The sequence below is a fragment of the Podarcis vaucheri genome, assembly GCF_965113315.1.
Source record: "Podarcis vaucheri genome assembly, chromosome: 7".
NCBI classification, from domain to species: Eukaryota; Metazoa; Chordata; class Lepidosauria; order Squamata; family Lacertidae; genus Podarcis; species Podarcis vaucheri.
The window spans coordinates 85,907,331-86,050,863 of record NC_138765.1 but is presented as its reverse complement, the minus strand read 5'-3'; the positions used below and the strand labels follow the sequence as shown (position 1 = coordinate 86,050,863).

The following is a 143,533-nucleotide window of genomic DNA, read 5'->3' as shown; positions in this document are numbered from 1 at the left end:
GCAAACGCATCCGCTGCAAGTTTAAAAAAGTGGAATGTTACTCTGCTAAATTGTGAACTTGTTAACACAAGTTGGAAAGGCTATAATCAGACAATATATCCTCTCCTGCATCCCTGAATGTTCCCACACAATACATACATAGTTCCGAAAAGTGGCTTCTGACATGAACCGAGCATTTCTGACTCTCTATGAACATTCGCTTCTGCGCTTTGATAGCATGGCAGCGAAGCTTCATCTTATTATGCACAGCTGCCTTTGCATGTTTTTGCAGGTGAACACCTGTAATTCCTGCATTGCAGGGGGTTGGGCTAGATGTCCCTTGAGGGTCCCTTCCAACTCTACAGTTCTAAGATTCTGTAATGTTTGCTGGGGTCAATGGGCTCTGGATCTGAATCCTCTGTTTTCTAATTCCGATTTGTCCACACATGTTTGCATTGGCACTTGTATTTTAGCTGCAAAACTACCTGCTTTCCCTTTGTACTTGTGGGCATTCCCAAAATGGTGTGTCATTCGACAACGGGTGCCTACCGATTTGTTATTTCCACTACCGCCTTTTGAGCACAAACTAAGCAAGCGTGGAATGAGAGGTTTATCTGCACCCACCAACACCCACCCTTAAAAAAAAAAGGAAAATAAAAACTTGCAGGGGGAAATGGCAGAACGATTTCATGATGATTTATTTTCATTGCATTCCCGTTATTTATTCTGCTACTTTATTATTTTTCCTCACGCCCAATATGGTTTGCTAATATGAAGGCTTGGAAATGCAAGCGTGTAGGCAGACGTTAGTACAATAAAAGGCAATAAAGCCAAAACAATCTGCAGCTCCCCCAAGTTTTCCAATTCAAATACCTGCTTCATTTATTTGTTTGTTTGCTTGTTTAATTAATTAATTAATTAATTAACGAACAGATCAGTGCAAATAACATTACAATATTACTATATTTATCGATTGATATCCTGCCTTTTCTCCAGACCAGGATTCAAGGTGGCCTGTACAAATGAAAAGAACACGGACGAATATTACAAAAAGCGAAGAACGTATAAAAGATGAGAGTAGAAAAGTAATTAAACTCTAATAGAATTAAAACAACATCGAACAAATTCTATTAGGATACGGATGATAAAAACAGCACAGTCCTATTTAAAAGCCCTTTCCTTAGAAAACAGTCAGTTCCCAAAGGCCTGTTGCAACAAGAAGGTCTTCTGCTGATGGGGAAAGGACAAGGAGGGAGCCAGTCTATCTTCTCTAGGAAGGACATTTCCAAAGCCTGGCAGCTTCCACTAAAGCAATGCAAATTCTCTAAATACTCTGAAGAACTATATAAAGCCTGGTGACCTCCAGAGGTTTTGGACCACAGCTCCTATTGGATGTGTAACAAGAAAAATACTGCTCCCTTTCCCTTATCCAAGAGCCCATATAGAGTCCTTAAGTGGGTTCCGTATCAGTAGGAGAAAATAACAGAGGCCAAATAGAGTATATCGAGAAGCAAAGTGACCAGTAAGCCTGATCTTTATTAAACTGTTGCAACAAGGTCCTTAACTCACCACATGCAGGAAGGAGGAGCAACCCAGAACAATGGTGCACATTGCCCACTCTGTAGCTCAAGACCACCCCCAAAAACATCATACATACATCACAGAAGGAGGGCGGTCTACAGCAGAAATCCTGTCTGCCCAGAAACCTGTTAATGGTCACTGATTAATGGTCCACCTGGGCAGCCTGGACATTCTTTTGTGATGGTGAATATTTTAGTTTCTGAATCCAGGTCACAGGCTCACCCTAGGTAAAGATAAAGGTACCACTAGGTAAAGGTAAAGTCTAGTCACGGATGACTCTGGGGTTTCAGTGCTAATCTCGCTCTATAGGCCAAGGAAGCCGGCGTTTGTCCACACACATCTTCCAGGTCATGTGGCCAGCATGACTAAGCTGCTTCTGGCGAACCAGAGCAGCGCACAGAAACATAATTTACCTTCCCGCCGGAGCGGTATCTATTTATCTACTTGCACTTGATGTGCTTTCGAACTGCTAGGTTGGCAGGAGCTGGGACTGAGCAATGGGAGTTCGCCCAGTTGCGGGGATTTGAACCGCCAGCCTTCTGATTGGCAAGCCTTAGGCTCTGTGGTTTAGACCACAGCACTACCCAGGTCACAGGCTCACCCTGTTCATACACAAATATGCCCTAAAGACAGGATTTGTAAGCAAAAAGACAATGGGAAGGCTTTCCCCATTTCCTTCCGTACTGCAGAGGAATATTTGAGGTCACTGGGAGAGTCAAAATGGCTTTGGGATTGCTCTCCTGTACTATTTCAGACACGGGGTTTATATACTTATGTATGTGTTTGCCTTGTACATTTATGAACGTTCATTTTATATTTGGGACCTTAGAATTTTTATAACAGCTGCCACTGGTGGGAGTTCTTAGTCCCAAACATCTTGAGAACATCAGGTTGGTTGAAGGCTGGAACTGGCAGTACTAGAACATACAGGTGACACTTATCGATCTGCATAAATGCTCTGCCCATCTCCCAAGCATCTTGGAGCCTGTAGGAGGACACAGCTGTTCAAAGAGTGAGACTTTCTTTTCCAATTATAAGGAAATTAAACTGTCCTCCCTCTTGTTTACCCTCCCTCTTTGATTACCCTCTTGTTCTCTTCTAAACCCCCTTATGCTCATGTTTATCTTTGCCTCCTGGAAGCCTCTGCTGGTAGCATCATGTTTGACCAGCTGTGACAGACAGACGGTTCAGTGCTTGGCAACATTTCCAAAGCGAGGTGAAAGAATGATAGAAGGAAAGGAAACCAGAAGCCAAAGCGGGGGGCATTCGTGTGGCTCATGTCTATTTGGGGACAGGAGTGGGGCGCCCTTTTTTTTGCATTCATGCAAACTGAGTAAGAATGCAAATGCAAGAGCCGTGCCATGAATATTCCTTCTTCTCCACTGTCAATTGCAGTTGATCTCACTTGTCATTAATACTTCGCCTTCAATTAATGGAAAATGCGGATGGAAAGCTTGATGGCTCATGGCTAAGCCGTCCCTTTCCCCTGAGAAGAACTGAGACCATAGAATCATAGAAATGTAGAGCTGGAAGGGACCCCAAGGGTCATCTAGTCCAACCGCCTGCAATTGAAATTGAAATTGCAGTGGTAGAAGGAGATCATCAAATGTCGATTGACATTGTTCTTTTGCAATATTCTGAGGAGATGGAGTCTCTGTTGGGCTTTCTTAACCACCTGGGTTGTATTGATTTTCCAAGCAAGGTCTTCACTGAGATAAACTCCTAGGAATTTAAAGGAAGAGACTCTCTCCACACAGCCCTCCCCAATGTACAGCGGGGCTAGTTCTCCTCTCTTCCTCGGAAAGTCCAACACCATCTCCTTTGTCTTTCTGATATTAAGGTGCAAGTTGTTCCCTAGGCACCATGTAGATATTTTTTGGACCTCCCCTCTATACGCTGATTCGTTTCCACCTGTTATTAAACCCATTATGATGGTGTCATCTGCAAACTTAATAATTGCAGTAGATAGGTCAGATGATACATAATCGTATGTATACAATGAATACAGGTAGGGACTTAGCACACATCCCTGGGGTGTGCCAGTGCAATGCAGGAATCACAGCTAAGATCTCCCTCCAGAAAGCAGAAGTTTGGGAGAGGACATCAGATGGGACCAGCCGGCATACGTCCTCTCTCCACAGTCAATTGTTCCCAGCTGCTGTCTTTGCTCTGCCCCCAATCTTTTGGTTGCCACTTTGTCCTATGACAGATGAACTGCCTGCTCATTTGGAGAAAGAGGTGACCAGACCTAGGTTTAGGGGTTCTCTTTTGACTCTGTAATGTACACTATTGGTTCCTGTGGAAGGAATGGGGTTGGCATTAAAGTGAGACAGTTGCACATCCTGGATTCTGTTCCTAAACTTAGCTTTTGGTGGTCAGTTCTCTGGAGTTGGGGCCCTGGCATAGGACAATAGCCAGTGTGGTTTGTGTGAGCTGAACTGGAAGCAGGCTGGAAGCTGGAGACGCAGAGACCTGCTTGCTCTGTGCTGGATCCAAGGCTGCGACTAATGGAGAAGCAAGATCTGTTGGGGTGTTATTGCTATGAGCCTCTCCATTTTCTGCTCAGGTTGTATCTCTGTGTAAATATAACCAGATATCCAAGGACCATCATTCCAAGGAAACATAACCCTGACTAAGAGCTTGGAGTCTCTCACCTCTCAGAGATGGGTCGGTGTGCAACAGCCTGTTACATCAGCCATCCCCAAAGTGGTAAACGTTATACAGACTGGATAAATGAACCGTTCAACAAGTAGTGCAAGTCCAGTCTTAAGTTGGAAACACAAAGCTGTATGCATGTGCCTGTGAATACTTTCTTTAGCCTGAGCAAACCATTTTGTATAACTGGCTTTTTGGACTGATGAAGCGCGTAGTGAAACCTGTAATATATCCGGAGAACAGGTCTCATTTTCCCCACTTGCGTTATTCTCACCAGGGTGGTGGCTTTGATTTGCCTTCCTGTGATTGATCCATGCATACGGCTTTGTGTTTCCATCTCAAGACCCATTGAAGAACATCGCATCCAGTTCAATCTTTGAAAAACAGCTTTGAAAAACTTTTTCATATTCTCCAGTCTGCTACCCTTGCCGTTGTGGTGGCTCGGGGTTGGCGTTCTGTGATTGGACTTACGCTACTTATAGAACGGTTCATTTATCCAGTCTGTATAATGTTTACTGCACATGTAATTTGCTAAGATAGAGTTGTACATTTATCCACTCCATGTTTACAGTATATCAGCCTTTGTCTTGCACATGGCACCTGAGTATATTTGTTGTTTGAAGGGTTACAAGTCTATCTCTATTCTAGCTATTATTCTAGTAAATTTGGTTTTATACTTATAAGCCAGTTTGTGGTGTTGTTGTTTTGTTGTATTATTATTACTGTCACCACATTTGATAATTTGTGTATATAATCCCCAAACTGGTGCCTTCCAAACAGTTTGAACTACAAGTCCCATCAGCCCCCAGCCAGCGCAGCTGCATGATGGGAGCAAAGCCGCAGCATGCTGGGACTGATGGCATTTGTGTTCCAAAACATCTGGAGGGTCCCAGGTTGTGTCCTGCTAGTTGGAGGGTGGCTTTCCATGCTTCAGAGATTTGCAGTGGCCACGGTCTGCTTGAATCCTTCAGCACTGGAAAGCAAGGAACATATATCCTTCAAAGAGAAATAAAATACAAACTTCAATTTGAACGCAGGGAAGAGCTGCCCTTTCCAGACGTATTTTGAAGGTCTGGGTGTGCTCAAGTGGTAGAAGAGGAAGCTGCTCAGTCCCTGTGGAAGCCTGGAGATGAGACGTAATTCTTTTTAAAGGGTCACCAGGCGCTCCGTGCCTGGCTTAGACGCCTGGCGGTTACTCATCACTTGTACTGTCTGATGGGCATTAGCCGGCTGGCACCCTTGACCCCACACACCACCACATTCTGCACAACCTTTCCATCAAAAGCAAAGAACAGGTGATGTGGAGAAAATGGCTTTCCCCCCGCAATGACAGAACATCGCGGCGTGAAGGGGTAGGAAAAATACAGCAGAAAGGAAGTGAAGCAGCTGTGCGTTTATTGCCTTAAAAAAGGGGGTTCTCCAGCGCTGATGCCAGAAAATTTCTCTTTCCTGTTGCTTGGACCTCTCCCCATCCTTTGCCTGCTGCCATCCTTTCTCCCCTTCTGCTCCCATCAACAACAGATCTATCTCCATTTGCCTTTGGTTCCTGTGCCCTTTCCCGTCCAGACTTCATCCTGAGCAGGTGGCACGGGAGGCCTGGGGAACTGGCCCTCTCAGTGCAACATTATGATTCTTGGCATAAGAGCAAAAGGCATTGGGAGGGAGGCTGGCTGCCTGTGAAGGTGAACCCAAAGCCCAGAGTCCTTGATATTGCTTTGGCCGGGTGGGCCGGAGGGATCAGCCTCGGTGGACGCTGGGTGATGAGAAGGAGGCTTTCTGGAGGAACCGGCCACTTGCCTTCTCACTCCATCAGCCTCCCAAGGCGGAAATCACTTTGGGGGCTTTGCGGATGGGTGCGTGACAAAAAGCTGTTACACCTGCCCGGTGCTGGCTGGACTTGGCTGGGCTGAGCCGCGACTCCACGCTTCAGATGACACAGGGCCATCTGTCTGTCTGGAAGAGCAGCCAAGACAGTCAGCTGCTGCCGATGACTAGCCAAAGTGGCAGATCAGGCCAAAGGGAAACGTGTTGCAAAGGGGCTGGGTCCACAGAGCAACCAAAGAACATAAGAAGAGCCTGTTGGATCAGCCCAGCGGCCCATCTAGCCTATCATCTTCTTCCCACAGGGGCCAAGCAGAAGCCTGTGGGAAAACAGCAATCAGGATTTGAGAAGAAGAAGAAGAAGAGGAGGAGGAGGAGGAGGAGGAGGAGGAGGAGGAGGAGGAGGAGGAGGAGTTTGGATTTGATATCCTGCTTTATCACTACCCTAAGGAATCTCAAAGCAGCTAACATTCTCCTTTCCCTTCCTCCCCTACAACAAACACTCTGTGAGATGAGTGGGACTGAGAGACTTCAGAGAAGTGTGACTAGCCCAAGGTGGAGCTGCATGTGGAGGAGCGAGGAATCGAACCTGGTTCACCAGATCACGAGTCTACCGCTCTTAACCACTACACCACACTGGCTCTCTCCCCTCCTGCATTTCCAGAAAATGGTATTCAGAAGTGTTTACTGCCTCTGAGCATGGAGGCACAGCATAGCCATCATGGCTAGTGACCACTGATGTGCAGGGCCGGCCCACCCATGAGACTGGGTGAAGCAGCCGCCTTGCGCATCAGAAGCATCTGAGGTGGCACCCCTGTGGGCACCCCAGCTGCCCTGCCACTGGAACCTACCATCAAATGGATTGATTTTTGTTGCTGTATGTGTTTCAACAACCCCAAAATTTGAGAGTCAGTTGCATAGACATTTAAAGGCATGGTGATCTGTCATGGAAAAACCCCATGGAAGAAGAAAACAGGGGTTACCCTTGTTGCTGGTTGTGCCCCCATGACAGTTCAAATGTAGGTCCACCACTGTGCATGAGAAAGCAGATAGCAAGGTGCTGGCACTGGCAAGCATTTGGTCACCCAGGACCTTAATCCTCTGGACACCTGCCAAGGTGAAAGAAGCACCCCCTTGAGGGCTTCTCCTGCTCTTGAAGGATGTGCTTCTTCACTGAGCTACCTCTGGCATCTAAGCGGATCTGCACAGTCTTCAGCCCTCATTTCAGGCTAGGTAGCTGGTGTGGGATGTGCTCCATAAGTAGCAGTCAAATGCAACATTCCTTTATTTTCCTAGAGTGGACATGCAAGGGGATGTTTGGTTCAGCCAGTCGAAACTTCCTTGTTCCTCCTGGACTGGAGCATACTTCCTTTGCATATGACTAGAGGTGGGTATGACCTTACCTGTTCAGGTAACAAAAGGACGAGGCATGCTGCCATACCCTCTCTCTTTGACTTCCTCCATCGTTGGAGCAGCTTTTTAGCTAGAAATGCTCTGTTGGCTTTCAGACACTGGGATTATCCCCATATGGGATAGATCCACATGTATATACTTTGTAACTAAGTCTGCCTTCAGGGATTCAACTGTGAACTGATGATGTGAGTAAACTTCTTTTATTGACTTTAAACAAGATTGTGGCGTGTTTACTCTTTGAAGAGGGATATAAGGGAACTTACCAGGAACCTAATAGTGAGAGGCTTATACAAGCCTGCAACTAGCTATCTGGGATGTAAAACTCTGCTAAGTAAAGGAACTTGCTAGCGCAAGTTAGGAAGGATATTAATACACAATATATCCTCTCCTGCCTCCCTGAACATTCCCACAGCTGGGTTAAGGGGATATTGAGTCCCTTCCATTGTGGACATGACTGTCTCAAAGAAAACAGAAACATAAGAAGAGTACTTCTCGATCAGGCTCATCTCGACCAGGGAGCCAGTGTGGTGTAGTGGTTAAGAGTGGTGGTCTCGTTATCTGGGGAACCGGGTTCGCGTCTCCGCTCCCCCACATGCAGCTGCTGGGTGACCTTGGGCTAGTCACACGTCTCTGAAGTCTCTCAGCCCCACTCACCTCACAGAGTGTTTGTTGCGGGGGAGGAAGGGAAAGGAGAATGTTAGCCGCTTTGAGACTCCTTAAAAAGGGAGTGAAAGGCGGGATATCAAATCCAAACTCTTCTTCTTCTTCTTCATCTCAGAGTGCCCAAGCAGGTGCCACTTGGAAGGGCAACAGCACTCTGCCCACATGTGATTATCAGCACCTGGTATTCATAGCCAGCCTCCATGAATTTGACTCACCCTCTTTTAATGTTGGTGGCCAGTGTGGTGTAGTGGTTAAGAGCGATAGACTCACAATCTGGGGAACCGGGTTCGCTTCCCCGCTCCTCCACATGCAGCTGCTGGGTGACCTTGGGCCAGTCACACTTCTCTGAAGTCTCTCAGCCCCACTCACCTCACAGAGTGTTTGTTGTGGGGGAGGAAGGGAAAGGAGAATGTTGGCTGCTTTGAGACTCCTTAGGGTAGTGATAAAGCGGGATATCAAATCCAAACTCTTCCTCTTCTTCTTCTACATCTTTTTGAGAGAGCATTTCAACATATCTCTGTGCAAGAAAGGACTATCTTTTGCCTCTCCAGAAGCTTTCAGCAATCAGCTTCACTGAGTGGTTCCACTGGGTCCTAATACGGTAAGAGAGGGATCCCACTTGACTTTTTTCTAAATTAAAAGCTCAGTTGTTGCAACTTTTCCACCCCCTTGATCATTTTGGTTGCCCTTTTCTGAATCTTTCCCAACTGCATAATATCGCTTTTGCAGTGAGGCAATGCAGTATTTCAAGGGGGGTTGCCCCATAGATTTGTATAATGACATTTGTGTCACTTTTTAAATGAAAAGAGTACACTGGTCAATTTTCTGGCAGTCAACACCCGAATGATAAAATACAGCACACAATAAAGAATTCAAACAGATACACATTATTTTTCTGCAGAGAGATAATGAAATTCAAGGCTGATATTCTGTATTGATAGCAGAAAATGAGGAATTGTTCTTATTTTATTTTAAAATCATTAATCTCCTTCCACTTCTGGCCCAAATCCAGCTTGTTAGCTTTATTAATGACTGTACAATACATGCTTTCCACAGAATTTCTATTTTTGCTGGGACATCTGGTGTTTTCTATATTTTTGGTATCTCTGTTTTTGCAAGTTTTTTTATTTATTTAAACAAAACAAAACAAAACAAAAGTTTAGCGCCCCCTTCCTCTGTGAGATCCTTCATATACCCCAGTGATATAATATATATTGTTGTGGGTTTGTGGGGTCAGTTTGGATGATGCCCCAAGTGCCTTTCCTTTACAGTGGTACCTCTAGTTACGTCCTTAATTCGTTCTGGAGGTCCATTCTTAACCTGAAACTGTTCTTAACCTGAAGCACCACTTTAGCTAATGGGGCCTCCCGCTGCCGCTGCGCGATTTCTGTTCTCACCCTGAAGCAAAGTTCTTAACCTGAGGTACTATTTCTGGGTTAGCGGAGTCTGTAACCTGAAGCGTATGTAACCTGAAGCATATGTAACCCGAGGTACCACTGTATTGTGGTCCTGTACCCAGAGAGGGTGAGAATCTAGCAGGGGAGTTTGCTGAAATGGGCAGACAAGTTTCTTTGTAAGACAATGGCCTCAGCTGGCCACTTAAGTGTCCTCATTGGCATCCCAAAAGAATCGCAACCAAATGATGAGGGGCCTCTAGGCTAATGGGTGGGCTTTTCCTCCATCCTCCTCTTCTAGCTGCTAGGTAGAAGAGCAATAGTCAGAGAGTATGTGTGAGAGCTGAGCTGGAGGCAGCCTGGAAGTTGGAGACCCAGAGCTCTGCTTGCTCTGTGCTGGATCCAAAGCTGTGACTCATGGAAAAGTGAGATCCGTTGGGCTGTTAGTTCTGAGGCCCTCTATCTTATGCTCAGGATGTAAAAAGGTAAAGGGACCCCTGACCATTAGGTCCAGTCGTGGACGACTCTGGGGTTGCGGCACTCATCTCGCTTTATTGGCCGAGGGAGCCGGCGTACAGCTTCCGGGTCCTGTGGCCAACATGACTAAGCCACTTCTGGTGAACCAGAGCAGCACATGGAAACACTGCCAGAGCGGTACCTATTTATCTACTTGCACTTTGATGTGCTTTCAAACTGCTAGGTGGGCAGGAGCAGGGACCGAGCAATGGGAGCTCACCCCGTTGCGGGGATTCGAACCGCCAACCTTCTGATCAGCAAGCCCTAGGCTCTGTAGTTTAGACCACAGCGCCACCCGCGTCCCTATGCTCAGGTTGTATATATGTGTAAATAAATACAGATATCCTAAAGACGTCACATTCTCCATTGACCTTGAGTCCAAGGAAACTGAACTCTGGGTAAGCACTAGGAACCCCTCCTTACCGCTTGGAGACTGGGGTGGCATATAACACTATAACCTACTCTATCATCTATCTATCTATCTATCATCTATCTATCTATCTATCATCTATCTATCTATCTATCTATCTATCTATCTATCTATCTATCTATATCTATCTATATCTATCTATCTATCATCTATCTATGTATGTATCATCTATATCCCATAATTACTCTTCCCTCCAAGTCAGATAAGTTCAAAAGTGGCTGTTAAGATAATCATCTTTGTCTAGCCATGTAAACTTTCTAAGAGCTTTTCTTCTCCCTGTCTCGCTGCTCCTATATAAAGATCACTAACTTTGTGATGGATCGTATCAGTGAGGCATTTGCAGGAGGATAAACAGGCCGCTGTTTTAGACACACACACACACACACACACACACACACACACACACACACACACTCACAGCTGCAGCAGACTCTTCCTTTGATTCGTCACGTTTTCTGCACGATATCGGGGAACCTGAGCAATGAGGCTGAAGTTGGCTAGGAGAAAGATATCGCAGTCTCTTTGATCACGGATGGCTGCGGTCTAAGAAAGACGCAGCAGAATGTGTTGGGCTTTGCTAGGAGAAGTAGTTGGGGGAGAACGTGATTTCATTCATATGCCGGATACAGAATCCTGTAATATCGATTGCTCTCAGAAAAGCTCGAAGAGTCTGGGAACCAGGAGACCAGAGTCCAGTTTTGTTGCCTCTTTGCCCCCCTCTTCCTTTTCTGAAAGCAAGGTAGTATACACAAGGTCTCTTTTAATAATTAAGGTTTGGTTGGTAATTCAAGGGGTTAACCCTCTCCCTCTCCGCCTGTACCCTCTTCCAGTTTTCAGGTGTCAGGCCAGTACTTGGGAGAGACCAGGGTTCAAACCACCTGACCACAAATCTCACCTGGTGCCCTTGGGTCATGGCCACTGCCTCTCAGCCTAACCTATTTCACAGGGTTGTTGTGGGGCTTAATCTGTCCCCATTCTTTCCCCCTAGTCTTACCTTCACTTAACTTCACTTTTCCACATTTCAGTTTGAGAATTAAAAAAAAAGTCCTTTAAAAAAAATCACATTTCCTTGAAAGTTCACATTTTGGACATATGCATTTCTCCATTTATTTCATAAAATATATACACTGCTTGGAACATGGGTGGTGCTGTGGGTTAAACCACAGAGCCTAGGACTTGCTGATCAGAAGGTCGGCGGTTTGAATCCCCGGGACGGGGTGAGCTCCAGTTGCACGGTCCCTGCTCCTGCCAACCTAGCAGTTCGAAAGCACGTCAAAGTGCAAGTAGATAAATAGGTACCACTCCAGTGGGAAGGTAAATGGCATTTCTGTGCGCTGCTCTGGTTTGCCAGAAGCAGCTTATTCATGCTGGCTACATGACCCGGAAGCTGCACGCCGGCTCCCTTGGCCAATAAAGCGAGATGAGCACCGCAACCCCAGAGTCGGCCACGACTGGACCTAATGGTCAGGTGTCCCTTTACCTTTTTATACATGGCTTGTGTATAAAATGACCTCAAGCTGGTTTATAAAAGAAGATGAAACAATAAAACAATTCAAAACAATAATTTAAGAAGTTTGAAAATGTAAGTTAACAATAGACTAATAACAGATTAAAGCTCACATCAGTTTTTTAAATATCTGAGGTGGGTTTCCTAAACAAAAATGTTTTTAGCAGGCACCAAAAAAAGTACAGTGAAGGTTCCTGCCTGATATCCATAGGCAGCGAGTTCCAAAGTGTATCAGTGTGACTAAGGTACAAGATTCGTCGCTCTGGGCGACTAGCAGGGCTGGTTGACCTTCCTGAGTCTCCCTGATCCCTGCTGAACTGGTCAGCTTACAGTTCACTGCTTCTTTGCTTAATTTGATCTGTGCTTAGATCCAAGTTTTTCTGATCCTTCTTTTTTTGCTTGTGCCGAGCCCTTTGCAGCTCAGTTTGCAGCTGAGACAAGCACTGAGACCTTGCTTTGAACCTGTCCCTCCTTCACTTTTTGAAGCTTTCCCTGGCCCTTTCCTCCAAACCAGCCCTTTGGCTCGTAAACAACTTTGAAGAGATTTAGCTTTTGTAGTTCTTATACACCTGTTTGTGTTTTAATATTTTGGCTTATTCCCAGCTGAGGTTTTTGCTTCCCCATTTTATTCCCCCAACCTTTTCTTCTCCCCTTACCCATTCATCTCTTCTCTGAGCGCTCAGAAACCATTTCCTTTGCATCTCTGCTATCACTGCCTCCCTTTTTCTCTTTTCTTAATATTTAGGATACGCTCCTATATAGCTGCAACATTGCAAAGCCTTTCAGCTGGTTTGGAAGCTTAAAGGAATAAATAAATACTGAGCAATTGTTTAAATTACTAGTTTCATATGCCCAAATTATTGTTTGCAATAGTTAAGTTGCATGTTGTTCTGCGTAGAGTTATGTTTAAAAGTTAAATTGCACATTCATATTCTGTTTTGTTTTCCATGTAATCATGACTTATCTACACTGTTCATTATATTCCTCTCTTCTCTGAGATTTATTTATATATAATGTGCTGTTTGTGTCTCTGATATTACTGTTATTATAAACTGAAATAATTCAGTGGTCTTCTGCTGGTGTATGCAGAATAAATTTTTCCAAGCTAATTGTTGCCTCCCAGGTTTTGCGCTCTCTCTCTCTCTCTCTCTCTCTCTCTCACACACACACACACACACACCTCGCCCACTGGGGCACCTTAAGAAACACACTTTCATAGACGTTTTCAGGTGTAAGTGAAATGTGTCTCCAAGTCTAATTAATAAAAACAGCAGACCTGAGCTCTCAGCCGTTTGGTAAATGCTCATTTTATTCCAAGTGAATGTTTTGCTCTGTGCTGCCAGATTGCCTTAAAGCCCTGGAAATTTCAGCTCATCAAGCCCTTGGGCAGCCCGTATTTGTACGCTATTTGCCACGGGGTATAAGAAGCAGTGTGGCATAGTGGTTAGAATGTCAGGGAAAGACCTGCCAAGGAAACTGAAAAACATATTTATGTACGCGACAACGGCGGCAAGGGTCTTAATAGCCCAAGGATGGAAGAACGGAGAAATCCTGACCAAAGAACTGTGGGAAGAGAAACTGATGAACTATGCGGAATTGGCGAAACTGACACATAAACTACATGATAAGGACAACTGTGACTTTAAAGAAGAACGGGGACCTTTTACAAAGTACTTAAAGAAACAACAAAATGAATTGGACTCCTTGGCAGGTTTTGAATAAACATTCACAAACCTTTTATTGGTAACATATAGATAGATAAATTAAGGATCTTTACAATTTTATAATATGCAGAGAATAACATGTGCTGAAAAACCAGAGAGAGGAGCTGAGGGAGGTCCGGGGAGTGGGTGGGAGGGTGGGTTTTTCTTTTGGGGGGGTGGGAGGGGAATGAGGATGATGTGGTTTCGATAAATTGTTATGTTGAAATTCCTAATAATTTTTTTTTTCAAAAGAAAAAAGAAGAATGTCAGATGAGGACCTGCGAGACCAGGGTTCAAATCCCTGCTCAGCTATGAAACTCACTGGGGGACTCTGGACCAGTTGCTGCCTCTCAGCCTCATTTGCCTCACAGGGTTGTTGTGGTGATTAAATAAGAAGCAGGAAAATAATGCACGCCATCTTGAGCTCATTGGAGGAAAAGGTGGGATAAAAAGGCAACAAGCAAAGACCAGTGGGTAGGGAGGACGTGGCTGTGGCAAAGCCCAGATGTGATGGATGGCCCAGATGTTCGCTTACCTGCTAAACTGAGTCATCTAGTAGAAGACTAAAATCTCCCATTTTGTAACCCGTAGTTGTGGGTTGGGGGCAGTCAGCCCTGAGTCTCTTCTTCGGGTCCTGTTCCCAGTGCGGGTTATAATCAAAGAGAGGATTATATTGCTGAACTAGCCATGCAAGTTTCTTTGTAAGACAATGAGCTCGGCCAGCCTGTTGAGTGTCCTCATCTGCATCTCAAAAGAATGTGCTCTGTTGTGAGTCGAGGACCCACCACCCGCATAGAATTATAATAAGACACACAGACACATTATTTTTGGTTAATGGGCAAAATTCGGCCACAACTTTTATTGGTTACAGCATGTGAGTAGTATTGGCTTAGACACTGGATGAATCAGCAATACAAGACTCCACGGGAGTCATATCAGGGTTAACAACCAGTGGGAGGAGCTTGTTGATGCAAATACAACTGGAAGCTCCCCCATGACGTCACTGGGGGTCGTGCCATGGCCCTGGCCACCAGCAGGGCATCGGACAGGATCCACGACCACCGGATTCCTTTAACGGAATACCCAAAAGAGGAGGGGTAGATGATGGCGCATACCCAATCCTCCAACACAGCACAACAGCACACCTATTCCAATGCCTAACCGCCAATACCAGAAAGCTGTGACGAATTGCTACGAGGTAGGCGGAAAAACCAAGAGGCTGATGCCAATTTGCCAAATGGATAAAAGAAGTCCTACCAGGCCCCTTGGGCAACCAAGGCAACCAACCGAAGTCCATAGCAAGGTCAATACGCAAAAGAAGCTGACCTAAGAGGGAGGGCAGGAGATCTGAAGAAAGCAGGAACAGACTGGGAGCTGAGCGCTGCCGCGGCTGTTTAAATGCGTCTAGCCCCGGCCACCAGCTGGCCTTATTGGTCGGCTGGGAGGCTTGGCTGCGGCAGCAGAAGCAATCAGGAGCAGGAGCTGAATACGCCACCCTGCACCTGCGGGAGGCTGCTCCCGCGCACAACCTCTCCCCTCTGGGAGGAGGAGAGGCCTTGTGAGAGCTACAACTGAGTGATGGGGCGCTAGTCCCTCCGCTCTGCCTCTCTGCTCCAGGATCATGTGATTCTCCGCCCCTCCCACCCCCAGCTCCAAAGCCCCTTGGCCAGAGTAAAGAAATGTTGACCGGGGAAGATTTAACATTGTTTTCTGACACTAAGCCCAAGTCTGCCCATCCTTTTTCAACAAAGGGAGCTCCTAATCCACTTACATTGTCTCTGCTCCCAGTTGGAACCTTCTTGATTACATCCCCCTAATGGATGGCGCACTCATTCCCCTCGGCCGCCCGGGCACGATCGGAGGCAGGCCTCCCAGGCTTTTAGCAAAACTCAATTTGCTGCCTGGCCTGAGCAAGACTGAGTGGATGAAAGCAGAGCTGGCCCACATCAGCATCTTGCTTGCTCCATTCCCCAAAGCCATTTCCACAGGAGCGGCTCTCCAAAGAATCCATCAGATACCCCCACACTTCCCCACTTGGAGTGGGAGGGGGGCAGAGGCAGAGTTTCCTTGCTCATCCTCAAAGTAAGCCTTTGCCAACCAGCTGTGCCCTCTCCAGCTGTTTTGGGCTACTGCAGGGTACCAGGTTGGGGAAGAGGATGCTCAGAAGCAAAAAAGGATTTGAGGGACTTTATATGAGATATAGCAAACTATGGCAAGTTCTTAAAGAAATGGGAGTGCCTGATCACCTCATCTGTCTCCTGCGAAATCTCTATGTGGGACAAGAAGCTACAGTTAGAACTGGATATGGAACAACTGATTGGTTCAAAATTGGGAAAGGAGTACGGCAAGGCTGTATATTGTCTCCTTGCTTATTTAACTTATATGCAGAATTCATCATGCGAAAGGCTGGGCTGGATGAATCCCAAGCCGGAATTAAGATTGCCGGAAGAAATATCAACAACCTCAGATATGCAGATGACACAACCTTGATGGCAGAAAGTGAAGAGGAATTAAAGAACCTTTTAATGAGGGTGAAAGAGGAGAGCGCAAAATATGGTCTGAAGCTCAACATCAAAAAAACGAAGATCATGGCCACTGGGCCCATCACCTCCTGGCAAATAGATGGGGAAGAAATGGAGGCAGTGAGAGATTTTACTTTCTTGGGCTCCATGATCAGTGCAGATGGTGACAGCAGTCACGAAATTAAAAGACGCCTGCTCCTTGGGAGAAAGGCGATGGCAAACCTAGACAACATCTTAAAAAGCAGAGACATCACCTTGCCAACAAAGGTCCGTATAGTAAAAGCCATGGTTTTCCCAGTAGTGATGTATGGAAGTGAGAGCTGGACCATAAAGAAGGCTGATCGCCGAAGAATTGATGCTTTTGAATTATGGTGCTGGAGGAGACTCTTGAGAGTCCCATGGACTGCAAGAAGATCAAACCTCTCCATTCTGAAGGAAATCAGCCCTGAGTGCTCACTGGAAGGACAGATCGTGAAGCTGAGGCTCCAATACTTTGGCCACCTCATGAGAAGAGAGGACTCCCTGGAAAAGACCCTGATGTTGGGAAAGATGGAGGGCACAAGGAGAAGGGGACGACAGAGAATGAGATGGTTGGATGGTGTTCTTGAAGCTACTAGCATGAGTTTGATCAAACTGCGGGAGGCAGTGGAGGACAGAAGTGCCTGGCGTGCTCTGGTCCATGGGGTCACGAAGAGTCGGACACGACTAAACGACTAAACAACAACAACAACATATGAGATAAGGAAGGCAGAGCTGGGGAACTCCCTGCCACCAGAGTGAGGCAGTGTGGTGTAGTGGTTAGAGTCTGAGACCTGGGAGACTGGGGTTCTTGTCGGGCATGCAGCTCACTGGATGGCCTTGGGCCAGTCACTGTCTTTCAGCCTAACCTACCTCTCAGCGTTGCTGTGAAGATTAAATGAGGACTACAGCCTGGGAGGAGGGATGCGGGTGGCGCTGTGGGTTAAACCACAGAGTCTAGGACTTGTTGATCAGAAGATCGACAGTTTAAATCCCCACGACGGGGTGAGCTCCCGTTGCTCAGTCCCTGCTCCTGCCAACCTAGCAGTTCGAAAGCATGCCAAAGTGCGGGCGGGAAGGTAAATGGTGTTTCCGTGCGCTGCTCTGGTTCGCCAGAAGCGGCTTAGTCACGCTGGCCACATGACCTGGAAGCTGTATGCTGGCTCCATCAGCCAGTAAAGCGAGATGAGCGCCGCAACCCCAGAGTCGGTCACGACTGGACCTAATAGTTAGAGGTCCCTTTACCTTTTAAGGCCTGGGAGACCAGGGTTCAAATCCCCACTCAGACACGAAGCTCACTGAATATAGACAAACAAACAAATTTCCTGAACTGTCTTAGAGTGTGAGGGGCATATTTTTTATAGAGGACCCCGAAGGGAAATCTTGTGGACTGCCCTAAGAGCTGTGGGTATAGGTAAAGGTAAAGGGACCCCTGACCATTAGGTCCAGTCGTGACCAACTGTGGGGTTGCGACGCTCATCTCGCTTTATTGGCCGAGGGAGCCGGCGTACAGCTTCTGGGTCATGTGGCCAGCATGACTAAGCTGCCTCTGGCGAACGAGAGCAGCACACGGAAACACCATTTACCTTCCCGCAGGAGCGGTACCTATTTATCTACTTGCACTTTGACGTGCTTTCGAACTGCTAGGCTGGTATAGGGAGGTATTTAAATAAAATAAATAATAAATAAGCAAGCCTCCCCCCACCCCCTGGCTGCGCTTTCAAAAATCTGAGCATTATGGGGGGTGGGGGAGGAAAACAGTACCTGGATTCTTCTGTAACTACGACCCCCCCCCCCGTGGCCTTGCTTCAGTGTGCCAGCAAACACTTGGTGCCTAATTATGCAACAACAAATGGGAGCATTTTTGAAAGAGAGAAAGGAAGAGCAGCAGCGAGACACGATAATGGGAAGATGTTTTGCAGGAAAGACCAGAAAGAGCAGCTTTGGCTTTGTTATGAAGAGGAATGTAAGAACATGAGCCCTTGGCGTGATCCACAAGCAGACTCTTATGTCCTTTATGGTGATATAAGTAAAGCTCGCCAATTGATATAAGTAAAAAAACTGCTCCTTTTCCCTTACGGGGTACCCAAGAGCCATACAGAGTCCTTTTGTAGGTTCTCTATCGGTAGGAGAAAATAACAGAGGCCAGCCAGAGACTATTGAGAAGCAAAGCAGCTGGTAAACCTGATCTTTATTGAATGGTTGCAACAGGGTGCTCCCCCACACACAGGAGAGAGGACGACGACCCTGAACCATGCACACAAGCCCTTATATACACATTTTAAATTGCCCATCCTGGAGTCCAAGAACACCCCCAGAAACCTCATACATACATATATCACAGAAGGGGTGTAGCCCAAGACCACCCCCCAGATACATCATACCCACATCACAGAAAAGGCGGTCTACAACAGAAATCTGAGTGCGTTGTTTATCTCCTGTCTGGCAAGTTACCTGATTGCATTATCTGGGTTTTGGTCACTCTTGTTATTATAACTACTTAATTCCTGAATCTAGGTCACAGGTCAAAGCCTCACACCCTGTTCATATCTTGAATGTGCCCTTAAGGCAGGATTTGTGAGGAAAGAGACAATGGGGAGGTTTGACCTTGACGAGAAATATTTGAGGCCAATTTGTTCAGGACCTTTTCTCTGGGGTTTCAGACATGTGGTTTAAATATACAGTTACAAACATTATATATATATATATATATATATATATATATATATATATATATATATATGCAGGTTTTGGTGTCTTCGGGTGTCTTCCCGTGTAAGAGTCGGGGTGTCTGTGCGACGTTTCGACGAGGTCTCACTCGTCATCTTCAGGCTGGTGCTTTCGGCTTCTTGTTACTGGAACAGAGCAGAATCTGGTGTTTGAGTTCCTATAAATACTGTTGAGGGGTGTGGTGTATAGCCTCCAACGTTCTGGGCAGAGAGGAAGTTCCTAGATTAGTGTGCCTTTTCTTCTTTTGTTCCTTAATTACTTGAGGGATATCTTGAGTGATTTCATGAGTGATATTCTGAATACCACTGGGTGGGTCATTAAGTGTAGATTAGTTGCTAAAGCTTTCGTGTCTTGACCTCTTGAGCTTGTGAAGAGTTTTTTTGAGAAGATGGCTGTGCTGCATTTAGTTGTGCTCTGGCTTGGCTTCGTGTATAGGGGCGAGCTGTGGTTTTGTGCTTTGTGCCAGCCAGATCTGTGTAGGGATTGCAGGGGGGTGCAGCATCCGGAGGTGCCACTATAGTTTGGCTACTGGATGGAGTCTGTAATATGTCTGTGGAGAGGGTCTGGGTTTGGGTCTGGTGTGGTTGATTGGTGACGGCGTTCTGTGTGCCTCTGGTTCTGGTGTCGGTTTTTGTGGGGAGGGCTAATTTCCAGATGTCTGGCAGGCGGGACGTGTCGTCACGCTTGTTCATGTTGTGAGGGTGTTTCTCTATCTCGATGGCTTCCATGATTATTCTCTTGTGGTGATGTTCCATGTTAAAGAGCAATTTGGAATCTGCAAAATTAATTTCGTGTCCTGTTTCTTTCATGTGTTGGAAAAGAGAGGAAGTTTTTTCTTCTTTTTTGACGGCATTCTTGTGTTCTGCGATACGTGCATTTATTCGTCTGTTTGTTTGTCCAATGTACGTGGCTGGGCAGACTTTGCAGGGTATTTCATAGACCCCTTGGTTTTCCAGCTGGATTTTGTCTTTTGGGTTTCGGAGGATATTGGCTATTTTTTGGTTGGTGCAGAAGGTTGTTTTGATATTGTGTTTATGGAGGATTTTGCTGATTTTGTCTGTAGTGCCCTTGATATAAGGAAGGAGGGCCATGCCATTGTTTTTTTCTGTGTCTTGGTTTTTGGGGGGTGTTTCTTTTTGGATTAGCTTCGTAACCCTGTTTTTCTGGTATCCATTGGCGATTAACACATTTGAGAGATTCTGTAACTCAGTTGTCAAGTGGTCTTTGTCAGCCAGGCGTTTGGTTCTGGAGATGAGAGTCTTGGCTACGGAGTTTATTTGTGCAGGGTGGTGGTGTGATTGTGCATGTAAGTAGCGGTTGGTGTGTGTTTTTTACGAGTGAGACCTCGTCGAAACGTCGCACAGACACCCCGACTCTTACACGGGAAGACACCCGAAGACACCAAAACCTGCATTCCTGTACCCGTGAAAATCTACGAAAGCATATATATATATATATATATATATATATATATATATATATATGGCCTTAAAATTATTATAACAATGGAAAGCCCAGGAGGGCAGAGGTGTTACGGTCCGGTTCACAGGTGATCAAAGTCCCGGCAGGGACGTCAGGACTGGGGGCAAGATGGTGGGGTGGGAGCAGGAACGTGAGTCCAGAAGCCAGGAGTCAGGAAGCCAAGAGTCAGAGGGTCAGAGAGCCAGGAGTCAAGAAGCCAAGGGTCCGAGGGTCAGGAAGCAAGGAGTCACAAAGTCAAGGGGCCGAGGATCAAGACGCAAGGAGTCACAAAGTCAGGGGTCCGAAGATCAAGATGCAAGGAATCACAAAGTCAGGGGTCTGAGGATCAAGACGCAAGGCAGGGAACGTCTTGCTGTGGCAAAGAGCCAAAGGGAAATGCTGGCCTTATATGCCTTCCCGGCTCTTGCCACCAGGTGCTGTGAGTTACCAAGCGGCCTCCCCTGTGCGGCCGCGCCTTGCCTCTCCAGAACAAACTTAGGAAGGCCCCGGTCCTGCAAAGTCCTACTGGTCACAGGGCCTGGCTCCTGCACACACTCCTGACAAGAGGGCTCCTGCTTCTGGGTCTCCCATCATGGGCATCTAGTGGGCCACTATGAGAATGGGAGACTGGACCAGATAGGCCATTGGCCTGATCCAGCAGGCTCTGCTTATGCCCAGGCAGCCTGAGCCACAAGCTCTGGGTCTACGAGCCACCTTCCCCTGCCCTACAACCCAAGGAGGGGGAGGCCGGCAGCCTCTGGGGGAGAAGGTGATGGGAGCCCCAGAGAACAGCGAATGAAGAGCTTTGCTCAATTTCAGAGGCAATCCTGGATTTGGTTGTCCTTCCCCCTCCGCACTTTGCCCCCATCTCCCTTTCTCATTAAGCAAGTCTCCCTAACGCCTCCTGAAGCTGCTGGATTGCCGCTGATCAAAATGATAAGCAGGGACCGGAGTCAAACAAATCTGCTCCTTAGGAAGAAAATCCCCAGTCATCTTGCTTTCGAAGCCAGCACTCTTTGCTGATGTGGCCGTGACCAGGACGCCTGACATCTTTCCCCTGCGCGGACCTAATGCAGAGCATTTGGGAGCTAATTGGCCCCTCGTTCAACTGCGGGGTTTGGGGAGAGCGGCATCATAAATGCAAAAGAAAGGAAGGGGCAGCTTTGCGCAGTTCTGATCAGCCCAGCGGACTCTTCAGCTTGCAGGCATGTTGGATGGCTCCAGGTTCCGGAAAGAGTCCTTTTTACATGTGCCATGGGCATCTCTGGGGGAAGCGGGTGGCGCTGTGGGTTAAACCACAGAGCCTAGGACTTGCCGATCAGAAGGTCGAATCCCCGCGACGGGGTGAGCTCCCGTTGCTCGGTCCCTGCTCCTGCCCACCTAGCAGTTCCAAAGCACTGCAAAGTGCAAGTAGATAAATAGGTACCACTCTGGTGGGAAGGTAAATGGCATTTCCGTGCGCTGCTCTGGTTGGCCAGAAGCGGCTTAGTCATGCTGGCCACATGACCCGGAAGCTGTACGCTGGCTCCCTCGGCCAATAAAGCGAGATGAGCGCCGCAATCCCAGAGTCGGCCATGACTGGACCTAATGGTCAGGGATCCCTTTACCTATGGGCATCTCTAGCCTTCTACATCATAGTTGCAGCGCCCCCTGCAGTGCTCCAGAGGCACCACACTCAGTGCAACCAAACTGGTCACACTCCCCTAAATCCACCTCTGCTGGGATCATCAGATGGGTGCCCAGCACTCCTTGGTCCAACCCACACGCAAATTGCTGGGGGAAAGCTTCCAGCTGCCTTATGCCAGTCCAAGATCTAAGCAGCTCGCTCCTTTCCCTAGCAGAGCCCTCTCAGCTTCCTAAAACCCAGGAACTCTGAGACCCATGGCAACCTTGTCAGTTACTCAGAGGGTAAAGGCGATCCACACTCCCTGGGTCTCTCCCAGATCTCAGAAGAGCATGCTGGTCTCTTACAGCGCAGATCCTATGCTTCAAGCAGCATGAATTCCAGGCATCTGGGTCCAACATTGGAGGCTGATGGTGCGAAGAAGGACCCTGAGCTGGCGTCCTCTGCCAGTCCATCTGAGAGGCATCCCCTGCCAGTCCTCTTCATAAGCAAAAAGGGTACTACCTGGGAAACGTGAGATACCTGTCCAGAAAGAGCCAAGTGTGGTGTAGTGGTTAAGAGCGGTGGACTTGTAATCTGGTGAACCGGGTTCGCTTCCCTGCTCCACCACCTGCAGCTGCTGGGTGACCTTGGGCCAGTCACACTTCTCTGAAGTCTCTCAGCCCCACTCACCTCACAGAGTGTTTGTTGTGGGGGAGGAAGGGAAAAGGAGAATGTTAGCCGCTTTGAGACTCCTTCGGGTAGTGATAAAGCGGGATATCATATCCAAAACTCCAAAACTCCCTCCTCGGAGACAGGGGAGAGGGGTTAAGAAGCTGAGCTGCTTCTTGCAGATTCTTCCTCTCCCAACATCAGGGGGTCCAGTTCTCTTTCCAGCACCAGGGATCCAAGACTGACTTTCTTTTTCTTTTTAAAAATAATTTTATTGTTTATTTAACATAATTGTTACAACATATAAGCAAAATATTACAAACACATTGTTGTTGTTTAGTCATTTAGTCGTGTCCACCTCTTCGTGACCCCCTGGACCAGAGCACGCCGGGCACGCTTGTCTTTCACTGCCTCCCGCAGTTTGGTCAAACTCATGTTGGTAGCTTCAAGAACACTGTCCATCCATCTCGTCCTCTGTCATCCCCTTCTCCTTGTGCCTTCAATCTTTCCCAACACCAGGGTCTTTTCCAGGGAGTCTTCTCTTCTCATGAGGTGGCCAAAGTATTGGAGCCTCAACTTCAGGATCTGTCCTTCCAGTGAGCACTCAGGGCTGATTTCCTCCAGAATGGAGAGGTTTGATCTTCTTGCAGTCCATGGGACTCTCAAGAGTCGATCCTCCAGCACCATAATTCAAAAGCATCAAGTCTTCTGCAATCAGCCTTCTTTATGGTCCAGCTCTCACTTCCATACATACATATTTCAAATAAGCACATATATATGAAAAAAGGAACAAAAAAGAAGAAAAGAAAAAAGAAGGAAAAATAAAGAGGAAAAAAAGAAGAAAAGTTGGAAGATATTCTACAAATATCTCAATATGAATATAATAATAACATTTCATTAATTGACTTCCATCGCTTACACTGCACTTCCTATATACATTTTAAGCAAGATTGTATCTGTTATTCCGTACTTTTCCCATAGAAACTCAAATATTCTAATCAATAAGTTTTCTAAATCTCTCATAAATCTATTATCTATGTAGACAGGATTAAATGTAAGGTATTGGTTGTGTCTTAGAACAAGACTGACTTTCTATGAAGCTGACCAGCCTTGCTGAGTAAACCAGAACAACCAGTGCTGTGAGTGGATGATGATTAGCTCAGTTTCAGAGCTACAGGGCTCCGTTTTATTTTGCGTTCTGTTTTGACCTTCTGCCTGTTCGCCCCTTAACGTTTATTCACAACAAAGGTAATTTGACTGCTGAAGTGTGTATGTTTGCCACCCTCAGGGTTTTGGAATTCCTGCATGCCCAGGTGCTTGGCATTCAGGCTGCTGGGAGTTTAGGATTGGAGTTGTAAGAGACCAACGCACCCATTTGAGGTCTCTGAGAAAGGGAGGGCTGCCTTTACACTCAGCGTGACTCACGAGGGTGTGAGTTGAACTGAGCAGTGCTGGGGCACTGACTCCAAACCTTTCTCAGAGTAATTGCTTTAGTGCATCCAAGGTCCACCTGGCTTGCAGATGTAAGTGGGATGGTGGGGGAACAATTACTGGAGAGTGGGACCCAGTGGCAAGGAAAGGGGTTTGAGAGGCTTCTCTTGGGCTTCCCCACTTGGTCACAGATGGATCCTGATGGATTTCTGAGAGCCTTCTAGGAGTTTCCCATTGGCATGGCTGACTCACAGGGAACTGTTCAAAGAGCCCTTGGTGGAATGCTATGACATTGCTAAAGAGTTGGAAGGCGAAATGGTTCACATTCTCCCACTTTGGATGTGGTCCTGCGTCTGTGAAGGGCTGCAGTCCCAGCCACATTCTGTCTCTCCTGTCTTTTTCCCAGACCAGGATGCCAGGTGGCTCATACAAATTAAGACAGCACAGATAAAATACAAAAAGCTAAAAAGATATTAACGATATATTAAAACAAATAGGATCAAAGCAATATATTTTGCCAAGAAAAGTCTTCAAAGCTTCCTTGCACTTAACGACAAGTGTGATATCCCCATAGTTAGGGTCCCATTTATTCTTACCCAGACTGGATAGGGATGCGGGTGGCATTGTGGGTTAAACCACAGAGCCTAGGACTTGCCGATCAGAAGGTCGGCGGTTTGAATCCCCGCAATGGGGTGAGCTCCCGTTGCTCGGTCCCTGCTCCTGCCAACCTAGCAGTTTGAAAGCACGTCAAAGTGCAAGTAGATAAATAGGTACTGCTCCGGCGGGAAGCTAAACGGTGTTTCCATGCGCTGCTCTGGTTCGCCAGAAGCAACTTAGTCATGCTGGCCACGTGACCCGGAAGCTGTACGCCGGCTCCCTCGGCCAATAAAGCGAGATGAGCGCCGCAACCCCAGAGTCGGTTATGACTGGACCTAATGGTCAGGGGTCGCTTTACCTTTACCTTAGACTGGATAACAGTGGAAATACAGCAAAGGGCCGTTGCACAAAATTAATGTGATTACCCTACTGTGGTTCCAACGAGACCACAGGAAAAGGGGGACTGGTATATTCAAATGACCTGGCCCATTTATCATCTCCAGTACAGAGCCAATTCTCCCAATCCACACTGCGCGCCCCCCATGCCTAAGGTGCCATGTGCTACAATTCCCCAAATTGGGGGCTCTGAGTCTCCTAATCCCTTTGAGATGTCTCTAGACAGCACTGCTGGAACTGGGGATAGTTTGCCTCAGTTGCAAGCTAGTTTAAAAAAAGGCAAAAAGAAAAAGAAAAAGGACCCATGGAAGGTTATTATTAAAATGCAGGTAATAAAAACAGCACAGCACTCTTTTAAATCACTTTCCTTAAAACACCGTCACTTCTCAAAGGACTGTTGGAATAAGGAGGACAGCAAGGAGGGAGCCAGTCTAGTTTCATAATAATAATAATAATAATAATAATAATAATAATAATAATTTATTTGTACCACGCCCATCTGGCTGGGTTTCCCCAGCCACTCTGGGAGGCTTCCACAGAGACCAAAAATACACTAAAATGTCACACATTAAAAACTTCCCTGAACAGGGCTGCCTTAAGATGTCTTCTGAATGTCAGGTAGTTGTTTATCGCTTTGACATCTGAAGGGAGGGCGTTCCACAGGGCGGGGGCCACTACCGAGAAGGCCCTCTGCCTGGTTCCCTGTAGCTTTGCTTCTCGCAGTGAGGGAACTGCCAGAAGGCCCTGGGCACTGGACCTCAGTGTCTGGGCAGAACGATGGGGATGGAGACGCTTCTTCAAGTATACTGGGCCAAGGCCTTATTGCTTCTGCCCATGCTTCCCCACTTATGTCACCTGCACCCCAGCCAGATTCCTCTCCTGTGGTGCTCTCCCACAAGCAGCTGGGAGAGGAAAGACAGCGGAGCTATGGAGAGAAGAGGAGGGTGACCTTCGGTGAGTGACGCCTCCTGCCTCGACAGCGAGCAAGTGACAGGTTCCTGCCTTGCATTGCAGAGGCGCTGCCTGGCTTTAATTGCCATCTTCCCGAGAGGATGCAAAGCAGCAGCGCTCTCTTAATGGGGACTTGTCCCGGTCAGATGCGTCCGTGAGCAAATTCCCCAGGCAAGGGCACTGCTGAACTTGCAAACCACGTTCCATCCAAAGGAAGCTCTCTGGCTTGACAAACAGAGGTGTATTTATTCAGAGGGGTCACGGCTGTCAGGAGACTCTCTTTCTGCCAGGCCGACGGCTCACCTTCACTTCTGTAATCACAACAAGGCAGCTTCTCTGACAGCAACAATCCCTGAGCCTGCGAGAAGCTTCAATCAGCTGGAGGTGGTTGTGGCTTCCTGAGCAAGGTGACACAGGGGGGAGACCCTGGCAATCAGCCTCTAGGCCTTCATCAGGCTCGCATCAGGATTAATCAGGAGGATGAATACTGTGCCAACCAGGGTCCCCGCTGGGTGATCTAATTTCCCTAGGTGGGAACTTTTCTCTGCCCTGGACTCAAACAATAAAATAAAACCCTGCATTGCCAACAATGTGGGTGAAAGAGAAATGTCCCCTTTCCCAGGTAAGCTCTCAAGAGCTCTGCTGCATCAAGCCAAACGCTCGTCCAGTCCAGCATCCTGTTTTCACAGTGACCATACGCTCCGGCACCGGGGGGCGGAGAGCAGGCGGGGGTGTGGCTGGCGTTTGTCCTAGGGGCATTTGTCCTAGGGGCATGACGTGCCACCTGCAGGGGCATGGTGGCCAGCGTGGGCGGGGGGCAGCCACAATGGCACTCCACCGGGATCATGCTGCCTGGCCGATGGACTCCCCTGCCCCCTCTGCCTCCACCAGTGCCACCCAGATGCCCCAGTGGGAAGCCTGCAAGCAGGAGCAGAGCTGTGCTGGGCCCGGGGGTTAACCTGAGCAACGCGGTCCAGGTCCGGACTCAAATCCAAGGATTCCACAAGGAGTCAGTCCAACAGGGTTGAGGCAGGGAACCAGGCTAGGTCAGGCACAGGATAACAGGCAGATACCAGCAAGCGGCAATGTTGCTCCCGCAACCTGCGGCAGGGTCCGGCAGCCTTTTATCTCTGATGGGGTAATAGCCGGTCTTGATCCCCCGGCAACTCACCTCCCTGTCTCGCCCGAAGGCGAGCACTCCTCCTGCAAGTACTCAGGTCTCCCCTTCTCTCAGACCTCAGTCTCTGCAGCTCGGGAGACATCGGTGGGTTACTAGACCCAGAGGCCGCCTCAGCCTCCCCTGACCCAACCGGTAGTGGAGCAGCTGTAAGTGATGGCCCAGCTGGAGGCAGCAATGTAATCCCCGCATCTGGAGCCAGGGCAGGCTCAGGCCCCTGACTCGGCCCAGCTGGTGCTTGTTGCAGGGGAACCTGTGCAGACTGGGGCTCTTCAGAATCAGGCCCCAGACTCATAGAATCATAGAATCATAGAATCATAGAGTTGGAAGAGACCCCAAGGGCCATCGAGTCCAACCCCCTGCCAAGCAGGAAACACCATCAGAGCACTCCTGACATATGGTTGTCAAGCCTCTGCTTAAAGACCTCCAAAGCAGGAGACTCCACCACACTCCTTGGCAGCAAATTCCACTGTCGAACAGCTCTTACTGTCAGGAAGTTCTTCCTAATGTTTAGGTGGAATCTTCTTTCTTGTAGTTTGGATCCATTGCTCCGTGTCCGCTTCTCTGGAGCAGCAGAAAACAACCTTTCTCCCTCCTCTATGTGACATCCTTTTATATATTTGAACATGGCTATCATATCACCCCTTAACCTCCTCTTCTCCAGGCTAAACAACGGTTCAGATGCCACCTGAAGCAAAGGATCTGGTGCGGACTGAGAGTCCTCCGGTTCCGCGTCCGAGACTGAGTCCCAGCCCATCACAAGAGCAAACAAATGCAAGGATTTGAGGAGGGCCTGCTGGATCGGGCCAACCAGGGCATATCTGGTCCCACATCCTGATCTTATGCCTGTTATGGGAAACTGCAAGGAGGATCTGAGCACAAGAGCCCGCTACCCTCTGGTGGTTTCCAAGAACTGGACCTCAGAAGCATTGCTGCTTCCAGTTGTGGAGGCAGAGAAGAGGCATCCTGGCTAATAGCCATCAATAGCACAATCCTTTCCCACGAATTTGCCTACAGTATTCCTCTTTTAAAGCCATCTAGGCTGGTGGCCATCTCTGCCACCTGTGGGAGAAAGTTCCATACTTTATGTGCTGCATGAAGTAGTCCTTTCTTTTGTCTGTCCTGAATCCAGGGCTGGCCCAAGAAATTTGGACGCCTGAGGCAAATGACCAAACGGCGCCCCCTCCCTGCCAGGGAAGAACTGGTGAGTTAAGATCTACATCAGGAACAAGGGAGGAATTAAGAGGAACGTCCAGATCTGCTGTTCTTGTGGATCCTGCCATCCAAGGCTGTCTCCCCACCTTGCCTCATAGGTGGGCCGGCTCTGCCTGAATCTTCAAGTGTTCAGCTTCATTGGATATCTGTGAGTTTGAATGCAGAAAAACAACCTACAGGGCTGGTCCTCCAGCCAGAGGAGGTCCCAGCAGCAGCAGCAGCAGCAGCAGCAACAACAACAGAGTAACATAATATTCCCTATCCTGTAGAATGCCTGGAAATAATAGAATAATTGCAGGGCCATCCAGTTCAAGTCTGCGCAATATATGAATCGCAGCTATGGTAGTCTTCAGCAGCCTGGCAACCTCCCAAAGGTTTGGGCTGCAAATCCCCTCAGCCTCAACCAGCATGGGTCTGTCTTGCAGGGTGTGTGTGTTGGGCGCAGAACCATGTTGGCTGGGGTTGATGGGAGGAAGAGTTTGGATTTGATATCCCGCTTTATCACTACCCTAAGGAGTCTCAAAGCGGCTCACATTCTCCTTTCCCTTCCTCCCCCACAACAAACACTCTGTGAAGTGAGTGGGGCTGAGAGACTTCAGAGAAGTGTGACTGGCCCAAGGTCACCCAGCAGCTGCAGGTGGAGGAGCGGGAAGCAAACCCGGTTCACCAGATCACAAGTCTCCTGCTCTTAACCACTACACCACACTGGGTCTCTGGCACACTGAGAGTTGTGCATCAGGTTGGGGAAGGCTGCCTTAAGGAGCGGGGGAAGATAGAAAGCGGCCTGGAGTAGGGAATGTAGCTGGCTGGGTCTGAATGCATGTGTCATCCTGGCAGATCGAAGGGGGTGGGAGGGATGTGTCATTGACCAAAGTGTTTCTCAACTGTTGCAAGATTGTGCAGAGGCTGCTTCATACAAGGCACCAAATGCTCTCTCAGTATTTGGGGTCATAGAATCATAGAATCATAGAGTTGGAAGAGACCACAAGGGCCATCGAGTCCAACCCCCTGCCAAGCAGGAAACACCATCAGAGCACTCCTGACATATGGTTGTCAAGCCTCTGCTTAAAGACCTCCAAAGTAGGAGACTCCACCACACTCCTTGGCAGCAAATTCCACTGTCAAACAGCTCTTACTGCCAGGAAGTTCTTCCTAAGGTTTAGGTGGAATCTTCTTTCTTGTAGTTTGGATCCATTGCTCCGTGTCCGCTTCTCTGGAGCAGCAGAAAACAACCTTTCTCCCTCCTCTATGTGACATCCTTTTCTATATTTGAACATGGCTATCACATCACCCCTTAACCTCCTCTTCTCCAGGCTAAACATGCCCAGCTCCCTTAGCCGTTCCTCATAAGGCATCGTTTCCAGGCCTTTGACCATTTTGGTTGCCCTCCTCTGGACACGTTCCAGTTTGTCAGTGTCCTTCTTGAACTGTGGTGCCCAGAACTGGACACAGTACTCCAGGTGAGGTCTGACCAGAGCAGAATACAGTGGCACTATTACTTCCCTTGATATAGATGCTATACTCCTATTGATGCAGCCCAGAATTGCATTGGGTCAGTGCACAGCACAACGGTTTGCAGGGGTCAGGACGGCCAAATTTGAGGAGGCCAAGAAATGTGGCACCTGGGGGTCAGCCTAAGGTCCAGCAAGGCCCTGTATAACAGAGGCAGACCAAGCACACCTTCTGAAGTTGGTGGCTGAGCTGTGGGCTGAAGAATCAGGCCTGCGTCCCAGAGCCATGGGCGTTCCTGGTGCCATCACCTCCTGGCTGGCCCTGAATATTTTAAGATCCTCCAAGTGACCCTATTTTCCAGAGTTACAGAAGCCTTCCTGGTTTCTGATTGGATCTGGGAACGTCCCACTTTTCCTTAGGATGCCCCCATTTTCATCGGAGAAATGTTGGAGGGTATGGAGTTATCTGACCCTGGAGCCTTCTGAAGACAGCCCTGTATAGGGAAGGTTTTTAATGTTTAATGTTTTATTATGTTTCTATATATGTTGGAAGCTGCCAAAAGCAGCTGGGGCAACCTAATCAGATGGGTGGGGTATAATTAGTAAAATAATAATAATACTGTAATAATAATAATAATAATAATAATAATAATAATAATAATAATAATAGAATAAAGGTAAAGGGACCCCTGACCATTAGGTCCAGTCATGATCGACTCTGGGGTTGTGGCGCTCATCTCGCTTTACTGGCCGAGGGAGCCGGCGTACAGCTTCTGGGTCATGTGGCCAGCATGAGTAAGCCGCTTCTGGCGAACCAGAGCAGTGCACGGAAACGCCGTTTACCTTCCCGCCGGAGCGGTACCTATTTATCTACTTGCACTTTGACATGCTTTCGAACTGCTAGGTTGGCAGGAGCAGGGACCAAACAACGGAAGCTCACCCCGTCACGGGGATTTGAACCGCTGACCTTCTGATCGGCAAGCCCTAGGCTCTGTGGTTTAACCCACAGCGCCACCCGTGTCCCTTAATAATTGAATAGGACGTCCCTATTTTCATCAGAGAAATGTTGAAGTGTGTGTATTTAGTGTCCCAAAAGGCATGCTTTTTTCACTGCTAAAATCCATGCACAGCTTTGTGCTAAGGGCTGGGAGTGCGAAGGCACCAATTCTCTTCCCCAGCACTGCATGGATGAAACTGACCAAGGATGGATGAGTCAGAGCCCTAAGGCATCTCGCCCCAAATTCTCTGCTCAGGCAGCAGCAGCTCTCCAGGGTCTCCTATGGTGGGGGCAAAGGGGCTGTTTCCATCATCACTTCCCTGCTCCTTTTAATGGGACATGCTGGGGCTTGATCCTGCAGTTCTGGGCACAGCAAGCCTTCGCTTTGCCACTGAGCTGTAGCACCTCTCCATTTGCCGTCCACAGTCCATCCGGTGGGGGGGAAACACGGATGATGAATCAAATCCACCCACACATCTCCAGGTCACCTTCACTAAAGCTATTGCTTTAATGCAGGCTTTTGTATAATCTGCATTTATTCACTTTAATGGTATTTTGATTGTAGAAGATAACATTCAAGCCTCCCCTCAACAAATTCAGATTCAGAAAACTCAAAACATCTGCCTCGCAAACATTCAGAAATGTTTCTCAGCAGGGCTAATTGTTTAATATGAATCATATTCATGGCAAACCAGTGCAGTTCTTTGGTAAGTGGGGAGACCACAACCTTCCTACAGGAGGCTGTGATGCCCACAAATTTGGAGGGCTCTAAAAGAGGATTAGACAAATCCATGGAGGAAGAGGAGGCTACTAGCCATGATGACTATGCTTTGCCTTCACCATTGGAGGCTGGAAACCACAGGAGGGAAGAGGGCTCCTGTGCTTGAATGAATGCTTCCAGAACAGGATGCTGGACAAGATGGCCACTCATTTGCCTGATCCAGCAGGTTCCTTAAGTCCTCAAAGAGCCAGTGTGGTGTAGTGGTTAAGAGCGGTGGACTCGTGATCTGGTGAACCGGGTTTGCTTCCCCACTTCTCCACATGCAGTGAGCTCCCGTTGCTCGGTCCCTGCTGCTGCCAACCTAGCAGTTCAAAAGCACGTCAAAGTGCAAGTAGATAAATAGGTACTGCTCTGGCGGGAAGGTAAACGGCGTTTCCGTGCGCTGCTCTGGTTCGTCAGAAGCGGCTTAGTCATGCTGTCCACATGACCCGGAAGCTGTACGCCGGCTCCCTCAGCCAATAAAGCGTCGCAACCCCAGAGTCGTCCACGACTGGACCTAATGGTCAGGGGTCTCTTTACCTTTACTTAGGGTAATGATAAAGCTGGATATCAAATCCAAACTCCTCTTCTTCTTCAAAGACAAGCTATGGGAAAGCTATGAAATGCACAACTCTTCAGGCCCTTTTCTTACCAAGATCCTGTGGTTGTGAATCAGACACACAAATGCCCCACACAAAGCAGTCTGGTCTACCTTTCCCTTCCTAATCTGACGCCCAAACTAATCACCATAAATGCAGCTTGCTCCTTTCCCAATTCTGAGCATTGAGGTTCCAGCTCAGATACTATAGCCTCCCGGCCCTTGCTGGGACTCCTGGATCATGTTGTTGTTGTTCTTTAGTCGTTTAGTTGTGTCCGACTCTTCGTGACCCCCTGGACCAGAGCACGCCAGGAACTCCTGTCTTCCACTGCCTCCCACAGTTTGGTCAAACTCATGCTGGTAGCTTCAAGAACACTGTCCAACCATCTTGTCCTCTGTCGCCCTCTTCTCCTTGTGCCCTCCATCTTTCCCAACATCAGAGTCTTTTCCGGGGAGTCTTCTCTTCTCATGAGGTGGCCAAAGTATTGGAGCCTCAGCTTCAGGATCTGTCCTTCCAGTGAGCACTCAGGGCTGATTTCCTTCAGAATGGAGAGGTTTGATCTTCTTGCAGTCCATGGGACTCTCAAGAGTCTCCTCCAGCACCAGAATTCAAAAGCATCCATTCTTCGGCGATCAGCCTTCTTTATGGTCCAGCTCTCACTTCCATACATCACTTCTGGGAAAACCATAGCTTTAACTATGCGGACCTTTGTTGGCAAGGTGATTACTCTGCTGTTTAAGATGCTGTCTAGGTTTGTCATTGCTGGATCATAGAATCGTAGGGGTGACAGGGACCCACAAGGATCATCTAGTCCAACCCCCGGCAGTGCAGGAATGACAGCTAAGGAATCACTGACAGGTGGGCCAGCCATCCTCTGTTTAAAAACCTCCAGAGAAGGAGAGCCCACCGCCTTCAGAGGATGGACTTTTCCTCTCCTCTCGATTTCCACATGCTGAGTCTTGCTAGTGCCTGAACTTTGAAACTGCACTAATATTTGAGACAGATGGAGAATGCTGGCTAATTGCACATTAGCGATTAGCACACAATTAATTAGATGGCCAATGAACAAGTTATCACCCAGGCAAGGCATGCCCAGGATTTTGAGAGTAAAACATGAGGCAGTTGGTAGGAGCTGGGGGTGAATCTGGTCTTCTGCCCTTCCAGGCTTGAAAAATACTTGGAGTCGATCATCAATTTCATGCTCTTTATTCAGCTCTTAATAGCAATGAATGAAATTTTCCCCAAAACGTCTAGCTATATATACATTATTTACACAATGGGCCCCGCGTGATTGGCTAATTCCGGGCTGCTCCTGTAGGCCAATCAGGTTGCGGATTCACTTCATCCAGGAGCCTGATTGGCTGCTCCTGCAGGACAATCAGGTCATTGATTCACTTCCACCTGGAGCTGGATTGGGTGGCTCGTGCAGACCAATCAGACTGCTGCATTCTGGATCCTATTGTTCTAGGATTCAGCTCAGTACATAACAAGGCTCCTAACCCACCAGCCAGTCTTCTCTGAGAAAAGCTGGATTGGTTTGCCTTCCTCCTTAGCCCTCTCTGCAAGGCCCAAGAAGTCCATAGACATAAGTTTTGAAGGGAGCTCTGTGGTGATAATGCCGCTCTGTGATGTGGGCTCTATGATATGTGAGTTGTGCTGGCTGCCTTACTGTGATTCTCCTGGTACCTTGGGTGCCCTTCCCGCCGCTTTCTTGACAGCTCTATGCGATGGCCTGGGACTCCGGCTCGGACTTGGAACCAGAGGCGACTCAGTCTGCACCAGATCTTTTGCCTCAGGCATCATCTGAACCAAGTCTGTGGCCTGATCCTGAAGAGTCCCAGTCTGTACAGGTTCCCCTGCAACAAACACCAGCTGGGCCGAGTCAGGGGCCTGAGCCTGCCCTGGCTCCAGATGTGGGGATTACCTCATTGCCTTCAGCTGGGCCATCACTTACAGCTGCTCCACTACCAGTTGGGTCAGGGGAGGCTGAGGCAGCCTCTGGGTCTAGTAACCCACTGACGTCTCCCAAGATGCAGAGACTAAGGTCTGAGAGAAGGAGAGACCTGAGTACTCGCAGGAGTTCTCGTCTTCGGGCAAAACAGGGAGGTGAGTCGCCGGGGGATCAGGACCGGCTGTTACCCCGCCAAAGATAAAAGGCTGTCGTACCCCACCCCAGGTTGCGGGAGCAACATTGCTGTATGCCAGATCCTGCACCTGTCCTTGCCTGGTTTCCTGTCTTGTGTCCTGCTTTGGCCCTGTCGGACTGACTCCCAGTGGAACCTTTGGATTCTGGAACGGTCCTGAACTGCGTTTCATGGGTTACCCCTGGGGCCAGCACACTCTAGTGACAAAGCCAAAACTAGGAGGCCCTGGATTTCCTTTGGGAACATAAGCACATCCAAAAAGCCTGCTGGATCAGGCCAGTGACCCATCTAACCCAACATCCCGCTCTCACAGGAGCCAAGCTGGTTACTTGCTTCAGGCAGCCGTCAGACACACAAATCACACTCTGTGCACAAGGAAGAAAAGTGATGGTGTGTGTTTGCATGTGAAGGGGTGTATGCTTCTGTCTCCCTGTGCCCCAAATGACTCCTGCAAAGGCAGACAGAGCCCACTTTCTGGTGTCCAGACAGGATTTCCCTCTTGGGAATCGCGCCTTAATGAGTTATCCATCACTTTAACAACCTTGACGCTGGTTAATGTGGTAATTCTTTCCGAATTAGATTCAGAAAGTGGGAGAAGATCCAGCTTATCCTAATGAAGCTTAAATGGAAAGGAAAATCCTTTCGTCATAATTATCAATTTCATGCAGATAATGAAGACAACTCTGTTCTGACCCGGTGCTGTGGTGCCCGGTGTGTGTGTGTGTGTGTGTGTGTGTGTTTTCTTGCTCTGGGATTGGCTGTGTACAGAGGAGCTCAGTGTGGAAAATTCAAAAATGGCACCACACTCTTGGATAGGGACCCTTTACCTTGATGCCTAAAACCTCACAGGAAAATGAGAGGTTTCTATTTATTTAGAATATTTATATACCACCCTTCATTATCGAAACCCTTGGTGGTTTACTATATATATATATATATATATATATATATATATATATATATATATGCAGGTTTTGGTGTCTTCGGGTGTCTTCCCGTGTAAGAGTCGGGGTGTCTGGGCGACGTTTCGACGAGGTCTCACTCGTCATCTTCAGGCTGGTGCTTTCGGCTTCTTGTTACTGGAACAGAGCAGAATCTGGTGTTTGAGTTACTATAAATACTGTTGAGGGGTGTGGTGTATAGCCTCCAACGTTCTGGGCAGAGAGGAAGTTCCTAGATTAGTGTGCCTTTTCTTCTTTTGTTCCTTAATTACTTGAGGGATATCTTGAGTGATTTCATGAGTGATATTCTGAATACCACTGGGTGGGTCATTAAGTGTAGATTAGTTGCTAAAGCTTTCGTGTCTTGACCTCTTGAGCTTGTGAAGAGTTTTTCTGAGAAGATGGCTGTGCTGCATTTAGTTGTGCTCTGGCTTGGCTTCGTGTATAGGGGCGAGCTGTGATTTTGTGCCTTGTGCCAGCCAGATCTGTGTAGGGATTGCAGGGGGGTGCAGCATCCGGAGGTGCCACTATAGTTTGGCTACTGGATGGAGTCTGTAATGTGTCTGTGGAGAGGGTCTGGGTTTGGCTCTGGTGTGGTTGATTGGTGACGGCGTTCTGTGTGCCTCTGGTTCTGGTGTCGGTTTTTGTGGGGAGGGCTAATTTCCAGATGTCTGGCAGGCGGGACGTGTCGTCACGCTTGTTCATGTTGTGAGGGTGTTTCTCTATCTCGATGGCTTCCATGATTATTCTCTTGTGGTGATGTTCCATGTTAGAGAGCAATTTGGAATCTGCAAAATTAATTTCGTGTCCTGTTTCTTTCATGTGTTGGAAAAGAGAGGAAGGCACACAGAACGCTGTGTGCCTCTGGTTCTGGAAGAACCAGAGGCACACAGAACGCCGTCACCAATCAACCACACCAGACCCAAACCCAGACCCTCTCCACAGACATATTACAGACTCCATCCAGTAGCCAAACTATAGTGGCACCTCCGGATGCTGCACCCCCCTGCAATCCCTACACAGATCTGGCTGGCACAAGGCACAAAACCACAGCTCGCCCCTATACACGAAGCCAAGCCAGAGCACAACTAAATGCAGCACAGCCATCTTCTCAGAAAAACTCTTCACAAGCTCAAGAGGTCAAGACACAAAAGCTTTAGCAACTAATCTACACTTAATGACCCACCCAGTGGTATTCAGAATATCACTCATGAAATCACTCAAGATATCCCTCAAGTAATTAAGGAACAAAAGAAGAAGAGGCACACTAATCTAGGAACTTCCTCTCTGCCCAGAACGTTGGAGGCTATACACCACACCCCTCAACAGTATTTATAGGAACTCAAACACCAGATTCTGCTCTGTTCCAGTAACAAGAAGCCGAAAGCACCAGCCTGAAGATGACGAGTGAGACCTCGTCGAAACGTCGCACAGACACCCCGACTCTTACACGGGAAGACACCCGAAGACACCAAAACCTGCATATATATATATATATATTTGCTTTCGTAGATTTTCGAAACGTCGCACAGACACCCCGACTCTTACACGGGAAGACACCCGAAGACACCAAAACATATATATATATATATATATATATATATATATATATATATATATATATAATGGTATCTCAAAACACCAGCAAAATAACCACAATCGCAAAATATTAAAATATGAGGTGGGTTTGTGGGGGGTCAGTCTGGATGTCCCTTCAACTTTTTGGGGTCCTGTATGCTGTGGGTTAAACCACAAAGCTTAGGACTTGCAGATCTGAAGGTCGGCGGTTTGAATCCCCGCAACAGGGTGAGCTCCCGTTGTTCAGTCCCTGCTCCTGCCAAACTAGCAGTTCGAAAGCTCGTCAAAGTGCAAGTAGATAAATAGGTACCGCTCCGTCGGGAAGGTAAATGGCGTTTCCGTGCGCTGCTCTGGTTTGCCAGAAGCGGCTTAGTCATGCTGGCCACATGACCCGGAAGCTGTCTGCAGACAAACATTGGCGCTGTACACTGGCTGCCTCGGCCAATAAAGTGAGATGAGCGCTGCAACCCCAGAGTTGGCCACGACTGGACCTAATGGTCAGGGGTCCCTTTACCTTTACCCAGTGAAGGTTGGCATCTAATACAAGATTCTATTGCTGAACTGGTTGGACAAATTTCTTTGTAAGACAATGACCTCATACCCCCCAACATTCCACAGATGAAAACAGGGACATTTTTCACTCCCTCACCAACTGACCCTCCTCATGTCCTCTATTTCCCACCAGAAGAAGGGTGAGTGCTGCCACTGTTATGTACTGAAGTTCTCACCCTGGGCCAGCAGGGGATACTGTAGATAGTTATGCAAATGAAGGATCGAAAGTGACGTTCAGTGATTGGATAGTTTTAGAAAGTTGCTACAGTAACGTTGTACTAAAGCTCTATATAAGCAGACTGACTGAGACCTTCAATTCAGTTCTGTTCTGGCCTCTGAATAAACAAGAGCTGTTTGAAGAATCACTGTGTCGTCTGATATGTTCACCCACAACTTAACAGCCACCCCCATGATACCAACAGGCCACATGCTCTGCACCAGGGGCCAGCAAACGTTTTCAGCACAGGGTTTGGAACTAGTGTGAGGGACTGGCTACAGTTTGGATCTCATTCCTGAGAGGCCGGGCTTCAGATCCCCAAGAAGATCACTGGGTGATCTTAGGAGTCAACTTCTCTCAGCCTAACCACCCTCACAGGACTGTTGTGTGAATAAAAAAGGGAGGAGGAGTACAACAACCAGATAAATTTCAAAGTAGGGATAGATATGTGAGCAGCAGTTAATAACACTGGAGATATTGCATAGAATCAAAATGGGTGATATATATGGATAAACAGCAAAACAAGGAACAAAGCTGAAATGAGTGGGTGGATGGGGAAGTCTGGATAAATGAGACAAATGAAGAGAATTGAAAGATGAATTTTGGGAAGTGCATAAATAAAAAATTAAAGGGGGGGGGGGAGAGAGAGGAAAGCCCCACGTGAAAAAAAGGCTCTTAATTTTTGCTCCAGCGAGCTTGCGGTGGTAATGAGAAAGGGATCACAGTCAGACCAAAATAACATAAATGGGGAAGATTTGAATGAAAAAGGACAGACTCAGCAATAACGGAAAGATAAGAATAAAGAGAATATATGAATTAATTTATGCATTAATGGAAAACGGGATGAGAATGTTTAATCATTTTTATTTGCCAAACAGCTACCATGAAAGCAGGCATATTGCTAAGCTCTGGACTGCATCTTCCCCAAACCTCCCCCAGTCAAAACTAGTTAAAAAGCTTACTAGATTCCCAGCCTTACATTAGTTTAGCCTGAAGATTAAATGTGTGTGTGTGTGCAGAATTATACTATCAATCTCAGCATGAGGAATCTGTGAAACTGGCTTCTGTGGGCTCCAAGGGAAAGTTGAGAAAGAGGAATCCAAAATCCAGTATGGTCCAGGTGGGAAGTAAGTTCAAGAAAAATATTTAAAATCGGAATAATGCAGCCTGAGTCTCAGCAGTTAACAAACGGAACAAACAAATCAAAATATGAAGGATCTTAGGGAAAACAAAGCCCCATAAAAATTGCATCTCATAAAAACTATTCATGAGCCAAGTATCCAGGCTTAGAAGGGCTGATTCAGATAAAATAGCCAGAAGGAGGGAGACGTTCAAAGCAAGGAATCTCTTCTCCTCGCAGAGAGAAGGCGAAAAGGCCTCAGAGCAAACAAGGCTCTATTAGCAAAACTTGGCGTGAAGTAAAAATAAAATTTAGCAAAGAAAAAGTGAGCGCTAGCACTGAGTGCAAGTCTGTTATTGATTCCTCTGCACCTTCACATTTTGCTGTCTTTTTTTCTCTCATCCTGGCTTTTCTCACTAACATTCAGTTATGTATTGGTAAATAAAAACCCTCCACGATGATGCCCACCCCCCAGTGCTGGATCAGATGCATGGGCCCAATCCTGAAGCCTTTAATTTCTGCTGGTTTCTCTGTCTTGATGCTGTTTACAGGATCACTGTTTGTGTGATCTGCATTATGCTTTATATTGCATTTCTCTGCTTCGCTTTTCATGCTGGTTTATTGTTTAGTTGTACGGCATTTTTCATTCTTATGGTTTATTGTCAGGTGGAGTTGCTTTTATTAGAGATTGCAAGCTGTTTTGGTGAGGAAAAGCAGGATTTGAAATTGTAAATAAATAAATGCACGCACAGAAGCACAGAGTTTCCCCTCCCACCCCCCACCACCCAGCGGTGGAGCAAGCCAATTGGGCGCCAGGGGCGGCGCGTGTGCCCTGTGCCCAGGGGGGCAGGGCGAACCGGGGCAGGACACTCCGTGGGGTCTCCTAGGAGTCTGCCTGTGCTGGTTCCATGGGTTACCCGAGTGGCGAGGTCCAAGTCCAGTCCGTGGTCAAAGGTGCAACGTGGAGGCAGTCTGTAGTAGCTGAAGCTGGGTGCAGGGCAGGGAGTCGGATGAAGTCAGGAACAGGCTTGCAAGCAGGGAGCCAGGGCGGGTCAGGCAGGAAAGCAGGACAGGGTTCAGGCAGGAACTAGCAACCAACAATGTTGCTCCCACAACTTGGGACTGGGGCTGGCCGGCTTTTATCTGCCCCGAGGCATCGGGCGGCCCCTGGCCTGGAGGCGAGCACTCCTCCTGTGGGAACTTACTTCCGTCCGCCTCTCTGCCCTGAGCCTCTGCAGCCCAGGAGAGGCTGGAGGGTCACCGGACCCAGAGGCAACCCCAGCTTCCTCTGACGGGGCTGAGAGTGGAGCACCTGCAGGCAATGGGTCCTCCATCACCTCAGGAGCCAGAGCAGACTCAGCTGGTGCCTGCACCTGAGGACCCAGCACAGGTGAGGACCCTTCAGGCTCAGGCCCCAGCCCTGGCTCAGCTGGTTCTGGAGGCAGGGAATCCTCCCAGGAGAGGTGTGTGGCTCAGGTGCACTGCAGGCCCCGTGGTGAGTGCCACCTAGCATTTTGTCACCCCCCTCAGTGGTGACACCCTGGGCGACCCGCCCCCACCGCACCCCCTTCCTCCATCCCTGCTCAGCTAGCTTGACATGTGGCACCCACAGCATCGGAACAGGAGATCAGCTCCTCCAAATAGAGTGGGGGGAGAAGAAGGGGCATAGCTTTGATGTAACTATCCCCCCCCTTCCAGCACTCTGCTTACCACTACAGAGATGGCAGCCTCACTCACCTCCCCACCACCATAATTCCATCTCTAATCACAGCAGTCACGAAATTAAAAGACACCTGCTTCTTGGGAGAAAAGCAATGACAAACCTAGACAGCAACTTAAAAAGCAGAGACATCACCTTGCAAACAAAGGTCCATATAGTTCAAGCTATGGTTTTCCCAATAGTGATGTATGGAAGTGAGAGCTGGATCATAAAGAAGGCTGATCGCCAAAGTATGGATGCTTTTGAATTATGGTGCTGGAGGAGACTCTTGAGAGTCCCAAGAAGATCAACCTATCCATTCTTAGGGAAATCAGCCTTGAGTGATCACTGGAAGGACAGATCCGGAAGCTGAGGCTCCAATACTTTGGCCACCTCATGAGAAGAGAAGACTCCCTGGAAAAGACCCTGGTGTTGGGAAAGATGGAGGGCACAATGAGAAGGGGACAACAGAGGACGAGATGGTTGGACAGTGTTCTCAAAGCTACCAGCATGAGTCTGACCAAACTGCGGGAGGCAGTGGAAGACAAGAGTGCCTGGCGTGCTCTGGTCCATGGGGTCACGAAGAGTTGGACACGACTAAACGACTAAACTACAACAAAATCACAGGGATGGGACACAGCCAAAAGAAGAAAGATCCAGCCATCCCAGCCAAAAACCTGGCGTGTTGCAAGCACACACCCCTGCCTCTCACCCTTAATTCTGTCCCTGCTCTCCTGCCATGCAAGCGCCTGCCCCGCCATGCGTTGACACTTGCTTCCTCCTCACGGGTCTAACAACTGATGCTGGATCCCTCCAATGGTGTTTCTCCACCAGACCTGCCCTCCCCACCATTGACCAAGATGTTAGGATGCTGAGAAGAAGGAGGATCTCCTGAGGTACAAACAGAGATATTTTTAGAAGCAGACAGCTACGAGGTTTTGCACTGTGAGGTGCAAATGCCTTGCACAATAGCACAGTCAGCCTAAACCCAGGCATGCTGTGAGATTTATGCAGATATTGCGGGTAACTTCAGAAGGCAATTTAGACTTTGATGGTGATGCAGCCACGAAACCTCTGAAGTATCATCTGATTATTACCAGTTAAAGGCTTCTGGTGGAATGACTAGAGCTTTGAGGCATAGGCCAGGCAGACCAGGGTCCAAATCCCTGCCCATGCTTTATATTCTCTGTGTAGCTTTGAATCGGCTGCTCTTTGTCAGCCTCATCTACCTCAAAGGGTGGCTGTGAGAATAAGGTGGGATCACCCACACACGGCACCCTGAGCTCCATGGGAGCAGGAGGCGGGAAGGTGTGGGATGAGCCAAGTGATGCTCTGGGGCAGTGTTTCTCAACCTGTGGGTCCCCAGATGTTGCTGGACTACAACTCCCATCATTCCTAGCCAGCATGACCAGTGGTCAGGGATGATGGGAGTTGTAGTCCAACAACAACTGGGGACCCACAGGTTGAGAACCGCTGCTCTGGGGCAGCCAGCCAGGTGTAACATTCAAAAGAAAGAAGGAAAAGCCCTCCAAATGAGAGCATCCCTGCTAGATCAGAGCAAGATCCTCCTAGTTCAGTCTTTGTCAACGATGTGCCCTTCACTATAACTCCCAGCCGCCCTGTCGTCCTTCAGGAATTGTAGTCCACATGTGGTGCTTCACTGTGTTTGCAGCAGCTCCCTGCCAGACATAATGACATGAGGACATAAGGAGAGCACCTGCTGGATCCGGCCAATGGCCCATCTAGTCCAGCTTCCTGTTCTCACGGTGGCCAAGCAGATGCCCCAGTTGGAAACCCACAAGCAGGATTCAAGGACAAGAACACTCCCCTCTCCTCCTGCGGCTTCCAGCAACTGGCTTTGCTGCTTCCAACTGTGGAGGCAGAACATAGCCACCATGGCTTCATTGCGGGAATGTTCTGGGGTGCAGGAGAGGATATATTGTGAGATTATATCCTAATCCAACTTGCGCTAACAAATATCAGCAGAGTTTATGACATTCCCCTTTAAAGTTCGCAACGGTAACGTCTGCACAGGTTCGCTAAAGGTAAAGGTAAAGGTACCCCTGCCCGAATGGGCCAGTCTTGACAGACTGTGGGGTTTGTGCGCCCATCTCACATTTATTGGCCGGGGGCCAGCGCTGTCCGGGGACACTTCCGAGTCACGTGGCCAGCGTGACATCGCTGCTCTGGCGAGCCAGAGCCGCACACGGAACGCCGTTTACCTTCCCGCTGGTAAGCGGTACCTATTTATCTACTTGCACCCGGGGGTGCTTTCGAACTGCTAGGTGGGCAGGCGCTGGGACCGAACAACGGGAGCGCACCCCGCCGCGGGGATTCGAACCGCCGACCTTTCGATCGGCAAGCCCTAGGCGTTGAGGCTTTAGCCCACAGCGCCACCCGCGTCCCTTGCACAGGTTCGCTAGAACCTCTATAATAATTACTCTGGTATTTTCTCCTTTGTTCCCTCTTAAAATACAAGACACGACACAGTCTTTATAAAAGTATAAAAGAGTTTACTCACGTTCTGTTCACAATATGATCCCAGAAGGCAGACAGCTTTAAAAAGGTTACATACATTCAGAATCTATCTTATAGCAAGATAGTCCCGTCCTCTCTTGGCTGAGAGCCAAGAGGGCATTCTGAGATGTAGCTTCATCGAAGGAAGATGGCAGAGAGAGGCAAGAGAGAGAATGGCTGCCTGCCCTGTGCTTTTATCATTTACCTGCACAGGTGAGGCCACACCCACCTCTGGTCACATGCAGAGGAAGTCCGTCCCCAGAAAGTTTACCTTCTTGCTGGACAGACATCCCTCCCCATGTTCTAACATGTACACTCTAGGAATGTTGTCATTGACTGCTCCCACATTAATGACCATGGATGGCCCTCTCCTCTGTAATTATGTCCAACCGTCTTTTAAAGCCATCCAAGTTGGTGGCCATCAGTCTCTCCTGTGGCAGTGAGTTCCATAGTTTAACTCTGTGCTTCATGAAGAAGGACTTTATTTTAGCTCTCCTGAATAGTCCAACATCCAGCTTCATTTGTTGTTGTTGTTTAGTTGTTTAGTTGTTTAGTTGTGTCCGACTCTTCGTTCGTGACCCCATGGACCAGAGCATGCCAGGCACTCCTGTCTTCCACTGCCTCCTGCAGTTTGGTCAAACTCATGCTGGTAGCTTCGAGAACACTGTCCAACCATCTCGTCCTCTGTCGTCCCCTTCTCCTTGTTCCCTCCATCTTTCCCAACATCAGGGTCTTTTCCAGGGAGTCTTCTCTTCTCATGAGGTGGCCAAAGTATTGGAGCCTCAGCTTCAGGATCTGTCCTTCCAGTGAGCGCTCAGGGCTGATTTCCTTCAGAATGGAGAGGTTTGATCTTCTTGCAGTCCATGGGACTCTCAAGAGTCTCCTCCAGCACCATAATTCAAAAGCACCAGTTCTTCGGCAATCAGCCTTCTTTATGGTCCAGCTCTCACTTCCAGCTTCATTGCATGTCCACAAATTCCAGTGTTATGTGAAGAACCTGGTTGCTGGATCAGACCAAAGTTGGCCCATCCAGTCCAGCATCTTCTCCATGAAGTGGAGATGCCCACAAGCAGGTCCCAATCTAACAGTACATGGTGCCGAGGAACTGAGATTCAAAGGCACTCTGCCTTCAGCAGTGGAGGTAGGACCTAAGAGTTATCCCAGCCAGAGCAAGGCTGATAACTTTGTTCTTCAATCATTTATTTAATCTCATGTATGCCTCCACCCCAGAGAGGTGACCATCTCTTTTCTCCCTCTTGCATTTGTACTCAAAACTCATTGCCCATCCTTTCTGGAGTCTGAAGTGGAAAAGGAAGGGATCTTGTGTTCCTTGGAAATTTCCACTGCCGAATGGGAAAACTTGGTCCTTCCACTCTGGCCAGATTCAAACATACTTTGCTTCAGAATAAATCTCAGACACAATGTTTTCCGGTCACACATAATCTAAAAATAGTTATGTTGGCCCACAAGGGGGGGGGGGAACAAACCAAAATCCTTATTAAAGTGATGTCTTTATCAGGCCAAAGCGACCCACCAGAGCAGACTCTGTGATAATAGATTTTGAACATTTTTGTCTGTGTTAGTGGAGGAAAGAAATCAGTCCAAGGCTTTTGTTATAATAATGAATAATGGATCTCTCTGCCCCCTGGAGCTTCTGTTGCCTCCCAGCTGGAAGGAAAGGTAAAAATACTGCCTGGAAGCTTTGTGGAGGAGATCCAGGAAAAGAGCTGAGATGTGGGCTGTGTACACATGACTCCAGCATGCTTCCACTCCTTGGCTTTTGATTCCTTGTAAGTACATGAAAAAAAAGGGACGCGGGTGGTGCTGTGGGTAAAACCAGAGAGCCTAGGGCTTGCAGATCAGAATGTCAGCGGTTCGAATCCCCGTGATGGGGTGAGCTCCTGTTGCTCAGTCCCTGCTCCTGCCCACCTAGCAGTTCGAAAGCACATCAAAGTGCAAGTAGATACCGTATTTTCTGCTCTATAAGACTCACTTTTTCCCTCCTAAAAAGTAAGAGGAAATGTGTGTGTGTCTTATGGAGTGAATGCAGGCTGCACAGCTATCCCAGAAGCCAGAACAGCAAGAGGGATTGCTGCTTTCACTGCGCAGCGATCCCTCTTGCTGTTCTGGCTTCTGAGATTCAGAATATTTTTTTTCTTGTTTTCCTCCTCCAAAAACTAGGTGCGTCTTGTGGTCTGGTGCGTCTTATAGAGTGAAAAATATGGTAAATAGGTACCGCTCCGGCGGGAAGGTAAACGGAGTTTCTGTGCGCTGCTCTGGTTCGACAGAAGTTGCTTAGTCCTGCTGGCCACACGACCAGGAAGCTGTACGCAGGCTCCCTCGGCCAGTAAAGTGAGATGAGCACCGCAACCCCAGAGTCGGCCACGACTGGACCTAACCCCTGACGACTGGTCAGGGGGCCCTTTACCTTTTTTTAAGTACATGAGAAGAAACTGCTAGATCAGGCCAAAGTGTGCAGGGTTTAACTCTGGCAATATGGCGCCCTGAGTAAGGACAAAATTTGGCAACCCCTCCCCCCCATTTTCACATAAAAGAGCTATCCTGTTGTTTCTTGAGAAATGCTTCCATTTGGTTCTTTGCCCTCCAACCAACTTCATTCCAAAAGGAAAACTTGAGCCACATTCAAGTTAAGGTGCAGTTAAGGTGAGGTGTGTACATTTGAGACGGCCATTGAACATGTGCGAATGACACAGGTGGGGGTGAGTAATGTGTAGGCAGGGAATACAGAATACAGAAAGGTTGTGAGCATTGGGTGGAGACTCCTCTCTCTGATGTGTACAGCGACATGAAAACACAACTTGAAGCCCAGGAAAGGACTTGCTGCGTTTTCAGCCACTAATGTGTACATAGCCAAGTATGGAATAGCATTGAATTGATGACTCATACAGTCGCCCCGAAATATCCAGAAACCAACCACTCTGTGCTGCAAAGAGAGGGAGCTGCTTTGTCCTGAGTTAGGCCATTGATCTGCCCAGCTCAGCATTTTTTATTCTGGTGATGGGCCTTTGGGGCTCCAGGCAGGAAGTATTTCCTTGTCCTGCAACACAGGAATACCGGGACCTCTCCATGTGCAACTTTCTTCTAAATCAGGGTGGTTCAATACATGGCCCAAGGGCCAGATGTGGCCCCCGAGGCCTTTTTGTGGTCCTCGGCAACTTTTGATGCACCCCGCACACCAGGCAACCCTTGCGCTGCCTTCCCAAAGTGAGGTAAGCGAGGAGCTGGGCTTTGGGAAGGAGACACAAGGCACTGATAGGGTCCTAGAGTCCTCCCACCTCCTTCCCAAAGCCTAGTTCAGGGGTCAGCAAACTTTTTCAGCAAGGGGCCGGTTCACTGTCCCTCAGACTATATTTTGAAGGGGAAAAAAGAACGAATTCCTATGCCCCACAAATAACCCAGAGATGCATTTTAAATAAAAGGACACATTCTACTCATGTAAAAACACGCTGATTCCCAGTGTCCGCAGGCCAGATTGAGAAGGCGACTGGGCTGGATCTGGCCCCCGGGCCTTAGTTTGCCTACCCATGGCCTAGTTAGTGCTTTCCTAGCTTTGGGAAGGATGTGGGAGGGAAGGATGTGGTGACGCGGGTGGCACTGTGGTCTAAACCACAGAACCTAGGACTTGCCGATCAGAAGGTTGGCGGTTCGAATCCCTGCGATGGGGTGAGCTCCCATTGTTCGGTCCTTGCTTCTGCCAACCCAGCAGTTTGAAAGCACGTCAAAGTGCAAGTAGATAAATAGGTACCGGTCTAGCAGGAAGGTAAACGGTGTTTCCGTGTGCTGCTCTGGTTCTCCAGAAGCGGCTTAGTCATACTGGCCACATGACCCGGAAGCTGTCTGCAGACAAATGCCGGCTCCCTCGGCTTATAGAGCGAGATGAGCGCGCAATCCCAGAGTCGTCTGCGACTGGACCTAACGGTCAGGGGTCCCTTTACCTTTTAGCTTTGGGAAGGATGTGAGAGGGAAGCTTTGGGGAGGCAGAATGAAGGCTGGGGGTGGGGAATCAAATTTCGGCCTCGCTCTCCACCCCACTGCCAGGCAGTGTGCAACCTATGGATTCTGTGTCCAAGTGTTCTTTCGGCACACTTGGTATGAAAAGTTGGACCGCCCTGTTCTAGATCATCTCTGCGTAAAGAAGGATATCTCAGCAGGCTTTCAAAGGGAACTCTGGCCCAAAGGCAGCAGCAATGGCTTAGCCCACACCAGTTAAAAGCTCCAGCCTGAAGGGGCCTCTTCCAAGCTCTCTTTCTTTCCATGAAGGCCAGGGCCAGGGGAACCACAGCAGAAGCAGTTGCTGCCAAATTAGGACCTTTCCTAATTGGAAAGATGGAAAGGAAAACAAACACCACATTTATTTTTAGTGCTTCCCTTGCAGTTGACCTAATCCGGCACGGCGGTGGGAGGCAGCGTTGATCTCTTGCCTCGACATGCAACCCTGCTGTGTGTGGTTCTGGAATCGTGAGGAGGGAAGTCTGTTCGCAATGTTTTAAGCAGGGGAAGAAACCCTGCAATGGGGGGATATGTGCATTTTTGTCCTTGGAGGAGAGGAACGTGCTGCCTTATGGAAAGGGTCAAAGAGGCAAATGGCTTATCAGCTGACAAAGCATCACTGAGGAAAAGCAGGCACGCAGTTTGACACAGGCTGCTTTTTTCCTGCAAAGGGTAATGTTCCCCAGATGGGGTGGAACAAAAGTAGCAAACAAGAACCTAAGAACATAAGATGATCCTGCTGGATCAGACCAATGACCGCTTTAGTCCAACATCTTGTTCTCACTGTGACCACCAAGATTTGGCCGCATGCTGCCATCACTGATGGCAAGTTCCATAGTTTATGTGTTGCATGAAAATAGACTTTCTATTATCTGTCCTGAATCTTCCCACCTTCAGCTTCATTGGAGGTCCATACGTTCTAGTGTTTTGAGAGATGGAAGAAAACTTTTTTTCTATCCACTTTCTCCATGTCGGGCATGCTTTTATAAACTTCTATCATGTCACCTCTTACCAATATTGCTTTTTTCTCTAAACTGTCCTGTTATGTACTTTGTTGAATAGGATCAAAATGCAGCAGTCTGATTGGTCCTAGGACAATAGGATTCAGAATGCAGCAGTCTGATTGGTCCTAGAACAATAGCATTCAGAATGCAGCAATCTGATTGGTCCTAGAACAATAGGATCCAAAATGCAGCAGTCTGATTGGTCCTAGAACAATAGCATTCAGAATGCAGCAGTCTGATTGGTCCTAGAACAATAGGACCCAGAATGCAGCAGTCTGATTGGTCCACAGGAGCCACCCAATCCAGCTCCAGGTGGAAGTGAATCTGCAACCCGATTGGCCTACAGGAGAATCCCGGAATTAGCCAATCATGTGGGGCCCATTGTGTAAATAAAGTATATAAAGCAGACATTCTGGGGGAACTTCCATTCCTCCTCACCACTATGAGCTGAATAAAGAGCATGAAATCCACTCTCGACTGAGTATATTTCATGTCCCAAACACCGCAGCCTTTTCATTCTTTGTTTTCTTTCTTTTTGTTATCTCTGCACTTTTTTTGTTCAGCAGTTGATTAAAATTAAACAAAAGAAAACAAAAACGAATTCTGAACCTTTAGTTATAATTCCCCTGCAAAGGAGAGAGAGAAAGAACAAAGCTCCCTCACTCCATGAGGCTGCAAAAGAAAAAAAGCGTCACATGAAAGATCAAACTTTTGTTTAGTTTTTGCAAAACTGTGTTGTGTGTTTTAAGAAGTATCTACCATCATGCTACCTCCATAACAGTTGAGAAGTCTCACCCTGCTGGAAATTCCCTTGGGAACACGAGTGCCTCCTTCCACTATTTCAGCTTTCCAGTGGGTGGCCCCATAAGCCTGCTTGGTCATGTGGTGCTGACTTACTTTGAGCAGGGCTAATTTTAAGGGAGCCCCAGTTCTGCCCTCCCTCTATTCCTTTCAGCCAAGCCTTTGTACCATTGATTCCTTTCCTCCCACACTTCTGACTCCTGACTTTGTATCCAGGGCAGCTGTCCACCAGCTCCATCTGGTACGCAGGCTGAGACCCTACCTTCCCGCAGACTGTCTTGCCAGAGCAGTGCATGCTCTGGTTATCTCTTGCTTGGACTACTGCAACATGCTCTATGTGGGGCTACCTTTGAAGGTGACCGGAAACTACAATAATTCAGAATGCAGCAGCAAGACTGGTGACTGGGAGTGACTGCTGGGACCATATAACACCGGTCCTGAAAGACCTATACAGTGGTACCTCGGGTTAAGAACTTAATTCATTCTGGAGGTCTGTTCTTAACCTGAAACTGTTCTTAACCTGAAGCACCACTTTAGCTAATAGGGCTTCCCACTGCTGCCGCACCACCGCTGTGCGATTTCTGTTCTCATCCTGAAGCAAAGTTCTTAACCCAAAGTACTATTTCTGGGTTAGCGGGGTCTATAACCTGAAGCGTCTGTAACTCGAGGTACCACGGTATTGGCTCCCAGTATGTTTCCAAGCACAATTCCAAGTGTTGGTGCTGACCTTTAAAGCCCTAAACGGCCTCAGTCTTGTATACTTGAAGGAGCATCTCCACCCCCATTGTTCAGCCCGGACACTGAGATCCAGTGCCAAGGGCCTTCTGGCAGTTCCCTCATTGCGAGATGTGAGGTTACAGGGAACCAGGCAGAGGGCCTTCTCGGCAGTGGCGCCCGTCCTGTGGAACATCCTCCCATCAGATGTCAAGGAAATAAAAAACTATCTGACTTTTAGGAGACATCTAAAGGCAATCCTGTTTATGGAAGTTTTAAATGTTTGATGTTTTATCGTGCTTTTAATGTTCTGTTCGGAGCCGCCTAGAGTGGCTGGGGAAACCCAGCCAGATGGGCGGGGTATAAACAAACAAGCAAGCAAGCAAGCAAGCAAGCAAACAAACAACAACAATAATAATTAATCTCCCCCCACCCCACCTCTTTGCAGGCTCAGCAGAATCATGGCCCTGTCGCAGCTGAGGCTGTCTGGCCACCTGAGAGCCCCCAGAGCAGCCTGTGGCCAGTAGCAGCTGCTCACCAGTCTGCTGGGAGACACTCATTCATCTGTAGGGCTACCTATGCCCAGATTTTTGAGCTAGGGGTGGTGAGTGACTTAGAGGAGGCCAAAAAGGCCTCTCTCAGAACCACCTCCCTACCAGTAGGCCCCCTTCCCAAATCTGCACTTTGCCTCTCTGCCTCTCTCTCCCTCTCCATGTAGACACCCTCTTTTTAGAGAGAATGGGCAAGGGAGTGAGGCAAAGGGTCAGATCTAGAAAAGAGAAGATCCTCTACCTGGGGCAAACTTTCCAACAGGAATGTTGTTGAACTTATGGGACAGGCCAGAGTTCCTTATGAGCTGGTGGAGGCTGCAGTTGTGAAATCCTACACTGAGATGACCTCCAAGGCACAAAACCAGAAAGTCAGTGCAGCCTAGTGCTTAGAGTGCTGGACTAGGACTTAGGAGAGACCTGGGTTCAAATCCCCACTCAGCCATAAAGAAGCTCACTGGGTGACCTCGGGCCAGTCACCGACCTTCAGCCTAACCTACCTCACAGGTACAGATAGGTAGCCGTGTTGGAGAGACGTGGTCTGAACAGAGACATTGGATTCTTATCTCATTATACATGACTAAGCCATTTCTCACCTTCTCACCCCTTGCCTTTTCCTGTAAGACCTATTGCAGTCGTTAAGAGTCGTCAACAGGCTCATCTCAGCTATCTGCCAATCTCCCATTCCCACCACCCTTCTGAGTAATACCCCTCCCCACCTTCTCACTATATAGAAGGGTCTGGCAACTTCTGTTTCAGTGTATCTGAAGAAGTGTGCATGCACACGAAAGCTCATACCAAGAACTAACTTCGTTGGTCTTTAAGGTGCTACTGGAAGGAATTTTTTTATTTTGACTACCTCCCAGGGTTGTTGTGAGGATAAAACGGGGAGGCAGAGGAGAACCGGGTGCCCCAAACTGAACTCCATGGAGGAAAGGGTGGGATATGAATGCAAAGATAGCATTCCTAAAAATGAACGTGGAGAGCTTTGGAGAGCAGGCTGCGTGAAATCAGCTGGCAGGGAAACGCACTCTGCACGCACACAGAGGTCTTTGGGCGTTCCTTTGCTTGGCACGCTTGTATGCACCTCAGAGATGCCCTCGGGGCCGTTTGGGAGGACGCCACCGCCAGGCACGACCTCGGTTTGGGGAGGCAGCTCCACGTCCCCGGAGACGTCCCGGGGCGGCGGGGGGATCAGGTAGGTCCTGCGAAAGCGAGGCTCGACGGCGCGCGATCCGACTCCTCCTCGCCGCGCTGCACCCGCCTTGCCGCCTCCCTTGTGCCGCTACTCGGAGGGGAGGCATCGCTGCCGCTGCTGCTGGGACGGAAGGTAGCGGCATCCCGGGCGGCGCGTCTTCAGGGCCAAGTTGGACGGCGCGCCCTGGCGAGGCTGTGCCCCGCCCTCGCTCCCTCCCTGGCGGAGCCACCAAGGGCCTTCCCTCCGCCTCAAAAGGTCCCCGCCCGCCCGCGCCTCCGCCGGGGGAGAGCTCTGCACGTCTGGGCTCCGGCGGGCTGCGGAGAGGCTGCCGAGGAGCGGGCGCGGAGGCCGGGCGAAGCACCGCGGACAGCTCCGCCTCCTCCGCCTCCTGCCGGCCACTTTTGCGGCTGCTTCCCGCGGCCGCCAGAGCGAGCCGAGCGCCGTCCTCGTCGTCGTCGTCGGGCAGGCGGAGAGCGCGGAGAGGCGGCGCGGCATGGAGCCTCCGCTCTGAGCTCCGCTCCGTCGTCGTGGAAGAGACAGGCAGGCAAGATGCTGCCGGCGGAGCGGCGGACGGCGCCTCCGCCTCGCGGGGACTGAGGAGCAGGGCGGCGGCGGCGGCAGGACGGGCGGACGGAGCCGTGAGAGCGCACGGAGCGCGGGAGCTGCTGCTGCTGCTGCCTTGGCGGAGCCGCCGCCGGTCCCGGGGACGATTTGCCTGCCATGATCGCCGCCGGCGTGCTCTGCCTCTTCCTCTGCCTGGGTGAGTGACCGAGCAGGTGCGCCGGGGAAGGTTGGACCCTGGACGGCGAAGCGGAGGGGCTGAGAGCGGGGTGGGGGAAGACTGGAACGGGGGCGCGCTGGTGGGTCTTTTTGTGTGAAGGGAGGACGGGTGTGTGTTGGAGGGGCGCATCTGCCTGGTAGGGGGCGTCTCAGCTGGTGGGGGGCAGCGCTGCCTTTGCCAGCTGGGAGCGCGGCAGGAAATGGGACATGGCTGGCGGGGGGATGCTTCTGATCGGAGCTGCTTCCCCGTCGCCAAGGTCGGCTTGGAGAGCCCCCGCCGAAAGTTTAGTTGAAAGAAGGAGAGCGCGGGGGTGCGGACGACATTGTCATCTTTGTCTTTCCAGGCCAACCGGAGCTGTGGGGGTGGTGGTGTATTTGGTTGGCGGGGGGCGTCCTCTCTTTTTGTCCGGAGGAATCAACCTCCCTGGCTTACGAGCTGGGGGGGGGGCGCATAAAAGTGCGCCTCGCCCGCCTGCTGGAGGGTACTGAGAGGCCAGTCTCCTGGGGTTGCCCCAGGTCGAGTCCTAGGTTGAGGGGCGGATGGCCGGGCGGGGGTGTCCTGAAGGGCGAGTTGGAGAAATAGGCCAGGGCGATGGAGAGGGGTGTGTGTGTGTGTCTCCTGCCCACCCACCCATATATATGAGGGGAGAGAAACTGTATCACCTCCATCTCTCCCCAAATGCTGACACCAGGCTGCGGGCGGCCAGCGCCTCGTGAAGAGACCGCCTTAAGTGCTTTGCTGGACTAGAAAATGACTTCAGTGGGAGCTAAGCACTTGCCCACGCCCAGAATGCCAGACCTCTGTGCAGAACCAGAGAGAGGGGAAGGGAAAGGAAGGGTCTTCCTCAAGAGAAGGTCCAGCCTCGCAAAGGTCCGTGGCAGGAAGACCAGCTGGAACAGCCGCAGAGACCCCAGGAGCCCACTGACCAATCTTTGCCCTCTCTGGGCATCCTGGCTATAACTGGGCATGAGAGAGCAGTCCTCGCCACACTGGGGGGTGCAGCTCACACCTGCCCTCCTGCCAAAACCTGGCCACTCCCCATTTCCCGCTTGGGCTAGTGACTGGTGCTGTCACAGAGAGAGCCTCAATTCTCAATGGAGGAAGGGTGCGTGATACTCATTTCAGGCCTGCTGAGCCCCCCAGCCTTTCCCCACCTCTGCCTCTTCTCTTTCCACTGCCCTTGCCAAATGCAATGCTTTCGGAGGCTGAGACTGACCCCAGTCGTCATGTTGTCTTTCTCTGCACAAATGTGTGTGTATGCACAGTGTAAGGAGATGGTGGTCAGGATTGTGCCATTGGCAACAGCAATGACCAGCAGGGCTGATGATGAGGACCCAGCTGGATCTAGACTGCCCACCTCCTTCCTTTCACCTGGAATACTCTCCAACAACCTCCTGCTGTGTTGGGGAAGGGCTGTAGCTCAGTGGTAGAACATCTGCCTTGTGGAAGGGCCCGGGCTCAATCCTTGACAGCATCTCCAGAAGGGGCTGGGAGAGATCCCCTGCTGGAAATCCTGGAGAGCAGCTGCCAGTTGGTGTAGACAATACTGAGCAAAATGGACCAATGCTCTGACTCACTATAAGGCAGCTTTCTGTGTTCCTATGCAACTTCCCTTGGTGTCCTAACAAACCTACAGCTGTGTGATGCTTCAACGAATGGGAGAGTCACTGCGCTGGCTGGGGTGGTGGTGAGAGTTGTAGTCCAAAACATCTGGAAGGTGTCAGCCAGGTTGGTGAATAAAGCTGCTCTCATGCGGTGCTGATTCTGGGAGTTGAAGTTGAGTTGCAAAGCCGCAGCTGGATCGCCCTACCTTTCAAGAGTGGCGTGCAACTGAAACCATTTCCTTATTGTACGATAAGGAAAGCTGGAACTTGTCAGCAGAACCAACAGCCCAGCTCCACAAATCTGCTGTCCTCTGTGTGTGTTGCCTCACATACGACTTTTAAAGAAAAAGAGCGTACATGTTTATGAATGTGTTGTGGGTTTGGGGGAGAGCGTACAACCTTGACTAGCTGGCAGCGAGCATTTCTGGCTTTCTTTGTTGGGGGCGGGGGGGATATTCTGTCTTCTGGAGGCGTGTGTGGGATTTCATCTTCTCTTGATACGGCAGCAAAGTGTGGGCTGGCGCTAGGACAGGTGATCCAGGCAGGGGGCAAACCAATTACAAATGCAACCTTTGGAACAGGAGTTTGGCACCCAGACAAACTGCATGATTAGATTTCCAGATCTGCTTTCCGTTTGCTGGCTGACCACAGACATCAATAGGTGCCTGGGATAACTTGGGTGTCCAGAAGATTTGGCAGGCAAAGGCATTGGTTTTTTGTTTTTCGCACAAACCAGGTCCTAGATCACCAATGCAGAGCAGGTCCAAAATCCATGGAGAGTGTCTCGTTGTGAACTGACAGGACATCAATTCCACGGATGTCCTTAGGCTGGCTTCTGAACAGGGTCACAAAACGAGGAAGAAGCTGATCTTTTTAAAGTGGGATGGGCTCAAGCATCATGTGAAAGGGGAGAGATCCCAGTGGAAATGGGGAAGTTGCCCTTCTCTTCCTGGTTCGGGGGGGGATGTGGTTTTCAGGCCCATGTCCTTTTTGTAGGACATGGGATTTAGGGGCTAGGTCTCCTGGAAACAACCCTTTGGGGATTCCTATAGCACTGTGAGCTTTGTGTCCATGGCTTGGATAAAATTATCCCTGAATGGAAGCATATTCTGGAAACAGAGAAACTGAAACAGGACAGATGGATCACCGAGTCTTAACCAAGTGGAGTATCTTGAGTTGGGCGCTCTTGATTGCAGTTGCAGTAGAGTAAATATGGTTCCTGCTGTTTTGTTGCTAGATTTAGTTCTCTCTTGATACCTTGGGATATAGTGGTCTCATCTGGGCTGGATTATCGTGAGTGGGACCTGTGGCAGTTTGGTGGGTGACCATCCTGGGTGGGTGACTTTTCCCATCCCTCTCATGGATGATTCTGTCATGGATGATTTTTGCTGCTTGCTGAAGCTGCTTCCTTGCTTTGTGGATCCCAAGCCTAGAGGGAGGACTGCTTTGTTTTATTACTGTGCTTGGTGTCTGCTCCTTCTAAGAGTGTTGTTTGGTGGTGATAAAGTCAAAGCAACCAGTGTGGTGTAGTGGTTAGAGTGTTGGACCAGGGCCTGGGAGATCAGGGTTCAAATCCCCACTCAGATATGAAGCTTCCTGGGTGATCTTGGGCCAGTCGTTCACTCTCAGCCTAACCTGCCTCACAGAGGTCTTGGAGGAAAAAGTGCAACAAACAAACAAATAATATTCTGCCACCATTTGCCATTGCAACTTTTCTATGCTGCCTTGCATAAGTGTCTGGTGAAAAACTGCCTAACCGCATAGCTAGACAAGCACACAGTGCTGACATGTTGGTCTCTAGGGCTGAAGTGGCTTCTGAATTCTGTCTTGGCCTTCCACTGACAGTCACACAAGGAAAGGAACAGGTACTACATGGGATGAGATTGTCTCTCAGCACGTGTTCCCTGGGCGCTGGGCACCACTCCTTTCCAGCAATTTGATCAGAGATGCATTGTCTGGTTATGCAAGACAGTCTGCTATGCTCAAGGGGGGGGGGCTTTTCCAGATGAGGGATGAGCTGCGCTAGACAAGGGTACCAAAGTTGCCTAAAGGGGGAGGGAAGACCATTGCTGAACACCATTCAGATAATGGCTCTCTTCCAAGTGCTTGTGTGTGTGTGTGTGTTGTTGGGGGGGGGCAGGGGAGGAAGGCGCAGGGGGAATCACATTTCTCCTGCACACAACAAAAATGAATGGCAACAGCCACTTCTTCACGCAGCACATGGCTAAACTACAGAACTCCCTCCCATGGAACAGGAGGCAGTGATGGCCTCCACCTTGGATGGGTTTAAAAGAGGATTAGTCAACTTCATGGCAAAGAAGGCTCCTAGCCACAATGGCTATGCTGTGGAGGCAGCAAGGCTTCTGAATACCAGTTGCTGGAAACCACTGGAGGGGAGAGTGCAGTGGTACCTCGGGTTAAGAACTTAATTCGTTCTGGAGGTCCGTTCTTAACCTGAAACTGTTCTTAACCTGAGTTATCACTTTAGCTAATGGGGCCTCCCATTGCCGCCACACAATTTCTGTTCTCATCCTGAAGCAAAGTTCTTAACCCGAGGTACTATTTCTGGGTTAGCAGAGTCTGTAACCTGAAGCGTCTGTAACCTGAAGCGTCTGTAACCCGAGGTACCACTGTACTTGTGTGCTCGAATCCTGCTTGTGGCTTTCCCTTTGAGGCATCTGGTCAGGCACTGTGGGAACAGAATGCTGCCCTAGATAGGCCCCTATAGGCCTGATCCAGCAAACTCTTCTTATGTGCTTATGATCTTACTGTACCAGGTGACTCTACCTGGTGGTATAGAAGTGCCAGTAGTGGGCTGTTGATTGGCGGTCATGGAGGCAGCGAGGTCAAAGCTCTCAAGCTCCTCTTGCAGAAACAATGTGCAGCCAATTTTGGGACTCTTTCCTGAAATAGCTGGTGTTTAAAACTGAGCACCCCAATTCCCCAATGTAGAGCTTCCCACCCAACACCCTGTCCAATGACTGTTGTCCACACAAAATCATTTCACAAATCTTTCCAATATTTTATTGAATTTATATCCCACCTTTTTCTGCAAGGAGATCAAGGTGACATAGATGGCTCTCCCCAAAGATCATCCAGTGAACTTCATGGCTGAGTGGGGATTCAAATCCTGCTTTCCCAGGTCCTAGTCCAGGCATAGGCAAACTCAGCCCTCCAGATGTTTTGGGACTACAACTCCCATCATCCCTAGGTAACAGGACCAGTGGTCAGGGATGATGGGAACTGTAGTCTCAAAACTTCTGGAGGGCCAAGTTTGCCTATGCCTGTCCTAGTCCAACACTCTAACCACTACACCACACTGTATCTCAGTGTACACCGCCCCCTCCCCCGCTCTGTCCAGTGTTGGAGCAGAACTCTGCTTCTTTGCAACGGGTTTTTTTGTTTACACAACGTGTTTACTGCATGCACACCACAAAGTGGTGTGCACAAAAATATTAAAACAACAAGCACCAATTAAAATGATGCAATAAAGCCACAGGGTGTGTGGGAGGGGAACAGCTGGAACGTGAGAGCTCTCCTTCCTTCAGGACCGAGATGCTGATGGAGTAGTTCTGCAGTGGTGAATTTTGCCAGGAACGGTTGTTTGAGTACAGGAAAAATGTTAATACTTCTGCTCTTCCTGCCCTGCCCCCCCCCAAACAGAAAGGCTGCCCCCTCCCCTCTAGAGGTGGGAAAGGACTTATTTTTTCTGTCTGGAAATGCTCTGAGACTCAAGTCACTGAACTTAGGAGTGACCATAGGCCAATGGCACTGCAGGCGCCAGTGGTGGTTTAAGAGAGAATTGGACAAATTCATGGAGGAGAGACCTATCAAGGGGTGCTGGCCATGATAGCTATGCAGTCACGCTTCTGACTCTCAGGTCTTACCTTTCCTCCCCTCTTTCCAGTGTTAAAACCAGGGGGGGGGGAATTGCAACACCTTCTATTTTCCCTTATCAACAGGCACAGCCTGCGATTTAAAGCTCCGTGTCTGAGTGCCCACCCTCTTTTTGCTCTAGAGCTTTCCCCGTGAACACCCACCCTTTAAATCTCATTCAGAGCAAGCGTCAATCCGCTGAAAAGCCAAATTGATGTTTTCTCCGATTCAGCTTTAAAGAATGGGTATTTGCAGGGAAAGTTTGGGGCAAAAACAAACAAACCCTGCACTGACACAGACCTCTGCCTGGAAATAGGGGTGGGGGTGGGGATTTAAGTAAGAATAATCCTCCAGTTGTTCAGAATTGCAAGTGGGGAGCGAGTTGCTGTTATGTTCAGCTCCTTCTTGCAACGTTCCCTTTAGGGCATCTGGTTGAGCAATGTAAGAACAGAATGTTGGACTAGCCGGGCCATTGACCTGGTCCATCAGGATCTTATATTCTTGTGGAACCTCCAGGTCCACAGGCAGTCTGTCCAGAATCTTAAGTTCTTAGGAGCCTTTGGCCACTGTGAAAATGGGATACTGGGCTAGATGAAACCCCTTTTCGCCTGATCCAGACCCTTCATACGTTATTTCAACTGCTCCAACTTTGTCTCATTTCCTGAGAGCCAGTATGGTGTAGTGGTTTAGAGTGGTAGACTCGTAATCTGGTGAACCGGGTTCGATTCCCTGCTCCTCCACATGCAGCTGCTGGGTGACCTTGGGCCAGTCACACTTCTCTGAAGTCTCTCAGCCCCACTCACCTCACAGAGTGTTTGTTGTGGGGGAGGAAGGAGAATGTTAGCTGCTTTGAGACTCCTGAAGGGGAGTGATAAAGCGGGATATCAACTCCAAACTCTTCTCTGAGGAAGGATAGGCCAGGATGTGACTGGTGCCACACGAACAACCATTCAACTTTCCTTATTGCCTACCTCTCAGAGCGCTCCGCTTTTGGTCCCAGCTGTTTGACCCTCCTGCCTCTGCCCAGGCAGCTCCACCCTGGTCCCCCTGAGCCTCTGTGTGCTGTAGAGCCAGGTCATGAGGAACTGGGGCCTTGATCAGAAGGCCTCTCTGAGGCAGCTGCACCTCCCTTTCAGGTGGGGGTCACCATGCAAGGCTTCAAGGCCAGTGTCCAGGGTCTCCCATAAGCCTCTGGGATGGAGAGGCTGTGTGCTGGCTACTGCCAGGGACCAGGCGCTGGCCTTCAGAGGGCCTTGCAATGGAGCAGGCAGGCTTCAGCTGGAACATGATGCTGGAAAGTTTCTGGAGGAGCAACCCTTCAAACTGCCCCATCTGTGTGTTGCCTTGGGAAGCACTGAATGGGCAGAGGGCCCATCTGCCTGTAGGTGTCGCTGCCGCCTCACTTCCTAGGGGCTCTGCCTGGTGCCTTTTCTGTGTATGGTGGTGGCATCAGTGGGGTGGGGCGGGCAAAGGCTCTATGGGCCCAGATTACAAGCCAGTGCCAGGCTGTGTGTGCTTGGAGGCAGGGGGCCTTGGAGAGGCAGCCCTTTTGATCCCCCTCCCCACTGTCTTTCAGCCAAGAAGCTGTTGGGAAGCCTTCCCAGCCTTCCCTCCTTAGTCAAGTGGGCGGCGGGGGGAGGGGGAGTGGGGGGAGGTGTTGCCTGAACCAAGCAGGGGGAAAGCTGAGTTTTCCCATTCAATGGGACAGTTCCTGCCAGACCAAGCCAAACAAAGTACAAAAGAAGTGAAGTTCCCTCCTGGGGGAGCAGGGTGGAGAGCTGCAGCCCTGAAATGCTGAGCTTATTTATGCTGGATTAAGTGGATGGGTTCAGGGTGGGGGTGTGGAGGAGAAGGAAGATGGGGAGAGACAGAGAGACTCACTCTTGCGAAGAGAGGAGGTGATTGTGTCTGCTGGCCTGCTGGGCTCCATGGATGTGGGGCAGAGCCTTCTCTGCCTCCCTTCCAACATAAGAGCAGCAGCCTGCTGGGTCAGGCAAATGGACCATCTCATCCCTCATCCTGTTCTCACACTGGGGAGCTTGCAAGCTGGACATGAGCACATGAGCACTCTGCCCACTTGCAGTTCCTGGCAGCTGCTTTTCTGAGGCACAGTGGCATCTTGGCTAGCAACCACTCATAGCTGTATCCTCATCCCATGGTGGTCCAATCCTTTTTCAAAGCTTTGGAGTACAATTTCCATCAGCCCCAGCCAGTGCAGTCTTAAGAGTTCAGCATTGCAATGCTGTCTGGGGCTGATGGGAAATGTAGTCCGGACCATATGGGGGTGGGAAAATGCCATGCACCCAGCAATGCTCTAATAAACCCCCCAGGGCAGGCCATCCTTTCCCTGAGCTGGGATCTACAAAGCCTTAAAACTTTACTGACGCACTTCAAAGAGCAACTGGGCCAGGAACAAAGTCTTGGGAGAAGATGCCCTTTGAAGGCTCAAGTTTTGATCTCTGCTGGATCCTGTTCCTCGGGTTTCTTAGCAGTTTCTTCTCACCCACTGCTAAAGGGTTGTCCTGCCATGGCTCCCACCCAGGCCTGCTTCTCCCTCTGGATTGGGAGGTGGTGGTGGTGGAGAGAGCATTCCCCAAATCCCAGAGTGCCCCTGTCAGCCCCTGTTGACAGTGCTGAGCTATATGGACCAATGGTCTGGTGCTGGATGAACCAGCTTCCTGGCTTCCCAAACTTTGCTGTTGCTTGTTTGCCTGTGTCAAATTACTTTAGGCAACTGGTCATTTCAAGTTTCCATTGTATCTTCTTGTGCTGCCATTGACAGCCCTCCCCCTCCCCCTCCCTCCTTTTCCTTTAGCCTTGTTCTTGGCTTTGACTCAAAGGGTTGACACCACCTTGGCCACCAGCTTCCTAGGTTGCCTGCAACTCTTGGCCTTACCTTGGACAACCCGTTCAGCCTCATTCTGTGCAGTGCTGGTCTCTGTGGCTCATAATGCACTCAGAGCAGATGGCCAAAGCTGAGCAACCACAGCTTTGGCCAAGTATGGATGTCAGGATTGAGCAGCCCAAGATGCAGCCTTTGTTGGCTCTTGTTGGAGGTTCCCAGGAAGCTAAATCAAGGGAAGTATAGTACTGGTCTGTTCTGTTCTGTTCTGTCTTGGTCCGACTCCACTTGGAGTCTTGTGACCAGTTCTGGTCAACACAGTTTAAGGAGGAGATTGACAAGCTGAAGGTGTGGAAAACAGGATGGCCAAACTGATCAAGAATTATGAGAAATGGTGGAGAGATTTGGGTACATTTAACCTGGAGAAGAGACGACTGAGAGGTGACACAATAGCCATCTTCAGATATCTAAAGGGATGACCCATGGAAAATGGAACAAGCTTGTTTTCTGCTGATTCAAAGGGGAGGACCCAAACCAATGGATTCCAGTGACAATAAAGGAGATTCTGGATCAACATCAGGAAGTTGAACGGATTACCTGAGAAGACGGTGGGCTTTCCTTCACTGGAGGTTTTTAAACAGAAGGTTGATGGCTATCCGTCAAGAATTCTTCAGCTGTGATTCCTGCACTGCGGGGCATTGGGCTAGGTGACTTTTGGGGTCCCTTCCAGCTCTACAAGCCTATGAAATCAGAACACACCAACTTATTCACCGCTCCCAAATTCCCTCCTCTCCTGAGTCTGCGTGACTTTAATCCTGTAAAGCAGATGAAGGCATCAAATCTTGTCATGCTTTCTCTCTCAGCGCATCATGCAGTTTTAATGAAAACAACATGTCCCAGGCATGGAACTGGGTGAACTTAGGTGAACCCTGAGAGGGTGCTGAATTCAAAGGAATGCGTGAACTGTGGCTCTCGTGTCACCTTGTGCCAACCTCCGCGCAGCACCCGCATGTCTGACACGTGATGGAGCCCAACCCCATTGCATTTGGAAGAGGGGATGCTCTGCTTCAAGGCTGCTGGGATAACCCCTTCAGGGCTTTCCAGACTTTCAGCATCTAATTCCTGCAGACAGCAGCCTGAGACCGAGGTCATTTCACAGATGGCAGCTTAGAAGAGGAAGCAGCAATTCCCTCTCCACTTTCTCACAGGGCCCTCCTGAGATTGCATGACTGGAGGGCCAGTGAAATGCAGAAGACCCCCAGGCTGGGGACAGTGGACTGCCAACATGGTGCCCTAGCAGCCATCCATAGCCTTGTTCTTCATTCATATGTCTAATCCTCCTTTAAAGCCATACAAGTTGGTGACGGTCACAGCCTCCTGTGCGAGTGTGTTCCATAGCTGAACTACATGAAGACATGTGTCTGTCCAAAATTGTCCAACATTCAGGGCTCATCCACACCCTGCACTTTCTAGGCACAAGTTGGCACTTTCCTGGTCTGTGCCCAAGTGTTGCTTCCCTCCCCTTCCCCACCGAAAACCTGCTCTTTGCTGCTGAATTGGAGCAAACAACAATTCAGGTCAGGAATCCCCAAACTCAGCCCTCCAGATGTTTTGGGACTACAACTCCCATCATCCCTAGCTAACAGGACCAGTGGTCAGGGATGATGGGAAGTGTAGTCCCAGAACACCTGGAGGGCTGAGTTTGGGAGATGCCTGATTCAGGTTTTTCTGCAGACTGATGTTTGCTCCAATTCAGTGGTAAATAATAGGTTTATACACCTTGAACAGTATCCTTTTTGAGGCGCTACAGAGCAAGATGAGCGTGCAGCCCCAGAGTTGTCTGCGACTGGACCTAACAGTCAGGGGTACCTTTACCTTTTAAGCAGAACTGTACACAATATTCCAAGTACAGCCACACCATAGAATTACATAATGCCATTCTGATATTGGCAGTTTTATTTTCAGTTTCCTTTCCTAATGATCCCTAGCATGGAATTCACTTTTTTCAAGGCTGCCACACACTGGGTCAATGTCTTCATTGAATCCACCTTTGCCCCAAAATCTTGTTCCTAGTCAGTCCTGCCAATTTGAACCCTCTTAGAATATATGTTAAGTTAGGAATTTTTGCCCAAATGTAGAGCTTTGAAGGCTGGATGGGGGTGGACTGGAAAAAGGGGAGAAAACAGGTATTTCCCCATTTCTTCAAAGCCCCTTTTGTCCCATTCTGTCCTTCCTGTCCCCCCTCCCCCATGGACATTTTGAAAGGTTTTTAGATTAAGAAATATTGTCATTTAGAATGATGAACAAAATGTTTAAGACCAAGTTTTCATGTATTTATGCCCTCCAAATGATTTCTAAAACTGTGTAACAGTAACAAATTTGTGTAAGACCATGTACTGTATTAGGGACGTGGGTGGCGCTGTGGGTTAAATCACAGAGCCTAGGGCTTGCCGATCAGAAGGTCGGCGGTTCGAATCCCCGTGATGGGGTGAGCTCCTATTGCTCGCTCCCTGCTCCTGCCAACCTAGCAGTTTGAAAGCACATCAAGTGCAAGTAGATAAATAGGTACCGCTCCGGCGGGAAGGTAAACGGCGTTTCCGTGCACTGCTCTGGTTTGCCACAAGCAGCTTAGTCATGCTGGCCACATGACCCGGAAGCTGTACGCCGGCTCCCTCGGCTAATAAAGCGAGATGAGCGCCGTAACCTCAGAGTCGGTCATGACTGGACCTAATGGTCAGGGGTCCCTTTACCTTTACCTATGTACTGGATCACTACAATTCCTGTACCCCAAGGACAAGAAAACCCTGAGAGTACAGCTCAAATGCAAGCGTGAGATACATTTCTGCCCTTTGGGGGGCCTTGCCATTGTGACAAGGGAAGGAAGAAGGATTCAATGCTTTCTTTGTTTGTAGTCCTCCTTTTCTTGGCATAGTTGTGGATCTCTTTCTGCCTTCTAGATGAAACCTCAAAGCACTGGGCTTGGGAGAAAGAGCAAAGCAACATAATTTTATTTCCATCCGATTCATGCTCCTGAAAATCTGTCGGATCCAAGATTCAAAACCAGGAATGTAAGTGATGACAGTACAGTTTCTTCATTTGACTGGACTACAAAACAGGCAACACATTGCAGTCTGGATGTTGGGCATGTACGGTACTTTTTAAGTGTTGCAGAGTACAGATCATCTTCATGTACAGTATTTGGTAAAGTCTGGGATTCTGCCAAGCATATCCCTCCTGCAAGACGGTGGCAAGGCCTTTGCACAGCACAACCCCTGACTCCTCTTGCTTCTAAGCTACTTCTGATTCCTCCGTCCTCTGCAGCACATGAAAGAATCACCATTGTCCTCCTCTTGTCTTGCAGTAAGGTTTGATGGATGTTTTAGGAGGCTCTCGGAGTCTGCTGGGATGTTTCTTTCGTGCCTGAAAATAAAAAGGCAACCAGATTCTTTAGAAAAGGCTGACTTTGTAAGACAGCTGTGCAGGAGATGGGTTCTTCATATCCCAAGAATGACTAAAGCGCCAGCATTTCAATGGGATATTCTTGGCTTTGGAGAAGAAACAGCAGGTCTCTCTCTCCCCACCTTTCTCTTTAAAAGTGGTGTTTGGAAGTTGTCCTTCAATGAACAACACTGAGCTTGCTGTACCCTTATTGCTCCTCTTGGCTCCACCCAGCTTGAGCAGTTAGGAGAGTTGCAATACATTAAAAATAAAAAGTGAGGCTTGGCAGTGCTGGGCAGTCCACCTCCCCACTGTGCCCCCAGAACTGACGTTCCAGTAACACTTTCATTTGACATTCAGTTGTGACCTTCCTGCCAAAGACATGCTGGCAGCTGGGTGCTTTAAAGTGACAAAAAGAAAGAGAAGAAAGCGCTTTACCTGCAAAAGAGCTGCCCAGGTGCTTCTGCTGCTGCTGAGACAGGCGTTGCCATCTGCCAGGGCTGGCGATGTAGGATAAATAACCAACATGCTTAACCCTAATTAATGCACGAAGGGGTTAAGACCATAGAGAAAGCTGTTCTGCCAGACTTAGATAGGTCACACCCCCTCACCTTGAGAGGAAGGTTAGCAAATGCTTTGTTTTCTCACTTCCACCATGTGAACCCTATCTGTACAGGTAAAGGTAAAGGGACCCTTAACCATTAGGTCCAGTCGTGGCCGACTCTGGGGTTGCGGTGCTCATCTTGCTTTATTGGCCGAGGGAGCCGGCGTACAGCATCAGGGTCATGTGGCCAGCATGACTAAGCCGCTTCTGGCAAACCAGAGCAGTGCACAGAAACGCCGTTTACCTTCCCACCAGAGCGGTACCTATTTATCTACTTGCACTTTGACGTGCTTTTGAACTGCTAGGTTGGCAGGAGCAGGGACTGAAGAATGGGAGCTCACTCCGTCACGGGGATTAGAACCACCAACCTTCTGATCTGCAAGTCCTAGGCTCTGTGGTTTAACCCACAGCGCCACCCACGCCCCTGTAAGGAGGCCTAAGTTAGATACTTGGACTGCATGGCTTAAGCAAGCCACTTTTATGTTTCTATACAAATAATTTAGACATAATTTAGTGCCCTAGTTTAATGTGAAGAAAAACTTGCTTCTATCTGTCCTAAATATTCTCTCTCTGTGTGTGCCTTTCCTGTTGCGTGTGGGCAAGGAGGTTCTTGAGTACCCCCCTGTTTTTCTTCCACATTTTGTGGTGCCCAGGGTGTTTCTTCAGATCTCCAGATGTGCACCTCATAGGTTGTCGACTCCTGGCTGGAAGAAGCACATCTGGTTTCTCTCAGCAGATGATGAGAAACAAGAAGCTTGCATTTTCTCGTGGCTCTTGGTCCATGTGTGGTCCATGCATTTGATTGCTAGATGCCTTCTCTGCCTTTTGCCTGAACAAATGCTTTAAGACAGTTTCTAGCAAATATATGAAGTATTCAGGAAAGCACCCTTGGGTGCTCCGCGCTGGCAGGTTCTGGGTGGTGTGCTCTCCACTTCTCCTGGGGCTAGTCTGGGAAAGGATGGTGGGTGGCCTCCTTGTGCTAACATTCACCAGCTGTGAGGCCCTGAAGGCCTGGTGATCCTGCTGAGTTGAAGGAGAGGCAGCCTTTCAGGTGGGGCAGGAGGAGCTTGGGGCTACTATTTTAATACTTAGATCTTCTCATTGTCATTCCTGGTAACACAGAAACATTAAAACATCAGAACCAAAGAACATTTTGGTTCTGTTCTTGGGGGGCGGGGGGGGGGCGGGGCTGGTGTGGAGGACTCCCTGGTTCTGAATAGGGTAACTGTGCCCCTGAAGGGGACCAGGTGCACAGCCTGGGAGTCATTTTGGACTCACAGCTGTCCATGGAGGCACAGGTCAATTCTGTATCCAGGGCAGCTGTCTACCAGCTCCATCTGGTACGCAGGCTGAGACCTTTCCTGTCTCGCCAGGATGGTGCACGCTCTAGTTATCTTTCACTTGGACTACTGCAATGCGCTCTACGTGGGGCTACCTTTAAAGGTGACCCGGAAACTACAACTAATCCAGAATGCGGCAGCCAGACTGGTGACTGGGAGCGGCCGCCAAGACCACGTAACACTGGTCTTGAAAGTCCTACATTGGCTCCCAGTACGTTTCCGAGCACAATTCAAAGTGTTGGTGTTGACCTTTAAAGCCCTAAATGGCCTTGGCCCAGTATACCTGAAGGAGCGTCTCCACCCCATCATTCTGCCTGGACACTGAGGTCCAGCGCCGAGGGCCTTTTGGCGGTTCCCTCATTGCGAGAAGTGAGGCTACAGGGAACCAGACAGAGGGCCTTCTCGGTAGTGGCGCCCGCCCTGTGGAATGCCCTCCCATCAGATGTCAAAGAGATAAACAACTACCTGACATTTAGAAGACATCTGAAGGCAGCCATGTTCAGGGAAGTTTTTAATGTGTGAAATTTTAATGTACTTTTAATCTTTGTTGGAAGCCGCCCAGATGGGAAGCCCAGCCAGATGGGCGGGGTACAATTAATAAATTATTATTATTATTATTATTATTATTATTATTATTATTATTATTGTTATTGCTATTGCTATTGTTATTATTATACCAGGGCCCCACTAGATACCCACAAGCAGTTCTTTGTGTTATGAGAGATGGAGAATAACTTTTCTCGATCTACTTTATCCATGTCAGGCATGAATTTCTAAACTTCTTTCATGCCACCCCTCACCCACAGTGTTCGAAATTAGCATGTGGCTTTCAATCACTTGCAACCAAGTGAAGATGCAAGGGGGGCCAGGATGACACCTGGAATCTCCACCATCTGGGGACTGTTGGATCGGCCCAGTTTTCACAGCCTAATCCTGCAGAATTCTATCCATTATCTTTTATCTGCCCAGTTGGAATGAATTTCTGCAGCCCAAATGCTTTTTCTGTGCAGCGTGATTCATGATTAAGAGAAAGAGGTCAGAACAGGCCTGTTGGACTGTCCTTGACTCAAGTGACTTTTCTTCTTTAAGTTCTCAATGGTCTTAACCTAGCTCAAGATTGTGCTCTGAACTAGTGAGATGTTTAACTGAGAATCAATCACGGTCAGTCCATCATTTGGGGAACAAAGACTCTAGAGCCGTCTTGCCTTCTAGACATTCTGTTTTGGTGACTGCAAATTTGGTTTAAGGAGCCATTTGGTGCCTTGCTTATATATCTGAGTTTCTAACCCTGCTTACCCAGGCTTTGGGGACGTGGTACCCTGTGTCTCTGCTCTCTTCCTCTCTGAGCCACTTCTCTGTGTTCTCCTCCTTGCCTGCAGACAAGATGTTGCACACCTGGGCTGCTTCTTCCTCGCTGGCCACCCAGGACTTCCACACCTGGCGGATCCCTGTGGACTGCGTCCGCGCCAATGAGCTGTGTGCGGCTGAGCCCAGCTGCAGCTCCCGTTACCGCACGCTGCGCCAGTGTGTGGCCGGGCGTGACCGCAACACCATGCTGGCCAACAAGGAGTGCCAGGCAGCGCTGGAGGTGCTACAGGAAAGCCCCCTCTACGACTGCCACTGCAAGCGCGGGATGAAGAAGGAGCTCCTGTGCCTTCAGATCTACTGGAGTATCCACCTTGGCTTGACAGGGGGTAAGTACCTTCCCGGCTAGCAGGGGTGTGCATGTGTGAAACTGAGTTGATCTTTGAGAACTGGGCTGGATTGCTGCAATGCGCTCTACGTGAGGAATCCCCAAACTTGGCCTTCCAGATGTTTATGTTTTGGGACTACAACTCCCATCATCCCTAGCTAACAGGACCAGGGTGTCAGGGATGATGGGATGTGTAGTCCCAAAACATCTGGAGGGCTGAGTTTGGGGATGCCTGATCTAGATGCTGCACATGACTGCTGGTGGGAGTGAAGCCCTTCACCAGATGGAATACAGTGGTACCTCTAGATGCGAACGGGATCCGTTCCGGAGCCCCGTTCGCATCTAGAAGCAAACGTAACCCGTGTCCTCACATCTGCGCGTGCACGGGTCACATTTCGGCGCTTCTGCGCATGCGCACGATGTCATTTTGAACATCTGCACATGCGCAAGTGGCGAAACCCAGAAGTAACACTCTCCATTACTTGCGGGTTGCCGCAGAGCGCAACTTGAACGCGCTCATCCTGAAGCACATTCAACCCAAGGTATGACTGTACACAGGACATGAAAAAATAATTACCTTTCGCTTTAAGAGATCATTTTTTAAAAAACAAAACAGAAAGAAATCAGTGCCTAAAATGGCTAGTAAGCCTCTCCTTGTAAGCAGGTGAAGGAAAAATTCAGGGAGTACAGTTTCAAACAGTTACGGACAGCTTAGTCACAGTAGTTCATGCACCAGTTATTTCATGGATGAGACCGCATTGCACTCTATGTGGGGCTTCCGTTGTGCTTGATCTAGAAGCTGCAGTTAGTGCAGAATGCTGCAGCACGATTGCTGACGGGAGTGAGGCCTCGTCAGCACAGAACACCTTTGCTCAGAGATCTGTACTGGTTGCCAGCTTGCTACTGGGCCAAGTTCAAGGTGTTGCTATTAGTATATAAAGTCCTTAACAACTTGGGACCGGTTTACTTGCGAGATCGTCTCACCCATGTCTGCCGACATGACCGCTTCAATTGGCAGCACTGGCATTGTGAAAAGTACAGTGAAGACACCGGCCTGATTTCAAGAGGCGGGGAGTTCCAAAGAACCAAACGATTTGAGTTCTTATAAATGGATAACGGGTATTACATGGCACCTGTACCAGTGCCGGTTGTGCAAGTCTGCATCTCATTCTTCGATGGGAGAATCCCAGGGAAGCCTAGACCAAGCTTCCTTTGAAGAGAGGCTGGGTAAGGTTTACTGCTGTGTGGACTTGGTTAAGATTGTAGGCTTTTCAAGCACATCTTCCAAGCCACATGACCTTGCTGGCTGCTCTTTTGAAGCTGTTGCTCTTGCAGACCAGGTGTGCTCCCTTTCCCATGCCTTCTTTCCCTGGCTACACCTCTTCCCCTTCCCCACCCAGTGGAGAACAAACCCTGCAAAGAAACCAAATTGACAGGGGCTTGCTTCTGCGTTGCTGCAGGCAGCGAGGGGTATGAAAAAGGAAGGGGACAAAATACGGTTTGCTGTCCCTCTCATGGGTTGCCCAAGGCACCTGTCCCCCTTGGCACTCCCTGCAATCCAGACTTGCAGTGCCATGGCAAATTCTGAAGTGCCGGAGCTCATCAGGAGACCCCCCGTAGTCTTTCTCCCCACAGTGTGTCCAGGAATGCAGGTAATGGTGTTGATCCATTACGATGCACACATATCAGCAATCCAACTGGGGGTAAGATCCATGGAACTCTGTGCAGTTACAGGGAACCAGACAGAGGGCCTTCTCGGTAGTGGCGCCCGCCCTGTGGAAAGCCCTCCCATTCAAATGTGAAGGAAAGAAGCAGCTATCTTATCTTTAAAAGACATCTGAAGGCAGCCCTGTTTAGGGAAGTTTTTAATATTTAATGCTGTATTGTTTTTAACACTCAACTGGAAGCCGCCCAGAGTGGCTGGGGAAACTCAGCCAGATGGGCGGGGTATAAATAATAAATTATTATTATTATAAATTATTATTCCTGATTGCAGAGGTTCAGTGTGCAAAACGCATCGAGATTTCACAAAAGATCTCCAGCCAGCTGAAATGCAGCCTTTTGCCTTTCACTGGAAATGCAAAGAATCTTGCAAAAATTTCTGCACTGGAGTGGGTTGGACCAGATGATCCGGGGAGAGGGGGTACCTTCCGGCTCTTACAATTCTGTGATTCTAAGTGTTACCATTTCAATTTTTAGCATGAAGTAGGGACCCTGTCAATGAAAAAGAAGGCAGTACCCAGCCTCTGTGTGCCATTTACTGGTATCTCATTATCTCAAAATAAAAAAATTCCTTCCAGTAGCACCTTAAAGACCAACTAAGTTGCCATTTGACTATGGCAGACCAACATGGCTACCTATCTGTAACTGGAACTCATTATCTCAGTTTTTCTATGTTAATCTGTCAGAAACAAACTAGCCTAGGAAGGTGCAGCAGCTATAAGTAAACTGGCAGGAGGAGGGAGGAAAGCATTGGTGAAAAGGGGGGTGCTCTATTGATGGATGCACCCCATTTTACACATACAAGATCTGTGGCACAGTTTCCTGTCTCCAGCAAATGCAAGTCTCTGGGCATATTTCTCTGCACCTACAGGCAAAGGACAGTTTGCAAATGGCAAGATCTGCCCACCTGTCCAAAGTTTTGCCCCTGACCATCTTCCCAAAGGTCCTCTTTCCTCGTGGAAGGAGCCCAGCTGAGCTCCCCACCCACCCACAAGGCTGCTCCCGTTCCACCTTGGTGCTTCCCCCCAGAGGCTATTTCTGCCTCCAGCTCAAGGGAAGTCCATTGCCCTTTTGATGCACGACAATTTTCCTAGCAAGGGGCAAAGTTTTTCAGATACCTAATTACTTATGGCCCTGGCGAGGCGATATAGAAAAAGAAGCAGCTGAGGCACCTGAATTGCGAATGTGTGATTTGTCATTGCAAGCCCAGCGAGGGGGAAATGCAAAGCTGTGGCCTGTCAGAGCTGCCCATGGAGAGACAAAGCTTTGATTCCACGCCAGCAATTCTCCAGCTTCATGGAGGCAGAAGCAAGGCTAGCCACTTAATCGATTTCATAGAATTGCTGAGTTGGAAGGGACCCTAAGGGTCATCCAGCCCAACCCCCCTGAGGTCCAGGAATCTCATTTAAAGTTTCCCTGGCAGATGGCTATCCAACCTCGGCTTAAAAACCTCCAAGGAAGGAGAGTCTGTCATATCTCGTGGGAGTCTGTTCCACTACTGAACGGCTCTTACCACTGAATCAGACCAAACAGCAACTGAGTTTTCCATGGATTGCTGTTTGTTCCAATTCAACAGTAAAGAGCATTTTTTCCAGGGGAGCTGTGGGGCAAATGCAAAACCGTTTGGACCTGTGCCTAGAAAGCATGGGAGAAGTGGAAAACCACTCGGACCCGAGCTTTTTTAAGCACGGGACAAACAGGGATGTGGACAAGCCCTGACCAGCAGCAGCACTCCAGGATTTCGGGGAGGAGGTCTCTCCCAACCCTTCCTGGGCATTCCAGGGATTGAACCTGGGATCTTCTACATGCAAGGGAGCTGCTCTGCCACTGAGCTATGGCTGACAGACACCAGGACTTCCCTCACTTACTCCCCCTTTGCACACTTAGATGGAAGTCAGAGCCTCTTTAAAGGTAAAGGGACCCCTGACCATTAGGTCCAGTCACGGATGATTATGGGGTTGCGGCGCTCATCTTGCTTTATTGGCCGAGGGAGCCATCATACAGCTTCCATGCCTAAGCTGCTTCTGGCAAACCAGAGCAGCGCACGGAAAGGCCGTTTACCTTCCCACCAGAGCAGTACCTATTTAGCTACTTGCACTTTGACGTGCTTTCGAACTGCTAGGTCGGCAGGAGCAGGGACTGAGCAATGGGAGCTCACCCCGTCGCGGGGATTCGAACCGCCGACCTTCTGATTGACAAGCCCTAGGCTCAGTGGTTTAGTCCACAGTGCCACCTGTGTCCCCAGAGCCTCTTTGGGCACGTTCAAATGACCGCTTCCTCTGCATCCAGTGCACTCCCACTGCTAAATTTAGAAGCCGCGTTCACACGATGTTAGCCACGATCCGTTTCGGTCCTGCTGTTCCTTGACAAATGCTGCCGTTTCTGAAACCAGCTTCAATCCGATTAGGAAACTGGGTGCAGAGTCAGCGGTCGCGCAAATTTCTGGCCATCACGTGTGCGCAGACAACAGCTTAGTAAATAGTAATTGTCAGGGTGGGAAACTGAAAAGGTCCTGAGATAGATAGATGATAGATAGATAATTTATTACGGGTAGAGACCAGCTTGTAAAACACACTTGGGGGTACAATCCCAGAAGGAAAACAAACATTTAAAACAATGTACAACAATAAATTTAAAAATTATAAATGTGATAAGCCTATAGATACTTAAAACTTTAAGATAAGCTGCTGCAGAGAGTTGACCCAGAGTCACCCATGGAACCAAGTGTGGGGATTTTCTTAACGAACTAGTTTGGGTGGGGGGTGTGTTCTGCGCCTACAGATCTATACACAGAATCTGTCGACCATCCTGCGTGTCGGGTTCAGGCATCCCACTTCCTGATGGGAACGATCCTCTGTAAATGCATCTTGGAACTCTGTGGGTGGCTGGGAAACGACCTTGCTGCATTTCAAGTCGGATTGCAGGGGGATGACGCCTCTACAACTCTATGATTTCCATGTGAACCTCCCCTTAAGGCTCTGTCTTTCCCTTCCCGGGCTCCCGTTCCCTACTGAGAAAGGAGAGAAGCAGCCTGTGTGAGAAGCGTGCCCTTGAAAAGCAGCCTCTGTGCACGGGGGCAGCTGAGCTCGCCTGGCAATGGGGAACAATCCCCAGTACTGTAATGAAATGCATTTGTAACTGTCCAGTGAGGAGCTCCTGTGGTGGGGGCTGACCCTTTCTGGAGTGCTCCTGGCTTGCTAATAACCTTGTGTTTGAGCAGCTGAGCTTCTTAATTACAAGAGAGGAGGGGGGCAGCTGCCACCATCACCTCCTCCTCCTCCTCCTGCAGGCTGAGAATATCTTCTGTGAGTAAGCAGCCCAGGAGGAACCTGGGAGGGAGGTCTTCTCCTCCTCCTCCACCAGAGTCTTTCCATTCTTTGAGCTTGTTTTGCAACTCCTGATCGCAAAGGGTGGAACAAGTAAATCAGGGGTTGGCAACCTAAGGCCCATGGGCCACAAGCAGCCCACAGGGATCATTTAACTGGCCCCCGAGCCGCCCGCTTGGTGAGTCCCCGTGTGCTGCACTAATCCGGCGCGGCATGGGGATTCGCTTCTGCGTTGCCGGAAATTGCATCTGCGTGCGCATGCACTCACACACACGCAATCCGCCCTACAGAGGGATCTCTGCTGGAGTGAACCGGCCCAGGCGAGGTAAACCTTGCCGACCCCTGAAGTAAATGGTCAAGGGTCCAGAAACGAAGCCTTAGGAGGAGGAACAGTTGACACTGAGGTCCAGCTCCGAGGGCCTTCTGGCGGTTCCCTCACTGTGAGAAGCCAAGTTACAGGGAACCAGGCAGAGGGCCTTCTCGGTAGTGGCACCTGCCCTGTGGAATGCCCTCCCATCAGATGTCAAAGAGAAAAACAACTACCAGACGTTTAGAAGACATCTGAAGGCAGCCCTGTTTCGGGAAGCTTTTAATGCTTGATGCATTACTGTATTTTAATATTTTGTTGGAAGCCGCCCAGAGTGGCTGGGGAAACCCAGCCAGATAGGCGGGGTATAAATAATGAATTTTATTATTATTGTTGTTGTTGTTGTTGTTGGAGTTATTTAGCCTGGAGAAGGGAAGGCTGACAGGTGACATGATAGCCATCTCCAGATACCTGAAGGGCTGTCATATGCAGGATGGAGCAAGCTTGTTTTCTGCTGCTCCAGAGGGGAGGAACTGAACCAATGGATCCATTTTAAGGGAAGGAGATTCCGACTAAACAATAGGAAGAGATTTTTGGTGGCAAGAGCTGTTTGCCTGTGGAATAGGCTACTTCAGAAGGTGGCAGGCTCTCTGTTGTAGAGTACTCGCTTTGGTAACACATATACTGTGGGTTAAACCACTGAGCCTAGGACTTGCCGATCAGAAGGTCGGCGGTTCGAATCCCCACGATGGGGTGAGCTCCCGTTGCTCTGTCCCTGCTCCTGCCAACCTAGCAGTTCGAAAGCACGTCAAAGTGCAAGTAGATAAATAGGTACTGCTCCGGCGGGAAGGTAAACAGAGTTTCTGTGCGCTGCTCTGGTTTGCCAGAAGCGGCTTAGTCATGCTGGCCACATGACCCGGAAGCTGTACGCTGGCTCCATCGGCCAATAAAGCAAGATGAGCGCCGCAACCCCAGAGTCATCCATGACTGGACCTAATGGTCAGGGGTCGCTTTACCTTTATACTAAAATTGGAACGATACAGAGAAGAACCTCTTTTGTAGCAGGTTTTTAAACAGACGGTGGATGGCCAGGGATTCTTTAGCTTTGATTCCTGCATTGCAGAGGATTGGACTAGATGGCCTTTGGGGTTCCTTCCAACTCTAAAATTCCGCGGTTTAAAGTGGCGTTGGGACTAAGAGCTGCTGAAATCCATGGTTTAAACTGGGGCCCTCCCTCTTCTGGATTGCTTCCATGCCCCTCTGGTCTGGTGTGTGAATCACGGTCACACCAGGGCTTCAGAGGTGAATTGGGAATGCAAGGGCTCCCGGATGCATCTGAAATGCCTTGCCTGAGCAGCTTCAGGGGCCGTTCAATCAAGCTACTTAGACTCTTGATGCTTAGAACTGTCCGTGTTAAAATGGATGTCAGGGAACTGACATCGGAGGGAGAGACGAAGGGGAGGCTCCCAGATGATGCTGGCGAAGGACCCAGCAGCAGGGGGAGAAACAGCTCAGTGGAGGGGGAAGCTAATCAGCGCAACACCAGGGATAAAGGGGGGCAGATGGGGGAAGTGGAGAGAGGGCTCCAGGACTCTTCACTGGACATCAGTGAGGAGAGCCCAGGTCCTCCGCTACCCACGCCTTCCCTGCGCAGAAGACTCCCGCGCAGTGAGAGGAGGAGGAGACTGGGTGTCAAACAACTTTTATGTTGGAAGAGGTTCAAGAAACGCCCACTGACGGATTCTGCCAGTGACTGAGGCAGCCGCCATGAGAAGGGGCTGCGCAGTCAGAAAGGTTTAACAAGGCAAATTAACCGAGAAAGGCACCAGCTTACGCAAGAGTAACTCATACCTATTACAATAGCCTTTGCCTCTTTCATGCTTGCAACAACCCTGTGAGGCTGTCAGTCCTGTTTCATAGGTCAGATATCAAGAAAAAGGGGGCAAGGGAGCTTTATCTGGAGAAAAGTGTTTGTGAGCTGAATCTGATTTCACAGATCAGCTAAGGCCAACCCATGATAGCTGCTGAGCCACATCACCCTCTTATCCAATCAGTGGAGGTGGTGCTGTTATAGGTGCCAAATAATACTCATTCCACATTTGCAAGAAGTTAGTATATTAGTGTGGTGGAACCTACACTCTGGAACTCTCTGCCTACTGACATCAGACAGACGTCTTCACTGTCCTCTTTTTGGTGCCTGTTAAAAACAAGCCTGCCCAGATCTTTAGAAAGTTGGTGTGAGTTTTAATCTGTGCTTAGTCTATTGTCATTTTAAATTCTCCAAAGCCTTAAATTGTTGTTAATTTTTCTGATTAACAATGCTATTGATCTAGGTTTTTGGTCAACTGCTTTGAGTTTGTTTTCACAAGAAACAAATCGCAGATTAACAGGGATCCAGGGATCTGTGGCTCTCTGCCCCCGCCCCGTGCAAAAGCAAAAGGACATGATGAGTTTCTAAGAGTCTCTCTTTCTCCTCCTTCTCATTCCAGGAGAAGAGTTTTATGAAGCTTCCCCCTACGAACCAGTCACCTCTCGTCTCACTGATATATTCAGACTTGCTTCAATTGTCTCAGGTAAGAGAGACCAAGGGAAAAAGGCTTCCTGGCCATTTCTGTTTGCTGTTTTCCATCAGGTGACTTGACTGCAGAACTCCAGGAGAACCAACATCTCCTTGCTCCTCTCTCCTGGGAGTTCAGGGCTGTCTGTGTATGGACACATGGCACTTTAAAGCGGATCTGGTTTGCAGGGCATCAGTTGAAGAAGGAGCAAAAAGGGTTTTCTTGTGTGTGTGTGTGTTTCTTTGTGGCTCATTAGCTGTTTTCCCTGTGTAAAGGTCAGAGGGGGCAGGGTTTCTGTGAGGCAGGGGATTAGCTGTGGGAGGAGCTTATCAGAGTTTGCAGGGCATCAGTTGAAGAAGGAGCAAAAAGGGTTTTCTTGTGTGTGTGTGTTTCTTTGTGGCTCATTAGCTGTTTTCCCTGTGTAAAGGTCAGAGGGGGCAGGGTTTCTGTTGAGGCAGGGGATTAGCTGTGGGAGGAGCTTATCAGAGTTTGCAGGGCATCAGTTGAAGAAGGAGCAAAAAGGGTTTTCTTGTGTGTGTGTGTTTCTTTGTGGCTCATTAGCTGTTTTCCCTGTGTAAAGGTCAGAGGGGGCAGGGTTTCTGTTGAGGCAGGGGATTAGCTGTGGGAGGAGCTTATCAGAGTTTGCAGGGCATCAGTTGAAGAAGGAGCAAAAAGGGTTTTCTTGTGTGTGTGTGTTTCTTTGTGGCTCATTAGCTGTTTTCCCTGTGTAAAGGTCAGAGGGGGCAGGGTTTCTGTTGAGGCAGGGGATTAGCTGTGGGAGGAGCTTATCAGAGTTTGCAGGGCAGCGGCGCGCGCCTAGTGGCGCGCGCAGTTAGATCCGTCTTTTAGATTTAGGGGATCTAGTCTCAAACGTTTGTGGGGGGAGATCTAGGTGTTTTTTTGTGTGTGGGAAGTTATTTGTCCTGTCTTCAAGCTTTTTATGATGGAGGACCTCTGTAGCCAACCCCAACGACACGATCTCAAGATGGAAGGGGAGGGAACAGCTGCAGTCGCCTGCGATTCCTGCGCAATGTTTGCCATCTTGCCAAAGGTTGCAGGCAGCTTTACCTGCAGCAATTGCATGTTGATTGCTCTCTTAAAAGACAAAGTCCAGCAACTGGAGGAACGTGTAGCTACGCTCCAAAGAATTAGAGAGCTGGAGCTCTTCTTGGAAGCAACAGAGCACACCGTCTCCACCAAGGAGGAGACAGGGGACTCCCCTGAGAAGGAGTCTAGTTCACCAACACAGGAGCCAGATATATGGAGAAACGTGACTCAAAGAAGTAGGAGGCCCAGGGTTCACTCTGATTGCTTAGAAATACACAATCGCTTTGAGGTCCTCTCCCCTAGCATGGAAGACGAAGAGCAGACTCCATTTGAGGATCTCTCCCTCATTACAGTCGATCAGGTATATGAAGACGAGCAGCAAAGTCAGTCCTCAGGGAATGTGCAGGCGACCTTGGAACGGACAGCTCACGGAAGAACCCCGACCAAACCCAAGAGGAGGCGTGTAGTGGTGATAGGGGATTCCCTACTGAGGGGAACAGAAGCAGTGATCTGTGGGCCTGACAAGATGTCTCGGGAAGTGTGCTGTCTCCCCGGGGCTAAGATCCAAGATGTAACTGAACGACTGCAAGGAATCATAAAACCCACTGACAAATACCCCTTCCTCTTGGTTCATGTGGGAACCAATGACACTGCAAGCAATAGCCTCCAGAAGATCAAAAGAGACTACGAGGCTCTCGGCAGGAAATTGAAGCAACTAAATGCACAAATTGTCATCTCGTCTGTCCTCCCAGTTGAACGACGTGGCCCAGGGAGAGAGGGGAAAATAGTGGAAGTGAACAGCTGGCTTCGCAAATGGTGTAAACAGGAACGGTTTGGATTCTTAGATCACGGACTGCAGTTTCTTGAAGATGGACTTCTGGCAAGTGATGGGCTGCACCTCACAACGGTTGGGAGAAATGTTTTTGCCAAAAATCTCAGAAACCTCATCAGGAGGGCTTTAAACTGACTAATGTGGGGGAGGGAGACAGTGCTCCTGAAGGTAGGAGCCTATCAATTAATGAAGATGATCATCCAAATGTCATAGACCAAATGGAGAAAACAGCACACGGACCTAGTGGTGGGAGGAAAAAATCCTTAAATAAGAGACATGGGGGAATGATTAATGGACTTCAATGTCTGTACACTAATGCGCAAAGCATGGGAAATAAACAAGATGAGCTTGAGCTCTTGGTACAGCAAACTAAATATGACATAATAGGCATCACTGAAACCTGGTGGGATAAGTCCCACGATTGGAATGTAATAATGGGGGGATACAATCTATTTCAGAGAAACAGACCAGACAAGAAAGGAGGAGGAGTGGCGTTATATGTCAGGGATGTGTATACCTGTGAAGAGATCCAAGATTTAGATCCTCAAAGCCAAAGTGAGAGCATTTGGGTCAAAATTAAGGGAGAGAAGAATAACAGAGACCTCATTGTGGGAGTTTACTATAGATCCCCAAGCCAAACGGAGGACATAGATGATGCCTTCCTGGAACAGATGGCCAAGCATGCAAAAGGAAGGGAGATAGCAGTAATGGGGGACTTCAATTACCCGGATATTTGTTGGACGTCAAACTCAGCCAAGAGCATAAGGTCAAACAGATTCCTCACTGGCCTTGCAGATAACTTCATTGTCCAGAAAGTGGGAGAAGCAACAAGAGGAACAGCCATTTTAGATCTGGTCCTAACCAATGTTGATGACCTGGTTAGTGGGGTAGAAGTGGAAGGATCATTAGGCGCGAGTGATCATGCTCTTCTGAAGTTTACTATACAGCGGAAAGGAGCAGCCAAGCATACTAGGACTCAATTTCTTGACTTTAAGAAAGCCGACTTCATAAAACTTAGGGAAGTGCTGGGTGAGATCCCATGGACAACAATACTAAAAGGAAAGGGAGTTCATGATGGCTGGGAGTTTGTTAAGAGGGAGATACTAAAAGCACAACGTCAGGCAATACCAATGAGACGGAAACATGGAAGGTGCCTAAAGAAGCCAGGGTGGCTATCTAAAGAACTTTTAACTGAATTAAGATTAAAAAAGGATGTGTACAAAAAATGGAAAAGGGGGGAAACCACCAAAGAGGAATTCAAACAAAAAGCCAGCACATGTAGACACAAAGTCAGAAAAGCTAAAGCACAGAATGAACTCAGGCTTGCTAGAGAGGTTAAAAGCAACAAAAAAGGCTTTTATGGGTATGTTTGTAGCAAAAGGAAGAACAAAGAAACTGTGGGGTCACTCAGAGGAGAAGATGGTGAAATGCAAACAGGGGACACAGAAAGGGCTGAACTACTCAATGCCTTCTTTGCCTCAGTCTTCTCCGATAAAGAAAACAATGCCCGACCTGAAGAATTTGGAGCAAATGATTCAGCAAAGGAAACACAGCCCAGAATAACTAAGGAGATAGTACAAGAATATTTGGCTAGTTTAGATGTATTCAAGTCTCCAGGGCCAGATGAACTGCATCCAAGAGTATTAAAAGAACTGGCAGATGTGATCTCAGAACCACTGGCAGTCATCTTTGAGAATTCCTGGAGAACAGGCGAAGTCCCGGCAGACTGGAGGAGGGCAAATGTTGTCCCTATTTTCAAAAAGGGGGAAAGAGAGGACCCAAATAATTACCGCCCAGTCAGTCTGACATCAATAGCAGGGAAGATTCTGGAGCAGATCATTAGGCAAACAGTCTGTGAGCACCTAGAAAGGAATGCTGTGATCACCAATAGTCAGCATGGATTTCTGAAAAATAAGTCATGTCAGACTAACCTGATCTCGTTTTTTGACAGAATTACAAGCCTGGTAGATGAAGGGAACGCAGTGGATGTAGCCTACCTTGATTTCAGCAAGGCATTTGACAAGGTGCCCCATGATATTCTTGTAAAGAAGCTGGTAAAATGCGGTCTTGACTATGCTACCACTCAGTGGATTTGTAACTGGCTGACTGACCGAACCCAAAGGGTGCTCATCAATGGTTCCTCTTCATCCTGGAGAAGAGTGACTAGTGGGGTGCCACAGGGTTCTGTCTTGGGCCCGGTCTTATTCAACATCTTTATCAACGACTTGGATGATGGACTCAAGGGCATCCTGATCAAATTTGCAGATGACACCAAACTGGGAGGGGTGGCTAACACCCCAGAGGACAGGATCACACTTCAAAACGACCTTGACAGATTAGAGAACTGGGCAAAAATAAACAAGATGAATTTTAACAGGGAGAAATGTAAAGTATTGCACTTGGGCAAAAAAAATGAGAGGCACAAATACAAGATGGGTGACACCTGGCTTGAGAGCAGTACATGTGAAAAGGATCTAGGAGTCTTGGTTGACCACAAACTTGACATGAGCCAACAGTGTGACGCGGCAGCTAAAAAAGCCAATGCAATTCTGGGCTGCATCAATAGGAGTATAGCATCTAGATCAAGGGAAGTAATAGTGCCACTGTATTCTGCTCTGGTCAGACCACACCTGGAGTACTGTGTCCAGTTCTGGGCACCACAATTCAAGAAGGACACTGACAAACTGGAACGTGTCCAGAGGAGGGCAACCAAAATGGTCAAAGGCCTGGAAACGATGCCTTATGAGGAACGGCTAAGGGAGCTGGACATGTTTAGCCTGGAGAAGAGGAGGTTAAGGGGTGATATGATAGCCATGTTCAAATATATAAAAGGATGTCACATAGAGGAGGGAGAAAGGTTGTTTTCTGCTGCTCCGGAGAAGCGGACACGGAGCAATGGATCCAAACTACAAGAAAGAAGATTCCACCTAAACATTAGGAAGAACTTCCTGACAGTAAGAGCTGTTCGACAGTGGAATTTGCTGCCAAGGAGTGTGGTGGAGTCTCCTACTTTGGAGGTCTTTAAGCAGAGGCTTGACAACCATATGTCAGGAGTGCTCTGATGGTGTTTCCTGCTTGGCAGGGGGTTGGACTCGATGGCCCTTGTGGTCTCTTCCAACTCTATGATTCTATGATTCTATGATTCATCCCATCAGGGCCAGCCCTACAATGAGGTAGAATGAAGCAGCTGCCTCAGGCGGTGGATGCTGAGGTGGGGCAGCGAGTGAACAGAGCTGTCAGTGTCATATGACCTGCCCTGTAGCCCCTAGGCTAGCCTTTTGCCCTTGAGGGTAGTCGTTTCACCAGTACAGTGGTACCTCGGGTTAAGTACTTAATTCGTTCTGGAGGTCTGTGCTTAACCTGAAACTGTTCTTTAACCTGAAGCACCACTTTAGCTAATGGGGCCTCCCGCTGCTGCCGCGTCGCCAGAGCATGATTTCTGTTCTCATCCTGAAGCAAAGTTCTTAACCTGAAGCACTATTTCTGGGTTAGCGGAGTCTGTAACCTGAAGCGTATGTAACCTGAAGCGTATGTAACCTGAGGTACCACTGTATTAAAGTAGGATTCAACTACCCGTCCAGTTGGCTTCAGGACGAGCCTTGGAGGAGGGTGCCATCTTGTTTTTCGCCTCAGGCAGCAAAATGTCTTTTCCTTAACCACTGTTTTGTGCATGTCTGGTATATTGGAATCTTGTACCTTGAAAATGATTTAGAAATTGGCTGGGTGCACAGTGGACCTTGAGTTTCCAGAACTCAGGGCAGGTGGGGAGACCCACAGGCAGTGCAAAGGCACCCCATCCTAAGAAACATGGAGATGTTCAACTGAGAGCGTTGTGCGTCAGCAAACGCTCACAAGAGAAATCGGATGTGTGCAACTTTTGAATATACTGTGTGCCTGGGACAGAGCAGGGCATGGGGTATGCCTTTAGCTCTGCGGGCCAGTTTTTGACCAGGATAGGCCTTTTGGGCCAAGCTGCATGATTGACTGGGGGGTTGTCTCACAAACACCCTTGAGAAAGGTTTTTACTCCCTCTCTTGTAACACTACAACTCTTGGACATCCAATGACTGACGCTGACTGTTGGAAGATTCAGGACAGATAAAAGGAAGTCCTTCTTCATGTAACACATAGATAAACTATGGAACTCACTGCCACAGGAGGCAGTGATGGCCACCAACTTGGATGGCTTTAAAAGACGGTTGGACATATTCATGGAGGAGAGGGCCATCAATGGGGATTAGACTAAGGTTACCAGATTTTTTTCAAAGAATTCGGGGACACTTTTTTTTTTTGAAAAGAGAAAAAAATAGTTATTAAAAAAGTTATTTTTTAAAAAATTAAGAAGTAATATCTTCTCTTCTGTGGTCTCCTCTGTTGCGCGGCCTTCCTCTGGGCCCTGGTCTGCTCTTTTGGAGTGCTAGCCGCCATGGAGTAGGCTCAGGTCGGGCCTGGGCTCGGCCATGTGTCCTTGTCCTCCCGGTGCTCTCCTATGTCTCCTCCTCAGTGGCAACGGCCCGGTAAGGGCGGGGCTCCCCTCTTTTTTCCTCTTTCTCTCTCCTCCTTCTCCTCTCCTCCTTCTCCCTGAATCAGCTCCGGGGTTTTCCTGGCCCCGGAGCACCACTGGGCAGTCAGCCAGGCGCTATAACTTCCAGCTCGATTTGGGTCGCAGGGGGTGGTCAGCTGTTCCCCCAGTTGATGCACTGCGTGTCCCTGGTTCCCCCCTCGGCAGTGGCGGCGGCAGCGGCAGTCTCAGCAGCCCACAGCCAGTCTGGTAGCGCAGTTGGCTCTGGCTGGCTTCAGGAGCTGCTCGCTGCCGTGGCGCCCGCCATATTGCCTCGCCGGAAGTCCCCATGTGATATATGTCTTGTGCCGTTGAACCAATCACGCAACATGCATTCCCTACTAATAAATCTATAGCACTTAAAATTTAAATCCAGGGAGATTCTGGGGACCGATTTGAAAATCTGGGGACTGTCCCCGGGAAACGAGGACGTCTGGTAACCATAGATTAGACACCGTGGCTCAGCTCTGCCTTCGCAGTTGGAGGCAGCAGTGCTACTGAATCTCAGTTGCTGGAAACCCCAGGAGGGGAGAGGGATCTTGTATTCAGGTCCTACTTGTAGGTTTCCCATAGTTATCTGGTTGCCTATTGCAAGAAGAGGATTCAGGGCTAGATTGGCCATTGGCCTGATCCAGTAGCCTCTTCTAATGTGTGTGACCTGCCTTGGTCTTCCTCTTGTGACATCCAGTCGTCCCTCAAAACAAGTTTGTTGGATGGGTGAGCATTGACATTATACATCTGTTAACACCTGATCCTGCTTAATAATAAGAATAAAAAGTTTTATTTATACCCCGCCCTCCCCAGCCAAGACCGGGCTCAGGGCAGCTAACACCAGATACAAAAACAATTGATTGAAATACAACTTTAAAAAACAAGATTAAAATACAACATTAAAATACAGCCTCCTTTCAGTAAAACTCAAATCGAAAACTTTTTGGGGGATGAAAACGTCAAGTCTTCACCAAGGATAACTATCCATACTGGGCCAGAAAAAAGCCAGGGAAGTCCCCAAGTAGGAGTTCCATCACAGAAGGAAAAGGAAAGAGGGGGAGGGGATCAGGCTGATTCCAAGCCAAAGGCCAGGCGGAACAACTCTGTCTAACAGGCCCTGAGAAAAGAAATCAGATCCTGCAGGGCCCTGGTCTCACGAGGCAGAGCGTTCCACCAGGCCGGAGCCAGTGTTGAAAAGGCCCTGGCTCTGGTTGAGGCTAATCTGACTTCCTTAGGGCCCGGGACCTCTAGGGTGTTGCTATTTATGGACCTTATGGTCCTCTGCGGGGCATACCGGGAGAGGCGGTCCCGTAGGTATGAGGGTCCTAGGCTGTGAAGGGCTTTAAAGGTCAAAACCAGCACCTTAAATCTGACCCTGTACTCCACTTAAGGCTCTTGCAGCCATCTTCTGCATCAACCTCTGGACCATAGCTGTCAACCGTCCCTTATTTGGTGGGAAAGTCCCTTATCCCAGCGCCGTGTCCCGCTGCTGTCCCTTATTGATGATATCCCTTAAATTTCCTGGGTTTCAAAGGAAGCAGCTCCTCTCCCTCCCTCCCTGCCGGCCAGGGAGGAGGGGAGCTCCAACCGTGTTGCTTGGCTGTGTTGCTCACCCAATAAGGAGTCTAAGAACGACTGGGTGGTTGAGCTTGCATGCCTTGTGCTGATCAAATTGGCCGCATTGCCTGGGGACTCGCCTTTGCTCAGCGCTTCCCAGCGGAGAGGTGATGGTGGTTTTCCTTGCTGCATCCCCTTTGCCGGATTGCTGCACTGTGGGAACCCCCGCTTGGGGCTTCGTTTGGCTGCTGGTTGACTAAAATCCCTTATTTTGGCTACTGATCCCTTATTTTCGAGGTTGCTGGTCCCTTATTTTCAAATCTGTAAGTTGACAGCTATGTTCTGGACCACTTCCTATATTACCCACCACGACAACGCAGCCTGGACCTAAATAGAGCATGGATCCCTCGGTGGTTTGGTCATCCCTCTCCAGGAATCGAGAGCAGGCAAAAGGCACCTTGTGTCAGCAAAGTGGGGCAAAACAACCCTTCCTCCACCCCACCCCAGTTCAGGAGCAGATTCTTTGCTTCTCAGACTCAACTTCAAGCTACTGACTCAGCATTCAATGGTCTTGGCCAGGAAGGATGCCAGAAAGAGGACTTTGCCCCTCCCCTTCCAAGGAGGCAGGGTGGCATCCAGCTGGCTTCATTTGCATTTTTCTGGTAGGCTTGGAAGGGGGGGGGATTTGTCTTCTAGTGGAGTGGTGAAATCCACCCTCCTTCTCTCACCAGGTGCATCTAAATCCTACTCACTCCAGGCACTGATGGAGACAGTCTTTCCTTTGATCGTCCTGTCATGATACTAAGTAGCCTGGGTAAATACAGAAGCTGTTTTTAATTATGATATGTGGAATGTTTAGAGCAGAGGCTTACATTTGACATGGAAACAGAATATCCAGATACGGCAGCAATAAAGACATGTAAATATTTGAGAGAAGAATAGCCTCAAATAAAGTCCCAGCAGCCAGCCTGACCAATTGTCAGTGGTAATGGGAATTGTAGTCCCACAGCATCCTTGTGGGTCGATTCTGCTTTTGGTGGCAATGTTGCGGTGCTGTTTATCCCTTTTTTCATTGCCAAATTATTTTATTAATGCTTCTGCTAGTTGCTTGCTTTAAATTTGGGCGATATTGTGGATGTTTTGGCTGAACAGTAGCAGATAAATGCTTCAAAGCAATAAATAAATGCTGAACTTGATTCTGTAAACGAGGTTGCAAAGATTATGAGCTGACGGCAGCTGATGGCAACCCAGAGAGGCATAATAATAAATATAGCCAATGACTAATACTTGATCTTAGAGGGAAAGTCAGTTTCCATCGTCACGTGGGTGCATGCTCGTGGCATTTTAATGTCATAAGAAGAGCCTGCTAGATCAGGCCGGGGGCCTATCTAGTCCAGCATCCTGCTTTCAAAGTGACCAACTAGATCCCCTGTGAGAAACCCACAAGCAGAATTCAAGAACGAGAGCCCTCTCCCTTCTTGTGGCTTCCCGTGGCTGGTATTCAAAAGTATTGCTGCCTCTGTCTGTGGAGCCAGAGCAGAGCCATCATGGCTTGGTAGCCATCGAAAGCCCTCTTCTCAATGCCTTTGTCCAATCCTCTTCTAAAGCCATCCAGGTTGGTGGCCATTCCTGACTCCTGTGGAACTGGGTTCCATAGTTTAACTCAGGGGTCCCCAAACAAAGGCCCGTGGGCTGGATAAGGCCCGAGAGACTCGTTTATCCGGCCCGCGGTGACCCCTGCTGCCCGCTGCCACCGCCCGCTCTTACTGGCGCTGCGCTGCACCGCTGCCCACTTTCGGGTCGGAGGAGCACTGGAAATAGCTTGTGAGCATGTGCATGTGTTATTTGCGCATTCGCAAGCGTTTATTTCTGGTGCACATCCGGGTCGGAGGAGGCCCATGCACATGCGCACAAGCTATTTCTGGTGCTCCTCCAACCCGGAAGTGTGCCGGAAATAGCGTGTGCACACGCGTTTGGGCATGTGCTCGCCTGTGCGATCGACGCTGGAGACACCAGCCCGAGGCACAGTACGTTTGCTGACCCCTGGTTTAACTGCACGGTGCATGAATAACTTTATTTTATCTGTCTCAAATCTTCCAGCAATCAGCTTCACTGGATGACCTTGGGTTCTAGTGTGGTGTAGTGGTTAAGAGTGGTAGACTCGTAATCTGGTGAACGGGGTTCACGTCCCGGCTCCTCCACATGCAGCTGCTGGGTGACCTTGGGCTAGTCACACTTCTCTGAAGTCTCTCAGCCCCACTCACCTCACAGAGTGTTTGTTGTGGGGGAGGAAGGGAAAGGAGAATGTTAGCCGCTTTGAGACTCCTTGGGGTAGTGATAAAGCGGGATATCAAACCCAAACTCTTCTTATGAGAGAGGGAGACAAAAATTTTCCCTGCCCGCTTCCTCCATGCCATGTATAATTGTATGCATGTCCAAGCAGACCTTTGGGAAATTCCTTCAAGAAAGCTGTGGCTCGGGAGAGCAGCCATGCAGCCCCATTGATTGCCCTGTGGTTTGTGTGGGCTCTTTCCTCTCTTTCCTGGAGGTGCTGGGGTTGGGGGCAGCCAAGGAACCTGCTGTGTGCGTGTGTGTGTTGTGTTGGGCAGTGAGAACTGGATGTGCTCAGACAATGCCCCATACACAGAGTTGCCCCGAAGGGCTGCCGGGCTGCTTTGGTCCTCTCCTCCTCTCCTAATTCCATGGGCAGGAAATATGAATTGACATTCAGAAGGAAATCTGCAAAACTCCCTTCCAAGAAATGCAGCGCTTAGATTCCAGTCGACAATACTTTTCTTTTTTTCCGCTCTGAAGCAAATCCCCATCAATAAACTATTTAGCTGGTGGAAAATAAGGAATGGGCCGTGTTTGGCATCAAGAAGCATTAGCGCTTGGATGTATTTATTCTGGATCTCATCGCCGAAAATATTTTCAGGAAGCGTGTATGCGTGTGGGTGGGGGGTGGGGGCTGAGAGCTGGGGGGGGGGCCGGTTGTCCTTGCACAAGGAAAGGAGCTAAACGTTGGGTAGTGTCGCTTTTCCAGCTGCACGGGGATGTAAAACGATTACCCTCAGGTTGGATCCAAAGGCAGATGTGGAAAACATGCTATTTAAATTTCAAAACCTCCCACCTCCTCGCCCAGCGGCTGTCAAACCTGCTAAGTCTCACCACAAAGCAGGTTAGCGATGGAGCTCAGCTTTTCAAAGCTTTCTTTTGCAAAACCAAGGAGCCCCTTGGGACATGATGGGGATGGCAGCTGGACAGGCAGGTCGGAAGCTGGGGTGTCGTCAGATGCTGTCCCGGGGGGGGAGCATGGCATGTTCTCTGGGCAGGGCCACAAGGCCCCCTTACCTGCTGAGCATAGGTCAAGTGCCTGGGAGCCCAGGAATGACTGCAGCATCATCTGCAAAGCATGGTATGTCGAAGCATCCAAATAACAACGACAATTTATTTATATCCTGCCTTTTCCCCAGACCAAGGTTCAACACCATGGGTAAGCAAACTAAGGCCCAGGCCGGATCCGGCCAAATCGCCTTCTAAATCCGGCCCATGGACGGTCTGGGAATCAGTATGTTTTTACATGAGTAGAATGTGCCCTTTTATTTAAAATGCATCTCTGGGATATTTGAGGGGCATAGGAATTCGTTCATCCCCCCCAAATAGTCTGCTCCCCCACAAAGTCTGAGGGACAGTGGACTGGCCCCCTGCCGAAAACGTTTGCTGACCCCTGCTCAAGACGGCTCCCAGATTAAAATACAAAACCAGGTAAAACAGAAGAAGCTAAGAACATAGAAAGGATCATCATTAAAAAACAACAACAATTATACAGTAAAAGAATTAAAACAATATATAAAAATCTATTAAAGGTATAAAAGCTTCATAGTACCATCCCTTTCCTTTAAAAAAGTCAGCTGCTGAAGTCACAGGTTCAATTCCCATATGGGACAGCTGCATATTCCTGCTTCTCAGGGGGTTTGACTAGATGATCCTCAGGGTCCCTTCCAGCTCCACGATTCTATGCCTCTATGCCTTTTGTAATAGAAAGGTTTTTCTTCACCTGCTGGCAAAGGGACATCAAGGAGGGAGAAAGTCTAACTGCTCTAGGGAGGGAGTTCCAAATTGTATCACCTTTCCAAAGGCTTGTTGCCTTTGATTCCTTCTCTGCTGCCACAAGTACAGAGTTTTTCTGCGTGGTGATCGGCCTTCTGTCATCCAGCCCCCCCGAGTTGTGTGCCATAGCACTGTGACCCCATCGCCCCTAATATAGTAAAAATAACCAGGCAGGACAAAGAATGTAAAGGTAAAGGTAAAGGGACCCCTGAGAGTTAAGTCCAGTCGCGGACAACTCTGGGGTTGCGGCGCTCATCTCGCTTTACTGGCCGAGGGAGCTGGCGTACAGCTTCCAAGTCTTGTGGCCAGCATAACTAAGCCACTTCTGGACAACCAGAGCAGCGCATGGAAATGCCGTTTACATTCCCACTGGAGTGGTACCTGTTTATCTACTTGCACTTTGATGTGCTTTTGAACTGCTAGGTTGGCAGGAGCAGGGACCGAGCAACAAAAGCTCACTCCGTCGCGGGGATTTGAACCGCCAACCTTCTGAATGGCAAGTCCTAGGCTCTGTGGTTTAACCCAGTGTTTCCCAACCTTTTTTGGGCAAAGGCACACTTGTTTCATGAAAAAAATCTCGAGGCACACCACCATTACAGCCCCGTGACGTCAGCGCGCAGCGTCACGCCGGGAGGGACATGAATTGCTAGCAAATTACATAATCACCTCCTTGAGGGCTGGCTCATCTTCTCCGAAGGCAGAACCCCATTAATTAACAGCACAGACTCACACCATAGCCAAGACGAGGGGGGAAAACCTCAGTCATGCACAGTCATGCACATGTGGGGGCTAAATGAAGACGAAGACTGGGCAGAGAGCAGGGTTCAAATCACCCCACCTGGCCAGGACAATCCCTGGGTGCTCCCTTGGGCCACTCGCCTGACCCACCTCGCAGGGCTGTTGTTGCGAGGATAACACGGGGAGAACCACGCGCGCCCCCGGGAGCTCCTTGGAGGAGAAAGCGGGCGATGAATGCAATGCACAAAATATATGAGAGGCGACCAGGTTTTGCAGGTGAGGGGCCCCCGCCAGCCTCCGCTTCCAACACCCGGCGCAACGACGCTGAAGTTTCCCCCCGGGCTCGGCTCGGGGAGCAGCGCTGCTCCCCCCCGGCTCCCCTTCGCCCTCCCGGCTCTCTCTGCCGCCCACTGGGGACCCCCCTCACCTGCAAAGTCCGGAGCGCCGGTGGAAGTTGCATGCATGCATGCAGGGTGCCGCGTTGCCATTGCATTGCACTGCACTCCATGCAACACCTGCACGCATGCATTGCCTTGCACGCCCGCCAAGGGGTCTCCCCGCGGTCCGATGCGTCCCCTCCGGCGCGGATGCAGCATTGCAAAAGTAACCCCCCCCCGACGCAGCCCTACCTGGGGGGCAGCCTCCGCCTCTGCCGCTCCGCCTCCGCGGGGATCCCCGGGCTCCATCCTGCCGCCCGATCTCCGCGGGGGCGCAGGCAGGCTGCGCGGGGTCTGCGCGGAAGAGCCCCTGCCCGCCCGGCCGCTGCACTCATTCCATGGCCGGGAGAAGAGCGCTTCAAACAAAACGCCCGGCCCGCCAGGCCACCCTGGGAAACGTAGTTTGCGCACCCCGCGCGGGCGCGGAGCCCAAGGGCGAGGGGACTACGGATCCCAGCAGCCCCCGCACCGGGGACGGAGGGGGAGAGGCCGGGTGCAGGGATGGAGGGACGGGTGGGCGAGCGAGTGAGTGAGTGAGTGGCAGCCGCCAAGCCTTGGCCGAGAGCCAGGAAGGGCCTCCCCGGAGGAGGAGGAGGGGGAGGGAGGCGCAGAGCGGGAGGGAGGGAGGGAACCCCAGGGGTCATCTAGTGACGGCACCCCAATCGAAAATTTGACTTTTTTAAAAAAATATCTTTCAACTTTTTTAATTTTTCCCGCGGCACACCAGGCAACATCTCGCGGCACACTAGTGTGCCGCGGAACAGTGGTTGGGAAACACTGGTTTAACCCACAGTGCCACCTGCGCCAAATAGGCCACAACTTTATTGATTATGGATGCGAAAGGTGTGGCATAGGCACTGGATATACCTTTTCACACTCCAGCCCTTCTGCTTGGAGTGTTCCCAGGGCAGACACAACTGGGGAGTCCTATGACCTTCATCAAATAGGGGTACCCCCAGAGGGGTCCCCATCGAGGAGTGCTCTGGCCCTAGCACCCACCTGGGTACCTGGACATATCCGACTCCTCGCAGATCCCATTATTGGGATATCATTTTCCATGAAGGGGCAGGCAGAGGCTACAACCTCCCCTGCAACCGAGACTAAGGCCCACTAGTCCAGAGAGGGCTCTTGTACCTGGTTTCTGTTTTGGGGTTTCCCTGAATGGTCATCTGGTCGGCCACTGTGAGATGCTGGACTAGATGGGCAGGATCTCCTTAGGTTCTGAACTTTATTTGTCCCAAGTGTTTTCTGGCATAGCTGTCAACTTACAGATTTGAAAATAAGGGACCAGCAGCCTTGAAAATAAGGGATCAGCAGCCAAAATAAGGGATTTTCCGAACACAGGTATGTTCAACTTCTGAGCCCCTCCAAGCCAAAGGCAGAAAGCCCAGCCAGCAGCCAAACGAAGCCTTAAGCAGTGGTTCCCACAGCGCAGCAACCCGGCAAAGGGGATGCAGCAAGGAAAACCACCGTCACCTCTCTGCTGGGAAGCGCTGAGCAAAGGCGAGTCCCCAGGCAATGCGGCACAAGGCATGCAAGCTCCACCCCCTCAGTCGTTCTTAGACTCTTTATTGGATGAGCAACGCAGCCAAGAAACACAGTTGGAGCCTCCCTCCTCCCTGGCTGGCAAGCAGGGAGGGAGAGGAGCTGCTTCCTTTGAAACCCGGGAAATTTAAGGAACATCATCAATAAGGGACAGCAGCGGGACACGGCGCTGGGATAAGGGACTTTCCCACCAAATAAGGGATGGTTGACAGCTATGTTTTCTGGCGAGCCCTGGAGATGCAGGAGGGCAAAGGGAAAACATGCCTTTCCTTTCTGAGTGTGGAATAAAGGATCTTGGGTATTTGAGGCCTTTGAGGCCTTTGAGGCAGGAGAGGCAGCGGATGTCTCTTTGGCCCCCGAGAACAAATGGGGTCAGCGATGCTCAGCTCCCCCTCCGAAAGGCCCGGCTCCAGCCTCCCTTTCTTCTTCTTCATGAAAGTTTAATGCTTGTACCTCATTAATGAGCTCCCCAGAAAGCAAGACTCCTGCAAGCTCTGGATCTATTAAAATGCATCCAGGTCCCTGCCGGTCTCAGGCAGGGCAAGAGCAGGGGGGACTCGGGAGGATTAGCCAATCAAGCCTGCTTTACATAGATCCCTGCACTGATGCTCTTGCAAAAGGGCAGCTTGGATTCAGGCTCAAAAGCTGGAGGAGGAGGGGAGATGCGTTCCCTGCTGTTCCTTTCTCCTGTGCCAGGCTAAGGATAGGGAGATGGGGAGGGGTGTGTGGCCCAGGGTTGGCCCAAGACATTTTAGCACCTGAGGCAAACCAATAAACGGTGTCCCTCGTCAGGGAAGAAGGAGTGAAGTTCCACATCAGGAACAAGGGTGTGGTGGTTGTGGGAATGTTCAGGGATGCAGGAGAGGATATATTGTTTGATTGTAGCCTTTCCAACTTGTGTAAACAAGTTCCACAATTTAGCAGAGTAACATTCTCCATTTTAAACTTGCAGCGGATGCATTTGCTCAGGCTCGCTAAAGCCTCTATAATAACTGTTCTGGTATTTCCCCCTTATTCCCTCATAAAAGATAAAACACGACACAGTCTTCTATAAAAGTATAAAAAGAGTTTACTCACATTTTGTTCACAATCGGATCCCAGAAGTCAGACTTAGTTTAGAAAAGTAACATACAGCTGGAAACTATCTCATAAGGAGACAGTCCCTTTGTCCTCTCTTGGCTGGAGCCAAGAGAGCATCTTAGGCTAAGCAGATGTTGCTTCTTCGATGCATGTAGTCAAAGAGAGGGGGATGGCTGCCCTGCCCTGTGCTTTTGTCATTACCTGCACAGGTGAGGCCAAGCCCACCTCTAGTCACGTGTAGAGGAAGTCTGTCCCAGCCCAGAAGGAAACAGGGAGTTTACCTGCTGGCTGGACAAACGTTCCTCCCCATGTGTAAACATGTTCACTCTAGGAATGTTGTACTTGACTGCTCTTGTGTTTCACATCCCACAGTGGTGGAATAAAGATGTACCTTGAGAGCAGACCAGTGGATCCTTGAGGGGTGGGGCTGCAAAGGGGACAACAGATCCAGCCTCTAAGGAGCATGTTATGAGAGAAAAACTGCTCCTTTTCCCTTATGGGGTACCCAAGAGCCCATAGAGAGTCCTTTTGTAGGTTTTGTAGGCAGGAGAAAATAGCAGAGACCAACCAGAGAATATTGAGAAGCAAAGTAGCTAGTAAGCCTGATCTTTATTAAAGCTGTTGCAACAGGGTGCTCCCCCCCCCACCTGTCCTGGAGTCCAAGACCACCCCCAGAAACATCATACGTACATCACAGAAGGGGTGTGGCCCAAGACCACCCCCTTAATACACCAGAGAAGGGGCGGAAATCTGTGTGTGTTGTTTCTTCCTGTCTGCCAGGCTACCTGATTGGATTACCTGGGCATCCTGGCCACTCTTTTGTTCTGATAACTACTCAATTCCTGAATCCAGGTCACAAGTCACAGGCTCACACCCTATTCATATCTTAAAACAGGATTTGTGAAAGAGACAATGGGGAGATTTCCATTTCCTTCCACCTTGCAGAGAAATATTTGAGGTCATTTTGGGAGAGAGAAAATGGTTTCAGGACTTTTCAGTGGATTTCAGATATGTGGTTTACATATTTGTATGTGTTTGCTTGGTACATTTATGAACATCTATTATATATACAGTGGACGCTCGGGTTATGAACGTGATCCATGCGGGATGCACGTTCGCAACCCGCAGTGTTCGCAACCTGCATCTGCGTGTCTGTGCATGCACAGGATGCGATTTTGTGCTTCTGTGCATGTGCAAAGTGTGATTTAGCACTTCTGCGCATGCGCGGCTGCCGAAACCCGGAAGTAACCCATTCCGGTACTTCCAGGTTTGGGCGGTTTGCAACCCCCCAAAAAAGCAACCTGAAGCATCTGTAATCCGAGGTATGACTATATAAGACATTTATAAAACTCTTATAACAAGCGCACCAGTGGCGGCAGCAGCAAGAGATACATTCTCACATCGCCTTGCCTTACGGGTGGGCTGGTGCTGGTGTGACTTGCCACGTTCTCCCTCTTGCAACATCCGACAGAAGAGTCTGCCAGTTCAAGCCAATGGAGACCCATCTAATCTGGCACCTTCCTCTTACAGTGGTCAACCAGATGCCCCAAAGGGAAACCTACAAGCATGATTGGAGCACAAAAGCCCTCTCCCATCCTGCGGTTTCCAGGCATAGCTGTGGAGACAGAGCAGAGCCTTTGTGGCTAGGAGCCATCGATAGCCTCTCCTCCATGAATTTGCCTAATCCTCTATTAAAGCCATCCCGCTTAGTGGCCACCACTGCCTCTTGTGGAAGGGAGTTCCACAGTTTAACTATACGCTGCATGGAGAAGGACTTTCTGTTGTGGTTTTAGGAGCTCTGCATCCCCCAGCCGTAGAGGGCTGGTGGCATCAGCTTCAGCAAAAGGAACCGAAACGTTACTCCCCTCGCAGAGAAAGCTGGTTTGAATCAAGAGCAGATGGCGGATGAGGACAGGCTTGAGTTCAAGGCAGGCACGTGGGAGGGGCGCCCCTTTCACTTGCGTGTCGTTTCATGCTTCCCCTGGTCTGACTTTAATTTTACGCTGTATTAGAACTTGGCACCTGAGACATGTTAACTCTAAGTCTCCAAACAAACCCCTGTGTTGCAAAGAGAACGCCAACAATGTCTAGGCAACAGGATGACCATATACATACGTAATAGACAATCTTTATAGAATTCCTTCAAACCATAAAGAGTGGGTGGATATAGAATGCTTCAAAAACCCATCTTATTCCGAATGAATGTATGTAGATGAAAATATCAAATGCTGTGGAACAGTTCTCATGTAATAATATGGTCATTCGAAATAAGATGGGTTTATGAAGCATTCTATATCCACCCACCACACTGATGAAGAGTTCTGCGAAACAGTAGTCAATATCCGGAATCACTGTTCAGCATTGGACATCATATTGGCTGAATACACAAAGCTTCACAGCTTGTCTTTCATCGTACAAAGCTTGGTAGCTCACTTCATTCAAAGATTTTCAGAGACTTTGAGGCTGAAGATTTCATTTTGAACTCTTTATGGTTTGAAGGAATTCTATAAAGATTGTCTATTACGTATGTATATGGTCATCATGTTGCCTAAACTCTATCAGGAAAGCAGCTAACTGGCTCTGTGCAGTGAAGGAAACTGGCTATTGCAGGAGAAAGGAACTGGGAGCACCAGCAATTCCCAGTAAGCTCTCTTCCCATTAGGCTCAGCGGCTTAGGGTGGGGAGGGCCCAGGCACCATAATAAAACTGGCATGGAATGACTAATGATGAATGTGAATGGAAGCAAGAAGAACTACCGGCGAAAGAAGAATGGAGGACGAAGTTGAGGGACTATGCAGAATCAGATAAATTAACAGGAAGGATCTGAAACCTGCGGGATCAGAGATTCTTAGAAGACTGGAGTAAATATATGAACTATTTGAAAAGTAATTGTGAAAGTAAAAGTAATTGTGATGAACAGATTACGCTGGTAGGACTGCAAGACGTTTTGTACGGTGGATTATTTGAAATATTGCAAGAAAGAATATGAAGAGAATTATTAGTTAAGGACAATTAAATGTAATACAGAAATTAAGAAATGCAGAAGAAGTGATAAAGAACGGAGAATCATCAGAGGTGTTGATGGAAGTCTAAAATATTGTATAAGATGAGAAGTTATGTTGTATGACTGCTGGAACCAATATGTTAAAAAATCTATCTATCTATCATCTATCTATATCTATCTATCTATCTATCTATCTATCTATCTATCTATCTATCTATCTATCTATATCTATCTATCATCTATCTATCTATCTATCTATGACTAATGATGAATGTGCTTCTACCATAAGAACATATGAAGAGTATGTGCTGGATCAGGCCAGTGGCCCAACTAGCCCAGCCTCCTGTTCTCACAGTGGCCAACCAGATGTCCGTGAGAAACCTGCATGCAGGATTTGAGCACAAGAGCAGCTCTCCTTCCCGTGGAATCCAGCCACTAGGATTAAGAAACATTGCTGCATTCAGCTGTGGAGGCAGAGCAGAGCCACCTTGGCTAACAGACTTTGATAACCTTTTCCACCGTGAATTTGTTTAAACCTCTTTTAAAGCTGTCAAGGTTGGTAGCCACTGTCTCCTGTGGGAGCGAGTTCCATAGTTGAACTTTGTACTGCTTGAAGAAGGACTACCGTATTTTTCCATGTATAAGACGACCCTTTTTCTGGTTTACAGTGGTAAGGTAAAGGACCGTTAGGTCCAGTCGTGACCGACTCTGGGGTTGTGGCACTCATCTCGCTTTATTGGCCAAGGGAGCCAGCGTACAGCTTCCGGGTCATGTGGCCAGCATGACTAAGCCGCTTCTGGTGAACCAGAGCAGCACACGGAAACGCCGTTTACCTTCCCGCCGGAGCGGTACCGAACTGCTGACCGGCAAGCCCTTGGCTCTCTGGTTTAACCCACAGCACCACCCGCGTCTCTCGGTTTACAGTGGTACCTTGGGTTAAGTACTTAATTCGTTCCGGAGGTCCATTCTTAACCTGAAACTGTTCTTAACCTGAAGCACCACTTTAGCTAATGGGGCCTCCTGCTGCGGCTGCGCCACTGGAGCACGATTTCTGTTCTCTTGCTGAAGCAAAGTTCTTAACCTGAAGCACTATTTCTGGGTTAGCGGAGTCTGTAACCTGAAGCGTATGTAACCTGAAGCATATATAACCCGAGATACCACTGTATTTATCTTTTTGGTGATAAATTGAGGGTCATCTTATACACGGGTTAATATGCTAAGTAAGCGAGGGCTGGTGCTGCGGCGGAACAGGGAAATGTCGGAGAGGAGTCTGCTTACCCGCTCTCCCCAGCTTAGGAAGAGAATTTGGTGACTGCCAGTATGCGATGTATTACGGCACCAATTCCATCAGCCAGAGTGGGTGATCATGGAAAAGCTGCTCAACAGCTTAGCGAACTTACAAAAGAAGCTTGAGGGCTCGCAAAAATAGGGGTCGTCTTATACATGGGGTCCTGTTACATACAGAAAAATATGGTATTTTCTACCTGTCCTTATTCTTCCAAAGTTCCTTTTCACTAGATGCCTGCGAGTTCTAGTTTTATGAGAATGGGAGAAAAGTGTATCTCTATCTACTGTAATTTTTGCTCTATAAGACTCACTTTTTCCCTCCTAAAAAGTAAGGGGAAATGTGTGTGCGTCTTATGGAGCGAATGCGGGCTGTACAGCTATCCCAGAAGCCAGAACAGCAAGAGGGATTGCTGCTTTCACTGTGCAGCGATCCCTCTTGCTGTTCTGGCTTCTGAGAGCCAGTGTGGTGTAGTGGTTAAGAGCGGTAGTCACGTAATCTGGGTAACCGGGTTCGCGTCTCCGCTCCTCCACATGCAGCTGCTGGGTGACCTTGGGCCAGTCACACTTCTGTGAAGTCTCTCAGCCCCACTCACCTCACAGAGTGTCTGTTGTGGGGGAGGAAGGGAAAGGAGAATGTTAGCCGCTTTGAGACTCCTGAAGGGGAGTGAAAGGCGGGATATCAAATCCAAACTCTTCTTCTTCTTCTTCTGAGATTCAGAATATTTTTTTCTTGTTTCCCCCCTCCAAAAACTAGGTGCGTCTTGTGGTCTGGTGTGTCTTATAGAGCAAAAAATACGGTACTTTGTCTGTCCCAGGCATCATTTTATAAACTTCTGTCAAGTCACCTCTTCCTTGCCTTTTCTCCAAACTGAAATTCCCCCAAAGCTGCAACTTTTCTTTACAGGGGAGTCCCTCTGGCCCCTTGACAATCCTGGTTCCCAAAGGCAAGGAAGATGCTTTGAAGACTCAGGCCAGCTTGTAGCAGACTGAATCAACTTCCCCCATGAACATCTGGAAAGGATCTCTGAGGTCAGAGATTTGTGCACTGGAGTGAGGCTGTTGCTCAGGGAGGCCTTGTACCTCAAGCCAGCTTGCTGATCACCACTGGAGGCAGCACATGCTGGGGCGGGGAGCCAGGATGGGTGCATGCTGTCTCTGAATGTAGCTGTGGACCTCTTGTTGTTGATGTGTGGCCAGAGGAATGGCGTGGCCCCAAAAGTTGCTTGCACAACTCTCATTCAGATTATGTGCATCATTGACCTTTGGTGAAAAATGAGCAGGTTATGGGAAGAGAAATCCATTCTACAACCTGTTGCTCCAACCCCTTGATCCTTTTAGTTGCCTTTTTCTGATGCTTTCCTCCCAAACCACAAGTCCAGCCTGTTAACCAGGTCACCTCTTTCTATCTGCTCCTTGACAAAGAACTCCAAGAGGTTCTAATAGGTCCATGAGGTATGAATGACATGATGGCGGAGGTTCTGGGTGGCTTTGGAGCAGACTCAGGGAGCTGGAGAGCAAGTGTGGTGTAGTGGTTAAGAGCGGTAGTCTCGTAATCTGGTGAACCGGGTTCGCTTCCCCGCTCCTCCACATTCAGCTGCTGGGTGACCTTGGGCCAGTCACACTTCTCTGAAGTCTCTCAGCCCCACTCACCTCACAGAGTGTTTGTTGTGGGGGAGGAAGGGAAAGGAGAATGTTAGCCGCTTTGAGACTCCTTTGGGTAGTGATAAAGAAGGATATCAAATCCAAACTCTTCTTCTTCTTCTTCTGGTGGGGGGGGGACCAATGCTTCTTTCAGACAGAAATCCCAGCTTTCATTTTTCCTTGCAACCTCCTCTGTTTATGCCAATATTTGGTGATGCAGGGCAGATGCTGAGAATCCAACTGCAGTTGGCAGGAGAGGATTTTCACTTTGGGTGGGTGGGTCATATTTCTCCACTATAGAACACATACATGACCCAGCCCAACTCAGTGCTGCAGGGTTAATGGCAGCTTCAGACGTGCCTTGTTCCTTTCTTCTGGTGCTTCTGGTGGAGCAAGGCGGGCCACTGGCAGCATGTGGAGTCTCCCTGCTGCCCACCTCTGTCCAATTTCAGCTGCAGTTTCCAAGAAAACCCTTGAGAAAATGAGCAGAAGAGTCCCTCCAGCGATGACTGCAAGCTGGAAGAGGCTTTCATTCAGCTCTGCTGCATTTTCTACTTTTGTCCAGTTCTGCATTTTCAATTGTGATTTCCCACCTTTCCTTTTAAATGATGCTCTGTTACTCTTGTTGTATGTTGGCCTGCGGGACGCGGGTGGCGCTGTGGGTTAAACCACAGAGCCTAGGACTTGCCGATCAGAAGGTCGGCGGTTCAAATCCCCGCGACGGGGTGAGCTCCCGTTGCTTGGTCTCCGCTCCTGCCAACGTAGCAGTTCGAAAGCATGCCAAAGTGCAAGTAGATCAATAGGTACCGCTCCGGCGGGAAGGTAAATGGCGTTTCCGTGTGCTGCTCTGGTTCGCCAGAAGCGGCTTAGTCATGCTGGCCACATGACCCGGAAGCTGTACGCCGGCTCCCTCGGCCAATAAAGCGAGATGGGCGCCGCAACCCCAGAGTCAGCCATGACTGGACCTAATGGTCAGGGTCCCTTTACCTTTACCTAACCACTGTAAACCAGAAAAAGGGTCGCCACATGACCAGCTGTACCCCTGCTCCCTTGGCCAATAAAGCCAGATGAGTGCCCCAACACCAGAGTTGGCCACGACTGGACCTAATGGTCAGGCGTCCCTTTACCCTTATGCTGGCCTGCAAGTTTCACTGATGGGCACCCTAAAAATCTTTTGACTCCAGTTTAGGGCTCCAGAATGCTCTGCTGGTGTCAGCCCTTGAGGGTCTCAGTGTTTCCCAAAGTGGGCAGGGGGTGCTAAGAGGCAAGGGGGTTGCGGGGGAGGGGTGGAAGGTGTAAATGACTATCAGACTTTGAATAGCTGGTCTCGCTGGATCAGTTTTGTTGCATCAGTTAAATGAAATACTTTTAATTGGCTTTTGAATAACTGCAATTAATTGTTACTGTTTTGAATTTTATTGTGATATTACCTTCCTTTACGGGTTGTGCAAAGTGATGTTCTGAACAATGTTTTTTTGGGAGCCATAGAGTTAGTGGGTCAGTGCTTCTGTGGTTTGGTGAGAGGGAACAGCTGGATGGAGGGGAAGGAAAGGGATGGGGGGGGCAAGCCCCACAACGATGCTTCTGTGCCAGTCCCTTCTCTCTCGCTTGATTGCCCCTTCTCAGCATTTTAGAGGTACCTATGCCAAATCTCCCAGGTGCACATCCTTCAAATTGGATCAGAGATACATGTAATCTTGTACCCAGATGCCATGCTTGGGAGTTCTCCTTCTTGAATGGCTGCAACCTGCTGTTCCTAGAGCATAGATAAGAATCCCACTTGCTGCAAAAGGACTCCAGAGAGCAGCTAGAGGAGGGGTGCATGTCTCTCTCGCACACCTCAAAGCACCAAGGGCACAGATCACCCAAAGTGCACATTATAAAGGACCCGTCTGGAAGCGCCCAGAGAACCCTGTGGTGCATGATGGAAGATCTAGGACAGATAAAAGAAAGGTCTTCGTCAGACAGTCCATAGGTAAACTATGGAACTGCTTGCCACTGGGGGAAGTGATGGCCGCCAACTTGCATGGCTTTAAAGGAGGATTAGACAAATTCATAAAGGAGAGCGCTACTGGGGGCTCCTACCGCCTTCTGTCGGGACACGGGTAACGCTTTTTGGGTTAAACCACTGAGCCTAGGACTTGCCAATCAGAAGGTCAGTGGTTCAAATCCCTGTGACAGGGTGAGCTCCCGTTGCTCTGTCGCTGCTCCTGCCCACATAGCAGTTCAAAAGCATGTCAAAGTGCAAGTAGATAACTAGGTACCGCTCTGGCGGGAATGTAAACAATGTTTCTGTGCGCTGCTCTGGTTTGCCAGAAGCGGCTTAGTCATGCTGGCCACATGACCCGGAAGCTGTATGCTGGCTTCCTCAGCCAATAAAGCGAGATGAGCACCGCAACCCCAGAGTTGGCCACGACTGGACCTAATGGTCTTTACCCTTACTGCCTTCTGTCAAGAGCTTGGGTGTAACATTCAACTCCTCTCTTTCCATGGAGGCACAGGTTGCAGCCACAGCAAAGGTGGCATTTTCCCATCTCCGCCGTATCAAGCAGCTGGTCCCTTACCTTTCTTGCCCTGATCTGGCCATGCGATGGTCACCTTCAGGCTTGATTATTGTAACTCGCTCTATGCAGGGCTGCCCTTGAAGCTGACCCAGAAACTCCAGCTGTTGCAGATGCCGCAGTGAGGCTCCTTACGGGGTCCTTGCCATGGGATCACATTCATCCAGTGCTTTACCAACTGCACTGGCTCCCGGTGGAGTACAGGGTCAGGTTTAAGGTGCTGGTTTGACCTTTAAAGCCCTATGCAGCCTAGGACCCACGTACCTACGGGACCGCCTCTCCTGGTATGCCCCACGGAGGACCTTAATGTCCACAAATGACAACACTTTGGATGTCCCAAGTCAGAAGGTGGTTAGATTGGTCTCAACTAGGGCCAGAGCCTTTTCAGTACTGGCCCCAACTTGGTGGAACGCTGCCACAAGAGACTAGGGCCCTGCGGGACTTGACATCTTTCTGCAGGGCCTGCAAGACAGAGCTGTTCCACCTGGTCTTTGGTTTGGACTCCGTCTGACCCTTATGCTTCCCTCTCCTTATGGTCTTGATCTATGGGCTACTCTTAAATGTGGCTGCATTTTAAATTGCATTTTAACCTGTATTTTAAATTGGTCCCCCCATTATGTTTTTACTGTGATTTTATTGGTGTTAGCCGACCTGAGCCCGGCTCTGGCCGGGGAGGGCGGGGTATAAATAATTTTATTATTATTATTATTATTATTATTATTATTATTATTATTATTACCCATGATAGCTATGTTGTACCACCACAGTCAAGGGCATCAATGCTTCTGCGTACCTGTTACTGGAGATCACACAGGGAGGAAAGGGCTCTTGTGTTTGGCCACAGTGAGAGGAGGAGGCTGGACTAGGTGTGTCCTTGGCCTGAACCAGCAGGCTGTTCTTATGCACAGTAACCTCTTTTTCTCTTCTTCCGGGACAGGGATGGATTCGACTGCCAACGCCAAAAGCAACCACTGCCTCGACGCGGCCAAAGCCTGCAACCTGAACGACAATTGCAAGCGCCTCCGCTCGAGCTACATCTCCATCTGCAACAAGGAGATCTCCTCCACGGAGCGCTGCAACCGCCGCAAGTGCCACAAAGCCCTGCGCCAGTTCTTCGACCGCGTGCCCCACGAGTACACCTACCGGCTGCTCTTCTGCTCCTGCAGGGACCAGGCGTGCGCCGAGCGACGCCGACAGACCATCGTCCCCCATTGCTCCTACGAGGACAAGGAGAAGCCCAACTGCCTGGAGCTCCGCAGCCTGTGCAGGTCGGACCCCCTCTGCCGGTAAGGACCACCTCACTGTGAAGCTGTAGCCTTATTCGACTTTACCAATTGGTAGGGTGAGCATTGCTTCTGGACGGGAGGAAGGAAGTCAAATGACACCGAGGGTTGGTTCAGAGAAAGAGTTTATTCTGCTCTCTGGATAGCAGAAGGTACTTGCGTGGTCAGCTCACAGCAAGTCCAAAGAAATGAAAAATTTCATGCAGTATATATATCCTCCAGGCACCCTCTCCCCCCTTCCCTAGGAATCCAGCCACGTCAGCTTATACACGCAGGTTGACATCACAGATGTTCCTGCTCCGGTACTTTTAACCATAAAAGGGTGTTCCTCTTCCTGTACTCTTGACCATATAAGGGTATTCCTGTTCCAGCACTCTTATCTTGGGGTAAGAAGGTCGCCAACTCTCCTGGCGCTGTTCCCGGACTAGACCTGTGCGTCAGAGTGTGGTCAGGACATAAGACCCAGATGCGCCATCCCTGCTCCACTGGAACAGTCAAGGCCATACATTGCCATCACGGACTGATAAGGGAGAGGGCTTTGAGTACTTGTTTATACAGCTGGGTTTCTGTTACGCATTTGCTCAACAGCTCAAGTTAATGCATTTTAGAAATGCTCCCTTGGAGAAGGAAAAATGCGGATTTTGGGTCAGTTTCAAACTGACTGCACAGAAACCCATTCCTTCAAAGCCAGGTTTCCTAATGGCAAAGCCCCTGGGGCTCATGAATGGTTTGTGAAATTTGGGTTTTGTTATGATCAGAGTTTTCAAACGTGGGAGAAGATACCTAGGAAGGAAGGCCTTGAGCCCTGGGGTTTATTTCCAAAGGAAGGTCACTAAGGAAAACAGGCTCAGCATCCTGGGCTCACCAATGAAACATTGTCATTGTGGTCCATTTGTGGCTCTGAGTTTTGGGTGTGTGTGGTTTTTGATGGAGTCTCCAGCATCTCTGATGATGGATTGCTTTGACGCAGTGATTTGGGTGCATGCTGCGAGTGTTCTTGGGGAAACCATAGCTGTCAACTTTCCCTCTTTTTAAAGTAATAGTAATAGTACCACTCTATTCTGTCTTAGTCCAACCCCACCTGGAGTCCTGTGATTGACAAGCTGGAAAGTGTGGAAAGGAGGGGTACCAAGGTGATCAGGGGTCTGGAAGCAAGAATTGTGAGGAACAGTGGAGGGAGCTGGCAATATTTAGCCTGGAGAAGAGAAAACTGAGAGGCGATTGGAGAACCGTCTTCAAATATCTGAAGGGCTGTCATGGGGAAGACGGACAAGCTTGTTTTGTGCTGCTTCTGAGGGTAGGAGCCAAACGAAAGGATTCAAGTTACAAGAAAGGAGATTCTGACTAAACACCGGGAAGAAATTTCTGACAGTTAAGAGCTGTTTGACAAGGGAATGGACTTCATTGAAAGATGTTGTGCTCTTCTTTCTTAGAATTTTTTGAACAGAGGTCAGGGATTGTTTAGCTGTGATTCTTGCCTTGCCGGGAGTTGCACTACATGGCTCTTTTGGTTCTTTCCAGCTGGACAATTCTATTACTCTAACGCAGATGGGGTGCTGTTGGGGAAGGCGACAGTGCTGGCCATGCTGGTTCATCCCTCATGTCTGCCACTGTGAGACAGGATGGGGATCCTGCCAATCATCTGGCCCCAATGGACCAGGCAACCTGGAGCTGACTTTGCCAAGAAGACAGGCCTGCTTAGGAAGGCAGGGGAAGGGAGCTGGTCTAGGCGCATGTGTCTGCGTGTTTGTGGGGGTGGGAGGGCACGTGATGCTCTGCTAGGGCTGGACACAGGGGCAGGGATGTGTCTCAGGAGATCAGGGAGAAAGAAATTGCAAGTGATGTTGAAAAAGGAGGTGTCAAAGTGCTGGCCAAGGGGGAAACATCATTAGTGCTAGACTTGTCTCCCTGAATTTCGGTCTCTTGCTCTGCCCTGTCTCTCTGGTTTTGTCTCTCTGTCTCTCCAGCTGCCAGAACTCCCCCGGCAGTCTAATCAGCTGCCAGGGCAATATTCTCTTCCAAGGGCCAATGGGCACTGCTGATCCTTGTGTGCCTCCCCTTGCCCCTTGCTAAATGCTGGGTACAAAGGCAGGAGGCGGGGGGAAGAAACTCTGAGCTGCTGGAATGGCTAGTGGATGAACTACAGCACATAGGAACATCCAAAGAGCCCTGCTGGATCAAGCCAGCCGGGCTCATCTAGTCCAGCTGTTCTCCCAGAGAGCAACCAGATGCTTCACTGGGAAGCCCACAAGCAAGACCTGAGCACAAGCGCCCTTCCCCCTCTAGTGGCTTCCAGAAACTGATATTCAGAACTATAGTAGCCATCGATAGCCCTCTCCTCCATGAATTTGTCCAAACCTCGTTTGAAGCCATCCAGATTGGTGGCCATCAATGCCTCCTGCAAGAGTGAGTTCCACAGTTTAACTCAGCACTGCATACATAAGTCATTTTTAAACATCTGCATTGAACCTTCCAACATTCAGCTTCACTTGATGTCTGTGAGTTCTAGGGTGATGAGAGAGGGAGAAAACATGATTCACTTTCTCCAAGTCATGCATAATTTTATAAACTTCTACCATGTCACCTTTTACTCTCCTAAACTAAATTAAAAAGTCCCAAGCACTGCAATGTCCCTCCCTCCCTCTTGCTCTACTCTTTTCTAAATGGAAAAGGTCATCTTATTTCTCAGGCTCTCCCATGAATTAAGGCCATCATAATGATAATAGATAAAAGGGACGCGGGTGGCGCTGTGAGTTGAATCACAGAGCCTAGGACTTGCTGATCAGAAGGTCGGTGGTTCGAATCCCCACGACGGGGTGAGCTCCCGTTGATCGGTCCCTGCTCCTGCCAACCTAGCAGTTCAAAAGCATGTCAAAGTGCAAGTAGATAAATAGGTACCGCTCCGGCGGGAAGGTAAATGGCGTTTCTGTGCGCTGCTCTGGTTCACCAGAAGCGGCTTTGTCATGCTGGCCACATGACCCGGAAGCTCCCTCGGCCAATAAAGTGAGATGAGCGCCGCAACCCCAGAATCGGTCACGACTGGACCTAATGGTCAGAGGTCCCTTTACCTAATGATAATAGTAGAGAAAGGCCTTTTGTGGGCCTGGGAAATGGTGTTTGGAGTAGAACTGGGCTCGGGCCCAACAAGTGCCCAGGAATGGGGAATCCCTGGCAAAGCCTCACCCTGGAAGATGGATGATTCCTGTACTCAAGGTGGCCAGCCAAATCCCTGTGGGAAGCCTGCATGAGTGCAAGAGCGTAAGAACACCAGAAGGGACTGCAGGATCAGGCCAGTGGCCTCTCTGGTCCAGCATCCTGTTCTTGTAGTGGAAACCCAGATGCCCCAAAGGGAGACCCACAAGCCTATGGGAAACTTGCCCCAGCTTGGCCCTGCCTGCTCAGTAGGAATGTTGGGCAGCCACCTCACCCTCCTGCTGCCCAAGAAAGACTCCCTGGGCATGGCCAGCATCGGTTGCTTGGTGTTTTAGGCCTCCTCTGCACACTCTTAGGTGGATGCTAGGCTAATCAAGCAACTACAGTGGTACCTTGGCTTACAGACACTTCAGGTTACAGACGCTTCAGGTTACAGACTTCACTAACCCAGAAATAGTACCTCGGGTTAAGAACTTTGCTTCAGGATGAGAACAGAAATCGCACGGCGGTGGCATGGCAGCAACTGGAGGCCCCATTAGCTAAAGTGGTGCTTCAGGTTAAGAACAGTTTCAGGTTAAGAGCGGACCTCCAGAATGAATTAAGTTCTTAACCCGAGGTACCATTGTATTGTCCTGTTAGTATCTTTCTATACATTAGAAGAAGAAGAAGAGTTTGGATTTGATATCCCGCTTTATCACTACCCGAAGGAGTCTCAAAGCAGCTAACAATCTCCTTTCCCTTCCTCCCCCACAACAAACACTCTGTGAGGTGAGTGGGGCTGAGAGACTTCAAGGAAGTGTGACTGGCCCAAGGTCACCCAGCAGCTGCAGGTGGAGGAGCGGAGATGCGAACCCGGTTCCCCAGATTACGAGTCCACCGCTCTTAACCACTACACCACACTGGCTCTCGAGGTTAGCTCTGCTGTGGAACTGGGAGCAGTGAATTCTGGGTGGCAAAGGGGAACCACTGAAATAGATTAGGAACCAACCAGGCCATTCTGAAGGGAAATTTGTTTATGGAACATCCAGCATTGATATTAATGCACCTTTCACTTTGTTCCTCCATTAACAGCATTTGCACAAGGCTTATGGGGATGGGGCCCCTCAAAGGTACTTTCATTGTCCCATGTGGAATGACTTCAGAAGGGTTTCCCCTGGCATCTGGTGGGCCACTGTGAGAACAGAATGCTGGTCTAGATGGGGCCCCATTGACCTGAACCAGCTGGTGCTCTTCTTACGAGACCTGCAGAATATTCTGCTCCAGTACAGGATAGATTGCCGCGTGTCAGGAAATGGGCTACCTGGACTTTTCTGAGTCTCTTCTGCTTTGAGGGAGAGCCTTCCTTGGCACCTTGGACAGTTCCATGCAGGGCTCTGGCTGCAGGCTCCATAAAAGCCTAGGTGTTGTTTCAGCCTCTGCGCTCCAAGGCTGAGTCCTGAATAAGAGCTGCAGCTCTCTCTCAGTGTCTTGCTCAGTCTTTGGTGGCAGAAACGTCTTCAATTACAGCAGCCTAGCTGGCTTTAGCAGTTGTTGAGCAGAGCAGGAGAGATGATGGTTTCGCTGGGGCTTCTGAGCTGGATTCCGAGGAGGACAGCTTGGCTTCTGTGGCTGGAGAGGTCCTGGCACATTGGGATCCTCTTGCCCAAGTGCTTTGGGAAGCTGAAGCTGGTACAGAATGCTACTGCCCATTTATTATCTAGAATGGCAAGACAGGCTCATATCTCATCAACGAAATGATCTGGCCCAGTTTCAGAGGGTTGGTACTAATGTACAAGTCCCTGAATGACTAAGAGCCCAGTACTCGATGGAGCATCTTGCCCAGTGCTGACCAGCTTGGGCGTTAGGAGCTGCGTGGGTGGGGTGTCTGCTGGTGGTCCCCCCCCATTGAGGATGGTCTGAGGGCGGGGGCTTCTTGGTGGCAGCATCCTGTTTGTGGAATTTATTCTCTCTGCAGGTCATGTTGGCTCCTCCCCTCCCCAACTTTATTCAGATGCCGGCAAAGAACATTTATGTTCTGGCAGGCCATTGGGACAGGATGCCTGCAGCACTTTGGATTGTGATAGGCTGCTTAATGGCATTTTTATGGCTGTATTTTTAGTCTGTGCTTTCAGGAGTCATTTATTGCTATATTTTATACATTGGTAGCTACTCTGGGCTCTACATGAGGAGCAGCGAGATAAGGAATGAAGGATAATATGTATGTATATAAATCAGCCGAGAAAAGATGACAGCGGAAGTGGAGGAAAGTGTAAAAGAGAGCAAACTGGGTGGGCATCCTGGTATTTTAGGGTGGGCCATTGTTTTCTGTGATTGGCAGAGCTTACTGTCAGGAGGGTCAGGGCACAAGGGGACCGAACCCGAAGGCTTGGTGGGAAAGGGGAGGGGCATAGATGTATAAAGCGGAAGCATTGCAAACCCAAGAGGGCAGCAAGGAGAAAGGGAAATTGGGTGGCTGAAGGCATTGGAGAAAAGCAGAAGTCAAAAGGGGATTCTACAGAAGCCATCGTGGCCTCTAAATAATGGACAGGTGGTCACTGTGTGCACCTTGACCTGAAACAGCAGCTATAGCTGGACTGGGGAAAAAGAAAGTCCTTCTTCACAAAGCACATACTGAACCTGTGGAACTCTCTCTCACAGGAGCTAATGATGGCAACCAATCTAGATGGCTTTTAAAGAGGATTTGGACAAATTCGTGGAGGAGAGGGCTATCGATGGCTACTAGCCAGGATGGCTATGGTCTGCCTCCACAGTCGGAGACAGCAAGGCTTCTGAATACCTGTTGCTGGAAACCGCAGGAGGGGAGAGTGCTCTTGTACTTGAATCCTGCTGGTGGAGTTCCTAAAGGCATTTGGTCAGCCACTGTGAGAAGCAGGTTGCTGGTCTAGATGGGCCATTGGCCGGACCCAGCAGGTGCTCTTCTTATTTTCTCATGAAACATGCAGTGCCAGGTGCAAGAGACCACGTGGAAGGCGCTGCTTGGCTGTTCTTGGGAAAAATGATGCTCATTCCTTCGGCTTTCGGGTGGCGCTGTAGTCTAAACCAGTGTTTTTCAACCACTGTTCCGCGGCACACTAGTGTGCCGTGAGATGTTGCCTGGTGTGCTGTGGGAAAAATTGAAAAATTCAAAAGATTTTTAAAAAGGCAAATTTTCGCCCACTAGGCGGGCGCCGGACTGTGTCCACCCTATTTTCCATCCATCCTGGGTGGGGATCAGATCGGATGGGATCGGATGAAAGCGGACAGGCGGTCCGATCTCATCCGATTCCCCATAGAGAGCCTCGGGGCTCTGACATCTCCCTCTCCGCACACAGTGGTGGTGTGCCTCGTGATTTTTTTCATGAAACAAGTGTGCCTTTGCCCAAAAAAGGTTGAAAAACACTGGTCTAAACCACAGAGCCTAGGACTTGCCTTTCAGAAGGTTGGCGGTTCGAATCCCCGCAACTGGGTGAGCTCCCGTTGCTCAGTCCCTGCTCCTGTCAACCTGGCAGTTCAAAAGCACTTCAAAGTGCAAGTAGATAAATAATGGCGGGAAGGTAAACCACGTTTCCGTGCATTGCTCTGGTTCGCCAGAAGTGGCTTAGTCCTGCTGGCCACATGACCCGGAAGCTGTACGCTGGCTCCCTTGGCCAGTAAAGCGAGATGAGTGCCGCAACCCCAGAGTCGTTCGCAACTGGACCTAATGGTCAGGGGTCCTTTTACCTTTAAGTGATGGGTGCTGTGCTGGTGCTGGAGGAGACTCTTGAGAGTCCCATGGACTGCAAGAAGATCAAACCTATTCATTCTTAAGGAAATCAGCCCTGAGTGCTCACTGGAAGGACAGATCCTGAAGCTGAGGCTCCAAGACTTTGGCCACCTCATGAGAAGAGAAGACTCCCTGGAAAAGACCCTGATGTTGGGAACGATGGAAGGCACAAGGAGAAGGGGACGACAGAGGACGAGATGGTTGGATAGTGTTCTCGAAGCTACCAGCATGAGTTTGACCAAACTGCGGGAGACAGTGGGAGACAGGAGTGCCTGGTGTGCTCTGGTCCAGGGGGTCACGAAGAGTCAGACACGACTAAACGACTAAACAACAACAAAGTGATGGGACTCCAGTCACAACCAAGAACACCGCACTTACCACCCCAATAACAACCTAGAGACAAGATAAGGTTTCTGTGCTAGGAGGACAGCAGGTAATTAAACCTCCAACCCAAGAGCTAATAGGCAAAAAGATGAGCTGTAATTGGAGAGTCTTTAAAGAGAGTTGTTTTTCCCTCCCTCCCCCTTACTGTTATCTCAAGTGCAGGAGGACATCAGAGGAAAGGAGGCATGGAGCGGGTTGCCCCTTATAGGACTGGGGTCAAACTGCTAATGCAACCAGGGGGGTAGAAATGAAGAATGGAAACGTGGCTAGCAGGGGAAAGGGTAACAACACCGTCCCTCCCTTGTGCGAATCTTCATTGGGTGTTGTTGTTTTAAAAAAGAGGCAGTAGGTTGGATGGCCACCCGACAAGGATTCTTTATTGGGATTCATGCATTGCGAGGGGTTGGACTAGATGACCTTTGGGGGTCCCTTGCCACTCCACAATTCCATGATTCAGCCTCCCAATGACCCGCTTTTCATTAAAGCAGCAGCCAGTAAACCGCCCCCCCCATGCATTTGTATGTCACGTGCTGTTTGCCACCCCTTGGGACCTTGGCTGGGAGTGGGGGAAAGCCCCCACCCCAGGGTGCCTGGATCCGGCTACCCATCCCCTTGGAATAGAAAAAAAGGTGATAGGAAAAAAGGAGCAGCACCCCCTCCCTCTGCTGGCACCCTCGTTCCCCTCTGTGTGGCTTTTCTTGTCTTCCCCGCAGCTGCGGGGATTTCTGACAGACTCTTTGCACCGCGGCACTGATTGTACTGGACAGGTTTTAGCTTCAGAATATAAAACCTTTTTCAAAACCATAACCTCAGCTAAGGGGAAAGAGGAGGGGAAAGGATGAAAAGAGCTGATTTCAGCAGCTGCAGTTTGCTGTATTTTTTCATCTTGCATCAGCAAATCAGGACCACAAATAATCTGGTCTTAACATGCTTCACTGAGTGCTGCCTCGGAAGAATTTCCCATCTTCTACAAAGGCTGTGTTTCCTCCGTCTCCAGAGGCAAGGAGAGACCTTCATTTTTCATTGGGGTTCTTCCTTCAATTCCGACTCTCTTTTCCACACCCTCCAACGGAAAACCTCGAAAGAGGAGAAGATGCTCATTAAATGACCTGACTCTGAGAGCATCCGTGTTCCAAGTGGGACGCTTGCTTTTTTATTTTTTTATTTTTACCTGGACCCAAAGAGCTTCACACCCTCTGCAGCAATGGGCAAAATGTCATTTGGTAATACAGTACATCTTTGGAAAAAACCAACAACCAGAGCAATTCGGCCTTCTCATTACACTACATAATGAGAAGGGCTTGGAGCAGCTGTTCACAGGTCCAGGTTTTAGCCAGAGAATAGGCAGGGCAGGAGAGGAATCAGAATTGCCTATTAATCTGTGGAAAGCAGGGGTTCAGAAATCCTTCTTAGGGAAAGAGGCATATATTTGTGGTGTTGAGCTCATCATTTGGAGTTCCATAGCTCAACAATCAGTTATCTTTGTGGGAGTTAAGCCCAATGTGACTGGCCAGATTTTCTAGCGTGTCTAGCAATGCAATACAATTCTTTCCCTGTTATGTTTTCTCGTGTATAACCAAGGTTGGGGGTTTCATCCAGTCGTAAGGCTTCCCCCGCCTTTACTGCTTGGTAAAATGGTTGTCAGGGATGCGGGTGACGCTGTGGGTTAAACCACAGAGCCTAGGACTTGCCGATCAGAAGGTCGGCGGTTTGAATCCCCGCGATGGGGTGAGCTCCCGTTGCTCGGTCCCTGCTCCTGCCAACCTAGCAGTTCGAAAGCACATCAAAGTGCAAGTAGATAAATAGGTACCACTCCGGCGGGAAGGTAAATGGCATTTCCATGCGCTGCTCTGGTTCGCCAGAAGCGGCTTAGTCATGCTGGCCACATGACCCGGAAGCTGTATGCCGGCTCCCTCGGCCAATAAAGCGAGATGAGCGCCGCAACCCCAGAGTTGGCCACCTAATGGTCAGGGGTCCCTTTACCTTTACCTAAAATGGTTGTCTGGATCAATAAACCATGGGATCCATGGTTAATGGCTTACCTTGGATGCTTTGCTCTCATGGGAAAACAAAGCTTGAACTCAGGCTTAGCATTATATTGGTACTGTAAGTCATAGAAATGACACACCCACACCCATTTCTCTCATAATAGAATGACATTCAGCTGACTCACCCTTCACACAGGACCACAACCTCCCCTGTAATTATATAAATAAGAATACTGTCCATGTAGTTAGATGGGGAAATGTCAGCTTTCCTTGGTCCCCATTAGGGAGTAATGGGGGGGGAGGGGCTGTGCCGTATGGAAAGTGCCCCACAAGGGGGAGGTGACCCTGAGCCTCCCTCTGATTGGACATGTCTCATGACATCCATATATACCTCCCCCTGACCTGACCTTCATTCTTCAAGGGGGTGGGAACACGTTCATCCCTGCAAGCATACTGTTGTTGGGTTTTTTTGGGGGGGGGGTGAAGGTCAGTCAGGATGATGCCTAAGTTTAGACCCTCCAATTCTTGGGGGCAGCAAGGGTCAGAATCTAATAAAGGATTCCATTGTTGAAATAGATAAGTTTCTTGATATGACAAAGACCTTAGGCTGGCCATTTAAGTGTCCTCATCAGCATCCCAAAAGAACAAGCCAGGTTGCAAGAGCTACAACTAAGTGATGGGACCCTCCAAAGCTAAGGGATGGGTTGCTCCTCACCTAGTTGCTAGGCAGGAGAACAAATAGCCAGAGTAGTTTGTGGGAGCTGAGCTTTTGGACGCAGGCTAGAAGCAGGATACACAGAGACCTGCTTGCTCTGTGCTGGAGCCAAAGCTGTGATTAATGGACAAGAAAGATCTGCTGGGGTATTGATGCTGTGAACCCCTTCATCTTATGCTCAGTATGTCGGTGTAAACAAAACCACATACCCTAAAGATGCAACAGGCTGTGCTGACCTTCATTCCAGGGAATCTGAACCCTGGCTAAGCATGCAGGAGCCCTGGAGTCTCTCATCGCTCAGAGACTGGGGCAGCGTGGAACAATACATCTGGGGGAATTGAGGCTCTTCGATTAGCTCTGAAAGTGAAATAAGGCTGGTGACTTTTTCTTAGGGAATCATTGATCTCAGCTGGCTGATATTCAGCTCCAAGGCTTGCTGGGGTCGTGCTTTGATTCGGGAATGTATGAATGGAAAGATAATAAAATGGAAAGCTGCCTCCTTCTCCTCATCCCCAGCTGTGTCGTCCCCCCCAATCGAAGGAGCTTCTGACGATGGTGAAGATGTGAGAGACCGTCTATCTATCTCTCCATCTCTGAGCCCCAGCCCATTCTGGGGAAAGCCGAAAGAAGCCTTTTCAGTTCTGCGGCTCCCTTTGCTCAAGGCTAACCACCATCTTAACACAATAATAAGTCAATCCTCACTGAATAATTAAACAGAGAACTTTCATAAGTATTGACTTAACGTGACAGCAAGTCTATATCGACTCGGGGCTTGCTTATGTAAACACAATCCTGTGTTCGGCTTAGTTAGCAGTTCAATGGGATAGAACCTTCCTTCAATTAAAATCAAATGATGCATGCCCTTAATTCTTCCCTTCCTTCGCTAGGTAATCATGGCCTCTGAGCACAGGTGAGGGGATGCCATGGGGAGGGGACTCCTCTTCAAGTTGCATTTAACCGCTGTGAATTAAAAAGAAAACATGGGCTCTTAAGTGGAAACAACATCACACCGGCAAATACCGAGGTGGGATTTGAAAAGGAAGTTTTGCTAGTGGAACATAAGCCTTTGAGCACAATCCCCCTGGTGGGTGCATTGAAATGTACCAGAGTGATGGAAGATGCTGTCAGGGACCTCCCATTCACTTCAACAAGTCTCACCATGCAAGGAGATGTTCTCTGGGGCTGGCTGCCAGTGGCGTAACGTGGGGGGTGCAGGGGGGGGCCCCGGCCACACCGGGTGCAACATCTGGGGGTTAGGGGGCGCAAATCCACGGGTTAGGGGGTGCAAATTACTTGCCTTGCCCCGGGTGCTGACAACCCACGCTACGCCACTGCTGGCTGCTGCTGGTTTCTCTGACCCAGCCCTGGCTGGCCTCCTAAGTGAGGTAGGTAAAGGTAAAGAGACCCCTGACCATTAGGTCCAGTCATGACCAACTCTGGGGTTGCAGCGCTCAGCTCGCTTTATTGGCCGAGAGAGCCAGCGTACAGCTTCCGGGTCATGTGGCCAGCATGACTAAGCCGCTTCTGGTGAACCAGAGCAGCGCACGGAAATGCCGTTTACCTTCCTGCCAGAGTGGTACCTATTTATCTATTTGCACTTTGATGTGCTTTCGAACTGCTAGGTTGGCAGGAGCAACGGGAGCTCACCCTGTCGTGGGGATTCGAACCGCCGACTTTCTGATCAGCAAGTCCTAGGCTCTGTGGTTTAACCCACAGCGCCCTAAGTGAGATAGACACCCACAAATCTCCACCTGCACTCTATGGCCCCACTGTGGTCTGATCCAGCACAGGTGGTCATGTTTTTAAAAGATAAACACATCTACCTGTGCTGGACTAGTCCAAGACTGGTTCACAGAGTGCAGCCTGGTTCAGCTTTGTAGCCTTCACCTCTATTAGATTATCACTCCCATCAGCCTGCAGTCCACAACACCCAGAGGGCACCAGGTTGAGGAAGGTGGATCTGGAACCACATACGCTTTGCGTTTGCTGCTGCAGGCACACACCTCCAAAAGATGCAGGCGAATCCAAAGTTTCAGGGACCAGAGGGGAATTAGGCTTCCAGAAGAGAGATGAGCAAAAAGCCAAAGAGCTAAAACTATAGTCTAAGGGACTTGGATGCAGTTTACTACAAGGATAAACAGACAAAATAGGTACATGTCTTTCAAAGGTCAGGGCATTAAGAGAGACACTGTAGTGAACAGAGGGCTACACAGAGGACATCTCTGAGAAAGGTTACACTTCTTCATGGCCTACATTCCCCAAAGGAAAGGCTTTTTCTTAGCAAGATATAGAACAAGGTGACTAGAAAGGAGCTCTTTTTTGGCAGGAGCTTTTTGTGGAGGAAGGAAGCAAAAGACCAAAGCAATTGTGCCAGTTCAGCAGAGTCTCTCTCTCTCTCTCTCTCTCTCTCTCTCTCTCTCTCTCTCTCTCTCTCAGTTTTGGAGGCTCCCAAAACATCCGTTTGAACAGTTGGCTCAATTACCTTCTTCTGTATAAAATAAGAAACTCACTTAATGTTCTTTGTAGATTTTATAGTTGTTTTTTATGGGCTGCCATTCTCAATTCTATTTGCCATTTGTGACGGAAAGAAATCCACACGTGTGGTTCATGGACTTGCATGGGAACAGTCCAGATGATCCCACCTAAAGGTGTGGATTTTAATGCATACGTTTTGAGTGTGTGTGTTTTAACACATGCATGCATACATAATTTTATTTGTAAGCCACCTTGAACATGGTTTAAACCAGGCATGGCCAAACTTGGCCCTTCAGATGTTTTGGGACTACAACTCCCATCATCCCTAGCGAACAGGACCAGTGGTCAGGGATGTTGGGAATTGTAGTCCCAAAAACATCTGGAGGGCCAAGTTTGGCCATGCCTGGTTTAAACCATGTTCAAGGTGGCTTACAACATGGAAAAGTACATAATTACAACGTAACAAAAGTAGTCATAAACAATCAATCAAACATCAAAAAATATACAACCAGTTCGAACAATTCCCACATAAATCACAGTAAGATCTAAAATAAAGATACAAAAATTAATATTAATTGATTAACAACTACAGTGGTACCTCGGGTTAAGAACTTAATTCGTTCTGGAGATCTGTTCTTAATCTGAAACTGTTCTTAACCTGAAGCACCACTTTAGCACCAATGGGGCCTCCCGCTGCCACCGCGCCGCCGGAGCACAATTTCTGTTCTCATCCTGAAGCAAAGTTCTTAACCTGAGGTACTATTTCTGGGTTAGCAGAGACTGTAACCTGAAGCGTCTGTAAGCTGAAACGTCTGTAACCCGAGGTACCACTGTACTTTAAGACCAGGGCTACTCCAAATGTTGGTCTCCACTGAGCCAATACTTCTGGAAGATAGAATCTCTCCAAGTCAACCTGCAGTTTCCTTAGCCCAAATTTGCCAAATGAAAGTCATTCTGTGATTGTCCTCTCCTTCTAGATACTCAGCTCCCCTCAGCCCTTTACTTACGGGGCCTCTGGGGCAGTGGCGTAGCGTGGGTTGTCAGCACCCGGGGCAAGGCAAGTAATTTGCGCTCCCTAACCCAGGGCAAGGCAAGTAATTTGCGCCCCCTAACCCGGGGCAAGGCAAGTACAGTAATTTGCGCCCCCTAACCCCTAACCTGCCGCCGCTGCCAGCTTCTTCTTGCTGCTGCCTGGTCTGTTCTGGTGTGGTTCTCTCCCGCGCTCAGCGCTGCGCTGGGCGGCCGCTGCACTGTCCCTCCCCCAGATAGTCCCTCGCTCTCTCTCCGCACCGCACGCCTGGCACCCCCCCCTCCACAGTGGGCGGCAACCCGGCGGCTCGGATCAGATTCGCACAGCCAGCACTGCAGTGAGAGAGAGTGAGTGAGCCAGGTAGGGGCAGAGAGCTGAGAGTGCGAGCGCGCCCCCCCCCCGATGTTGCGCCCGGTGTGGCTGCCCCCCCTGCACCCCCACGCTACGCCACTGCTCTGGGGACTCTGCAGATACTTGCAGGCCTTGGAGAAGCATAAGAACTCTTAAGCATAAGGACATAAGGAGAGCCTGCTGGATCAGGCCAAGGGCCCATCTAGTCCAGCCTCCTGTTCTCACAGTGGCCAAACAGATGCCTCTTCTGGGAAACCTGCAATCAGGATTCATGCACAGGAGCCTTCTCCCCTCCTGTGGTTTCGCAAAGTTGAAGCATTGCTGCCACCAATTGTAGAGAAGAGCATGGCCACCCTGGCGCCATTAATTTTTGTCTAACCTCTCTTAAAGCCATCTAGGTTGGTGACCATCTCTCAGGGGCGCCGACTTATAAAAAATATTGGGGGAGCCCATGAATAATAAATAATGAATAATAAATGAAAGCTCATGAATAATAAATAAGCTCATGAATATGCAGATAAAGTGGCGCCGCCTCCTCGTGAGCGAATAGGGGAGAGCGTGCTGCGCCTATTAATCAGCTCCGAAGGAAATTGGGTGGAGCTTTTGCTCGGGAGGGAGGGCAGGAGGCATGCAGCCCGACCCTGTGTATTTTGGGCTGGGAGAGGGGCGGCGATGGCGCTCTGCTGGAGGGGCGCCCAAGATTATTGGGGGGGCGGAGCCCCCCCAAACGAATTTTTGAGGGGGCTCGGGCCCCCTCAGGCCCCATGGAGTCGGCGCCTATGCCATCACTGCCTCCTGTGGGAGGGAGTTCCAGAGTTTAATGACATGCTACGTGAAGGACTTTTTCATCTGTCCTGAATGTTCTGGCACTCGGCTTCATTGGATGCCCATAAGCCATTTACTCCTCCGATTATGGTTAGGTGTTAAGTGGTAAATAGCCAGCACTGTGATCCCCAGTATTACTGATTGATTGATTTCATTAATGGCCCACCTGTTTCTCTGAGGAGCTCAAGGTGGCATACATGGTCCTCTCCATCCTCATCTAATGCACCTGCTGCTTATTTCTCCAGATCTCCTCCCCCTTGACACCTTCGCTCTAGACTTGCTTTTCCATTATTTGATTGCAAATACCTAGCTCATTATTTTTACTGTGCACTTGCACATCTGCATATCAGCGTATGCACAGAGCACTTCAAATCCAGACATGCTTTGAAATCCAGGCCTTGGCTGGTTTTACAAGAGCTGGGCCAGTGGTGTAAGGGATAAGGCATCTGACTATGGACAAGGAGATTGTAGTTTCAGCTCCTGTCTGGCTCCATGGTTGAGAGCCAGTGTTGGGTAGTGGTTGGACTAGGGAGAGACCAGCGTTCCAATGTCCCCATTCAGCCATGAAGCCCACAGGGTGGCCTTCGGCCAGTCAGTGCCTCTCAGCCTAGCCTCACAGGGTTGTCTGGGGGATAAAATGTGGAGGGAGAGAAGAAGAGAAGAAGAGTTTGATGCCTTAAAAGAAAATATTATGAAAATGATTTATAGGTGGTACATGACCCCAGTCAAGCTTGCAAAAATCTACCATTTGCCTGATAACAAATGTTGGAAATGTAAAGAGATTGAAGGTACCTTCTTTCACCTTTGGTGGACGTGCCCAAAGATTAAGGCTTTCTGGGAAATGATATATAATGAAATGAAAAAGGTATTTAAATATACCTTTCTTAAGAAACCAGAGGCCTTTCTCCTTGGCATGGCCGGCCAATTGGTGTCAAAGAAAGACAGAACATTTTTTATGTATGCTACAACAGCAGCAAGAATACTCATCGCAAAGTATTGGAAGACACAAGATCTACCCACCTTGGAAGAATGGCAGATGAAGGTGATAGACTATATGGGACTGGCAGAAATGACTGGCAGAATCCGAGACCAGGGAAAAGAGACGGCGGAAGAAGATTGGAAGAAATTTAAGAGCTATCTTAAGAAACATTGTAAAATTAATGAATGTTAGAATGATGCTGGTTTAGAAATTAAGTGGATTACAGTTGTAAGGATTAAGTTAAAAGAAAAGAAAGGTTAAAAATTAGATAAATTTAAGGGTGAGGATTTGCTGAATTAAAATTTGAAATTGGAATGCAGAAAGGGGAGGTATGAGGAGGTCGGAGAAGTAAGTTATAAGAAAATAAGGGTTTGAAATTATACTTGTTCTTTTTTTGTTTGTGTTTGTTTGTATTGTTGTGTTTGTCTGTATAATTTGTGAAACTTTAATAAATATTTTATTTTTAAAAAAAGAGAAGAAGAGTTTGGATTTGATATCCCGCTTTATCACTACCCTAAGGAGTCTCAAAGGGACATGGGTGGTGCTGTGGGTTAAACAACAGAGTTGTGGATCAGAAGGTCAGCGGTTCGAATCCCCGCGACACGGTGAGCGCCTGTTGCTCGGTCCCTGCTCCTGCCAACCAGCAGTTCAAAAGCACGTCAAAGTGCAAGTAGATAAATAGGTACCGCTCCAGCGGGAAGGTAAACGGCATTTCCGTGTGCTGCTATGGTTCGCCAGAAGTGGCTTAGTCATGCTGGCCACATGACCCGGAAGCTGTATGCCAGCTCCCTTGGCCAATAAAGCGAGATGAGCACTGCAACTCCAGAGTCGGTCACGACTGGACCTAATGGTCAGGGGTCCCTTTACCTTTAAGGAGTCTCAAAGCAGTTAACATTCTCCTTTCCCTTCCTCCCCTAAAACAAACACTCTGTGAGGTGAGTGGGGCTGAGAGACTTCAGAGAAGTGTGACTAGCCCAAGGTCATCCAGCAGCTGCATGTGGAGGAGCGGAGACGCGAACCCGGTTCCCCAGATTATGAGACTACCGCTCTTAACCACTACACCACACTGGCTCCATGTGGGCCATCTTCAGCTTCTTGGCGAAGAAGGTGGGACAGAAATGCAATAAATAAATAAAAATAAATGCCATGCGAAGCTCAGGGGGTTCTGCAGCTTAGGCCAGTGCTTGATCATGGCCCTGTCCCATGACAGAGGCCCGGGGATCCAGCCACTTTGAGCGATGTGTGCTCTTTGATTGCCAAGGAGACATTCTCAGCGAGTCCCGGCCAAGTCAAATGGTTCCAGAAGGAAAGTACATTCATGTAATGAGTTCCTCAAAGAGGAACAACTGGGAGATTTAATTTTGAAATGGAGCCTTTGGAAGGCAGCCTGCGTTTTTCATCTGTTTTCCTTTATACCTTTCTCAAAAGTATGTCAGGAAAGGAACCCAACCAAGTTCTTGGACTCTTCTCCTGGCCTCCTGGCCTCCCTTCAGCATTAATTCCATTTTCCAGAACCTCAGCCAGGTCCCCCTTCAGCTTTGAAGCCTGGACGGGACCACCTGCCTGCCCCAGGAGTGCTTCAGTGGCAGCTTGGCTTGACTTCTCCATGCCACCACACCCAGGGACTTGGCCCAGGGCTCCCGACCGAGGCACTTGAAAGACGGAAACCTGAGAAGACCTGGAATGGCTCCAGGAAGGTTTATTCCTGGCAGTTAAAATCTCATCCAATAACTGTGAATTCATTGTGCCTAATGGAAAGAGCGACATCTGGCTTGGATATTACGGAAAGATTACCAGCTGGCCTGTCATGTATTGTGCAAAGAATAACATTTGCCTTGGAGGATGCTACAAGCCAGGAGCAGGACCCGGTGGGGTGTGTGTGTGTGTGTGTGTGTGTGTGTGTGACAAATTTCTCTCCTTGTTGGCAACGAGCTTGTGATGCTTCCTGGGGCAATTGATGCGACCGACTCTGATCCTGGGATCAGGGATGCAGCAGAACCTGAACATTGAGATACCCACCTAGGGAATAAATCTGTGAAAATGCAACATGTACTATTTCTCCAGATTTATACCAAAGGGTTGATTGATTGATTGATTGATTGATTGATTGATTGATTCTACCCCACCTTTTCCCTTGACACGGACCTCAAGGCTGCTTATAGATCAAAACAGGTAAAGGTAAAGGGACCCCTGACTATTAGGTCCAGTCGTGACCGAATCTGGGGTTGCGGCGCTCATTTCATTTTATTGGCCGAGGGAGCCAGCAAGACTAAGCCGCTTCTGGCAAACCAGAGCAGCGCACCGAAACGCCGTTTACCTTCCCGCCGGAGCGGTACCTATTTATCTACTTGCACTTTGACATGCTTTCAAACTGCTAGGTTGGCAGGAGCAAGGACCAAGCAATGGGAGCTCACCCCATCGTGGGGATTCGAACCTCCGACCTTCTGATCAGCAACTCCTAGGCTCTGTGGTTTAACCCACAGCACCACCTGCGTCCCGTGCTTCCTTTAGCCCGTGGTTAAACAAAGAAATAGCTATTCATAATTCTACCTGCCTACCTGGACAAAGCAGGTCTCAGGCGAGGAGCAAAATAAGAAGAAGCTTCCTTAGTGTTTAGGTGGCCTTGTCCTATGCAGGTGCTGAACATCTCTCACAAGCGTGATGCCAGAAATCCTTATACCAACTGTATGTGGCAGACTCAAGTTACAGGCTGATATTTACCTCTCAGTGGTTCCCAAGCATTTTATTTCCATAAACTCACCCCTACTGCCCCTACACTCTAAAAAGGGTTATCCGGAATAGTAGTTTTCACAACCCACTAAGAAAGGTAAGCAGTGTTCCCAGTGTCTTGCTGGTGTCCAGTCCGGCCCCACGATGGGGCTGCAAATGAAATGTTGTTGTTGTTGTTTAGTCATTTAGTTGTGTCTGATTCTTTGTGACCCCATGGACCAGAGCACACCAGGCTCTCCTGTCTTCCACTGCCTCCCGCAGTTTGGTCAAACTCATGCTGGTAGCTTCGAGAACACTGTCCAACCACCTCATCCTCTGTCGTTCCCTTCTCCTTGTGCCCTCCATCTTTCCCAACATCAGGGTCTTTTCCAGGGAGTCTTCTCTTCTCGTGAGGTGGCCAAAGAAGTGGAGCCTCAGCTTCAGGATCTGTCCTTCCAGTGAGCACTCAGGGCTGATTTCCTTCAGAATGGAGAGGTTTGATCTTCTTGCAGTCCATGGGACTCTCAAGAGTCTCCTCCAGCACCATAATTCAAAAGCATCAATTCTTCAGCGATCAGCCTTCTTGATGGTCCAGCTCTCACTTCCATACATCACTACTGGGAAAACCATAGCTTTAACTATACGGACCTTTGTTGGCAAGGTGATGTCTCTGCTTTTTAAATGGCCCCCTTTCTCCTGCTGCGGCCACTGCACCTTCCCTGCCCCCACCCTGGAGCCTCCCTCAAAGTGAAGAATGGTGAAAACCCATCGATTCTATTGCGTCATTACCTGCCCAGAACAAGCGAGCTTTCCAGCAGGAGATGCCTGAAGACACCAGCGCGTCCAGGCTCCAGCGAGAGGCAAGAGAGAACATGTCAAACTCAGCTGTGCATGCCAGGATTTTAGCATTGCAAGCCTGCCTTGTATCGCCGCGAAGACGATGAAATGCCTATGAAATGCCAGCAGGCTGAATTTTTGGAAGATTTGGGCAGAAGGAGGTGCATCTTCACCAAACCACGTAGTTAAACTGGTCACTCCACAATACGTGTCATTACATTTACTGGACACATTAAAAGGGAGCTCAGTGTTATCTGGATTAAATAGGGGTGCAGGTTTCTTTCTTGATGGGATGGAGGAAGAGAGAGTTGTGAGGTCAAAGCCAGTGAAATGAAACACACATAACCTCCCAGAGGCACAGATTAAAAGGCTTCCTCCAGGCAGGTGTGTTGAATTATGAAAGGTTATTTATTGCTTCAAAACCAATAGGTTTTGAACGTAAAGTTCTCCACTTAGGCAGGAATAGTGAGATCCCTAAATAGAGAATGTAGGGAGGGGAGACACCTGGTTTGACAGCAGTACCTGTGAAAAGGATATAGGTGACTGTGTCTAAGTTTCTGAGCACAATTCAAAGTGTTGATGCTGACCTTTAAAGCCCTAAATGGCCTCGGCCCAGTATACCTGAAGGAGTGTCTCCACCACCATCGTTCAGTCTGGACACTGAGGTACAGCCCCGAGGGCCTTCTGACGGTTCCCTCACTGCAAGAAGTGAGGTTACAGGGAACCAGGCAGAGGGCCTTTCCGGTAGTTGCACCCACCCTGTGGAACACCGTCCCAGCAGATGTCAAAGCAATAAGCAACTATCTGACTTTTAGAAGACATCTGAAGGCATTTTATTGATTTGCGGACTTCTGTTTAGAGAAGTTTTTAATGTGTGACATTCAATGTATTTTTAATCTTTGTTGGAAACTGCCCAGAGTGGCTGGGGAGGCCCAGCCAGATGGGCAGGGTACAAATAATAAATTATTATTACAGTATTATTATTATTATTATTATTATTATTATTACTACTATTATTATTATTACTATTATTATTATTATGAAGAACTTCCTGATTGTAAGAGCTGTTCTGCAGTGGTCTCACTCGCGAGACGGTGACATCTCCTTCGTTGGAGGTTTTTAAAGATAGGTTGGCCGGCCATCTGTCAGGGATTCCTTAGCTGTGATTCCTGCACCGCAGGGGGTTGGGCTAAATGGCCTTTTGGGTCCCCTCCAAACCTTGCAGTTCTATGATTCAGTTCTATGATTCTATGCAGCGAACGAGATGCCACAACGCTGCAAAGCCAATTCCATTTGGCCGCGTGAAGATGTCACTGAGGGTTAACTGAGAGAAAAGACAGCCAGTTGTCAACGAAGGAAGTGCATAATTTCACAAGAAGGACGTGGGGACCAAATGCTAAGAGTGGCTTTTTTTCTTTTTTTGCACTGCCAGAAAAATTTATGAAAAGCTGTGAGTCATTTCAGCCCCGCTCTAGTTTTTGCGCTTCCCTGGGTGATGGTCTTCACGCCTCCGTGGTCATCTCGGACATAGATCTTCCTGGCAGCTTTCTCTGCCTTCTCTCGCTCACGGTGTGAGGTCCAGGAAGAGCCACAAAAGGGTTGCGAATATGACTTGTGACATGATGATGACCTCCTGCAGCCGTCCAGACCCTTGACTGCCTTTATTCTTTATTCTATTTTATTGATTTGCGGACTACAGCCAAAAGTGCAAACGTAACAAAAAGGGCAAAAAGAGAGAGTCAGAAATGTAAACCGTAAAGCCTGGGAGGACAAAAGTACAAAGATAATATAATCATAGAATTGTAGAGATGGAAAGGGACCCAAAGAGCCACCTAATTTGAACCTTACAAAGCAGGAATCATAGTTAAAGATGCAACATAGGCATAATAAAGTATTAACTCACAAAAATACTCCTTTTTAAAAAAACAAAAAGATTCATAAAAATTAAAGTATTCTTCATCTGTGAGTTCCATCATTACTAAGAATAAACTGTGATCATGCTTTTTCTAAAAAAGGTTTTGAAAATCGCCACCTAGTGTCACATTTGTACATTGCGCTTTACAACACATTTTTAATGTTTTATTTGCAGCTGTGTAGATGTGTCCAAAGTTTTGTATATGCTTAAATGAGTCAGACATTTGCTGGTGGCACTGAGTGACCATATGCCTCCATATTTGTATAAGAAATAAAATCATGCCATATGAACGAACTTTCTTATGGTAAGAGCTGTTCGAAAGTGGAATGGACTCCCTTGGAAGGTGGTGAACTCTCCTTCATTTCAGGTTTTTAATCAGTGGTTGGACATCTGTCAGAGATGCTTATCTCTGATTCCTGCATTGCAGGGAATAGGGCTAGACAATATTTGGGGTCCCCTTCAAATCTGCAATTCTATAATTCTATTATATATAGCAAAAAAAAAAAGGCCAGTCGAACCCTGCCCTTTAGATATTTTGTTTATGAGATACCTTTTCTAGAAGGACCATTTGCAAATCCTTGAATACCAGCAATCCAAATTACAGTGGTGCCTTGGTTCTCAAACGCCTTGGTACTCAAACAACTTGGAACCCAAACACTGCAAACCCGGAAGTAAGTGTTCTGGTTTGCGAACCTTTTTCAGGAGCCAAACGTGCCCCGTTTTGAGTGTTACGCTGAGGTCCGTCTGTTTTTGCTGCTATTTTGCCTTTTTGTTTTTGCAGCTCTTTTGTTTTTGTGACTGTGTGGAACCCAGTTCTGCTACTGACTGATTGATTGTGTGACTGCAGTATGTTGTTTATTGCTTTCATTTTATGGATCACTGGTCTTGTTAGATCATGGGTAGGCAAACTAAGGCTCGGGGGCTGGATCCGGCCCAATCGCCTTCTAAATCCGGCCCATGGACAGTCCGGGAATCAGCGTGTTTTTACATGAGTAGAATGTGTCCTTTTATTTAAAATGCATCTCTGGGTTATTTGTGGGGCATAGGAATTTGTTCATTTCCCCCCAAAAAATATAGTCCGGTCCACCACATGGTCTGAGGGACAGTGGACCGGCCCATGGCTGAAAAAGTTTGCTGATCCCTGGCTTAGGGCATGGGTAGGCAAACTAAGGGATGGGGGCTGGATCCGGCCCAATCGCCTTCTAAATCCGGCCCATGGACGGTCCAGGAATCAGCGTGTTTTTACATGAGTAGAATGTGTGCTTTTATTTAAAATGCATCTCTGGGTTATTTGTGGGGCCTGCCTGGTGTTTTTACATGAGTAGAATGTGTGCTATTATTTAAAATGCATCTCTGGGTTATTTGTGGGGCATAGGAATTTGTTCATTCCCCCCCCCAAAAAAAAATACAGTCCGGCCCCCCACAAGGTCTGAGAGACAGTGTACCGGCCACCTGCTCGATAAGTTTGCTGCATTAGATAGTAAAATTGACCCCTGCATTAGATAGTAAAACTCATGTTAAATGGCTCTTTTAGGGGTTGTTTTTAAAAGTCTGGAACGGATTAATCCATTTTACGTTACTTTCTATGGTTTTGGAATGGACTTCCGGAACGGATTAAGTTTGACAACCAAGGTACCATGGCACTAAGATTAAAGGTCTTCCAGGATTTGGCAATACCATGCTTCCCTTCATCTCCTCTCTCTTCCCTTCACCCTGACTCTCATAAACAACTTGCTACTTCTTGAGCAGGGCAGTATTTTAACTTTCCTTCCCCTTTCCTCCCTTGTCTTTGTCACCAGGTCAAGACTGGCAGATTTCCACACGAATTGCCAAGCCTCTTTCCAGTCACTGACCAGCTGCCCTGGGGACAATTACCAGGCTTGTCTTGGTTCCTACGCAGGCCTAATAGGTGAGTAGCATTAATGGGCTCATCCACACTGAAGCCAATGCTGTGTTGAAACTGCTTGTTGTGTCTTGTATTTTTATTTTTGGCAGTGTCCACATGACATCCCTTTTGTGATACATAGATAGCAGTCAAGTACAACATTCCTAGTTTTCCTAGAGTGGACATGAAAGGGGATGTTTGGTTCAGCCAGTTGGAACTTCCTGTTTCCTCCTGGGCTGGGACAAACTTCCTTTAGCATGTGACTAGAAGTGGGCGTGACCTTACCTGTGCAGGTAACAAAAGCATAGGGCATGCAGCCCCCCTTCTTTCTTCTCTTTGCCTTCTCCGTCGCAAGACCAGCAGTTTTTTTAGCTAGAAATGCTCTGTTGGCTTTTAGCCAACAAAGAGACTATCTCCATATGGGATAGTTCCACATGTATATACTCTGTAACTAAGTTTGCCTTCAGGGATCCATCTGTGAACTGAATGTGTGAGTAAACTTCTTTTATATAGTTTACACAAGGTTGTGTCATGTCTATTCTTTTTAAGAGGAATATAAGGGAAATCACCAGGAATCTTATATTGAGAAGCTTAAACAAGCTTGCAACAAGCTAACCGCTGTGTGTTTAAAAGGGGAATGTAAAACTCTGCTAAGTTACAGAACTTGCTAGTTACAGAACTTGAACATTCCCACACCTTCCAGGTCTACAGCTGGATTCCTCATTAAAATAGTGGTTTGTACTCTCCCCACCCCACCCCCAAAATCAGATTTTACTCAGCCATGTATAATCTGATACGGGAAGACAATCCAATATAGAATTGCATGTTACCCCATTGTGAATTTTGTCACTTGAGGCAAAACAGAAAGGCTTCCATCCACCTCCCTCCTCTGCTCCTACCTGAGGCTATCAAGTCACAGCTTGTGCAGCAGAACAACATTAGGAATGTAGGTTCATGGACCTTTCTTATCCCAATTAGCTGCACACAGCAGCTGACCTCTTTCTGCCCCTCTTGCAATGGAAAGACCATCTGATGGGATGTGATAGCCATCTTCAAATATCTCAAGGCTTGTCACACGGAAGATGGAGCAAACTTGTTTTCTCCTGCTCTGGAGGGTAGGACACGAACTGATGGATTCAAGTTACAAGAAGGGAGATTTTGACTGATCCTCAGGAAGAACTTTCTGACAGTAGGAGCTGTTTACCAGTGGAATGGATTCCATCAGGAGATGGTGGAATCTTCTTCATTGGGCATTTTAAAGCAAAGCCTGGATGGCCATCTGTTGAGGATGCTTTAGTTGAGGTTCCTGCATTGCAGGGGGCTGGACTAGATGACCCTTGAGGTCCCTTCCAGCTCCACGATTCTACGTTAAGTAAGTTTAAGATGCTCTGCTTGCAGATGCAAGGTCTCAGTCATGCATTGTTCCATGCAGGGATAATACCGGCAAAATAGTCTTGGGTAGAAAATACAGCCAGAGTCAGACAAGTGGTCTAAGTGTAGAGGAAGCTTAAGCACATGGCAGAAAGGAGGAGGAAACAGTCTTTGTTTCCTCTTTGGAGAGGAGGAGCATGACTTAACTGAGTCTATCTAGCAATACAATATAGTCCTTAACCCCTTCATGTACTAACTAGGAGTCGTGCGTAGTTCTGTTTGACTGCAGTCTCCCACAATATCATGGGGCAGCCCAGAGCTGGGTCTGTGAGATACACAATGATGCTTAAATTGAACCCTGGGGGTCCAGTACCTGATGTGTGCTGGACAAATGGAGCAGGGTTTTGAGAAAGGAATTACAAAGACGGTGGCATTTGCCCATCCCTCTGTGTGTAGGGGGGGGCACGGGTGGCGCTGTGCGTTAAACCACTGAACCTAGGGCTTGCCGATCAGAAGGTCGGTGGTTCAAATCCCCGCAATGGGGTGAGCTCCCGTTGCTCGGTCCCTGCTCCTGCCAACCTAGCATTTCGAAAGCACGTCAAAGTGCAAGCAGATAAATAGGTACCATTCTGACAGGAAGGTAAACGGCATTTCCGTGTGCTGCTCTGGTTCACCAGAAGTGGCTTAATCATTCTGGCCACATGACCCTGAAGCTGTACGTCGGCTCCCTCGGCCAATAAAGCAAGATGAGCGCCGCAATCCCAGAGTCAGCCATGACTGGACCTAATGGTCAGGGGTCCCTTAACCTTTACCTGTGTGCTTTACCCTCTTCCTTCTTGGACAGGGTTGGACATGACACCCAACTATGTTGACTCCAGCACTGCCAACCTCGTTGTGTCCCCGTCGTGCTCCTGCCGGGGCAGTGGCAACATGGAGGAAGAGTGTGAGAAGTTCCTGAAGGACTTCATGGAAAACCCCTGCCTGCGTAAGTCATTCTGTGGTCCCCAGAGTAGAAGATGGCCAGAGGGAGGTTAGGGCTGTTCTCAAACACCGTGGAGCCTCGTGTGTGTGTGTGTGTGTGTGTGTGTGTGTGTGTGAGAGAGAGAGAGAGAGAGAGAGAACCACATGTAATGGTGGAGAGGGCTATTGATGGCTACTAACCATAATGTGATCAGGCCAATGGCCCATCAAGTCCACTGTGAGAGCAGGATGCTGGACTTGATAGGCCATTGGCTTGATCACGTTATGGTTAGTAGTCATCAATAGCCCTCTCCACCATTACATACCACGTGCCACTTTTGAGAAACTCGCAAGCAGGATCTGAGCACAAGAGTTTCCAGCAACTGGAATTCAGAAGCCTTGCAGCTTCCAACTGTGGAGGCAGAGCTTAGCCTTCATGTCTGGCTAGTAGCCCTCGCTAGCCCCCTCCTCCATGAATTTGCCATCCAGTTGGTTGCTGTTACCGTCTCCTGTGGTTACAGTCATTATATCGGATTCATGTGGGGGTGCAGAGCACTTTCAGGAAGGAATGGGCAGGTCAGAGAGGGGTGGGTCCCTAACCGGGAAGCCTGATAGGAAAGGGCATGGAGGTGATGTCGAGGAGGAGCTTCCGTTGTTCCTTCAGTAAAGCTGTCTGTTTCCCTCTCCAGGAAATGCCATCCAGGCTTTTGGCAACGGCACGGACCGGCCTCTCCCGCCGATTCAACACATCACCTTGCCACCCAAGATGGAGACATCAACATACGACGCCAATGACAGCAACACCATCTATGACACAGGTGTGACCACCACTTCGGCCTCCATCCAGGTAAGTCCTATGAGAAGGCATCCCTGTATCCCTTCATGGCGACTCAAGAGCACTGGTTTGCTTAGCAGGTGTGCTGGTCCCGTGGGTAACCCGAGAGGCGAGGTCCAAGTCCGGTCCGAGGTCAAAGGTGCAATGGGGAGGCAGTCTGTAGTAGCTGAAGCTGGGTGCAGGGCAGGGAGCCGGGTGAAGTCAGGAACAGGCTTGCAAGCAGGGAGCCAAGGCGGGTCAGGAGCTCAGGCAGGAAAGCAGGACAGGGTTCAGGCAGGAACTAGCAACCAACAATGTTGCTCCCACAACTTGGGACTAGGGCTGGCCGGCTTTTATCTGCCCTGAGGCATAGGGCGGCCCCGATCCTCTGGTGACTCGCCCCTCCTGGCCTGGAGGCGAGCACTCCTCCTGCGGGAACTTACTTCCCTCTACCTCTCTGCCCTGAGCCTCTGCAGCTCAGGAGAGACTGGAGGGTTACCGGACCCAGAGGCAACCTCAGATTCCTCTGACGGGGCTGAGAGTGGAGCACCTGCAGGCAATGGGTCCTCCATCGTCTCAGGAGCCAGAGCAGACTCGGCTGGTGCCTGCACCTGAGGACCCAGCACAGGTGAGGACCCTTCAGGCTCATGCCCCAGCCCCGGCTCAGCTGGTTCTGGAGGCAGGGAATCATGTGCAGGCTGGGATCCCTCAGGTTCAGCCTCCGAGTCCGAATCCCAGGCCATCACAGCCAGTCACAGAGTGTGGAGTCTGAAAGGCCCAGCCTTCCTTCCTTAGAGGATGGGGCATAGGCCGGTCCCACCAACTCCACTTTCCATTCATGTTCTTGTTGCTTGTGTAAGTTTTAGCTCCAAAGAGCAGCTGATGAGTGGGGTCAGCTCACGGAGGGTGACAGGGGGGCACAGGGAGGCAGAGCAGACACGCTCATGGTCAGCCTGCCTCCGATGAGGGGCCATTTGAGCAGCTGAAGGACTTGGAGATATTTAACCTGGAGAAGAGAAGACTTGAGAGATGAGATGACAGCCACCTTCAAATATCTAAAGGGCTGCCACACGGAGCAAGCTTGTTTTCTCCTGCTCAAGAGCCTAGGAGCCAAACCAATGGATTCAAATGACAAGAGGTTCTAACTAAACATTAGGAAGAGTTTTCTGAGGGTAAGAGCTGTTCAACTGTAGAACTGACGCCATCAGAAGGTAGTGGATTCGTCTTCAATGGAGGTTTTGTTTTTGTTAAAAAAATGATCTTCATTGGGGGGGCGGGTTAAGTTGAGGTTGGATGGCCATCTGTCATGGATGCTTTAGTTGAGATTCCTGCATTGCTGGGAGCTGGATTTGATGACCTTTGGGTTCCCTCCAACTCTACAAGTTTATAATTACCATATATACTCAAGTATAAGCCGACTTTTTCAAGACATTTTTTTATGCTGAAAAAGCCCCCCTTGGCTTATACTAAAGTGAGGCAGGTACGAGCAGCCCCAAAGGGCTGATTTTGGGCTGCTCGTTCCTCCTCCGCCACTGCCGCCACCACCAGGTTTGTGGTGTGGTGAACCGGCTTATACTCAAGTCAATAAGTTTTCCCAGTTTTTTGTGCTAAAATTAAGTGCCTCGGCTTATATTTAGGTTGGCTTATACTTAAGTATCTTGGGAGAAAAGCAATGACAAGCCTAGACAGCATCTTAAAAAGCAGAGACATCACATTGCCAACAAAGATCCGTATAGTTAAAGCCATGGTTTTCCCAGTAGTGATGTATGGAAGTGAGAGCTGGACCATAAAGAAGGCTGATCACTGAAGAATTGATGCTTTTGAATTCTGGTGCTGGAGGAGACTCTTGAGAGTCCCATGGACTGCAAGAAGATCAAACCTCTCCATTCTTCAGGAAATCAGCCCTGAGTGCTCATTGGAAGGACAGATCCTGAAGCTGAGGCTCCAATACTTTGGCCACCTCATGAGAAGAGAAGACTCCCTGGAAAAGACCCTGATGTTGGGAAAGATGGAGGGCACAAGGAGAAGGGGACGACAGAGGACGAGATGGTTGGACGGTGTTCTCGAAGCTACGAACATGAGTTTGACCAAACTGCGGGAGGCAGTGGAAGACAGGTGTGCCTGGCGTGCTCTGGTCCAGGGGGTCACGAAGAGTTGGACACGACTAAACGACTAAACAACAACATACTCAAGTCTATACGGTATATGACCTGGGAAGGTGATGGACTCTCCTTCATTGGAGGTTTCTAAACAGAGACTGGGTGGGAATCGGTCAGAGTATCTTTACCTAGGATTTCTGCCTTGCAAAGGGCTAGACTACATGGCCCTTGGGCTCCCTCCCTACACGACAGTTCTGATTCTGTGATTTAAGCCACGCTTGGACAAGACTCGAGGGAGCAGCAGGAGCACCCAGGCCTTGCCACATGGCCATTTCAGTGAGCCCCTCACCACGGGGCGCATTCCCATGTGTGTGGAGACACAATGCCTGCTTGCACCCCCAGCCCACCTGCGAGACAACTCTCTGCTGAAGCCCTTCCTCCTCCCCCAGGGGTCTTGTTGGCCATTTGGATCCCCTCCTCAGCTCGGCGAGCAGATGCAAAAGGCAGCAATGTCACCCTTGGGCAGCCTCTAATTAGATCCGGCATGCCTGAGAAATTACATCTTATGCTTCTCGTTACCGCCGCATGAGACAATCAGCGGCTCAATTTCATGCTAGAGTTGCATCGCATCAGAGGCCCGGTGCTCCGTTCGCGGGCACCTCTACTCGCGACAGAACCTCTCCCCCCACCCACGGCAAGAGGGGGATAGGACAGAACGTTTTCCTCTCCATTAGCACATCCTCTGCCCCATTGACTGATTCGCTGCCTGCCCTGGAACAAGGGACATTCATTACCCAAGCCTGGGGTCAAATCTGGACAACCTTTGTTACATCTTGCTCAGGCAAAAAAAAAAGTCTTTTGGTGCTGTAGTTGACAAAGACCAGCTCCAAACTGTACAACCCCCCCCCCACAAAAAAGACCTAAAGTGCCCTATTCCAGAATTTTGTCTGGAGGTTTAGACTCTTAATCTCAGGGACAACAATTCTAAGGTTCTAGGGCGTGTACCCCATAATATGCACTCAGTGCTGGATGCAGGTGCCCTTTTTGGGGTGGCTTAGTGAAATATCCTCAGAGCCGAGAGTGGATTTCATGCTCTTTATTCAGCACATAGTGGTGAGGAGGAATGGAAGTTCCCCCAGAACGTCTGCTTTATATACATTATATACACAATGGGCCCCACTCGATTGGCTAATTCTGGGATTCTCCTGTAGGCCAATCTGGTTGTGGATTCACTTCCACCTGGAGCTGGATTGGGTCGCTCCTGTGGACCAATCAGACTGCTGCATTCTGGATCCTATTGTTCTAGGACCAATCAGACTGCTGCATTTTGGATCCTATTCAACTCAGTACACAACACTTATAAGCCTTTGTACACCAATATAGATATCCTCTGTTTATCAGTATATCAGCGCACCAGTTTCCATCCCTTCTCTTCCAAAAACTGTGAATATTTATTTCAAAAAATTATGCACTGCCTAATTGTTAAAAGAAAATAAAAAAACCACACACCTCAAAATGGTGTACAAAAAAAGATAAAGCAAAAAAATTATCACTAAGAAAAATTACAAGAATAATTGAAAATTTCAAATGCTACTGGGTCAAGTTCAAGGTGTTCGATTAGTATCCAAAGCCCTTAATAACTTGGGACCAGTCTACCTGCGAGGTCACCTTGCCCATATGCACCCACTTGGCTGCTTCTGTCGGTGGAAATGCCATCATTACAGGTGTCGCATAAGAGCCGTCCTGCTTTCATTAGAATCATAGAATTGTAGCGTTAGAGGGGACCATGAGAGCAATCTAGTCCAACCGTCTGCGATGCAGGAATCAAACTCGCTCTTTGAGTGTGGCATCTTTTCGGCAGACTGCTTTGAGATTTTTGTTTTATTTTATTTTTACAAACCAGCGGTGTATAAACATTAGGAGACAAACAATATGCTAAATAAGCAAATTAATAATATTAAGCATGGGGGCCCTTCATCAGCTAGATGATTTGCTCATAGTCTTTTTATTCTATCCTAATACCAGCTTCCCACTCCCAAGATACAGGCAGACTTTGCTAATCTTTTGTAATATGGCGCCCTTGCAAGGCCAAAATTTGACACCCCCAAATGGACCTTCTCAGTGATGGATCTTCTCAATTTTGCACCCCTTCGGCTTGGCACGCCGTGTAGCAGAACCGCTGTCCAAGATCTAGACATTCATGAAGAAGCAGCAATGTTGGTGCAATGAAATCTCTTCTCTTATTCTCTTCTCTCCCCCCTCATTAAAAAAAGGAAAGGGCGGGAGGCTCCCAGGGAGCTAAACGTGGGGGCCCTTCTTTTCCCCTCTCCAAATCTCTTCTGGCAGTCGGAGTGTCAAGAAATGCATGTAAAGAGGCGAAATATTTAAGCGAACAGATAGCATCCAAGCCTCCCGCCTCCCCAGCTGAGTAATTGCCAGCTTGTGATGAGCATGAGAATTTGTCCATTGCCCTTGGGCCGCTGCTTCACAAGGACATCAAGCCCCGGAGTTCAGCGCGCATGGATCCAGGGGGGCCAGGCATGGGTGTCACAGGGTGGCCCCTGTGAGGGTGAGGGGGCAAGCTGAGTCTGCAGGCAGGGCACCCATGGAAGAGCACCATTGCAGACTTTTGAGAAAGGAATGGTCTTTGGGAATCCAGATGTGTTAGATGTGGGAATGTTGTGAGGATATATTGATTACAGTCATACCTCGGGTTACAGACGCTTCGGGTTGTGCAATTTCGGGTTGCGCACCATGCAGAACCCAGAAGTAGCGGAACGGGTTACTTATGGGTTTGGGCACTTGCACATGCACAGATCCGCTAAATCGCTCTTTGCGCATGTGCAGAAGTGCCGAATCATGATCCGTGCATGCGCAGATGCGGTGCTGCAGGTTGCAAACATTGCAGGTTGCGAACATGCTTCCTGCACGGATCATGTTTGCAACCCGTGTGCCTACTGTAAATATTATCCTTCCTAACTCATGCTAGTGAGTTTATTCATACAGCAGAGTACATCCGCCCTTTTACACAGCAGGAAACTAGTTGCAGATTCGTTAGAGTCTCATAAGTTCTATTATTCCTGGTTAAGATCCCTTTGAATCCTCATAAAAGAATAAAGACACAACAGTCTTGTTCATAAGTAACAATAAGAAGTTTACTCACGATCAGAGCACAGTGTGGTCTCTGAAGATGGGCTTTAGGCAAAAAGAGGGAGATGGCTGAGTGACTGGACCTTTTGTTAGGTCTGGAAGGGTCATGCCCACCTACCTGGTCACATGCAAAAGGAAAGATGCTCCAGACCAGGTGTAACAGGAAGTTCAATTGGCTGGACCAACATTCCCCTGCATGTTCACTCTAGGCAAACAGGAAATGTTGTTCTTGACTGCTTCAAAGGATTACATCCCACATTAGAGATGGACAGGTATCCCCCCCTGGCTCTGCATACTGGGAATTCTGGGTAGTAAAGGTAAAGGGACCCCTGACCATTAGGTCCAGTCGTGGCTGACTCTGGGGTTGCAGTGCTCATCTCGCTTTATTGGCCGAGGGAGCCGGCGTACAGCTTCCGGGTCATGTGGCCAGCATGACTAAGCTGCTTCTGGCGAACCAGAGCAGCGCACGGAAATGCCGTTTACCTTCCCGCCGAAGCGGTACTGATTTATCTACTTGCACTTTGACGTGCTTTTGAACTGCTAGGTTGGCAGGAGCAGGGACCGAGCAACGGGAGCTCACCCCATCACGGGGATTCAAACCGCCTTCTGATCGGCAAGTCCTAGGCTCCGTGGTTTAACCCACAGTGCCACCCGCATCCCTCTGGGACCAGGGTTCAAATCCCCACTTGACCATCATTCGCTCATCATTCATTCGTAGTTTTATTTGTATGCCACTTTTCCACTCAAAAAAATCAGGCCAAAGTAGCTTACAAGCAAGAAGGCATTTCAAAACCGAAGAGTGCAAAAACGTTTTCCTAACATTTCAGTACTATAAATGTAACAAGATCAGAGATTGCCACCTGTCATGGGTGTTTTCGTTGAGATTCCTGCATTGCAGGGGATTGGACTAGATGACCCTCTGGGATCCACTCCAACTCTACAATTCTATGAGTATGTTAACAAAATCCAACAGCAAAACTAAGTTGGGAGCTTGGCAGTTTCTTTCTTTTTTTAATAGAATATTTATTGAGATTATGCAAAAAATTACACATAGAAAAAAACAAACAAAAACTAACAAACACAAGCTAGCAAGAAAGTTAACAAAAAAAAACAACCTAGAAAGAAGGGGGGGAAAGAAAATGATACAAAATACAAAAAACAGATAACTAAGAAATAGGAAAAAGAAGAAAAAAATTATTTTAAAAAAGAATAAATCCATTTTTCAGCATCTTTGAGCTCATTTGCTTATTTCCTTGACCTCCTCACACCTCCCCTTTTGTATTCCCGTTTTCCAAGTCTTTTCAGCAAATCCTTACCCTCTTTCATTTATCTTTGTTCTATAACTTAACCTATTATAACAATATATTTTCATCCGTATAACTATCTATATTTACCTATTCTTATTAACCTTATTACCAAAACCACTTCTTTTCAGTCCAACATCATTTTAACATTCATTAATTTTACAGTATTTCTGCAGATAGTCTTTAAATTTCTTCCAATCTTCTTCCACCGACTCTTCTCCCTGGTCTCGGATTCTACCAGTCATTTCCGCCAATTCCATGTAGTCCATCACTTTCATCTGCCATTCTTTCAGAGTGGGTAAATCTTGTGTCTTCCAATACTTTGCGATGAGTATTCTTGCTGCGGGAGCTTGGCAGTTTCACCTTGGTCCTGGGAAAACCCATCCGATGATGTTGCTCACTCACCATGAAGTTCCCTGGGTGACCTTGGGCCAGTCACTGACTCTTGGCCGAACCTACCTCACAGCGCTAAAATCCCCACTTGGCCATCGTGACACTCACTGGGTGACCTTGAGGCATTCACTGCCTCTCAGCCTGACCTCCCTCCTAGGGTTGTCATGGGGATGAAAGGAGGAGGGGGCGGAAGAACCATGTGTGCCTCTTCAAGCTCCTTGGAGAAAAAAAAGTGGGATAAAAATGCAATCAATAAATAATAATACATAGTAAATCGTGAATGAAGGCCACCCGTCCTCTGCTGCTTCCACCTCTCTCTACTGGGCGTTCTGGTATAACTGCCTTCCCCCTGTCACCCAGGTCAAATTGCACTCCATCAATTCAGAGATGGTTTTTATATGTACAGCAGCATCTCATAAACAAGGTAATTTGCTTGTTCTCTGTGGCTTGAGGAGCTCCTGAAGGAAATCCATCTTGTGGAATTTAATGAGGTCTTTTTTTTGCAGCTGAAGTTATCTCTCTCAAGTTCATGAAGGGAAAGAGACGTGCGTCTTTGATGGTTTCATGCCAAAGGATGCTGCTCTGATCCCTGATTTCTCTACTAGCTCCTGGTTTTGAAACATTAGGGGCTCTTTGGTCCTTTCTTGCTCATCCCCGAGAGGAGCCTCTTCAAAGCTCACGTCCTCATTCTTCCCAGGCTCAAGAGATTTCAACTGGAGGGGACAAATACAGAGAAGTCCCCTTTGACATCTATTTAGGCCCCATTTCCCAGAAAGAATCTCTCATTCAGGGATCAAAAGAGGTGCCGGGGTGCAGATTCGAGGGACCCGTTTACTATGTACTCATTTTAAAGAGTGGGGCCATTCTATCAAGTTGTAATTACCTTGGGGGTCTTAATTTCTTTTAAAAAGTAAACAAAATAAGACAAAGACAAAGAGCATACTGTGCAGTGCTGCCACAGCAGGTTCAAAGCAGCAAAAGGTTGGACATTATCATTGAACTTGTTGTTCCAAAAGATTGTAAAATATACCCCCCTCCACAAACCTGTTAGGGCTGGTTTCTATGTATTGTTTTGTTAATAAGTTAGCTTAATCAAACCAAATTTTCTCCAGTCCATTCAGATATAGCAGGAGATTTGATTCCCCCACCTCCTAATTATTTGATATTGCAATCTTAGCAGATGTTATAAGTTTGAACACTATTTCCTGATTATTTTGTGGAATTGCATAACCAAGCAGAACTATTTAAGGTTCCAAGGGGTATATTGTATCCTAACATATCAAAGACATTAGCATGAACAGATTTTCATAATATCTCCAGTTGAGAACATTTCCAAAAGATGTTTATGTAATCTGTTTTTATTCAATCCACCTCTCCAACATTTATTCAATCCTGATTTATATAGGACAGGACAAGTTGGGGTCTTATTTCTTTTTAACCTTTTGCAAATTCACGGGGTCTTACTTCTAGATAAGTGGGCATAGGATTGCAAATGTAGAAAATTAACTTTATTTATTCCCAGACTGTTGGGGGCCACTCCCCTTGGATCCATAAACTCACCCCCAGTGCCTACCACCTTACCTTATAAAATGGATTATTTGGAAGAGCGGTTTGCAAGACCCACTAAGGCAGAACATAGAACACAATAAAATGCAAAACAGCAACAATTAATTGCACATGTATTCAAAATCCAATTCAAACTCTTTTGTTGAATTAATTCGACAGACTTGATCCAGTGATACCAGCTTTTCAAAGTCTGATAGTCATTGACACATCTAGCACCCCCCTTGTCATCCCCTTGCCTCTTAGCACTCCCCCCCCCAAATCCCACTGCCAGACTGACCACAACGCTCCAACACACCTCAGGTTTCTTATTGTACGTTTGTTTGGCTCACACCTGGCCTGGCTGCTTAACTGGTAGAGCAGCGATCTATTTGGTAGCTCATAAGGTCATCTGGCCATCTCCTATAGCCTAGGAGGCATCAGGAATGGAAGTCCCCTTCTATGTGCCTATTTATCAGTGCTAACTGTCCATACACACAAGCAGAAGCAGATACAGTGGTACCTCGGGTTACATGCGCTTCAGGTTACATATGCTTCAGGTTACAGACTCCACTAACCCAGAAATAGTGCTTCAGGTTAAGAACTTTGCTTCGGGATGAGAACAGAAATTGTGCTCCGGCGGCAGCAGGAGGCCCCATTAGCTAAAGTGGTGCTTCAGGTTAAGAACAGTTTCAGGTTAAGTATGGACCTCCGGAACGAATTAAGTACTTAACCCAAGGTACCACTGTATTGTAATATCCAGTGGACTGAGATTCGCCAGAATCTCCTTCCTTGTTGCACGAACCCAAGGTATTCCATGGTGTTGGTTGTGATCCCTTTGTTCTGGATGACCTGATGACTGATGATGATGATGATGATGATGATAGTGGAGCACATTTCAAGTACTTAAAGCAGATGTGCTCCAGCTCAGTAATCCTCACAACACCTGCAAAGATAGACTGGAATTATTAGGAGATGGTGATCAGGAGAAGTGAGGAAGCTCCCTTTCCCAGCCCAGTCCAGACTGTTTGCCTCTTTAGCGTAGTAAATTGATTCTATATATTTTATTAAATATTTATAAACAACCATTCATTATAAAAGAATCGTAACAATCCCAGTCGGTGTACACAGCACATTGAAACCACGATCTGTTAAAAGCCGACAATTAAAGGAATCCGCAGTCAATTTAAAGTATCTGTATGTATGGCTGGTCCACACTTTTGCTTGCCTTATGCCTAGGAAGTGCAGGTCCAAGTGGTTTTCTGTTTTCTAGGCACGGGTCCGAGTGATTTTGCCTTTGTCCCCCCAGAAAACATGCTCTTTAGCAATAAATCAGAACAAACAGCAATCTGTGCAAAACCTGATTGCCGTTTGCTCCAGTTCAGAGCTAAGCCATGGGTTTTCCCAGGGGAAGGCAGCGGGGCAAGCAGACTTGTGGATGAGCCCATTGGCTTCACAGACTAGCAAGGGGTTGCCTTGCAGAGAGAAGAGAGACCTTTCCTATCATCTCCTGGCTGAGATTGTTTACAGCCGGGGTTTAAACCTGGATCCTTCTGCATGTCAAGGGTAAGCTTTGCTGCCAGTGAGTGGTGAGCCTTCCCCAGGAGGCTGCAGAGAGACTTGAACTCAGGACCATCAGTATGCGAAGCAGATGTGATAATAGTGGGTAGGGGTACATGGTGTTTGTGTGTGTGTGTAGAACAGTGGCTCGTCTAAGGTCTGTCCATGAGTTCATGGCTTTAACCCAAGCTATTTGAGGGACTGTGAGATGCGGGTGGCGCTGTGGGTTAAACCACAGAGCCTAGGAGTTGCTGATCAGAAGGTCAGTGGTTTGAATCCCCGCGATGGGGTGAGCTCCCATTGCTAGGTCCCTGCTCCTGCCAACCTAGCAGTTCGAAAGCATGTCAAAGTGCAAGTAGATAAATAGGTACCGCTCTGGCGGGAAGGTAAACGGCATTTCCGTGCGCTGCTCTGGTTCTCCAGAAGCGGCTTAGTCATGCTGGCCACATGACCTGGAAGCTGTACGCTGGCTCCCTCGGCCAATAAAGCGAGATGAGAGCCACAACCCCAGAGTCGGTCACAACTGGACCTAATGGTCAGGGGTCCCTTTACCTTTACCTTATTTGAGGGACTATATCCTCCCATCAAACCGGCCTGGGTTCTGAAATCTTGAGGGAAGACCCTTCTCTCAGTCCTGCCTCCATCACAGGCCTGCTTGGTGGGGATGCAGGATAGGGCCTTCTCGGTGGCTGCTCCCAGGCTTTGGAACTCCCTCCCTAGAGAAGTTAGACTGGCTCCCTCCTTGTTGTCCTTCTGACAGCAAGTGAAGATGGTATTATCCCTACAGGCCTTTGGGAAATGACTGTTGTATTTTAAGGAAAGGGCTTTTAAGGAGTGCTGCTTTTATTGTTTTTCACCATCTGCATTTTAATAGATCTGTTCTTTAGACTGTTTTCATTCTATTGGAGTTTAATGACTTTTAAACATTTGTAGCTTTTTGCATTTTATCTGTGTTGCTTTGATTGGGGTATTCAGTCTTGAGTCTTGGGCAGGGTAATGGGAGGGATATAAAGAAACAACAACAACAGTGCCCTCCCATCAGATCAACTACCTGAATTTTAGAGAACATCTGAAGGCAGCCCAGTTTAGGGAAGTTTTTAATGTTTGATGTTTTGTCATGTTTTTAATATTCTGTTGGAAGTCGCCCAGAGTGGCTGGGGGGGCGTGGCCAGATGGTTGGGGTAAAAGTAATTATTATTATTATTATTATTATTATTACTATTATTATTATTATTATTTTGATGCAGAGACTCCTGCAGTCACTGCCTAGGTTTTTACTAATCTCCCCAGGAGAGCTGTATTGCTTTGCATGCCCACAACGACACTTGCCAATATCCTCGCTCGAAACCAAGAGGTCTGGCTCTCCTTGGCTTGGAAGGAGAGAAGCAGCTCTTTCAGGAAAAACTCCAGTGCCCTGGGGTGGCTGCCGCTCTGTTGAACTGACCCTCCTTTCTTTTCCCTCCTCTCTCTCCCCCCTCCTCCTTTCTCCCTGCAGAAGTCGCTGACCACAGACATGATCCCCGAACAGAAGACGTTTGTGGACACAAATGGATCTGGCATCCGGCCTTCTGTCCCAGGGACCCTCTTTGCTCTCCCTCTCCTCCTTTTGAAAGTGGCATTATAGAAGAAAAGAGGGATGAGTGCTCTGAGGGGGTGGGGGAAGGCGCAGCCCAAACTTTTGCGCATGCAGAGATGGACAAAGACACCTTGAAAACGTTTTCTTCGGCCCTTTGGCCTTCCGGAGTCTCTGCTTTTGAAAAGGCACGGCGGCAAGTTGCAGGAGGTTTGACAGGACAATTTCCCCCAGGAAATCTGTGCTGAGGGAGCACTTAAATGCCGGGAATTCTGCATACTCAAAGAAGGGTTTTTTTCCGCTTTGTGTTTCTTTTTGGTTTGAAGTGTCTAGAGCAAGAGTCCGAAAGTCTCTCATTGTGTCCAAATACATCCATGTTTGAAAGGGTTCGCAAATGGCGTTTCAAAGAAGCGCGCCTGCTTTTGCAAGCGGTTGGAGAATCTTGCGAGGCTGACTCTGGACGGAGAGACTGAGCCAGTTGTGGCTGATGCGCCTTAGTTTGCCAAACTGCTTTGCAGGGCAAGAGACAGCTATGTCCCTTTCCCCCTCTCCCCCCAGTCTCCATACCATTCCTTTTTGCTGCTTGGAAAAAAACAAACCACACAACTGTCTCCTTCCTCCCCTCAGCCAAGCTTGGCTCCCGTCACCCACAGAAGTGTCTTAACTTTCTCCTCTCGAAGCAGAAGGTGGAGAAGATGTTTGTGCAGCTGGCGGGGGGCAGGGGGGTCCCTCCAGGAGTGCAAGGAGCACTGTGAGATGAGCAGCAACACCCCATGATTTTCTAGGCCTTCAGGACAGCCTTCCTGATAGCAAACCCAGTCAAGTCTCATGGTGGAACAAGAAGCGTATCGGACAGGTTCAGAGGAGATACCCCGTTCTGCTGTTTCTTCTGATTCCCTTCCTCTCTCTTTTCTAGGATTTTTGCTGTCCCAGAGGTGAAACGTCTCCTCTTCTCAAGGTTGCCCCAATGTCACTTTGGGTTCCTGATGGATGGAAGCAGCCATAGCTGGCAACCAGCATTCATTACTCTCCTTTGATCCTAGGCATATCTAGCATATGTATATCAAGAGAGACCTGCTTCTTTATATACCGTATTTTTTGCTCTATAAGACTCACTTTTTCCCTCCTAAAAAGTAAGGGGAAATGTGTGTGCGTCTTATGGAGCGAATGCAGGCTGCGCAGCTATCCCAGAAGCCAGAACAGCAAGAGGGATTGCTGATTTCACTGTGCAGCGATCCCTGTTGCTGTTCTGGCTTCTGAGATTCAGAATATTTTTTTTCTTGTTTTCCTCCTCCAAAAACTAGGTGCGTCTTGTGGTCTGGTGCGTCTTATAGAGTGAAAAATACGGTACATATGGATATACGTAACCAAACACATAACCTGGATAGGGTTCCTTTAGCTTTCCTGTCTTCTTTTTTAAGGATCAAAACCACAACAAAAATGTATTATTGTAAAGTTTTTTTTTTAATTATTATTTAACCAATGTCTACAACAGGGAACAAAATATCTCTGCCCTCCATGTTCAAGATGACCTCCTCCAGAGCCCTAGGGCTGGTGGGGGCATTGGCAAGAGGAGAGCGGTTGGGAGTGCTTAACCAATATCTAAAATAAACATACCAAGAAGCAAAGTGAGTGCTGTTTGAGTTACTGGCCGTCCCCCCACAATCCTACTTCCCCATCCTGCTTGAGGAAGGTGAGGGTAAAGCTCAGAGCAGCTGCCTCAGCTTGCCTTTCTGTAGGTGAATACAGCTGGAAATGGTCAAACCACCATATTTCTGGTCTGTGCCTATTTCATTTATATTTTTTATAAACTATATGCTTATAAGGTAAAGGGACCCCTGACCATTAGGTCCAGTTGTGGACAACTCTGGGGTTGCGGCACTCATCTCGCTTTATTGGCCGAGGGAGCCGGTGTACAGCTTCCAGGTCATGTGGCCAGCATGACTAAGCCGCTTCTGGCGAACCAGAGCAGCGCACGGAAACGCCGTTTACCTCCCCGCCGCAGCGGTACCTATTTATCTACTTTGATGTGCTTTTGAACTGCTAGGTTGGCAGTAGCAGGGACTGAGCAACGGGAGCTCACCCCGTCGCGGGGATTCGGACCCTGGCCTTCTGATCGGCAAGTCCTAGGGTCTGTGGTTTAATTCACAGCGCCACCCACGTCCCATGTGCTTAACCTAATAAAAAAAACACCTCTAAATGGTTAACATAAAAAAAAATATTCAATCATTTAATGGACCAAGCCTTCGATGAACAGTTGAGGGAGTTGGTGGGTGTTTAGCCTTGAGAGGAGAAGAAAGAAGAAGATAGAAAGTTGAAGATAGCTACCCATCTTCTCTCAAGGCTAAACATCAACTCCCTCAACTGTTCACGTGGAAGCTAGAGAAAGCTTGTTTTCTGCTTCTCCAAAGAGGAGGATCTGAACCAATGGATTCAAATGGTAAGACAGGAGATTCTGACTAAACATTAGGAAGAACATTCTGACGGTAAGAGGTATTTGCCAGTGGAACAGACTCCCTCAGAACATGGTGGACTCTCTTTCATTGGAGGCTTTGAACCCGTGTTTCCCAGCTCTTTTTGGACTACAATTCCCATCATCCCTGATCACTGGGATGATGAGAGTTGTAGTCCAAGAACGGTTGGAGATCCAAGTTTGGAAAACACTGTTTTCAACTGAGGTTGGGTGGTCCTCTGTCTGGGATTTTTCAGCCGTGATTCCTGCATTCCTGCAAACCAGCTTTGACCTGATTTGGAATCATAGAATCGCAAAGTTGGAAGGGGCCCTGAGGGTAATATTGCCCAACCCTCTTCAATGCAGGAATATACATAAGTCACATGAAGGCACCTGTGCCCCCTCTCCACCCGCTTGTGTGGACAGGCAGGTGGCAATGTGGAAACGGACCTTAATGACACACACATGACATTTGAAACAAAGTGGGTGGGGGGCAGCCTTGCTCTGTTTTAAGATGGTCATGGACTCCTGATCATTAGGTTCAGTTGTGGCCGATTCTGGGGTTGCTGTGCTCATCTCACTTTATTGGCCGAGGGAGCCGGCGTACAGCTTGACTAAGCCGCTTCTGGCGAACCAGAGCAGCTCACGGAAACGCCATTTACCTTCCAGCCAGAGCGGTACCTATTTATCTACTTGCATTTTGACCTGCTTTCGAACTGTTAGGTTGGCAGGAGCAGGGACCGAGCAACGGAAGCTCACCTCGTTGTGGGGATTCGAGCTGCCGACTTTCTGATCAGCAAGCCCTAGGCCAGGGGTCTGTAACCCGCGGCTCCGGAGCCGCATGTGGCTCTTTTACACCTTTGCCGCGGCTCCGGGGCGGATACTAGTGAGGGGAGGAGGCGCATTGTGTGCCCTGACACTCCCCACTGTGGCAGGCACTGTACTGGCTGTGACGTCGTATGGGGGCAGTGTGTGCGTTAGTCACGCACCGTCCCGACATCACCTTCCTGCCCGCCCGCCCGCTACATTGTAAGGGGCATGTACGCTGGTCACTGCATTGAAAGGGGGCATGTACGCTGGTCACTGTTTTGAAGGGGAGTGAAGAACACACACACACAAAAAGGTAACTTGTTAATTTAACGTTTATTTCTATGAGGAGGAGTAATTCTGAGGGGGTCAAAGAAAGGAATAATAAAAAAGTGTCAAAAAAAGGTTATTTTTATAATGACGAGTTTTGCGGCTCCCAGTTTTTTTTTCTTTGGAAACGGGTCCAAGTGGCTCTTTTTGTCTTAAAGGTTGCAGACCCCTGCCCTAGGCTCTGTGGTTTAACCCACAGCGCCTCCCGCACCCCTCACTTCCAGCCATGCCTGGAGACATTACTGGATGCTCAACTACTATGATGGTTATGCTCTGCCTTCACAGCTGGAAGCTGCAATGCTTCTGAATACCAGTTTGTGGAAACCCCAGGAGAGGAGAGGTCACCTGTTTTTTGGGTACAGCCTGCTGGTTTCTCTTTGGGGCATCTGATTGGCTGCTGTGAGAACAGAATGTTTGACTAGATGGACCACTGGCTTGATCCAGCAACCTCCTAATATTTTTGTGGCTGCATGGCTCAAATGTGGCCAGAGGCAAGAGATGGTGGGTCTGAATGGCCTCATTTGCTAAGAGGCAAACGGCCGCTTGTTCAGGTGACTGATCGGAAAGAGGCTCGGTGGAAGAACCAGAGCTCTTCTCAGAAATACCCGGGCCCATTATATATGCTCTCAACAGCCGCCTCTCCAAATGGGGAAGAAAATAGATACAATCTCCGGAGGGCAATGAAATTGAAAGATTCTGATGTGCCTCGCAAGCAAACAGAACTCCACGAAATTGCCTATTGCCGCTGCCGTTATGATAATTGCCTTCCACCTGTTCTACCTGCAGGTGGAGATTGGGGAAAAGGGGGGAACGCATCTTTGCAAGGTATTCCAAGGCAAAGGAAATCGCTTCTGGGCTGAAGGGAGCCAGGCCAGAAGCCACGGTGATGGCCGTGGCTTGAAATTGCCCATCAGCTGCAAGACTGCCTTCAGTGGAGGGAAGTCAATTGCTGGGGTTCTGCGCCTCTCCCCCCCAGCTGTTTTTGTTGTTGTTGTTTTTGTCCTTGGGGAATTGCTGGTGAGCAAATTACAGTGGTACCTTGGGTTAAGTACTTAATTCGTTCCGGAGGTCCGTACTTAACCTGAAACTGTTCTTAACCTGAAGCACCACTTTAGCCAATGGGGCCTTCTGCTGCTGCTG

At 48.8% G+C, this 143,533-nt stretch overlaps 1 protein-coding gene across 1 annotated transcript; it reads left to right on the top strand.

The window, feature by feature from the left end:
• Positions 1-51,892: 51,892 nt before the first annotated feature.
• On the top strand, positions 51,893-140,432 carry GFRA2 (GDNF family receptor alpha 2). The gene is made up of 8 exons (XM_082230256.1): positions 51,893-52,046; positions 67,151-67,465; positions 75,309-75,392; positions 100,705-101,053; positions 123,953-124,062; positions 126,254-126,394; positions 127,059-127,216; positions 138,727-140,432. The coding sequence occupies exons 1-8, from the start codon at positions 52,007-52,009 to the stop codon at positions 138,853-138,855; spliced, it is 1,326 nt and encodes a 441-aa protein (XP_082086382.1). The 5' UTR covers positions 51,893-52,006; the 3' UTR covers positions 138,856-140,432.
• The last annotated feature ends 3,101 nt before the right edge of the window (positions 140,433-143,533 follow it).

Excerpts from the sequence above, each read along its gene's own strand:
- GFRA2 (XM_082230256.1), top strand. The coding sequence starts at position 52,007 with ATGATCGCCGCCGGCGTGCTCTGCCTCTTCCTCTGCCTGG. Across the intron at positions 75,393-100,704 it reads ACTTGCTTCAATTGTCTCAG|GGATGGATTCGACTGCCAAC; the intron begins GTAAGAGAGACC and ends CTTCCGGGACAG. Across the intron at positions 124,063-126,253 it reads TTCCTACGCAGGCCTAATAG|GGTTGGACATGACACCCAAC; the intron begins GTGAGTAGCATT and ends CTTCTTGGACAG.